This window comes from Marmota flaviventris, chromosome 2 (genome assembly GCF_047511675.1).
Source record: "Marmota flaviventris isolate mMarFla1 chromosome 2, mMarFla1.hap1, whole genome shotgun sequence".
In the NCBI taxonomy this organism is placed as follows: Eukaryota; Metazoa; Chordata; class Mammalia; order Rodentia; family Sciuridae; genus Marmota; species Marmota flaviventris.
In genome coordinates, this window is record NC_092499.1 from 88,869,842 (window position 1) to 89,014,020 (window position 144,179).

General features: G+C 39.7%; 3 protein-coding genes and 1 pseudogene across 9 annotated transcripts; 2 read left to right on the forward strand and 2 right to left on the reverse strand.

The window, feature by feature from the left end:
- The first annotated feature begins 2,341 nt into the window (after positions 1-2,341).
- Eif2ak4 (eukaryotic translation initiation factor 2 alpha kinase 4) lies at positions 2,342-106,858 on the forward strand. 7 transcript variants are annotated; one of them, XM_027925721.2, is made up of 39 exons: positions 2,342-2,539; positions 12,932-13,044; positions 17,289-17,391; positions 22,924-23,076; positions 27,983-28,063; positions 29,047-29,195; positions 39,003-39,118; positions 42,674-42,831; positions 44,304-44,839; positions 49,988-50,094; positions 50,668-50,825; positions 53,405-53,835; positions 54,777-54,846; positions 57,633-57,716; positions 58,484-58,606; positions 60,690-60,794; positions 63,543-63,600; positions 64,144-64,223; positions 68,742-68,843; positions 70,348-70,401; positions 73,716-73,952; positions 75,612-75,687; positions 76,090-76,211; positions 79,109-79,158; positions 80,086-80,254; positions 81,265-81,381; positions 83,310-83,375; positions 86,926-87,096; positions 87,790-87,924; positions 90,392-90,499; positions 91,491-91,619; positions 93,537-93,623; positions 98,009-98,121; positions 101,577-101,629; positions 102,723-102,820; positions 104,057-104,125; positions 104,620-104,664; positions 105,942-106,060; positions 106,614-106,858. In XM_027925721.2, exons 1-39 carry the CDS (start codon positions 2,396-2,398, stop codon positions 106,669-106,671), a joined length of 4,947 nt encoding a protein of 1,648 aa, XP_027781522.2. In that variant the 5' UTR covers positions 2,342-2,395; the 3' UTR covers positions 106,672-106,858. The 7 variants fall into 7 exon arrangements, with proteins under 7 accessions (XP_027781522.2, XP_071464182.1, XP_071464184.1 ...); XM_071608082.1 differs by lacking the exon at positions 2,342-2,539 and adding an exon at positions 9,371-9,508; XM_071608081.1 differs by lacking the exons at positions 101,577-101,629; positions 104,620-104,664; positions 105,942-106,060; positions 106,614-106,858.
- On the reverse strand, positions 9,262-9,690 carry LOC114084707 (small ribosomal subunit protein eS19 pseudogene; annotated as a pseudogene).
- On the forward strand, positions 33,768-36,471 carry LOC114084706 (G patch domain-containing protein 4-like). Its single transcript, XM_027925722.2, is given in 4 exon segments — positions 33,768-34,353; positions 34,564-34,837; positions 34,839-35,108; positions 35,110-36,471. Coding segments are annotated over 4 exon segments (1,305 nt in total). The 5' UTR covers positions 33,768-34,021; the 3' UTR covers positions 35,539-36,471.
- A 135-nt stretch (positions 106,859-106,993) lies between the features above and the next one.
- Srp14 (signal recognition particle 14) lies at positions 106,994-110,666 on the reverse strand. The gene is made up of 5 exons (XM_027925723.2): positions 110,576-110,666; positions 110,346-110,418; positions 109,724-109,836; positions 108,407-108,439; positions 106,994-107,771 (listed from the first exon to the last, which is right to left on the reverse strand). Exons 1-5 carry the CDS (start codon positions 110,597-110,599, stop codon positions 107,682-107,684), a joined length of 333 nt encoding a protein of 110 aa, XP_027781524.1. The 5' UTR covers positions 110,600-110,666; the 3' UTR covers positions 106,994-107,681.
- Between the last annotated feature and the right edge of the window lie 33,513 nt (positions 110,667-144,179).

Below are 144,179 nucleotides of genomic sequence, written 5' to 3' on the forward strand. Positions count from 1 at the left end.
ATGAGGAGCCACCAGCCAGGCGAAGACTGGTAGATCAACTTCACTCATGTGCCTAGGCACAAAAAGCTTCACTACCTACTTACTTTGGTTGATACTTTTCAGGTTGGATAGATGCCTTCCCTACCTCCAGGGAAATTGCTGACACCATTGCCTCCATCCTCATTGAGGGGATCATTCCCAGGTTGAAACTTCCCGCCTCCATCCAGTGAGACAATGGTCCAGCTCTCACTTCTCAGGTTGTTCAACTAGTCTCCAAAGGCCTCAACATCACTTGGAGGCTCCACATCTCCCACCAACCCCAATCCTTGGGTAAAGTTGAGAGGCCTAACGGCATTCTCAAAGATCATCTCACTAAAGTTGCTATTGAACTTAGGAAAGATCATCTCACTAAACTTGCTATTGAACTTAGGCTCTCCTGACCCAATCTCCTGCCGTTGGCCCTCACCTGATTTCAGGCAGCCCCATAGAGCTCCCTCAGGCCTTAGCCCCTTTGAGCAATTCTATGGATGCCCTTTCTTACCACCCAAAGCTTTACAGTCACTCCTCCTCCCCTGTGCCCTACCTGCCCTATCTCACACTTCTACACAAACTCCTAAGGGAACATGCAGACCAGTGCCTTCCTGCGCCATTCATTGCCTCAATCCCAGCACAACCACAAACTGAATTGGACTCTCTTCAACTCGGTGACTCAGTCTTACTTCAGGAACTGCATTCTCAATCATTGGAACCTCCTTGGACGGGACCCCATACAGTCATACTTACTACCCAAATGGTAACCAAGCATTTAGACACTCTCTCTGGTATCATGTCTCCCACCTTAAAAAGGCACTTGTTCCAAATGTCCACTCCTGGACTTCCACCACGCCCACCAAACTCAAAATTTCTCGCCAACTCTCGTCTTCTTTTACTAATCATTAATCTCTCTCAAGTTTCTATCCCAATCACAGATGGTGCTTTAACATCCAAGCGACATGGCACCAGGATGACACCACCCACTTTCAGTTTATGGGTCAAGGTGATTGTCCTTCCACTGGCTGCAATTGGGCTGTCACCCTTAACATTACTGGATTCAACTAAGCCACCTCTGTTACTTCCTAGAGTCCCTACAACAGGACCAATGGCTGATACCAAGAATCTCCTCCACCCAGGACTTGTTTGATGCCATTGAGGACTTGGGGCTTCAAGGAACTTTTATGGACTTTACCCCTACCTAAGTAGTTATCTATAGCCACTGAGTGTTATTTTTGGCTGCCCTGGTGTTCTCAGACCTGTCCCCCGAACATTCCTCCACTTTCCCTTCTAGGCCCAACACCGCCCACCATTAAGCAGGAAGTAGTCAGAGGACTTTACACTGTCCCCCATGTCACTTAGAAAAACGAAAAGGGAGGAATGTTAGGTGCAGGACAGGCTGAGTAAGCCGTCTGCAAGGCATGCCAAACAAAGTTAGCTGCAGGATGACCTGCCCTCTCAAACCCTCTGTCTGGTTCTTTATCAACTATTTGCTTCAAGCCCAAATGCCTAAGCCCCCGCTCAAGGCTGAACACTCAACCCCCTGCTCAAGGCCAAACACGTAACCCCCCTTGTGCTAACAAGGCAGCTTGCAGACCCAGAGACCTCATTAGATTTGGGCTATAAAAACTCCCTCCTGCCGGGCCCCTCTCTCTCTTGCTATCTCCCTTGCTTTCTCTGTCTCTCTCTTGCACTCTCTCTCTTTTTCTCTCTCTCTTCTCTTTCTTTTCTCCTCTGTTGCACTGCTGCAATAAAGATCTCTTGGTTGCTCTAAGTGTTGTGGTCACTTTCCTTTCACCCATTAAGATTAGCCAGGCACAATGGCACACGCCTATAATCTCAGTGGCTTGGGAGGCTAAGGCAGGAGGACTGGGAGTTCAAAGCCAGCCTCAGCAAAATCGAGGTGCTAAGCAACTCAGTGAGACCCTTTCTCTAAATAAAATCCCCCCCCCCAAAAAAAAAAGAATAAATTTTATTCCTTTTTAGAAAGAATCAAAAGTTATCTGGGAGACTAAGGCACTTCTGTTAAAGAGACTTGTTTCGTGAAAACTATCCAATCTGGTACTTTCATTCCAATCTGCGTAATTTGTTCGCCCACATTCATGGAGTTCCTTTACTTGCTTTTCTCCTGCAGATTGTGAGCAAGGCTTGCTCCCAGCCTGGGTCAGCCAGGGTTCTTCCAGCCTCAAGACTCCGCGCTGCTCCCAGACGCAATCCCGCCCCAATTCCGCCCCAATCCCGCCCCTGGCGTGGAGTCCCGCCCATGAACCCGCCTCTTCTCGGCCCCGCCCACAGGCCCGTCTCCGGCACCGGGCCCCGCCCCCCAGCCCGCCTAGGGCCGGTAGCTGCCACTGCCAGGCCGCCCTGTCTTGGCAGCCGCGTAGCCATGACTGGGGGCCGCGGGGTTCCCGGGCGCGGCCGGGATGAACCTCAGGAGAGCTACCCGCAGCGGCAGGACCACGAGCTGCAGGCCCTGGAAGCTATATACGGAGCCGACTTCCAAGACCTGCGGCTGAACGCGTGCGGACCGGTAGGAACGTGGCGGATCTGGCCTGAGCTGGCTTCCTACAGCCCGGCCTCCCTTAACCCTGAGGTTTACAGTTTGGGCGGCCCCTTTAGGATTCTGCAGTGTTTTTTTTCATTCCTCTAATTCCACCCATGCTCACACTCTGTCCTCGAACCTTAGCTGGTCTCTAGACCCCCTACCTAGACCGAATTTGGAGATTTTTCCGAGTCTTACTTGGCACCATTTCTTATTCCTACTGACCCCCAAACATCCCTGCCTTTTTCCAACTTTGCCTTCTCCCTCCCACCCCCTGAGTTCTCGAGGAGGATATAGTAGCACGTTCACAGTCACCCAATGCTACTTTGGCCTGGGAACGCTTTGGGAGCGCTTGCACAGGCCTTGGGCTTTCAATCAGAATTCCTAGGGCTCACCTATGTATTCAGAACTGTACAAGTCGTAATTCTTACCTCACTCCTAGGCATCCTCATGTTTTCGGTATGGCAGAACTTTCTGTGCCTTCCTTTGAGGCAGTTAGCTGAGAACACTATAGAATGCATTCGTCTTGGAAGTTTACCAGAGAAGTTATATTGAGTCTAGATCTTTTTAAGTGGCCAGTTGGCTTAAAATATCATTTTCCTTTTTTTCTGGAAGTTAAGATACACCGTAAGCTTCTGATACTGTTTCCCCCATTCTTGAAGAGTTGATCTGCCAAACTAATATGTTTCTAAACATTGTCATTTAAAAATATTACTTGCTTCATCTGCCTTTAATTCGAGCATTTTACAGCTTCTGCCTTATCTACACATCTGCCTTCTGTAAGGGCAGAAAATTCTCCCAACCCAACATGCTTCTTCCTTCTTCTATTAAATACTGTGATACACCATGGGAATGAAACTGGGCAAAACAGACAAAAATCCTGCCCTCAGGGAGGTTACTTTTCCAGTACTTAATTTCCAGAATTATTTTTAACTGTGTATACTGCTTATACATGTTTATAGTAAAATAATAAATTAATTTACTGGTCATCTGGCAACTTCTCTATTCCCAAACATTGAGAACCAGGAAGTAGACCCATTAAGCAGCTAAAATTTTTGTTACAAGTGTGCACCCAACTCAGTGCAAAACCCCTGAGACTTCATTCAGAGCCAGTTTACTTTATACAGAGCTTATTATCTGCTCCTAATGCTCGAGAAAATAGGAGGGAAGAAGCAGCTGCTTTTGGGTAGAGACACTGATCATCCCATTAATTTATAGCTGATGTCAGTAAGCCCAAGAATTTATAGCTAATGGTTTTTATAAAAAGATATAAAAATACACAAAAGAAGCAAAAACTATAAAAGGCAGGCAGAAGTATTGGATAGCATCTGTGGCCATGAATCTTTAGGAATATGATCACCTGTATAGGCCTCATAAGAAAATAATTGATGGATGAGTCAGAGTTTACTCATTCAACAAGTCCTTATTAGCACCTGCTATTTGCTAGTCTTTAGGGAAGGGTTATGCAGGTCCACAATCCTTTATCCAGAACGCCTGAGGCCTGATGGCTTTCAGAATTGTTCCTGTTCACATTCATGGGTACATGTTCCACACTATCTAATGCCTTCCTCCAAGTTTTGGGCAGCATCCAAAAATCAAGAATGAATATTCAACTTTCACACTAAACAAGACAAAGACTATTAATAATCTTGTATCGATTCTGGCCAAATTTGCTGCCAATACCTTCAAAGAGATTTTAAAAAATTTTTTGGGTAGTGTTATAATGTAAATTCAGTTTAGCATATGTATATCATTTATAAAGAAACATTTGGAGTCATGTACTAAAAATTATGCTATAAATAAAAAAGTTTGGATACCACTAGTTTAAACTATAACTTATAGTTAAAAGACAGTTATAAATTATTATTGTTATTTATCTTGGCTAGCTTTCCATATCAGCAAAGGGACTGCTCCCTTATAATTTATTTTTTAATATTTTTTTAGTTGTAGATGGACACAATACCTTTATTTTACTTATTTATTTTTGTGTGGTGATGAGGATCCAACCCAGTGCCTCACACACACTAGACGAGCGTTTGTTTTCCTTCTTCTTCGCTATCATTGTATATATCAGACTTTTTCATCTTTGCTAGTAGATCAATGAAACGTTTTAATTTTTATTTCTTTGGTTATAAATTATATAGCTCACCTTTGTTTGTACGCCATTGATTTTTTTTTCTATGAATTGTTTGTGTTCTTTTATTTTTCTATTCTGCGGTGTATCTTCTTATTTGTAAGAGGTAGGCAGATATATGTTAGGAAAATTATCATTTTGAGTCATCATATATTATAAATATTTACCCTGATTAAACATGCATATTTTATATTTATGTAATTTACACAATTAAACTTTTTTTTTTTTAAGAGAGAGAGAGAGAATTTTAATATTTATTTTTTAGTTTTCGGCAGACAAAACATCTTTGTTTATATGTGGTGCTGAGGATCGAACCCGGGCCGCACGCATGCCAGGCGAGCGTGCTACCACTTGAGCCACATCCCCAGCCCACAATTAAACATTTTTAATGGAATCAAAATGAACTATTTTTTGTATTGTTGTCACTTTGGATTTTTTCCCCTAAGAAAAAACTTCTCTGCCCCAATGTTACCAAACAAAAACGATTTTTTGAGATTTTATTTAATTTTTCATGACTTCATTTTTAAATTTTCATCAAATAAATATAGAAATAACTGGGTGTAGGTGGGTATTGTGCTGCATGTCTGTAAATCTCAGCTACTCAGGAAGCTGAAGCAGGAGGATCACAAGTTCAAGTCCAGCCGGGGTAACTTAGACTGTATCTCAAAATAAAAAATTCTTACAAAGGTTGGGGATGAAGTTCACTGGTACAGCTAAGTTTAATCCTAAATGCCACAAAAATAAATATAAAAATATCATTTAAAAAAAAAATTCCACCTTAGCTCTATCATGTAGGTCTAGGTCACCCTCTTTGTGTAATCTTCCACACCCCCAGTTAGTCAATCAGTTGAGATTTTCAGTCTTTTTCACTACTAATTTGAAATGCCACCTTTATGTTAAGTTTTAGGACTGAATTTGCATCTATTTTACTTTTTAATATGCTTGAGGATTTGTTTAACTATATTGTAACATATCAGGAGGGTATCAAAGTTTATGATCCTATTAGGAAGCAAATATAATTCATATCTTATAGCAATATATGATCTTCTCTAAATGACTTCTTTTTTTTTTAAATGACTTCTTATTCTGTATTCGTGTCACCTGCATTTCCAGTGTTCAGAACAATTTTTTTTCTCATTTATGATGTTATATATTTACAAATGATACAACCTGTGTTTTTCCTCTCCTTTAATGCTCTCAAAAGGTTTTGGTTGCCTGTTACTTTGTGTTTGTTTGCCTGCAAATATCCCAGGAATGCATAATTTCTTTGTGCAGGTTAAGTCAACAATTTTTTTAGCATTCTAATGACCATTTGTCTTCTATGCATAAAGGAGACCTCCCCCAGCCTACTCCCAGTATCCGCTCAGTATACCTGGGCTGTAAGATTTTTAATCAAATTCTCTTCAACTCCCAGAGTCCTTAAATGCCCTAATATGAGCTGATTCTTGGTATCCTAAACACATCTTGCAAAATGCCTCTTCACATGCTGAGAAATTTTTCTATTTGCTTGAGAAAAGCCTAACAAATATTCTGCTCTAATCTCTGGAAGCACTATTCTCTGAGTGGTTTGGGGATTTTGTTTAGGGGTTTTGTTTGTTTTTCTTTCAGTGAGATTGTAACAGATAGGATTAAGTTTGGCCACATATGACAGTAAAATTTAACAACAAAGTTAATATTTTTGCATGTAGAAGTCCAGAGTCTAAGACCTCTTCTATTTTGCTGTTGTCCCATCATCATTATGCCCCTCATGGTCTCCCATAGCTGTCCAAATTCTAGCTTTCACACCTATATTCTAGCTGGCTGAAAGGAGAAAGGGATGAAAAAGTTGATTCCCTTTGTTTTAAGGTCACTTCCTGTAAATTGCATATGACAGTTCTTCTTTCATTTGATTGTCCAGAAATCAATCCAGTGTTCACATGTATCTGCAAAGGAGCCTGGGAAATGTATTCAGCTAAAAGGTCAGAGGTTCTGTTGCTATGAAATAAAAAGAAGAACAGATATTGAAGATAATAGTCTTTGCTGAGAAAAACCCCCAAAGTCTGTGACTTATGGAGAGAAATGCCACTCTGGTCATTAAACTCTGTAGGCCAAAATAAAGGCCTTAAAAGTAACCAGTCATCCCAACAGCTTCAATGTCTTGCTCTTCTCATTTTGAGTTGGCCTTGGTACTCAATCCTGACAAATTATTGGATTTTTCTGTCATTCTTCAGTGGCTGTGGTCTGTTCCTTCATCCACTGGATTCATGTTCCTATCACTGGATTCATATGCTTTTTAAAGCTGAAACCTTTATGCATCATGAGTCCTTCACTTTTTATCAAAATTCTTTCCTCTTTTCTAAAAGTTTGTTTTGGTGTTATCTGGGCTTATTACCATTTCCACTGTTGACCTGCTCATGTTGCTATGCTATGGAAGTACCTGGAACACTAGACCTCCCTGATATTTTATGGCTGGTCCAACCCAGAAGTGGTTACAGGATTCTAACTCTGCTTTTATTGGCCCCAGGGTCCTGCACACCAATTTCCCATCCATACTTAGTGGCCTTAGGGCTGGCTGAGAAAGGCCTCTTTCCCTGAGGCTTGCCAATCTTTAATTCTATTTGTTGAATAGAGTACATTTATTAAACATTCCATTTAGTAAAGAATATCTTAGAAATGTGCAGTCCTCCAATAAGCCACTGTTTCCTGAAACTTGCTTCCTGTTCCAGTGCTTCAGAATAAAGTAATGACCAAGCCATGCTCTTTCCCAAGGTTTCACATTCAGGGATACTCTTTACTGCTTATATAAAGAAAAAGGGAGGGCTGGGCCTAGCTGACTGACTTGACTTGACCTGACCTGGGTACCTGGAGCCAGATTTAGCCCAGGAGACCCTGATAGCTCTGTTTTTTCTGGTAATAATCTGAATATTCAATGCTTTTCTACCTCTACCTGCTTCATCATGACTACTTGCCTGGTATTAGGATGGTTTAGTTGTAATAATCCAGTAATTCTGAGAAATTCAGAAGAGACCCAGTTCAGCACAATAGTTTTGACAAATTAGATAAGACAAGTCAAGAATCCTTTTGGCTTAGAGATCACAAACCAGTACTCTAGTTTGGGTGCTCTTGCCATAGTACACATTCCTGTGTGATGGTTAAGTATTTTCAGCAGTTCCCAATGAATAGGAATTCATGCAGGAATCTTTTATATGTCACAGTCAAAAAGAATAAGATAGGGGCTGGGATTGTGGCTCCGCGGTAGAGCACTCGCCTAGCATGAGTGGGGCCGGGTCGATCCTCAGCACCACATAAAAATAAAGGTATGTGTTGTGTCCATGTACACCTAAAAAATAAATTTTAAAAAATTAAAAAAAAAAAGAATAAGATAAAGACAAACTAAAAACTCTTTGAAGATGTTACAACTGAAAAGTACATTTTCTGGGGCAGAAATTTTGTGTTCTTGGAATTCATCATAACATAGAATCTACAGTATTGACTGTGAATGAAAATTCTGTTTTGACTTTATAAAATACATGTATGCTAAAAATTGTTTCTTTCTACTCAGGATGGTAAACACTGGAATACCACCTGTGTTGACGTATAAAAATTCATTCAACTCCTGGGGAAAAAAAGACAAAAGGGAAATTTTATTTATTTTTTAATTCTTTTTGAGAGAGAGAGAGAAAGAGAGATTTTTTTTTTAACATTTATTTTTCAGTTTTCGGTGGACACAACATCTTTATTTTATTTGTATGTGGTGCTGAGGATCGAACCCAGCACTGCGCACATGCCAGGCGAGCGCGTTACCGCTTGAGCCACATCCCCAGGCCAAAAGGGAAATTTTAAACCAGATTTGTTACCTTCCATCTGTGGAGATAACTCACCTCAAAAGCTATCTAAGTGTTCCTCACAAATTCTTTTTAATCTGAGCCCAAGAACCTTGGTTTGCGTTTATAATTTCTGCTTATACATCTTGCTGATACTTACGGTTTTTGCTCCTTCCAATTATAAGGTACTACTTCGGTTTTCTTCCTTCAAAATCAGCAGATAGGCTTTTACTCCCAGGTAGCATCCTTACTTCGATCCTTCACATTGGGCTTGCTGGCTCTCAAATATCTTACTTTACGAAGACCATCTGTATGGCATCTTCCCTTACTTTTCTAGCTTCTTGTTTCATTTGCCTGTTTTAAGCTATGACAGTCAGTATGAATTTAGAGCACTGTTCTCACTTTTCTGAAATATTATTTTCATTGGTCATTAGCAAAATGATAAAGTGAAAGTAGATTAGTAAAAGATAAATTGACCCTTCTTAGGACTCTATTGTATTCTTAGATTTTTGTGCTTCTTTATAGATTTGACATTAAAATACTGTGTTCTGTACTTTCTAAAGTGACAAACAGGAAAAGATAGGGAAAAAATATTTTCTTAACAAAATTATGAATTGATGATCATAGTGTCTTTCTGAAATTTATGGCCAGTGAGATAAGAAAGTCTGTCAAGATTTGACCTGCTAGAGAAAGCCACTGGAAAAATTCTGTCTAGCCTTCCTCTCTGTTGTTTTTGCTTTTAACAAATCAGGCGATTTATTAACCTGTTTGTTCTAATACTTCTTGTTGGCAGCTGCCACCAGACTGGTGATTCTATCTGGATCTCTCTGCCCTTAAGGTATCAGTTTACAACCTCCAACTTGGTCCTTTTCCACCATTATCAGCCTCTCCTGGGCTTGGAGGACTCTGTGGACCAAGTCAAGAGCCTTAGCTGAAGTGGCTGGGCATGACCTCGTCTCTCTAAGGTCCCCCATAGATCTTGGTCATGGAACCAACTGCAGCACCGCCCTGGAGGTACGGGTACTATGCTGTGAAAGCTGCTTGTGTGCGGTTCTCTTCTTAGGAAGCAACCTCTTTGTTTTTGGCCCGCTTGACTTCATCTACCCTTTGGAGACTTTCAACTTCCAGGACTTGTTGAGGACAGCTGCCAGAGCTCTGAGAGACTCCTTCTGGTTTCCATCTTTCATAGTAACTCCAGGCATCCTGTGGCCTCCTGCTCCCAGCCAGGAGAAAGGGGTCTCTGGGTTGCTTTTGGTTTTGTTTTCCCAAAGTGGACATATATGTAACCTCCCTCCTTCACTAGATTGTTGATATAAAATGAGTAACAGTAATTCAGGAAGACTCATTCATTGGATTTACTTCAGAATAAGTAAATCCTAAATCCTAAGATGATAGTGTAGGGAGGAACAACCTATGATATGGCAAGTATTGGCTCTAAGTTGGTAATTGTTAAACTAGATAGTGGATATAGGGGGTTCATTATACCATTATTTCTGCTTTCTGTTTGAAAAATTCCATTTAAAAAGTTTTTTTTTTTTTTTTTTTTTAAGTGAGGCTATTTAAGGAGATTGGTGAAGGCATAGTTTCTCATGTCTTTTTAAGCACCCTTAGCAGCTAAAATGATTCCTATGTTGAATTCCTCCTAAAATATAAAGCAGTGAAAGCTGGGCTGCTGTGGTTGAAGAAGAACAGGAGGCCTGGAGCCTGTTTGGTCTCATCACTCACCCTTTGAGGCTCCTCTTAGGAAACCCACCAGCCTCTACTCCTGCTATTTCCCTCCTGTTTCTCTGGAAATGGAGCCCCTCCTCCTGTTGAAGTCCAACTGTCTTGGCATGTCTAGGATCCATTGGCTTCCGCCCTCTAAAGAGTTTTGCAGCTTTAGGTCCTAATTTGTATCTTTTCTGCTCTTTAAAAACATTGCCATCAGTGTCCTCACATGCTGTAGTATTTCCTACCTTTCAAAACAGAACAAAAATTCTTCCGTTAATTTCATATTCCCTCCATCCACACCCAGTCTCTGGCACCATTCATAATGTCCCTTAATACCCAAACCTTGAAAGAGTTGTCTGCACTTGCAGTGTCCACTTCCTTACCTAGCACTTCTCAACACCGTAGGGTATGTGTTCCGTTCCCATGAGACCTGCTCTTGGCAAGGCGGTCCTCCTCCTCCTCCAGTTGTAAATGCTTTCTGCCCTATACCACCTCCTCATGCATCTGGACAAGGCTCTTTCCATTTGCTTCCTTCACAACCTGATCTTTTTATCAGCTTTACCTCAAAATTAATTTTCTCACCTTTGCTACCAACACAGGCTGCATGTTATAATTGTGGGGTTTTTGTTGTTGTTGTTTTGTTTTGTTTTTGTGTGTGTGTGGGTTGCTTGGAATGAAAACCAGGGCCTCATGCATGCTAGGCAAGTGCTTTACCACTGAGCCACATTCCCAACTCTGTTGAAATGGTTATTTCCTTCTGCTTTTATCATCCCCATTCATTTTTTACTCAGCAGCCAAAGCCATGTTTTTAAATATATGGTAGACCATATCATTCCCCCCTTAAAATTCTGCCAAATAATTCGCTTGACTGATGAGGCTCTGTGGAATCCAGCCATTTTCTATCTACCTGCTTTACCTAGCCTTCCCTTTCCTGATGTGTTCCAAACATACCAGCCTCCTTTTCATTTTTGCCTCATACCAATCTCATACTCACTTCTGAGTGTCTTTACATGTTCTTCCCTTGTCTGGAGTGCATGGTCTCTGAGGAGTCTCAGTTTAAATGCTACATCCTCAGGTGTTCCCAGGTGACCCCATCTAAGCATGTTCCCTCACACCCACATGTTCTCTGCATAGAGCACCACCTTGTCTCTTCAGTAGCACTTTCTAAACAATACAGGCTGCATTGCTATAATTGTGTACTTACATGTTTATGAGTTTTGTTTCCCTCATCAGATAGGAAGTTCCCTGACAGTTGGAACCACAACTGTGTTCTTACCCCCGTGAACTCAGCCCAGTGCCTGACATAGAGTTGGCACTGAGTAAGTGTGGGCAACTGATGCATGGAGAGTGAATGAGTCAAGGAAAGGCTTCATGGGCCTTGGAATGCTGACCCCTCTTCAGGACCATATTCACACTCAGGCTACACTGGAAGACCCACAGCTTTTGTCAAGGATTATTATAAAGCCATATAAACTTGATTTTACAGATTTTATACACATAGTTGATGAGAACATTGTTATATGGTTCAGGATACATATTAAGGTTCACGTTATAAATTTCTGTAGAAATTAGTGTTGCACCTGAAAGAATTTTTTAATCTTTCTCCTTTCTGATATGATCACATTTCTGTCTTTGCCATTTCTTCCTGGATGTTCAAAGAAAAAATCAAGGTTCAATCACATTAACTCAGGATTGGCTTTAATAAAAGTGTCTTATGAGAGAGCCACAGGTTATAGGGTCAAAGCTGTTTGAAATTTAGTTCTGTCACTGTTTCTGTGGCAAGAATCTTAAACTCTGCTATATCTGTACAATGGGGATGGCATCTACCTTGCAGTTGCTAAAGTGCCTGGACTATAGGTGCACTTAGTAGATGTTTTTTCTTCGGCCTCCCCTTTTCTGTTATATAAGTAAAACATAAATTGCCTCATATCCTTTTTGGAAACTGTATGTCAGTGAATCAAAGAGTAGAGTTTTTGGTAATTGGGTGAAAAGCGGTTGATTGGAAAAGCACATGCAATTTTAGAAGAGCTATCAGATATCTTCAAGTCAGGATTTTTCCTTTGTTGATATCCCAGTATTCAAATCTCAATTCAAATACAGGTGGAGCATTCTTAATTTGAAAATATGGATTTGAAAATGTTCCAAAGTTCACATTTTTTTTAAGTCTGTGCAAATATTCCAAAAAAAAAAAAACACTGAAATTTGAAGCACTTCTGGTCCCACACATTTTGGAAAATGATTGCCCTAATTTGTATCCCCTTCTCACAGAGGCCTTCCCTGATCCACCTGTTTAGATGCCTTCTTTTCCCCTACCACTATGTCCCATTACTCTGTCTTATTTTCTTTATAGCTCTCATCACTAATGAAATTATTTACATATCCTCTAATTTGTATCAGTTAGTTGGGACTGTGTCTATCTAAATTTATTCCTGCATTTCTAGCCTCTAGGGCAATACTTTGCATATACTCAGCACTCAGTGACATTTGAATGAATGGAAACTAAGCAGAACATTTTGGTTAAATCCTTTAATAAATTTGAAAAGGAAAAATGCATTTTATCTGGCACATATTTTATTTTTTAAACCATGCTTTTGGAAAATATGACCCAACATCAAAGTAAAATATAATTATTATAATATTTGGGAAGTAGAACTTTTGAGCTAAAGTGATCATTATCTTAATGGTTAAGATTGACTCTCTTGGGAGGGAAAAATAATGTTTTTTCTCTTTTAGGTCAAAGAGCCCCCTGAAATCAATTTAGTTCTGTACCCTCAGGGCCTAACTGGTGAAGAAGTTTATGTGAAAGTGGATTTGAGAGTTAAATGCCCACCAACCTACCCAGATGTGTAAGTACCTTTATAAATAGCTTTGATGTGATTTTAGTTTAAGGTCAACAGTATTTTCTCCCCCTGCCATTATACATAAAATTTCATTTCCTATCATCTGTATTTTAAGAGAAGCATATCAGCTATAGACATTTTCATGAAATCTGTCTTGTTTTAAGTCTGTTTATCGTTGTAGGATACTCCCTACAAATACTAATACTTGCTCAGTGACTTGTTTGTTTCTTCTGACATGTTAACATTAATTTATTTAATTCTTCATAAACTAGGAAGAGAACAAATCTTGAAGAAAAGGATAAAAGCTTAGCGACTACTTAAATCACTCATGTACTTAGTTTAAAGGTGTGATTGGCATTGGAAATTAGATCACCTTCTGTGACTGACCTCAATTTTTACGGCCCAAAGAATGTTTAGAGTTGTGGCACTTCTCAGTGTAACTGGTCAGCCATCAATGTGCAAGGCTATCCCCTGCACTGCAGGACCTTTAGCATCCCTGGTCCCTACCCACTAGTGCCAGGAGCATTTGCCAATCATTGAGACAACAATAAAACCTTCATATTTTCTCACACACACACACACACACTCACACACATGGCTATATCATCTCTGGTTGAGGATCACTGGTTAGAGCAAAATTATTAGCCATTAGGATTCAAGTGGTCTTATGTATCTATCCCCAGACCTTCATCTGGAAAGACCGATTGACCTGGATGATATTAAGTGGTTTGAATTTACCATACAGGGAACCAGTGAGGGTTTCTGAGAAGGCAAGTGGCAAATAAAAGATGGCAGTGCTTTCTATGGTGGATAAAGAGGTTATTAAGACTATTAAGAGACAGACAGGTCAAAACTGAGCTCTTGCAAGTCAATAACTTTCTTTTGCCCTCAACATTATACTGAGTGTACACATAGTGGGCATATAAAAGATTAATTAATGAAGAAAAGGAATTAAATTTATGAAAGAAAATGAAGACATTGCCTCTCTAGTTGTTTGTTTTGTTTTGGTTTTGTTTGTTTGTTTGTTTTTGTTTCAGGAAGGTTGGTTGTTTCCTAACACCTAATACATGGTGTCTTTCTGACACCGTCCGGGAGTCCGGCAATTCAGTTCTGTCATTAGCTATCCATAGTTAGCACAGACCGTTAAGATATCAGTTCAATAAATGATGCCTGTTGCAATTTGCAGTACTTCCTCTGACTTTACAAATTTTGGCTATAAATTTGTAGGTTCCTACAGCCTCCTCCTCATGTTTGATAATTTACTAGAATGACTTACAGAACTCAGGAAAATATTTATATTTACCAGCTTATTGTAAAAGATATGACTCTGAAATAGTCAAATGAGAAAGATGCATAGGTGAGGCATGAGGGAGGGGCATGGAGCTTCTGGCCTCTCCATGTATTCATCAACCCACCTGATCCTTGTTATTTCGGGGTTTTATGGAGGTTTTAAACTATAAGCATGATCACTTATTTAAATCATTGGCCACTGGTTCTTGAACTCTATTTCCAGCCCTGCTCTCCTCACACTAGTTTGGAGTAGGGTTGAAATTTCTCATCTTGTAGTCCAAATTTGGTTTTTCTGGTAATCAGCCCCTATTCTGACACTATTCAGGCACCCAACAAGAGTCAACTTCATCCACATATACGCCAGTATAGTTGAAAAGGTTTTTTATGATCAGCTCAAGATGCTCTTCTTACCTCTGTCACCCAGGAGATTCCAAGGGTGATAGGGGCTCTTGTGCCAGGAACTGGGATCAAGGACTCTCTATATATACTTTTTTTATACATTCATAGACTCAAGAATTCAAAATGTTTACTCTTGACAAATCAAAGAAAAACTTGGGTACTTAAGTGCTAAAATATTAATTGTAGCATTATTTATGAAAGTAGAGAAATTGGAACAGTCTAAATTTTTTAAACAGTTAAAGCAGGCTTTCTCAGCCTTGGCACTTTTGGCATGTCAGCAGGATAATGCTTTTTTTTTTTTTTTTTTGGTACCAGGGATTGAACTCAGGGATGCTTAAACACTGAGCCATATCTCCAGCCCTTTTAAAAAATTTTATTTAGAGATGGGTCTCACTGAGTTGCTTAGGGCCTCGCTAAGTTGCTGAGGCTGGCTCTGAACTCACAATCCTCCTGTCAGCCTCTCAAGCCACATGCCACTGTGCTTGGCTTCAGCAGGATAATTAATTCTTTATTGTGAGAGTTATCCTATACATTGTAGGATGTTTAATAACATCCCTGACTTCTAGATATAGGGAGTAGATATAGAGATACAGGAAGTACCTTCTTCCCAGGTTGTGACAACCAAAAAAGTCTCCAGATATTGACAGATGTCCACTTAGAGACACAATTGCTCCTGGGTGAGAACTATACTAGAGAACTAGTCAGATAAATCTTAATGTATCCACTTAATAAAATATTATGGGATTTTTTTTTTAACAATAAGGAAGTATTTTTTAAAAATTAAGTGAAAGCCGGGTGTGGTGGTGCACACTTGTAATCCCAGTGGCTTGGGAGGATGAGGCAGGAGGATCACAAGTTCAAAGCCAGTCTCAGCAACTTAGTGAGGCCCTAAGCAACTCAGTGAGATTCTGTCTCTAAGTAAAATACAAAATAGGGCTAGGGATGTGGCTCTGTGGTCGAGTGCCCCTGAGTCCAATCCCTGGTATACCCTGCCAAGAAAAATTAAGTTTTGTATCAACTACATAAAATTATTAGTCATGCAGCAAGGACATAAAACATTAGAAAATTTTAGAGTTTAACTAGTATTAAAGATGACTTTTATACCATTCTATTAATATTATTATACAATGATTACTTAATTTTTTAAAAAAATAATTATGTAAGGTTTGATTTGGGGGAATATTGTCATCCTTTAAAAATGATGTGGTACAAGAAAACTTTCTTTTATGCCAAATCATCCTTGAAGCCACTCTGAGAGAGAGAGAATCCTCGGTGGGATGGACTGTACATGGAACCAGGACTGTATGACACTTCTATTCTTTTTCTCAGACTACCATATTCCAGATTTCTGTCTGTCCAGGCAGATAATGATTATAGCAACCTATCATAGTAAATGAAAGATAAGTGTTGAGAGAATGCATAGAAAGGTGAATAGGCGGGGCTGGGGTTGTGGCTCAGTGGTAGAGCGCTCGTCTAGCATGCATGAGGCACTGGGTTCAATCCTCAGCACCACATAAATATAAAATAAAGACATTGTGCCAATCTAAAAAAACCTAAAAAGTAAATATTTTTTAAAAAAAGGTGAATAGGCAAGCCTTTAGTAATCTAAAATGCCAGAATTACTCAGAAATGCTTAATAGGAAGTGATGAATCGTCTTATCTATAAAATTAAATAAATCCTATTTAATCCTAGACTGTTGTTATTGGATGTTTATTTGTTGGGAATGCAAGGAAACTCAAGGGCTGGTTTGTAATATCCTTAATTAGAAATGTTGACTTAGATGAGCTCTTGGGGATGAGGAGGAGTGTGAATTAGGTGTCCTTGGAATAGGCAGAGTTTCCAGAATGTACATGACTATATTTATTCATGAGCCAGTGAGCGTGTCCTTGTTTACAACCAGAATGTGATTGGGGCACAGCCTGTTGTAGGAGTGCTAGATGGATCACCATGTCTCTGTTTCACCTAGCATTCTTGTTCTGCTTTATGCCAGAGCATGCAAAAGAGTGCATAGCACTTGAACTCTGGCCATTGAGCTGTCAGGGCTAGGTCAATTGACACTGGATGCAAGCTAGGGTAGAGGATTACCATACAAAAGAGTGCATAGTTAAGTTACTCAGAGTGAGAGCAGAAATGATTAGATTTTTTTCCACAGAAGAAACTCAGAATTGGGGATTAAGGGCAAATCAGAGGCAATCAATAGTAACTGATGTTGGGAAATTTTAATCAGATTAGAAAACTGATATCAGAGACTAAGGAGTTGAGAGATAAGTCTGGGTCTCCTTAGGAAGTAGAGTACCTAACAGCCCAGATTGAAGACTTTGGCCCACCCACTTCTCTACCAGGTTCAGCTAGTCCTTACTAAGCACTGTGTCAACTGGAGTTGCTGAGATATGGTTGAAATCATTTTGAGATTAAGGAAAGTGTTGGTGGTTACAGGGAGAGATTCAAATACAAGGTCTGTGTAGAACCCTCAGGCCCTCAATTGTGCTGGGAACTAAGTGAATGAGAATGTGAACAGGCTGTTCTTTCTGATGTAACTCCTTTTTCCCCCCCTCTCCAGAGTTCCTGAAATAGAGTTAAAGAATGCCAAAGGTTTGTCAAATGAAAGTGTTAATTTGTTAAAATCCCGCCTAGAGGAACTGGCCAGAAAACATTGTGGGGAGGTAAGTCTTGTTAAGCTAGAATTATAAGAGACAGTAACAGTCCCCATGTGCTCACCAGCATTTGCCTTGACTTTGAAACTTTGCCATTGCACCTCAAATCCAATACTGACTAGAATGTTTTGTGTCATCCTGATATCCACACAGAGAGAGTTGTTTATTTGTATTTGTTTAATTTACAGTATTTATGAATTACAAGTTATAGAGTGAGTACAGATGGTACTATTGATGCTTAAGAGTTGTTCTGAAAACAGCTGATGCAAACTTAGGTATACTTTTTTGCATACTTTGGATCTAGTGTCATGAGCACATCTTGACTTGAACTTTTTTTTTTTTTTTTTTTTTTTTTTGAGAGAGAGAGAGAGAGAATTTTTAGTATTTATTTTTTAGTTTTCGGCGGACACAACATCTTTGTGTGTATGTGGTGCTGAGGATTGAACCCGGGCCGCACGCATGCCAGGCGAGCGCGCTACCGCTTGAGCCACATCCCCAGCCCCTTGACTTGAACTTTTCTGTTGTAAAATATAGAAAAGTGATTTCTGACCAAATTCTGCGACCTCTCCCTTTAGCATATCAGAAAAACTCGTTGTTTTTCTTCTCAATAACTAGTGACATACTCTACTCCTTCAGTGTCTGTTCTGGACCTGAACATTTACAATGAGCTCAGTACTAATTTTTTAATCCTTTGAACATCAGGGTCTAGTATGAGTTTTCCTTGATGGCAGAACTCTGAGGGCAAGACTAGATGACTCCTGGGGGAGAAGAGTATTGCTGTGTTTTCCTCAGACCAGGACAATTCCATTTTTTTCTGGTTTGTTTGTTTGTTTGGTACTTGGAATTGAACTAGGGTACTTTATAACTGAGCCACATCCCCAGCCCTTTTTATTTTTTATTTTGAGACTCACTAAGTTGCTTAAGGCCTTGCTAAATTGTGCAGATTGGCCTTGAACTTGTGATCCTCCTGTCTCAACCTCCTGAGTCGCTGGGATTATAGGTGTTTGCCCGCATGCCCAGCTCCAGCCAATTCCCTTTAAATATAATTCATCTTTTCCTGACTTGTGTGTAAAATCACTGTTTTTGCAAGATGTTTTGTCAGCTCTCTATCACTATAACAAATAACTCAGATAAATCAATTTATAAAGAGAAAAGGTTTGTTTTGGCTCATAGTTTTGGAGGTTTTAGTCCATGATTGATTGACCCTGTTGCTTTAAGGCTGTGGCCAGGGAGCATGTCATGGTAGACATGCATAGCAAAGCAAAACACTGCTTACCTCATGGTAAGTCAAAGAGAGGAAGTCAAAGAGAGGAAGAAGAAGGGGCTTGGATCCCACTATCTCCTTCCAGGGCACATACATGCCTGATAACCTGAAGACCTCCCTCTGATCCCCACCTCTTAAAGGTTCTGCCACTTCCCAATAAAGCCAAACAGGGACCAGGTCTTTAACACAAGGGTATGTGAGAGACAATCCAGATCCATACTGTACCATTTAAGACAGCTCATGCTTAATTATCACATCTTGTAAAAACTGGTAAGAGTTAAACGAGGACTAGTCCTAGGGCTCAGAGTCTGACAGGCCTATGTTAAAGATAACTATAGGTAACATTCACCCCTTAGAAAGTGACTAGACAGATTTTCACTTATATTCCATAATGTAGTGAGTCATAATGCAGTCTGTGAAGTACCTTTTGGATAATAATAAAATAAAAATTTATCCACTTAAGTTCTTAGTTTTCAAGAACTTCAGTGGTTGATGAGGTACAGAAAGTGATTACAGAACTCCCTGGATCAAAAACTAGGCCTTGGGAATTATTCCAAAGTTCTTTCAAGTGTAAGGTGCTCTAATGTATAATGGAAAAATAATATGATGGAATTATTTTGAAAGTTTAGCTACAGATAATCCTCAGATTTCTTGTTTTTCCGATTTGTAATTTTTTTTAAATGTGCCTAAAATTGCCTTAAAAATGCCCAAATTAATCTTTTAATGTTGAGATAATTATAGATATACTTCCAATTATAAGTAATACAGAAAGAGCCTATGTATTCTCTACCTGCTTTGCCCCAGTGGTAACATTTTGTGACACTCTAGTACAGTATCATACCCAGGATATTGACATTGATACAGTCTAAATGTAAAATTAGTCCATCTCCACAAGGATCTTTCATGTTGCCCCTTTGTACTTTCCTTTCATCCTTTCCTTCACTCCTGGCAACCACCGATCTGATTTTTATTTCTATACTTTTGACATTTTAAGAATGTTACATAGGGCTGAGATTGTGGATCAATGGTAGAGCACTTGCCTAGCATGTATGAGGCACTGGGTTCAATTTTCAGCACTGCATATACATAAATAAAATAAAGGTCCATTGACAACTAAAAATTATAAATAATAAAAAAAGAATGTTACATATAGTATGTAATCTTTTGAGATTGGCTTTTTTCTCCTGCATAATTCTCTGATGATCCATCTACATTGTTACATGTATCAGTAGTTGTTACTTCTTACTGCTTAATAGTATTCTGTGTAAGGATGTAACACTTTCTTTAGCCATTCACCAGATGAAAAAAAACTTTTTTTTTCCAGTTTTGAGCTACTGCAAATGAAGTTACTATAAATATTCATATATAGGTGCTACTTGACATATGATGGGGTTAATCCTAATAAACTTATTGTTAAGTTAAAAATGCATTTACTGGGCCAGGGCTGTGGCTCAGTGGTGGAGCGCTCGCCTAGCATGTGTAAGGCACTGGATTCTATCCTCGGCACCACATAAAAATAAAGATATTGTGTTCGCCTAAAACTAAAAAATAAATATTAAAAAAAATGCATTTACTATACCTAACCTACTGAACATCATAGTGTAGCAACACAGTATACTATAGAGTATCTGTAGTTTTCCCTTCTGCCCCATCATATAGCTGGCTGGGAGCTGCATGTGACCATCACTGCCCAACATTATAAGAGAGTATCATACCATATATAGCCCAGGAGAAAGAAGATCAAAATGCAGTGGAGCATTATTTAGCCTTGAAGATAAAGAAAATTCTGACATTTGCTATAACACAAAATGAAATAGCTGGTCACAAGACAAACACTGTATGATTTTACTTATATGATTCTTAGATTCATAGAGACAGAAAGTGGTTGCCAGGAATGGAGGGGAGGAAAAATTGGAGAGTTGTTTAATGGGTACAGAGTTTCAGTTTGGAAAGATGAGGAAGTTTTGAAAATCGTTGTTGAAGATGGTAACAACATTGTAAATGCACTTAACATTACTGAATGAATGTAGATTTAATGTTGAAGATGGTAAATATTATGTTGTGTATATTTTGCCACAATTTAAAAAAAATTAGTACTCATCTGAAACACCTCATATATTAAGATTTGAAAGGGTGCCAAGCATGGGAATGTATCCTGCAGATTGCTATTCTTGTTTGTCTAATGTTTGTTTCCACTAAATCTGAAGTACTGGGAAATCTAAAATGCACATAATTCTAAAGAAATTGTTTTTATTTTCAAGTAAAATAGAGTGTAATTAGGTATTAAAGTGTGGCTTAGAGATTCATTGTGGTATGGCACTTGCTGATAACTGGCTATTAAATAATGAGTCATTTAATTATTTGAATGGGAGGAATAGGCACTCCAAAACATGTGTTTTAGCACTTCCACTTGCCTCTGAATCATTTTTAATCTGTATAGCAGCTTTTTGTTCATCAGTCCTATAAAAGTAAATTTAAATGTAACTTAGGCTTTATTTTTTACAATGAGCAAAGTCAAATTCAATATTTTTTACTAATTCATGAAACAAATATTTATTACCTATCTAACATGAGCCAGGCACCATCTCAGCTCTGGTAAGACTACAGTGAGAAAATATTTGACCATGCTGTGAGGGCAGCAGACGGAAAGCAATCTAATGACAGTGTAGTAAATCAGGCTATACTAAGTGCTATGAAGAAAAGTTATGGTAAGGGGTCTGGAGCTGGATGGTGAGTAGATAGGTTTGCACAAGGAGCAGGCCTTCAGGAGAGAGAGGTCTCTGGGATCTGAGCAGAGGCCTGAGGCAAAAACCATGAATCATGTAGTATGGAGGGAGGGAGTTTGGAAAGTAGTTATTTTCTTCCTGTCCTATAAACTTTATCAGAGTTATTTGTACAGAAAATGCTAGTAAATTAAAAGAAAGACCCTCCACAGTGTGACTCCTACTCCTTTCTGGTTTGAAAATGGTTTCTCTTTAACATAATAGAAACTACCTGGTTTTTCCAGCTTTCCTTGGAAGAACTTTTCTTAGAAGAACTTATCTCTTAGATAAGTTTTTTTCAACTTTATAGCAATATATATCCAGTATATACCACAACTTCTGGTATAAATTTAAAAATGTATTAACTTTACCCGTCAGGAGCTATGGCTTGTTGGCATCTGCTCCATGAGAGAAAATACAGTACCAGACAAACCCATTTTATATTCTCATGTACAGTGACTTCTGCTATTATTGACCACCATGTTAGGTCCATTTAGAAGCTGTTTTTTTTTATTATTATTATATGTTTTAAGCATATATAGAACTAAGAAGTTTTTAAAATTCCTTTATCATAATTGAGAAAAAAAGAAATTTCAGTAATGTGTTTCTCATCTGCAGAAGTTTGAAACTCTTTGCTGTGGGTCTAGAGAAGCAAACAGTGTGAGTGAGGTCTCAGAGCCCCAGATTCTATCCATTTACCAACCTAGGTATGATTATGGCTTAGCCTCAGGTGGGAGCAAGAGGCTTCCTAAGAATGCCCAGAGGGGAAGGGCGGCTTGTTCTTCCTGGCTCTATCTGTGAATGCTTCCCTAAGTGGAGATGAAATACTTTTTTTAAGTATTGACCCTTTATAAGCGAGAAGATAGTGAAGGCTTATATTTGCCTCTGTATACCCAGTAGAATATTTTCAATATCTCATGGACAAATGAAAGTTCTGATGTTAGACATGTGTATTCTCCATGCAATTGTCATTATGTAAACAGGTTTACTAATTGGAAAGGTAGCTTTTGTTTTCATGTAGTTTTAAATATTTTATCAGATTTATTTGTATTGAAAAATATTTCATGGAACTTTTTATACAAAAAATGCCAGTAGGGGCTGGGCTTGTGGCTCAATAGTAGAGCGCTAGCCTAGCACATGCGAGGCACTAGGTTTAATTCTCAGCACCACATTAAATTAAAGAAAGAAAGAAAGAAAATAAAGGTATTGTGTCCAACTATAACTAAAAAAAAAAATAAAGAAAGTAAATGCCAGTAAGTTTCAATAGGCCTACAAAAGAGAAAAGGAGCTTTTTTATTTATCCAGGGGTGATTGTCTTGATTGTAACTCAATGCAGTGAGTCCTTTTGAAGTTTGTCTTGCTGTGATTGCATCAGACACTTAATTCAGAATGTGTGGTAGTGAACTGAATAGCCACATGTCTGATTGCCAGCTTGGTTTGCTGTTTGGTAGCCTCTCCTTTGGGTAGCCTCTCCATATTGGATCATTTGTGGATGCTTTTTGTTGACATGTTTAGGTGATGATATTTGAACTGGCTTACCACGTGCAGTCCTTTCTCAGTGAGCATAACAAGCCGCCTCCCAAGTCTTTCCATGAAGAAATGCTGGAAAGGAGGGCTCAGGAGGAGCAGCAGAGGCTGTTGGAGGCCAAGCGGAAAGAGGAGCAAGAGGTAAGACTCCCCTCTTGGGAGCACATGCCCTACCCTGGAGGCCACCAAGTTTTCTGGGTCATTAGTCTGTCTCTAACTAAAAATGGATCTATAAGTTTTGCTCACTGTTTGACTCAAAAAATGTGGAGGCCCTGAGAGTAACTGAGAAATATTGTGTGGGTCCCTGAGCTGCCTCACAGAAACCTTAGTTCAGATCTAAAAAAGAAAAGACAGAAAAAGGAGGCTGTTTAACCGGGTTTCTTCTTGTGGTCTTCTGAGCTTGCCAAGATGTACACAAACCCACTGAATTTTCCTTGTAAGAGACGGTCTCTCATGCCATGAGGAATCGCAAAATGAAATGAAACTGTTTTTTATGTTCATTAGCTATTTTTTTTTCTTAAATCTATTTCCATGAGGTTATTAATTCATTGCTTACTTTAAAAATTTCTTCAAGTCTAAGATAATATATGCCTCTAAATTTCCTTTTTGATTTTAACTCAATTTTCCTTATGCACATTATAAAAAGAGCCTGTTTGGTTTTTTCCCCAGATATTTTCCTAACACGTTTATTGAATAATCATTCTTTATTAAGTGAGTCATAATATTTCCTTGATAGTTTAACTGTTTATCTCTACTAGGTTCTGTTGCTAAATTATCTATTTTGTTCAATCCTTCTGTTTTTTCTTTCCTTGAGTCTTTACTCACCCTGAATTACTTTAGCTATAGAAAGCTAGAATATTTGACAAGCCTGCCTTTCCCCATTCTTTCATATTCTGTCTTATTTTTTTCTCAAACATTCTAACCTATTTATTTATTTAGCAGTACTAGAGATTGAACCTAGAGGTGCTCTGTCACTGAGCAATCCCTGGCCCTTTATATTTTGTGACAAGGTCTTGCTAAGTTGCTAATGCTGGCCTTGAACTTGCAATCCTCCTGCCTTAGCCTCCCAAGTCCTTTGGGATTACAGGCATGTGCTACCAAATGGTAAATGGCATTTCACCCATTTATCCTTACAGATGAACTGTAGAATTGCTTTTTCAAAGTCAAAACAACAATTAAACCCTCTGGGATTTTTTTTTAATATTTATTTTTTAGTTGTAGTTGGACACAATATTTTATGTAGTGCTGAGGATCGAACCCAGGGCCTCGCATGTGCTAGGCGAGCGCTCTACCGCTGAGCCACAATCCCAGCCCACCCTCTGGGATTTTGACTGAAATTATACTAAATTTATATATTTATTTAGGAAGAATTGACATCTTGACAATATTCAGACTTCCCATCTACATTTATTTTTATCTCTTCATGAAGTGTTCTTTTTTTTATCCCTGTAGATAGTACTACTACTTACAGTTGCTTCTGTTGATTCTTTTTTTTTAATTTTTTATTGTTGGTTGTTCAAAACATTACATAGTTCTTGATATATCATATTTCACACTTTGATTCAAGTGGGTTATGAGCTCCCATTTTTACCCCATATACAGATTGCAGAATCACATCAGTTACACATCCATTGATTTACATATTGCCATACTAGTGTCTGTTGTGTTCTGCTGCCTTTCCTATCCTCTACTATCCCCCCTCCCCTCCCCTCCCCTCCCCTCCCCTCTTCTCTCTCTGCCCCCTCTACTGTCATTCATTTGTCCCCCTTGTATTATTTTTCCCTTTCCCCTCACTTCCTCTTGTATTTACTTTTGTATAACCCTGAGGGTCTCCTTCCATTTCCATGCAATTTCCCTTCTCTCTCCCTTTCCCTCCCACCTCTGATCCCTGTTTAATGTTAATCTTCTTCTCATGCTCTTCGACCCTACTCTGTTCTTAGTTACTCTCCTTATATCAAAGAAGACATTTGGCATTTGTTTTTTAGGGATTGGCTAGCTACACTTAGCATAATCTGCTCTAATGCCATCCATTTCCCTGCAAATTCTATGATTTTGTCATTTTTTAATGCAGAGTAATACTCCATTGTGTATAAATGCCACATTTTTTTTATCCATTCGTCTATTGAAGGGCATCTAGGTTGGTTCCACAGTCTTGCTATTGTGAATTGTGCTGCTATGAACATCGATGTAGCAGTGTCCCTGTAGCATGCTCTTTTTAGGTCTTTAGGGAATAGACCGAGAAGGGGAATAGCTGGGTCAAATGGTGGCTCCATTCCCAGCTTTCCCAGGAATCTCCATACTGCTTTCCAAATTGGCTGCACCAATCTGCAGTCCCACCAGCAATGTACAAGTGTACCCTTTTCCCCACATCCTCTCCAGCACTTGTTGTTGTTTTACTTCATAATGGCTGCCAATCTTACTGGAGTGAGATGGTATCTTAGGGTGGTTTTGATTTGCATTTCTCTGACTGCTAGAGATGGTGAGCATTTTTTCATTTACTTGTTGATTGATTGTGTGTCCTCCTCTGAGAAGTGTCTGTTCAGGTCCTTGGCCCATTTGTTGATTGGGTTGTTTGTTATTTTATTGTCTAATTTTTTGAGTTCTTTGTATACTCTGGATATTAGGGCTCTATCTGAAGTGTGAGGAGTAAAGATTTGTTCCCAGGATGTAGGCTCCCTATTTACCTCTCTTATTGTTTCTTTTGCTGAGAAAAAACTTTTTAGTTTGAGTAAGTCCCATTTGTTGATTCTAGTTATTAACTTTTGTGCTATGGGTGTCCTATTGAGGAATTTGGAGCCCGACCCCACAGTATGTAGATCGTAGCCAACTTTTTCTTCTATCAGACAGCGTGTCTCTGATTTGATATCAAGCTCCTTGATCCATTTTGAATTAACTTTTGTGCATGGCGAGAGAAAGGGATTCAGTTTCATTTTGTTGCATATGGATTTCCAGTTTTCCCAGCACCATTTGTTGAAGATGCTATCCTTCCTCCATTGCATGCTTTTAGCCCCTTTATCAAATATAAGATAGTTGTAGTTTTGTGGATTGGTTTCTGTGTCCTCTATTCTGTACCATTGGTCCACCCGCCTGTTTTGGTACCAGTACCATGCTGTTTTTGTTACTATTGCTCTGTAGTATAGTTTGAAGTCTGGTATCGCTATACCGCCTGATTCACACTTCCTGCTTAGCATTGTTTTTGCTATTCTGGGTCGTTTATTTTTCCATATGAATTTCATGATTGCTTTCTCTATTTCTACAAGAAATGCCGTTGGGATTTTGATTGGCATTGCATTAAACCTATAGAGAACTTTTGGTAATATCGCCATTTTGATGATGTTAGTTCTGCCTATCCATGAACAGGGTATATTTTTCCATCTTCTAAGATCTTCTTCTATTTCTCTCTTTAGGGTTCTGTAGTTTTCATTGTATAAGTCTTTCACCTCTTTTGTTAGGTTGATTCCCAAGTATTTTATTTTTTTTTTTAAGATATTGTGAATGGAGTGGTTGTCCTCATTTCCATTTCAGAGGATTTGTCACTGATATACAGGAATGCCTTTGATTTATGCGTGTTGATTTTATATCCTGCCACTTTGCTGAATTCATTTATTAGCTCTAATAGTTTCTTTGTAGACCCTTTTGGGTCTGCTAGGTATAGAATCATGTCACCTGCAAATAGTGATAATTTAAGTTCTTCTTTTCCTATTTTTATGCCTTTAATTTCTTTCGTCTGTCTAATTGCTCTGGCCAGTGTTTCGAGAACTATGTTGAACAGAAGTGGTGATAGAGGGCATCCCTGTCTTGTTCCAGATTTTAGGGGGAATGCCTTCAATTTTTCTCCATTCAGAATGATGCTAGCCTGAGGCTTAGCATAGATTGCTTTTACAATATTGAGGTATGTTCCTGTTATCCCTAGTTTTTCTAGAGTTTTGAACATAAAGGGATGCTGTACTTTGTCGAATGCTTTTTCCGCATCTATCGAGATGATCATATGGTTCTTATTTTTAAGTCTATTGATGTGGTGAATAACATTTATTGATTTCCGTATATTGAACCAGCCTTGCATCCCAGGGATGAATCCTACTTGATCATGGTGCACAATTTTTTTGATATGTTTTTGTATCCGAGCTTCTGTTGATTCTTGTGTCTAGCTCTTTTTTTGTTTTTCTGCTTCACTCTGAACTTATGTAATCACTGCCTCTTTGTGGGTTCCTCTATTTTTTTTACTGATGATCTCCTATTAAATTGTGTAGCCTGGTCATCATTTAAAGTTTACAGTTCCATATTATTTGAGGATAGTGGATATTTAGCTAACAGTTTTGTTTTGGTATGCTGCTATAACTATCTATTAGTTCTTATTACTATTTTAGTTTATGGTGTCTTGGTACTTTTTTATATATTTTTTTAGTTGTTAATGGACCTTTATTTTTATGTGGTGCTGAGAATCAAACCCAGTGCCTCACACATGCTAGGCAAGTGCTCTACCACTGAGCTACACCCCTAGCCCTGTCTTGGTACTTTTGATACTTATACTCTGGAATTTTAGGGAATTAACAAAAAAGAATGGATATCAAAATATCACTTTTTATACCAAAAGACTTATGAAAAATGCAGGTACAGGTCTATGGCCAGTGGGTGTGGTGCCTGGTATTGAGGACAGCTCAACCCACCTCTGGCAAGCCAGCCCCAGACCCTAGGGCAGAGACAGCCACAGTTCTTGTACCTTACAGATAGGCAGATATAAGAGGTGGGGAGATGGGAGAATTCAGCAGCGTTGCCATAGTGAAAGTCCCTCCATATGAAGAGGTAAAGAATGGAAAATAATACTCTCCTCACACAGTCTTAAAACCTCAGCTAGGAAGCTAATTGCTTAAGAACTCAGACAAAACTGATGGACCTGCATTTTGTACTAAAGTTCTCTATATTCAGGTCTCTTAGAAGAAAAGGGCTTAAGTATATTGAAATTCAAGTCAGAATTCTATAGTTTTAGAATTGACACATAGTATGTATTTTAGAGTTTGGTGTCTGATGGTGCTTTTATTTATTTCAGAAGCGTGAAATCCTTCATGAGATTCAGAGAAGGAAAGAAGAGATAAAAGAAGAGAAAAAAAGGAAGGAAATGGCTAAGCAGGTACTCTATCAGTTCTGCTACACTAAGATAATCTACATTTTGCTAAACATAAAAAGGTTTTATTTCCATTGATGTTATTTTTTTCCTTTCATATTTCTATCAGTAGTAAAGCTTAGAAAAAAAAATCCCCAAAGTTAAATGTATTGTATATTTTAGATTCTCCAAATAGGTGGCAGAATTTTAAGTTATGTCATCTGTAAGTGATTTAAGCTTTTAGGGTTACACTAATTTATAAAATGAGTCAAGGAAGAGGAGATTGAAGCTTTGTTAATTAACCCGGACTGGAATTCTTAATACCTAGAAAATATTTGTTCATACTGAAGAATGAATGGAAACAATATGCATGTTTTAGAGATTTCATTCAATGGTGGAAAAGAATGATGTGACAAAACAGGTTTAAAAGTCAGTGGTAAAAAAGGATAAAGTGCTTTTTCTTTATTTTCCCTGATTCCAGCTCAGTCCCAAAGAACAAGGTATACATGTTTACAGAAGTCCAGAGAAAATTTTGCTCATTCTCTCAAACAGAATTAATAATGCCTTTCTGTTTCATGTAATTATTCCCACAAACAGATGTACTGCCTATGTGAAAGTAGAAAGCTGAGCACAAGTTAAGATGTTTGTTTTCCACCAACTCTCTCATCCTGTGTCTGATCTGTCTTCCTGTCAGCCACTCTGCATTCTCTTTGAATCCCCTCTTCTTCTGTTCATCTCCTTTTGTCCCTCTGCCTAATTTTTTATGTTTATTCTAAAATTGTAAACATTTTCATTTATAAAATTCTCTTGAAACTATAACCTGGGCTTCAGATCTTGACTCAGTACATATTTGGGCATTAAACTTTTAAAAGTTGAGTTCAGCTTTATTACACTTGTAAGCACTCAGCTTAAATAAAATTTGCATTCTATACTGAATTGCTAATACCATACCATGCTTGTTTTACACATATGACTTACATCTAAAATAGGTTATGCTTTTCTTTTTCTAGGAACGTTTGGAAATTGCTAGTTTGTCAAACCAAGACCATACCTCTAAGAAAGACCCCGGAGGACACAGAACAGCTGCCTTGCTACATGGAGGCTCTCCTGATTTTGTAGGAAATGGTAAACACCGTACAAACTCTTCAGGAAGATCTAGGTAAGTCCCTGGGATTCTAATCTGGGAGGATGAAAGCTGTAGGATCAAAACAACTTGTGGTAAACTTTGATAAAATTTCCAGATAGGACTCTTAAGCCTATAAATCTTTTGTTTGTTTGTTTGTTGTTGTTGTTGTTGTTTTTAAAAAAAAAAAAAAAAGAAAAAGAAATTTTATTGCTTTGCTAGCAAAGGAGACACACCGGGGACTCCTGTCCCAGAGGCTATGGTTCTGCCCTTCAGCAGGAACAGGGGCCTTTTAAAGATGTGATTCAAAGGCTGTATTCTGCATGTTCTCTGTTGAAGTTATAATTCATTTGTTAATTTGGGAGATAATCATTTCTGAGATCTTCTGGTACCATCCCCAGAGTCTGGATTACTTAGTTTCTATAGGGGGTGTGTGTACAAGGACAGATAAATCTGCCTAAAATGGGGAAGAAAGGCAGTCCTGTTTCCCTTAAGATTAGAGAGAGGGAGAGATTAGGGAGGAGCAGGGAGAGAGGGAGAGAAAGCCTATATAAATATATTAGTTAACTGGACAAAACCAAATTTTCATTTAATACTTTCCAAGTGTATTGAATGAAACCAGTTTCATAGCTCAAACCCCCTTAGAACAGCCTGTAACACTTCACAATTCTGCCTTCGGTACTGTTCAATTTGACTTTTAATTGTCTATTATATAATAAATGATTTAAATCTTTCCTTCGATCTGTAATATCATCCTCTCAAATTGTATGCTTTCTGTATATGTTTCAGTGTGTAACTCCTTAGGTGCAACCACAAATTTGGGGAGTGCTCCAAAATGGGCACAGATGTAGAACACCAGTTAAATGAGAAGGGAGCCCCTCTCTGCCACTACTGAAGTGGGCTTCTGTGTTGCTCCCTGTTACCAGAATTCACATGAAAAACACTGCTTCTTCTTTCTCATTCTTTTCCACTAAGCTGTGGAGTCTTCCCTGTTTTCCCTTGAGAGTAGAAAGGAATTTTAGTGCAGAAACCATATAATTTGAGAGGATGAGCACATCATTAAATAGTATGGGTACTGCAGCTCTTAAACTATCTCTTGTGAGTCTCCAAGCAACACTTAAAGCCAACTCTTTGCTTCTATCAAAAGAAACATTTTAGGTACCAAACTAAAGATTTATATAAAATTTCAGGTTATAGTTTGTTTATTAGAAGGAGACATTTTAGTTCTTTCCCTAATGTCCTTTTTTAAAACCAACTTAGAAACAATTTTGATAATGTTTAACTACCTACTATTAGGGTGAATTAGAGATATTTTTTAAATTTTTTTTAAGTTGTAGATGGACACAATATTTTTATTTTTTTTTTATTTTTATGTAGTGCTGGGGATTGAACCCAGGGCCTCACGGATATGAGCAAGCACTCTGCCACTGAGCTACAACCCCAGACCTAGAGATGTTTTGAATACTGTTTCTGGTGACAATCTTTTTGAGGAATACTTTCTTACCAATTAGATTATAACTCCTTACCAAATTAGATTATTTTTGCAACTGGGTTCTAATAGTGAATAAAAAATTGTCAGAGAATTTCACTGGGAAATATTTAGCAAATTCTTATTGTGTTAGAGATAGCAGAATTAAATCAATGTTATAAATATGTCTTTTTAGATATGGAAAAAACAACTTTTTTATGTTTTATCACGTTTTTATTTGTGGCTGACTATGATCAGTAGATCCAAGGTTAGACTTGCATTTGAGATCAGTGATAGCAAGTGTATTCAGAAAAAGGCAGGAAATTGTCTCTCCTCTTGCCATGGATAGAACAACTTTTTATGTAACGCCTTTAGAGTGACAGGTATGTATCTTGGATGGAACGACATTCCATGAGTATCTAAGAACAAAACTGACAATAAATAGTTGTCATCTATTTCATCTGTTTGGCAAGTTTGTTGCATGTACCTACATGGACTCTGCATTGGTAGTTGTGTTAGCTACTGACTGAAAAGATCAAATCCTTCTTAAGTGTAGTTTAAATGCTTCTTTGGTTAAAAAATAAAAAGTCATTGATGTGCCAAATTACTTCATGGTACACTTGTGATTCTTTTTCTTGCCTGCTGTTCATTGGTCCTCATCATTTAGAAAGTCAAAGAAATAGGCAAAATGTTCCACTTTGTCTTTTTGTGAATAAATACACATGGTAGACTTAATAGAGATGTCTTTGTCATCTGAATTGTTAGCAGCAATATTTGAACTGACTGTGACTAAAAGCAGTAAAATCTAGAATCATGTTTCACTGATTCATTCAATAAATGCTTATTGAGCACTTACTATGTGCCAGGCGTTCTTCTGAGTACTGGGATTTGGTAAACGAGATCAAGGACTGTCTTTGTGGAGCTTATATTCTCATTGAAAACTGTCCATAAGCAGAAAAGAAATGTCAGATAAGGATTAGTGCTACACAGAGAAATAAAATAGGCCTGTGTTGAATAAAAGCTGGATGACCATTTTAGAATGTTTGAAGGAAAACATACAAAGTTTGGATCTAGAGTGGGGGGTTCTGGTTCTAAAAAGTGAGAGGGAGCCAGCCAGACCAAGATCAGAAGGAGAACAGCTCAGCACAGAGAACAGTTGGTTTGACTAATCCAAGGCTGGCATGGGCCTGCAGTGCTCAAAGCTCATTAAGCAGGACAGTAAGGCTAGAATTAGTAGGCATGGAGAGAATAGTTCAGGAAGGATCAGGCAGGCAGTCACAGAGGGCTTTGTTGACCAGGGTGGGTCAACAAAGATAAATGAGCAGCTTTGAAGGGTGTTACTCAGGACTAAATACGATACCTTCTGATTTACATTGTTGTTGTGGTTTGGATGTAAGGTGTTTCCAAAAGCTCATGTGTGAAACGATGAGATGCAAGAAGGTTTAGAGGAGAAATCACTGGGTTGTGAGAGTCTTAACCCAATCAGTGAATCAATCACCTGATGGGATTAACTGTGTGGTAACCAAAGGCAGGTAGTGTGTGTCTAGAGGAGGTGGGCATTGGGGGCGTGCCTTTGGGGCATATATTTTGTATGTGGCAAGTGGATTCTCTCTCTCTGCTTCCTGGTCATCAAGTGATCATCAAGTGCCATTTTCTTCTGCCATGATGTTCTGCCTCACTTTGAGCCCTGAGGAATGGAGCTGGCTATCTGTGAACTGGGACCTCTGAAACTGTGAGCTCCCAAATAAACTGTTCCTCCTCTAAAATTGTTCTGGTCAGATTTTTTTAGTCACAGCAGTGTAAAAGCTGACTAAAACAATTGTGGACTCGTCTTCCTGGCCACAAGCGGAGAATGGACATTGGGGAAACCACAGTAAAAAGTGAGTGGTTTTAGCATCTAGTTCCCCATCACTCTCCCCTCCCTTGCCTCACAGCATCACTCCTTGAGCACACCAAGCACCTTCTCATCTCAGGGCCTCTGCCTGTCACTCTGCCTAGGACGCTTTTCCTATGTCATTTTGCATGGCTGCTGCTTCTAATTCAGTTCTTTCCTGAAGTATGACCTCCTCAGAGACACCTCCCCTGAGCTGCCCTCTACTCTACTTCTCTGCTTAGTACCTATTATCTGATTCTCTATTTAATTTTTTTCGTTTTCTGTTTTTTGTTTGTTTGTTTGGGATTAACTGTGTGGTAACCAAAGGCAGGTAAAGTTTGGCTAGAGGAGGTGATGGTGGTTGTTGTTTGGTTGGTTTTGGTTTTGTAACGCTGGGGGTGGAACCCAGGGCCTTGTACATGTTAAGCAAGCTCTCTACCACTGATTCACACACCCAACCCCTGTTTTTCTGCATAGCACTTAGCACTAGATGAAATTCTCACTCATTTGTTTTCTTTTTGTAATGGAGAATGAAAAGTTCATGAGAGCAAAGATACATGGGTGTCTTCCTCAATGCCTGGTAGATACATAGTAGTTGTTCAATAAATGACCTGATGTAGGAAAGGAGGGCACAAGAGAAAAACAATAGAAAGAAACGAGAGATTGTGATTTTTGTGCCTTTAGTGTCTGCAGCCTCTTTACCCCAAGCAAGTCTGCTTTTCTTTATCTGTGGGGTATATCAAGAATTAGTTTTGCCAGGAATGGTGGCAAATACCTGCAATCCCAGGAACTCAGGAGGCTGAGGTAGGAGGATCACAAGTTCGAGGACAGTCTCAGAAATTTATCAAGACCCAGTCAATTTTGAGACCTTGTCTCAAAATAAAAAGGGCTGGTGATGTAGCTCAGTGGTAAAGCACCCCTGGTTCAATCCCCAATACCAAAAGAAATTAGTTGTTAAACACAAAATTTCTACTTCTTAAAGCAAGAGAAAGAGAGAAAAGAAAAACATGCATGAAAAAACATGGTGGCAAGGACTTAAAGGCCTGATCATTGGGGAACTGGCTCTTTGACCCAGCTCTTCACTGCTGAATTTTTGTTTTTGTTAAAGAACTTTATTTTCTGTGTCCTTCAAGTCATGAAGGATTGAGGATTTACGTTTAAAAAAAAAAATTAAGGTAAAATTCAAATGATATAATATTAACCATTTTGAAGTGGATAGTTCAGTGTTGTTGTCTTTTGTAAAGTATAGACCTAGTTCTCCTCAGTCCTTGCCCACATTTCTACCATCAAACAAAATCAGGTTATCTCCTAGTTTGTTTGCCCTGTTCTAAAGCCAAGTATGGTAACTGCTAGTAAATCATCTGTTCTGAGAAGAAATAACTAAGGGTATATAAGACATGGGATTTCAGAAGATGGCGGCGCCCGAGTCAGGCGTGGCGCATGTTTCCGCAGAGAGCACCTCTCAAGGAGGGATGATGTCATTTCTCCTCCTCTGGTGAAAGGCGAGCCTCTTTGCCCACCATGAGCATCACCCCAGAGGTCAAGAGTCATGGGATGAAGTTTGCTGAGGAGCAGCTGCTAAAGCATGGATGGACTCAAGGCAAAGGACTAGGCCGGAAGGAGAATGGCATCACCCAGGCCATCAAGGTGACTCTGAAGCAAGATACTCATGGGATGGGACATGATCCTGCCAAGGAGTTCACACACCACTGGTGGAATGAGCTTTTCAACAAGATTGCAGCCAACTTGGTAGTAGAAACTGGGCAGGACGGAGTGCAGATAAGACGCCTTTCCAAGAAGACCACTCATAATCATCCCAAGCCGAACATGCTGTATCACAAGTTCGTGAAGCTATGAACCCGAGGTTGCTTGCTTCCAGCAGCTGCAGTCCACCTTTTGCCAGGTTGAAGTATGCAGGCCCCCACACCTGTGACTCTGCAAGGAGCAAGTTGGGGGCTGGCAAATTCCTGCCTAGGCTATGAATTCCTGGGAGGCTTCCAAAAGGAAGAGGGGTGGTAGTGGGTTTGAGTGGGCCATATCCACGCACTTCATCCCTCCTAGACGGCCATGCTGACTTCGGGTGGAGAGAAGCCAGACAGAAACTTGGAGAGTGGCAGTAATGACGACAGCCAGGGGCCCAGGCCCCCAAAGATCCTGACTGATGAGATGCTGCTCCAGGCCTGCGAGGGGCGAACAGCACACAAGGCTGCACGTCTTGGGATCACAATGAAGGCCAAGCTTGCTCGGCTAGAGGCCCAGGAGCAGGCCTTCCTGGCTCATCTTAAAGGCCATGTCTCTGAGGCCTCGCAGCCACAGTCTGAAAGCCAGCCCCCCAACCCCCCCAAAAAAGAAAAGGAAACAGAAAGAGCCTAGAGCAACTGAGCACAGTGTGGATGAGGAGCACCCAGAACACACTGAGCACAGCACCAGGAAAAGCAAAAAGAAGAAAAGACGACATCAAGAGGAGGAGGTCTCAGATGAGAGAGGGGGAACAGCCGTAGAGAGTGGAGAGGACGAGGCTGCGGGGCCCGGTGGGCTCGAGGAACCCTGGAGCAGAAAGCAAACCCGTCAGTCTCTTAAGAAAAAGAAGAAGAAGAAGAGACCGCACCCGTGAAGGGGAGGAAGGGGAGGAAGAGACGGGGATGTTGGGTGGAGAAGGAAGAGGGAAGGATCCTGCAAGTGGTGTTGGGAGAAAGGAGGTGATGAGCAGAGCGCACAGGGACCCCTGCCGCAGAGACAAGAAAAGGCAGCCTGAGGAGGACTTGAGCGTAGCTGATGGGGACAGAGAGGAGACTGCTCTAGAGGGTGCAGCCAGGGAAGCAGGAAGCTCGCCCTGCGGTAACAGAAGCAACAAGAAGAGACAGCAGTGCAGGAAAGAGGAGGAGGTCTCGGATGTAAGCTGCGAATGTGACAATGGCAGGACTGAGGAAATAGAGAACAGAGGTAAGAAGAGGAGGCGGCAGCAACTCAGGGAGGAGAGAAGGAGAATCAGCACTGACCAGAGCACCAAAAAGAAGAAACAGAAGAAGAGAGACTGACGGTCTCTCAAGCTGGAGTCAGTTCCTTTTCAGTTGAAGCCTCAGGGACCATGGTCAGCGTCCTACATGAGGAACCCCTCCCGAAGAGGCAACTGAGCTCAAGGATAGCAGTCTCCTGCTGGAGACAAGTGCCACGTCTTAGTCAAGGGAGTGGACGTGGTCTCTCCTGCTCTCCCTGCAGCCTCCAACCCAGAGACTTGAACTCGAGTGCCCCCAGGAGCCAGGCAGCTAAGGAACAAGGTAGACTGGGGGCTGTGGGAACAGGAATATAGACAGGCGCATCCCTACCAAAATATGCCAAAATGTAGACTGACAGGAAAGGTCTTGGTTTTTAAATATCATGAAAGCTAAGAAAAACATAAATTTGGGGTTATGGGCTATATTCAGCTCATAGGTTGCTTGTTTCTGACACTATACCAATTGACTATAAATAAATATGAATTTGAGCTCCCAGCCTACAAAAAAAAAAAAAAGACATGGGATTTTCTCCACTCGCCCCCCCTCAAAAGTTTGGGAAACCACTAACATAAGGAATGTAGATGGAGGTGAGGGGATCCTTTGTACATCTCTCCAAACCCATGTTCCTCCATTGCTTACTGTTTCTCAATTTGATTCCCAGCAGACACAGACTGATTCACCTCAAACAATATCAAGAATTCTTTTTTTTTTTTCTACAAAGATCCTGAATAGCTAGAGTTTTTTCTAGCATCTTGGTGAGTTTGGCAGGAAGTTTAGACTGCTGCAGTCCCAATTTCAGAGTTGATTCTCCTTCCCATCCCAACCTCTTATATTGTTAGCTTTCTATTACTGGAACAAAATTCCTAAGATGATCAACTTATAAGGAGGCAAAGTTTAATTTGGCTCACTTTTGGAGATTTCAGTCTCCATTGCTTTGGGGCCAATGGCAAGGCAATGCATCATGGCAGGAAGTGTGTGGTGGAGCAGCTCATGGCTGGGTCATAAAAGGAAAAGGAAGGGGCCATGTCCCCACTGTCCCCTTCAGTGACCTGAAGACCTCCTACTGGGCCCTACGTTAAAGGTTCTACCATCTCCCAAAAGCACCTAACTAGGGACCAAGCCACAGGGACCTGTGGGGGACCTCTCAGATCCAGACTGTAGCACCTCCACACTCTGATTGTGTGGGTAGACCAGTCTCTTGGATAGCAGCCAGATTCTGAAGGATTGGCACTCGATGATTTGCAGCTTTTCTTTCTGTCAATTGTCTGCTTTTTTCCTTTTCAGTTTTTTTAGGGTGTTGTTGTTGTTATCAAGGTCCTAGATATTTAATTTAGTCTTCTAAAATTTAATTATGTTAACTTCTCTATCCTTTATAAGACATGTTTAGTATTATTTGGCAATTTTGTTTTAAACACTCTTTCCTTAGTACATTGGGTACTGCTGGTTGACAAAGCTGACAACATGAGTGATATTTCTAGTAATATTGCAAATCCCATGGACATTCCATATCCAGAATAGACCACTGACGAGGACATCAGTGTCCTCGCTTCTAAACACCATTTGTTTGCAGTAGAGCTGTGATTCTGATGGCATTGAGAAGACATTTTACTTGTGGATGAGTCTCAGTAGACAGTAGAAGCATCCAATATATACAGAGCTTTTTGGATGAAAACCTTCTTTTCATACTCTAGATGTATTTTTTAACCTCCAGAATTATTTCTGTTGTCTGTCTCATGTAGCATATGCCACATTTGTCATTTTGTTGACACTTTCACTTTTTAAATTTTCTCCACTTTTCCCTTAATTCTAATTTTTTTTTTTTTTTGTAACACTCCTAACACTGTGTTTGTGAGAATCAGTCATAATAGGGTGGTTAATATTCTAAAACACCTTAAAATCAAGTATTTGCACACTGTCAACTAAAGGGCATTGAGATGGCCTAGACTAAAATGGATCTTGTCACCATCTGTTGAAGGGGACAGAGCCGATGTTGAAGGGCTTCTGGATAATTTGTGTAGTTTAGCATATCATTTTGAATCTTTGCGTTTATTCTTTTTTCCATAAATGTCAGTGTACTCCCTGTTTACGCAAATAATTTCAAAAGCCGAAATTTAAACAGAATTACAATGTGTTCTTATTCCCTGGTATTTAGAATATTTGGTATAAAAGACTTGTGTCATAATACATAATCTTATCACTAATGTAGGGGTAGGCTGGGTGCCTTTTCCCCCACATCCTTGCCAACACTTACTGTTGTTTGTATTCTTGATAACTGCTGTTCAACTCAAAGTGGATCAAGGACCTAGGAATTAGACCAGAGACCCTGTGCCTAATAGAGGAAAAAGTAGGCCCAAATTTTCATGTAGGAATAGGCCCCAATTTCCTTAACAAGACTCCTGAAGCATAAGAAATAAAGTCAAGAGTTGATAAATGGGATGGATTCAAACTAAAAAGCTTCTTCTCAGCAAAAGAAACAATCAATGAGGTGAAGAGAGAGCCTACATTTTAGGAGCAAATTTTTGTCATAACCACATCAGGTGGAGCACTAGTCTCAAGATCTATAAAGAACTCAAAAAACTTAACACCAAAACACAAAACAACTCAATCAATAAATGGGCTAAAGAGTTAAACAGACTCTTCTTTGAAGAAGATATACAACGGATCAACAAATACATGAAAAAATGTTCAACATCTCTAGTAATTAGAGAAATGCAAATCAAAACTACTGTAAGATTTTATCAAAGCATTTCTTATGTAACTTGTGACTATCAAGAGGTTTCTCCCTTACTTCTTCAGTGCAACCCTCTCCCTCAATTTTTTTGTTTTTTTTTTTTTTTTTGGTGGTTGTTGTTTTTATAATGTAGCTTCTCAACTATTGTTCCTCATCTAGTGGGGGAAAAGTAGGAAAATAAAGAAATAAAAAATAAAGTTAAAAAAAAAAAGCAGAGGTTGGATTTTGAGTATTTTGGAGAAGTTATAGAAGGAAATAACAAGGAGTATCTACCAAACACAAATGAGAGAATGAATAAGCATTCAATGGTTGGGACCCAGTAGGAACCTGGAATATGTGAGGGCTCTAAAACCCCCTGTTTTGGAGCTATCTCCAGATATATATGTGCATGGGAATGAAGAGATGTGGGACTAATCTTAATCACTAGAAATATTCTGCATCTGTACTACTTGATATTGTAGCCACTAGCCACATGTTGTGATTGAGTACTTAAATGCAGTGACTACACTTGAACTGAATTTTTATTTAATTTAAATTTAAATAGCCACATATTGGTCAGCACAAACTGAGAACAGGGGCTTTACAGAGTCCATGAGGAGAAGGCAGTGGTGGGAAGTAGGGGAGTTGAACAGCTTTCTCATTAGCCCCTTCAGCTCCATTCCCAAAATACAGATGTTGGAGTGTGAATGGGCTAAGCAGAAGAACACAGGAACAGGAATGTCCTGTGCTAATCCTAATTTAAAGAAAAAAATCATTGTCCAAATTTATTTTTAAGGCGAGAACGTCAGTATTCTTTATGTAGTAGTGAAGATTCTCCTGGCTCTTGTGAAATCCTATACTTCTGCGTGGGTAGTCCTGATCAGCTCATGGTGCACAAAGGGAAATGTATTGGTGAGTAAACTAGCTAAGTTAATTTAAATTATTGTTATGACAAAAGCTGATTGTGAGGAAACAGGGTGGACTAGATACCATGTTGTCTACACCAGCATAGTCCAAAGAAGGCTGTCAAGCAGGCTGTTGGTCATTCTAGCTCCCATTCCTTGTGACTGGAATGAGAAGTTGTTCAGGTTTCCCCTAACATAAAACGGAAGTAAAACTGTGCTGTTGGAAATACTGTTAGCATAAGTAAAATTCTAAATTGGTCATAAAAGTAACTTAAATTTGTCATCAAATTATCTAAGCTTTTTGAAACAAAAAAGGTTTAAATATTATCAATCAGATTTTAAGTCATGTGCTTCTAATACTAATAAAATGTGTAACAAAATGGTTCTAATGCCTCTGATGTTTAATGACCAAATCTCATTTTCTTAAGTTGGTATCCATTGATTTGGCATTTTCTTGCGTGGAATGTTGTACCTGGCCAGGAAAATTACTTTATTTTTTATGTCTTATTTACCAGTTTTGTCTATGGATAGCTTTTTGGAGTAAAGCTGGCTCTGCAATTCAGAATTTGAATTGCTTATATTAAAATCAAGTTTTGGGGATCTACTTCCTAAATGTAACTTATCTTTTCTTAGCCATATTGATGTAACTACTAATTGGTGTAAGATTTGCTTGATAATTTGACAGTTGACTTTGATTTTTCATCCCATGAATACTCTTGCCAGAGTTAAAAGATAGCCATATTATCTAGATGGAATTTGCTTTCCTTCAGAGTCTTTATGCCATTTCTCTTTAAGGAGATACAAATAAGCAAAAGAATTGCCAGGGCATAGGCAACAGGTAGACAAAGAACCAAACATCTGAGTAGTCTAAGAACTGGAAATTTAACCTTCACTGACTGAAAGCAGCCTGGACAGTATAGGGCTCTGCATACACAAGGCTACAATACTCACAGAAACTGTTTGGGCAAATTAAGACCATGGTAGAGATAGTTGGCTTGAGAACCAAGACTGTCTTTAATTCAGAGACTTTCAGATTCATAAACTGACAACACAAGCTCCCTAACTTTAATAACCTGGGGAAATCAGGAAGGCAAATTAACTTGGTCTCTTATTCTCACTGGTATTCATTAGACAAATTCACCTTAGTTAATCCCTTCATTGGGAAGCATATTTACAACGGAAGAATTTTTTTATTAAATCATCAAGTAGTGAATAATTTATTTTGTTTTCTCACAATGAGTCTAGTTTTTAAAACATGCCTAAATTTCCTACAAAGTGTTTTTATAAAAGCTAAACTAATTCAATTTTAATGTTCAATGATATGTTTTTATTTTAAAAAAAACCAACTAATTAGTATTTGTTTTTCAATGTAAAGTTGTTAGAACTAGAAAAAAAAGGAACTTACTTACATATGTGGATGAAGCACTGTGGAACTGTCTATATATAAACGACCATTACCAAAATATAACAGAGTTTTAATCAGAGTTCTTTTGATAACATTTTCCTTTAGCTTCAGAGCAGTGTGTTCTTCTGTTCCTTTTATCATTTCCATCATGGAAAAAGAGACAAGAGGGTGGCAATAATAAAATTGTAATTTTTTTTTCAAAACCTAGCAATTATGAAGTGCCTTCCTAGTCCGAATTGGAGAAATGAATATTACAGGACAGTGAACTATATAACACACAAATTTAATTAGGCTTGCTGTAGATCACATCAGCCTCCATCTCATAAACATTTAACGTTTCGTCTCCAGTAAACTATATAGTCCCACATTTCTCAGGTTGCTTCCTTTGGCTGACAAATTTTCAAACATCAGAGTTTTTCTCTTAAGCTAAGACTTTCAGGAGTTACTAATACAATAGATCATTTTAATTGAAATCTCTAATTATTAGCATTTCTCTGAAGTAAGAATTACTTCTGAAGTTAAGAAATTTAGGTGAGGCAGTATAGCCATATTTCTCCAAACTACTTTTGCTAAGACTACTTTATTTTATACATACAAGTTACTTCACTTTTCATTTTTCAAGTAGAAAACATAATAATCAGTATTCTTAAATTTTTTTCTTCATTATGAAGAAAAATCAAAGTAGTATTTATATGCTAAAAGAAAAAGAATACTACATATCAGTGGTTCTCAACTGGGGACAGTTATTAGCTGAGGGGACATCTGATGATATCTGCAGTTTCTTTTGTTGTTGTTTGTTTGTTTTGTTGTTGTAGTGCTGGGGATGAAAATCAAGCCCTCACCCATGAGGGAGCAATTGTTCTATGGTTGATCTGTGTCCCAAGTCTTGCAGATATTTTTGATGGTTAAGTCTGGGAGCAGAGGTGTGTGCTGTGGATGAAGGCTAGGCACAAGACAGCATCCTACAACAAAAGATTGTCTGGTGAAGAATCAGTAATGCCAAGGGTGCTATATATGCTATGATTTGGTAAATAGGAAATAAAACAAAATAGTCAGGCCCCATGGCATGAACCTGTAATCCTAGCTATTTGAGAGACTGAGGTAGGATGATAACAAGTTTAAGATCAGCCTCAGCAACATGGTAAGACACTGTTGAAAAATAAATAAATAAAAATAAAGCAAAAGAATGTTTTTCATTTTCTCCAGTATTTTGATACTTTTCTGTTCCAGTCCTTAGTGAAAATGAAGAGTTTCATAAGAAAACTTCTGGTGTTACAAAAATTTAGTTCTCACAGATATAAGTGGAAACCATATGCCTATTACTAAATAAATATGTCTCCCTTTCTAGCTTTAAACTTCCTTCCCTCTAAAACATTGGCCAGTTTTTATTTACAGGGTATGTTCAAAGTTTGTTTTTAGAAAGTCATTGGCGTATTCATATTTTCAAATTTACTAAAAGCTAGTTCTACTGTAGTGTACATTAATCTCTGCACTGTTGGAATAATCATTCCCTTCCTCCCAACGCCCCCCCCACCACCACCACCACCAAGCATTCTACCACTGAGCTAATCCCCAGCCTACTGACGAAATAATCTTTTTTTTTTTTTTTTGGTATGAAGGATTGAACCCAAGGATGTTAATCAAGGTCTCGCTAAGTTGTTTAGGGCCTTGCTAAGTTACTGAGGCTGGTCTTGAACTGCCTCAGCCTCCTGAGCCACTGAGATTATAGGCATGCACCACTGCACCCAGCTTGAAATAATCTTGAGGGATATTCTTTATTTCCAAATTCTTTCTGTCATTTGAGTTGGTATTTAGCTATGTGAGGTAGGTCAGTAGCATAGCCAGCAAAGGTGAACTGGTTAGGAAAGTAATAATGGTAAATAATGGTTAACAGAATAAAACATTGTTCTCTTTATTTGACCTGATACTAGCATCTCATTGTCAATTCTTTTTCCTTTATAAAAATTAATATTTTAGGACTCTCAATACATTGTTAAATACTAAAAGTAGTTTACAAAGCACATTATTAAAGAATCATGTTTTTATGGTTAGCACATGGCATCTATTATTGAATGAATGAATATACAGTCCCTCCCTTGTTTCCCTGCATAGAAAACATTCAGTGAGATTTAACTACCTTGTCTATTTAATGTGCAGGCAGTGATGAACAACTTGGAAAATTAGTTTACAATGCATTGGAAACAGCCACTGGCAGCTTTGTCCTGTTGTATGAGTGGGTCCTTCAATGGCAGAAAAAAATTGGTCCTTTCCTTACCAGTCAAGAAAGAGAGAAAATTGATAAGTGCAAAAAGCAGGTAAGTATTCACCATGGCTGGCTAAGCAAAAGGCCAATCTAAAGTAAATGGAGATGGTAGAACAAAAGAGTTCTGTGTTTGGGCTCCGAGATGATCCAGAGTGGATGAGTTCTGTTTAACCAAGAGAGGACTAGAGGGCAAGCATCTTCTTCAAAGTTTTCTTAGCCTTGTTCCCTCTTTGAGAACTTCACAATATGGACAAAACTTCTGCAGTTGCCTTCTTGCTCTCCTTTCTCAGCCCTTATGGCATTAACAACCATCACTCCAACTATTTCAAAGTTGTATGGGTTTTTTTTTTAATTGTTTTTTTTTAGTTGTCAATGGACGTTTTTTATTCATTTATTTATATGTGGTGTTGAGAATCGAACCCAGTGCCTCACACATGCGAAGCAAGAGCTCTATCATTCAGCCCCAACCCCAGCCCAAAGTTGTGCTTTTTCTTTTCTTTTTTTTTAAAGAGAGAGAGAGAGAAAGAGAGAATTTTTTAATATTTATTTTTTTAGTTTTCGGTGGACACAACATCTTTATTTTATTTTTATGTGGTGCTGAGGATCGAACCCAGCGCCCTGCGTATGCCAGGCAAGCGCGCTACTGCTTGAGCCACATCCCCAGCCCAAGTTGTGCTTTTTCAAAAAAAAAAAAAAAAATTTTTTTTTTAGTTGTGGATGGACACAGTACCTTTATTTTATTTATTTTTATGTGGTGTTGAGAATTGAACCCAGTGCTTCACACGTACTAGGCAAGCGCTCTACCATTGAGCCACAACCCAGCCCCCGAAGTTGTGCTTTTTGAAGTTACATATATCTTCTCTACTCTTTAAAAATATTGCTTCAAACTGATTTGGGGGGAACTGCAGATTTTTTCTTTTTGCAATATTGGGGATTGAAAGAAGAGTTTATTATTAATCTATAATACCAAGCTTAAGGAAAAAAAGCAGATAAAGCTTGGTGTTTAGAAATGTGAGTTTTCTTATGTTTAGAAAGAAAAACTATAAATGCAAAAAATCACAAGTTTTTTTTTGGATGGTGATAATATAGATAATTTGTGGATATTTTTACCTTTGTATTAACTTAAAAATTCTTTTTGCGGTGCTAGGAATTGAATTCCAGGTCTCATGCATGGTAGGCAAGTACTCTACTACCAAGCTATACCCCTAGTCCCTAATTTAAAAAACTTTTATAGTGATTTTATTATAATCAAAAAAGGTTATTTTAAAATGAGTGGTTCCCCTGTCTCCATGGCTTAACTCAAAATAAGTTGATTTTAAAAGCCATTCACTAATTTTATAGTATTTATACACTAAGATTTTGAATTAAGAATTGAATTTTTTTCACCTTTATTCTATTCAGGGAATATTTTTTCTCCTCTCATGAAAGTATATTTTCTTTCAAGTACTTCACTTTTAAAGTGAAACATCCATTAATGCTGACTTACCCAATATTATCTTTTTTTAAAATTTTTTTCCTTATCAGCTTCAAGGGGCAGAAACAGAGTTCAACTCACTGGTGAAATTGAGTCATCCAAATGTGGTACGATACTTTGCCATGAATTTCAAAGAGCAAGACAACTCCATCACCGTGGACATTTTAGTGGAGCACATCAATGGGGTCTCTCTCGCTACACACCTGAATCACTTAGGCCCCATCCCTATGCATCAGCTTCGCAAGTATGCAGCTCAGCTCTTGTCAGGCCTTGATTATCTTCACAGCAATTCTGTGGTGCACAAGGTCTTGAGTGCATCGACTGTCTTGGTAGATGCAGAGGGTACTGTCAAGATTACAGATTACAGCATTTCTAAACGCCTAGCGGACTTTTGCAAGGAGGATGTGTTTGAGCAAACCCGAGTGCGTTTTAGTGACAATGCCCTGCCTTATAAAACAGGGAAGAAGGGGGATGTTTGGCATCTTGGCCTTTTGCTACTCTCCCTCAGCCAAGGACAGGAATGTGGAGAGTACCCCGTGACCATCCCCAGTGATTTACCAGCCGACTTTCAAGATTTCCTCAAGAAGTGAGTGTCATTGAAATTTTCTAATTGCGTTTTACTCCTGCTTTTTTGATTATGCAGATCAAAGGCAAGACCTCCTTTTTATTTTATTTATTTATTTTATTATTTGTTTTAATTAGTTACACATGACAGTACAGTGATCTTGACATATCATACATTTGAATCAAATGGGGTATAATTATTCCTTTTTCTGAGTGTACAGGTTGCTGAATCACATCACATCACAAGACCTCCTTTTTAAAAAAGAGCTTCAAGGGTGATGCTGCCTCGTGTTCTCATTCTTCTTTGGCTGTCTCATTCAGCCAAGTCTTGAGAAGCAAATGACTTCCTGACTCTAGCCAGACTTTTTTCAGCACCTGTGAATTACAGGTGCACATTTAATTATAAAACCAAGTTTAATCTGATTTAAGAGAATCATTGACTGGAGAGTTTTCCTTGGGCCTAAAGTCTTTGTCTGGATTCTTCAATTCAGCATTTTCTACTTTCGCCATATCTGTTCTCGGTCCAAGCCAGAGCTAAGTTCCCTCAGTTTCTGTTAAATAGGAGATAAGATCCTTCCTGTCTGGATTTTTCAGATATTCTCCTGATCTAGCTTTCTTGCAGAAGTTGACCTAGACTGTTTTTTTCCCCTTTGACTCTTCCCTTTCTGGCCGACCCTGTCTTGTTTTTTTAATTTCTTTTTCCCAGTTATTTGCTTTAATTCACTTTGTCTACTCCCTACATTTCTTTTCTTTTACCCTTCACATTTCTTTCCCTATTCTCATCTTTACCAATTGCCAGCTGACCCCATGGTATTATTCCCTGTTACTATCCTACTTGTTATAAATAGTACTTGCTCTTGTATAGTCATGTGCCACATAACAGGTTCTTTCAACAACCTACTGTACTTATAGTAGTCCCATAGATTGTGTCATCCAAAGACATGATTTAGCTCATGTTCATTTCTAGAAGCACACTTATGATATTCACATAATGACAAAATTATCTGAAGACATGTTTCCAGAATGTATCCCAGTTGTTAAGCAACATATGACCATGTGTAAGTGAGGTAGTTTTTGTGTACCACAAAATAGAAGTAGACACAATATACATATAGTTGTAGAAAGAAATCAACTTTGTTCTTCTGTATGCTGTATTCTTTCCATAGAGTATATAAAAATCTTAAGATTTTTAAAGAAATCTTTTATGATTCCTTTTAAGTGTGATAGAACTTTAAAAATACTTATTTTAGTGCACCCTAATTATGAGTTTGGCTGAAATGACAAATATGGCAATGGAATAGCTGATGGAAAAAATGGTTTTAGTCTTCAAAGTGTCACTTTGAACTTTCTGTTCTTGATTGATCAAGAGTAATTTAGTAAAAGTTAGCAATAGCATTGTGTATTATTTTTAAACAGCACAGGAGGGTTTAATTAGAAGATATTTTTTCACATTTAGTAGCAGAATGATAGTCTCAGGAATAAAACTTTCCTAGTTCTTGTCTTACAGAAATGGCTCCCAAATATTAGTTTGAGCCGGGGACGTAGCCTAGCATGTGTAAGGCCCTTGGTTCAATCCCCAGTACCACAAAAAAAAAAAAAAAAAAGAAACCACTCTATGTTCTATCAATTTTTAACTTGAGATCAGCACTGTTTCTTATCCTTTTAACATGGTTGTCCTTCAGAATATTGTGTCCATTCCTCTGTCTTCCAAAAGTGCTTCAATAGACCCTGTTTGTTTAGGAAAGAGTTGCAAGATACTATTTTACTACCTTCGCTGTTTCACCCCAGTTAACCAAAGAAAAAATCATTCACAAAGTGTGGCAACATTCCATCTGTAGTTACAGTTTTATTTGTTGGTTCTGGGTAAGAGCTCAGACTCTGGAGCCAGACAGCTGGGTCACATCTCCTACTCCTTCTTGGCTGAGGGACTGAGACACCCTGCCCTTGCTGTGAGTATCAGATGAGTTAACACCTGTAAAGAGCTTCAAACCCTTCCTAGCACTTGACTGAATCGATGTTAGTTCTCTGCCTGAATGAGAACTTTCCACATTTCATCCTTTTTTTAAAAATATTTATTTTTTTTATTGTAGTTGGACACAGTACCTTTATTTATTTTTATGCGGTGCTGAGGATCGAACCCAGGGCCTCGCATGTACTATGTGAGCACTCTACGGCTGAGCCACAATGCCAGCCCCATTTCATCCTTTTTGTTCAAAGTCAGACCTAGCATTTGCCTTTTCCACTTATGACTACTATGTTGCCCAAATGATTGGTTTAGAGAATTTCATTGTTTTAAGTGGGATCTTGGTGGTGTAAAATCTCATTTATTTATAAGAATACAATTTATTCTGGTCAGACTTTAAATTTTTTCTGATCAAGATCTGTTGTCATGTCACATTAATGTCATAGTTGAGTTGGAGGTGATACACTTCAGAAACCCAACAGGGCAAGTGTAGGGATGGTCATTGCAGCTTTTATGTATGTATATATGTATATGTATATATATATCAACACATATACAAACACACACATATATGAAATAATTGTAAATAATAATAGGAGAATGTGTAAATGAATTCTAGTAGGTTCATGCATCTACAAAAATCAATAACAAATCTTTAAGTACTGGCTTAGAAAGATCTCTAAAACACATGATTGAAAGAGAAAAGCAAGTTAGCGAGGATGCAGGGGAAAAAGGTACACTCATCCACTGCTGGTGGGACTGCAAATTGGTGCAGCCAATATGGAAAGCAGTATGGAGATTTCTTGGAAAATTGGGAATGGAACCACCATTTGACACAGCTATCCCTCTCCTCGGTCTATAAAGGACTTAAAAACAGCATACTACAGGATTAGATGAATGGATTAAAAAATGTGGCATATATACACAATGGAATATTACTCAGCAATAAAAGAGAATAAAATCATGGCATTTTCAGGTAAATGGATGGAGTTAGAGAAGATAATGCTAAGTGAAGTTAGCCAATCCCCCAAAAAACAAATGCTGTATGTTTTCTTTTATGTAAGGAGGCTGATTCATAGTGGGATAGGGAGAGGGAGCATGGGAGGAATAGACAAACTCTAGATAGGGCAGGGGGGTTGGAGGGGAAGGGAGGGGGAATGGGGTAATTAATGATGGTGGAATGTGAGAACCATTATTATCCAAAGTACAGGTTTTTTGTTCAAAGTCAGACCTAGCATTTGCCTTTTTCACTTATGGCTACTATGTTGCCCAAATGATTGGTTTAGAGAATTTCATTGTTTTAAGTGGGATCTTGATGGTATAAAATCTCATTTATTTATAAGAATACAATTTATTCTGGGCAGGCTTTAAATTTTTTACAAAGTACAGGTATGAAGACACAAATTGGTGTGAATATACTATGTATATAACCAGAGATATGAAAAATTGTGCTGTATATATGTAATAAGAATTGTAATGCATTCCGCTGTCATATATATTTTATACACACACACACACACACACACACACACACACACAGAAAAGCAAGTTAAAGAATAATATGTACAGGATGATGCTGCCCCAAAATATCAATACATTAGCTGGGCACAGTAGAACACACCTGTAATCTCAGTTTCTTGGGAGGCTGAGGAAGGAGGATCACCAGATGGAGGCTTGCCTGGGTAACTTAGTGAGACCCTGTCTCAAAGTAAAATTAAAAGGGCTGGGGATGTATCTCAGTGGTAGAGTGACCCTGGCCAGGTTCAATCCCTAATACTACCAAAAATAGTTAATTAAATGTAATTTTTTAAAATACAGTATTATTTTGGGTGGTTGTGTGTTTATTTATATAAATGCATAAAAGAGTCTAAGGATGTACAGTCAGAGGAGGGAAGACCTGGAGAGAGGAAGGATTTGGTCAAAGACTATCATTATCAATCATGTTTTAATATTTGCAAGGGAAAGGTATTTATGCTTACTAATATAATTGAAATGAATTTTAAATTTAGGGGGAGATAAAGAATCTTACACAAACTGTTTTACTGGAATCTTGTCTTTTCCGGGTCTTTTCCTACCTTGAGTGTTTTTTTAGTGCAGTGTCATAAAAAGTAAAATGTTGTCCTTCATGATAGTTGTTGTCACCACTTTATAGGTTTTAAGTCAAGTTCTGGGCTTAAGTGTATTGTTTATAATTAGGGCCAAGTGCTACCAAGTGGTACCACTAGAGTCATTGTTATAAATGCCACAGTTTAGCTTACTGAGAACAGTGGTTCTTAGGTTTTAGCTTGAGTTAAAGCATCTAGGAGGGAAAATTTTTAAAAAATTGTTTTTGTGGGCTGGGGATATAGCTCAGTTGGTAGAGTGCTTGCCTCGCATGTACAAGGCCCTGGATTCAATCCCCAGCACCACAAAAAAATAAAAATAAAATAAAATAATAGAAAATTATTTTTATTTATTAGAAAATTAAATGCTGAGTTAGTATATTAAAGATTGAGGATTAAGAGAAAGTATATGGTAAGCATGGACTGTAGCACAGGCCTATAATCAAGGTACTTGAGAGGCTGAGACAGGAGGGTCACAAGTTTGTGGCCAGCTGTGCTGGGAATATAGCTCAGTGATAGAGTGCCTCTGGGTTCAATCTCCAGCACTGGGAAAGAAGGAAGGTATTCAGGAGGGAGGAAGGAAAAGAAGGGAAGGAGGGAGGGAGGGAGATATGGGATTTTTAAAGTATTCCTAATTGTTACCAACACACTTGATGTGTATAGGCTTCATCTGAAGTTTATCAAACTGGTCCCCAACCCCAGCTGATTTACTTTGCCTTTAGAAAGATTTATTTATAACTAATTTTTAGAAAGACTTAATTAAGCATGGCAAGTTTTTAAATTGTTAATGGGATTGAAAATTCCTTGCCTACTTATATTATACTACTATCTGAAATTTAAAAAGATTTGTTCCATGCCTCTAAAGAAACTGCACGTTTTTTGTTTGTTTGTTTTTGTTTTTGTTTTTCAAATTCTCTACTTGCACGTAGCCTAGTACTCACATGTAGATTCTGTAGGGATATTTGTTGATTTATATTCACATATATGTATATTTTGGTCCATAAATAACATGAATTCTCTAATGTGTATTTTTTAAAAATAAACCCATAGCTAAGTTAGTGTTTATTTTGTGTGTTGCTGAGATTCTCCCTTCCCTCTCACTGAGGTGTGTTTGCTTGGATGACAAGGAAAGATGGAGCCCTCAGCAGCTGTTGAAACATGGCTTTATAAACCCTCAGCCAAAAATGCCTTTAGTGGAACAAAGTCCCGAAGGTGAGTCTCTTGCCATCCTTCTTTGATACCCTGTTTAACATTAAATTATTTTGAAAGTATTCATAAACCTAAAACTGGAAGGGGCTGCATGGATTATCTGTTTTATTCTGAGCTACACATACATTTATGTTCAGCAATAAGCAGTCCCTGTGTGCATGGGACTGTTTTCTCAGCCTGAGTTTTCCAGTCCCTATGATAAAGTGTCCATTGGTGTAGCCTCTATGAGTATTTAATCGTCCTTCCTGTTTTGTTACCCTTATTGCTGTGTAACTGGATTTTTTGCTGACACTTACGTAGCAGATTAAAGAACCTCGGTAGTGCCAAGGCTAGGAGACCTGGGTTGGGGTCTGGCTCTGTAGTTCCATCACTTACTCTCTGCTCTACTTATCCCCTCCCATAAAATGGGCTAATTATATTTTTCTACCTATTTTAAGGAAGGCAAGATGAGGGAAAGTATACAAGGGCCACTCAAGCAAGAGGTACTTTTTTACACACCCCCTTTTGCCAGTGCTAATATCCCTGTTGGATTTTCTAGCTCTTCCTGTATTTTTAATGCAATCATTTTTTTCTTAGATTCTGGAGGACAAGATTATGTTGAGACTGTTATACCTAGCAGCCAGCTTCCCAGTGCTGCATTCTTCAGTGAGACACAGAGACAGTTTTCCCGGTATTTCATTGAGTTTGAAGAATTACAACTTCTCGGCAAAGGAGCTTTTGGAGCAGTCATCAAGGTGTGACACATAGTTGGCCCCAGTCCCTTTTAGAATTTCTTCTGTTCCATTCTGCAGACTTACAGGCTTGACTTCTATTTTGAGGTTGGGGAGGGAAGTGAATGGGACTATTTGAAACTGTGATCACCTTTACCTTCCTGAAGCTAAAGTTGCCCTAGGCACATTAAGAGTGCTTCTTTCTCCTGTCCTTGCTTGGCCGGAGCCTTAACGTGAAAAACACAGTGCTTCAAGTGGAGCCAAGACCTCTAGATAAAGAACATTTTTGTATGCTTTGGTTCAGGAAGAAAATTGTTCTCTTTTTCTCCCATTTGCTGTTAGAGTTGCTGTAGAGAAAAGGATTCCAAAGTTAGAACAGAGATGGAATTCATGCTGGGAGATGGCCCCAGATGGCTTTGATGGCTTTTATTTCCCAGCTCTTATTGAGATGGAAAATTAGTGACATGTTATTAAGGTATGCTGGTGTTAGGTCTTCCTTTCTTCATTTCAGTCTCTTTGGGTGACTTATTATCTGCCCCTGATAGAAAGAGGTTTTAGTTATTTTTATATAATGTAAGAGTTGTTTTTTTAAAAAACTTTGGGAAACACAGATTAATATTGTATTATAAAGTACATATAAAGCACATGCCATCTTTCACATATGAGGATGACCCACCATTAGTGGATCATGTGTCTTGTTTAGGATTTTCAGAATATTATGAAGAAGCAGTACTCTTACTGTAAAAGGCCTCTACACTAAAAAAAGAATTTTTTTACAGTAAAAGAATTTTCCTACAGTAAAAAAAACAATCTTAATTAAACAAGATAAGTGTCCTGATCAGAAAGATCATGGTTTGTCATTTTTGATCAAGTACTTCAGCTTCTTTATATTTTTAGATTATTGAATTAAAATATTAACAAAGTTCATTTCCTTTTAAGTACTTAAAAAATATTTGTAACCTCATACAACAAGAGAATCTTCATACCTTTCGCCCCACATTTTTCCTGCAGTTTCTCCTTTGGAGAACTCACACACCTCTGTATTTCTATCTCTGAGTATGAGAGTCTGCTCAGTAATCTAGCATTTTGTTAGCATTTGGATTCTTTACTGTTTCTACACCTTTTCAATTTAATAAATGAACTCCTCTATGAAAATTTCCAGCAAGCTCCACACCTAAGTCAGTGACTTAGAGTATACTTGGTGTATATGAAGACATAAGATTGAAAGCACCACGACATTCTCTATTAATGTGGCAGCCAGGGAACACAGGACTATTATTTTTCAGAGCACATTCCATATTTCAGGTTGTGTTCCAGGTGGCTCTACAGACCTCATCTTTTGATCACAAGACATTCTTTTTTTTTTAAACATTTATTTTTTAGTTATAGGTGGACACAATCTCTTTATTTTATTTTTATGTGGTGCTAAGGATTGAACCCAGTGCCTCACGCATTGGAGGCAAGCACTCTTCCTCTGAGCCACAATCCCAGCCCTCACAAGACATTCTTATGGGATAGAGGTAATCTCCATTTCCAGTTGAGGGAATTGAGGCTCAGAGAAGTTACATAATTTGCCTGAGGTTATACATATCTACTAAGAAATGAAACCTGGCAGGAAGCAGAGAGAAAGAGAGAAGCCAGGAGACAAAATATATAATCCCTGAGGGCATGCCTTCAGTAATCTCCTTCTGTCAGCCATACCCTACCTTCCTATAATTTCTACTCAATACAGCAGTAACCTGATAACAGCTGTTGGAAGCCCTTGGGGATTATATATCTTGTCCCCTGGCTTCTCTCTCTCTCTCTCTCTCTCTCTCTCTTTTCTTCCTACTTGGTTTCATCTCTTAGTAGATATGTATAACTTCAGGCAAACTTTGAAATTATTAATCCATCAAATGGATTAATCCACTGATTAGGTTATAACTCTCATAATCTGATCCTTTCACCTTTGTTCATTCCTGCATTGTCACATAAGCTTTTTGGGAGGACACCTCAAATCAAAACCATAACACCTAGCCTCTTTCTCCTTGGCAGTGCTGGTACTTCCTGATAACAAAAATACTATTTTGTAAGTAAGAAAATTGAGTCTTAAGGAAAAAAGTAACTTGCCCAAATCGACAGCTTTATAAAATTAAGAATTAGCCATTTGCTTTTTAGTCTGTTAAAATTTCTGGAGTTTACTTTGTTTTGAGTGCTTTAAATATAAAAAGAGCAGAAACTAAAATCATCATCTGAACTTACACTGGCTTTAGAAAATAATTTTTATTTTAAAACCAAAATTTATTTAAAATTTAAATAGTAGATAAGACATTAGAAGAACAGGGAACTAATTGTCAGTAAAATTAATGATGTGAATGAAAGCTACATTTTACCCAGGATCTTTTAGCACATTTGGTACATTCTGATCTATGTAAGCTGTTACTAAATTTGAGTGTAAAAACTTTCAGTAGTATAAGAGTTTCAACCTTGTAGTTCTTGACTGTAGCTGTTGGTTCTCAGAACTCCGGTTTCTCTTCAGGAGGGAATGGGGCCATGCCAGCTAAATGCCAGTTTGAGCAAGGTTATGGGCCTTACCTGGGTCTCTTCCCCTTGCTGTATGGTAGGTCCAAAACAAGCTGGATGGCTGCTGCTACGCTGTGAAGCGCATCCCCATCAACCCAGCCAGTAGGCACTTCCGCAGGATCAAGGGCGAGGTGACACTGCTGTCGCGCTTGCACCATGAGAACATCGTGCGCTACTACAATGCCTGGATTGAGCGGCATGAGCGACCAGCGGGCCCAGGGACACCACCTCCAGACTCAAGACCCTTGGCCCAGGATGGACAAGCTGCACATGGGCAGCCAGAAAGTGACACCAACAAGCTGGACAGCTTGGAGGCTGCCGCGCCACCTCCCATCCTCACCAGCTCAGTGGAGTGGAGCACATCAGCTGAGCGCTCATCCAACGCCCGCTTCCCTGTAGCTGGCCCAGGCTCCAGCAGTGATGAGGATGATGATGAGGATGAACATGATGGTGTCTTCTCACAGTCCTTCCTGTAAGGAGCACAGGGCTTACATGCACAGGCGTGGGCACCAGCCAGGCAGCGTGGATGTGCCCCCGTCATTAGTCCCCACCAAGCCCATGCCAGGGGAAAGGGCAATAATTTAGAAAACTGGAAATATTGACAATGTTAAGAAATGGACCTAGTACGTCAAATGCAATCCAAAGGAATTTTTTTTCACTATCTTCAGAAGATCTCCAAAATCTAAGCACTGGAGAAAGGAAAACAGAAATTACTTGTAGCATTTAAAACATTTAAGAAAATTTCTTAAAGGGCATTGCTTTAAATAGGCATTCAACTCCATGGAGCATTTAAGAACTAATTTGGAATCGGCATAGTGGTGCAGGCCTGTAATCCCAGCTATTCAGTTAGATGAGACAGGTGGATCACAAGTTCCAGGCCAGCCTGGACAACTTAGCCAGAACCTGTCTCACAAATAAAAATATTAGGGCTGAGGATGAAGGTCATTGGTAGAGAACCTATCTAGTACAGGGAAGTCCTGTGTTCAATGTACAGTAACACACACACACACACACACACACAGAACTAATTTGAAGTCTTAATACAATACCAACTGCAGTTCCCAAGAAAGTACCAAATGAATAATTATAACCCTACACTAAACTTTATTCATCTCAGAATCCTGGCCATTTACCTTCATGGTTTTATTTCATCACATCCAGTTGGGTACAATTTATCATAACTCTTAGCTATGATATTTGTTTTAAGAGACTTAATTTCGCTAATTTTCAAGAGTTATATATGTTTTGCATAATAGGGAAGTACAAATCCACATGGTGATATGTACAGATTTATGCCATGGAGTCATAATATAATGTCTCTAGCCTCTTTTGCTTTCTATTAATTTGAATGTCAATTTTTAGAATTATTACAGGGATTTTGATTTCTTTAGCACTTTTCTGTTTCTTTTTAAGACCTGCATCAGATTCTGAAAGTGATATCATCTTTGACCATGAAGATGAGAACAGTAAAAGTCAGAATCAGGTAAATATATAAAAATTATACTATTTTATTCATCAGAGTAGGTATGTAAGGAAACTATTATCTGATGTTATAAACCTTGGGTAAAATACTAAAGCCTTAATCTGATATGTAAATACCAATTTTAAAACATGATCATTCATTTAAAATGTTTTACTTGTGTTTTTCGTAAGTCTATATATAACAGAGCATACTGATCTTTAGTATTGAGAAGTAAATCAAGACACTACCTCTAACAAATAAAAATTTTAAAAGTTTCCTAGAGGGTTTGAGAAAATTTTATATGATTGGGGATGAGAATTGAATATAAATTAATTAACTAAACAGTCTCATCATGGAATTACCTTGATCTCTCCCTTGTCAATTACTCTTAATTTCTTATTTTCATAAACTATCCTCTAGTTTTAAGTCTGTAATGACCCTGTAGTGAGTTATAATATCAATTTAGAATATTATAACCAGACATTTTATTTTTAATACTATAGAGAACACAAAGCTGCACACTTAAAGTAAACTTCATTTCTGGACTTGTCTCATAAGTATGTGTACTGGGTGTGACATAAAACATTTCTTCATGTGATTCATGGTTTTGAAAGTTTGAAAAACATTGCTGCAGGCCTTGGACCCGACCCATAGTTCTGCATCTTCCTCTGCCCAGGCCAGCAGAGCCTTCTATAGTGGTGCCTAGGACTTGGGTCAAGCTTTCTAAGTGTGTATTCATAGCAGATAAAAGTATACATGTGAACTCTCTTAGATAAGCAGTTAAGTTGACTTGGAGCTTGTTTGAATGAATTAGTTATTGTGCTTTTTGTAAGTACTTCCCTTATCAAGTAAAATCACCTTAAGTTCCTCTCAATTTAAATTATTTACTATAAATTTAATCAGGGTAAGAGCATAAACAAGGACTGGGGTGTGGCTCAGGGTAGAGTACTCACCTAGCACTTGCAAGGCCCTGGGTTGGATCCTCAGCACCACATAAAAATAAATAAATAAAATAAAGGTATTATGTCCAACTATAACTAAAAAAAAAAAAATTTAAAAAGAGCATATGTAATCTAACCTACTGCCAAAACAAAGTTGTTTGGTTTTGGTTTTAGTGGTATGCATTTAATTATTATGAAGACAACAATTTTTTTTTTTACATTTATTATTACAATTTTATCATAAAAGACACAAATCAGAACCAGACACAAGGTAAAGTTTGGGAGCATCTCAAATGCAAAGCTTCCCTGCCATATTCATTTAAAATATATCTTAATATATTTTATGTCCTCATGGAATCAGAGCCCCTCATCCTCCCACCCGGCCATGTGCTCAACCTGGAAGCCCCACGAAGCCTCCATGTCCAGATATCTTATTGAAATTCCATCAGGTAGTTAGAATTGACTAAATCATTGGCCACACAATTGAATCCTTAGCAACGGTGAGGAGCTAAATTCAGTGAAATCCTATCTCAAAATAAAATACAAAATAGGGCTGGAGATGTGGCTCAGTGGAGTTCCCCTGAGTTCAAACCCTGGTACAAAATATATATATATATATAAATCCTTCCTCATAAAAAATGTAAATTGAATGGTCAGATGGTGTCTAAAGCCTTTTTTATCCCCAGGACCCGTACTTTGCCCTCCCCTCCTTCCCTTCCCTTCCCGGAAGCCACCTGACTCAAGGTCACAACCTTCTCATCATATCCTGAGTCATCTCATCTCTTAGCACAGATTTAGGGGGACCCCAAATTTATGCTCCTGATTTTTCTTGGTTATGAGCAACATGACATGAGCATTCTAACTGATGGGTTGGAGCTGCCAAGAGATTAATATTCTTCTATAGATAATCCCCCAGAGTATAGTATATTTCCAGAGCAAGCAGAGCTCTTTTTTTTCCCTTTCAATAATGGAAAAAATGCCAGGCGCAGTGGCACACACCTGTAATCCCAGCAGCTTGGGAGGCTGAGACAGGAGGATCACAAGTTCAAAGCCAGCCTTAGCAACAGTGAGGAACTAAGTTCAGTGAGACCCTGTCTCAAAATAAAATACAAAATAGGGCTGGGGATGTGGCTCAGTAGAGTGCCCCTGAGTTCAGTTCCTGGTACAAATATATATATATATATATATTTTGAAAATTCCTTCCTCATAAAAAATGTAAATTGAATGGTCAGATGGTGACTAGCCCCTTTTTTATACTTAGGGTTTAAAGTATTTAAATACATCTATGAGAAGAAAAATACTTTTTTTAAAAAAGGTATTAAAAAGAAAATTAGCAGTAGGTTGGCCCTGTGGAGGTAAGACAAGAGGATCATTTGTTGTAAGTGGCAGCTGAGTGCTTGTTCTTTGAGGGCATAGATCAGAGGGCAGTATTCTCTTTAATAGTCTGGTCACATTTAAATTGCTTTAGCTAATTCCCACCAAAGGAAGGCATTACATTAGCACTGAAGCCCTAAAATAATAGCATATATACATTCTACCTTTCTCATCCTTAGGTCATCAATAGTGAAGAATTAACTTGACAAGGAATCGTTCTATGGATTGCACAACTTTAAAACCTCCTGATTTCCTTTTCCCCATCATCATTCTGTGTAGCAACAGACTTACGAGCTACATAGAAGATTCTGGTTATAGCAAACTTTCTTTAAAACCACATTAAGCTTCTATAGGCGTTGGATGAGTTCTATCACTGACTTCCTCCTAGAGTACCAGGATAGCTTGGGGGGAGAGGGGAGGTATTTGATGGTGTGATGGTCCTGTTTAACTTCAGCCCCCAGTTTGAGTTCTCATATGTTCCTCTTGGGTTAGGATGAGGACTACAATGAAATTAACAGTTGCCATGAAAGTGAGCCATCGGTGACAACTGAAGCTGTGCACTATCTGTATATACAGGTGAGGCCTTGTGACCCACAAGTCTAATCCAACTTATGTCTGTTTTTGTTTGGCTTGTAAGCCAAGAATGGCTTTTATGTTTTTGAGTGGTTATTTTAAAAAATCAAAAGGGAAATAATATTCTGTGACATATTTATAATGTTTTGCTCTTGACTTGAAGGTCATAATGTACAAATAAAAACTAATGACATCATTGGATTAATTAGCCCTTCTTGGAAATTTGAGTTTGCAGTTTATAAGACAATAAATAAAATTTTACTGCACTCTGAATTTTCATATTATTTGTAATAAGAATTTAAGCAAATAAATCTTTTTTAAAATAACCAATTATATAAAAAATAAATATGAGTAGGAATGGAAGCTTAGTAGTAAAGCACTCACCTAGCACATGCAAGGGTTTACTCCTCAACACAGAAAAAAAATTAAATTTTTAATGATTATTTTGGGGTGCTAAGATTATACATATTTGCTCCCAGTGTTGTTTTTGTTTGCTTGCTTACCATTTTTGTGTGTGCTGGAGATGGAACCCAGGGCCTAGTGCCTGCTAAAAATGCACTCTACCACTGAGCTACATTTTTACACCCCAAAATATTTTTTGAAGTATTTTTTTTTAAATACTTCTTTTCAGTGTAAAAAAATCACGTCTTTCCTATAACTGTTTAGAATCCATATCACAAATTTTTAAATAGATGATTACATTAATTGCAGTTAACCTCCTTAATTTATACTTTGCAACCAAGTCCTTCCTGGTCTGTTCTTGTCTGCAGATGGAGTACTGTGAAAAGAGTACTTTACGTGACACCATTGACCAGGGGTTGTATCGAGACACCATCAGATTGTGGAGACTTTTTCGAGAGATTCTGGATGGATTGGCTTATATCCATGAGAAAGTAAACTTTACAATATTTTGTGTCCAAAACTGACATTTACATAAATTTATGACTAAATTTAAAAATTCAAAGGTGAAAATGGAGAAAAATATAGAAAACTTTGTATATTGTTTCGTAGGACAAAGTATCAAAAGCTAAAGAAATAGTACCAGGTATCAAAGTTCAAAGAAAACATTGAAGGTTAGGACAGGGATTAGCACACTATGACTCTCTTAATACCTCTTTTTCTTAGTTCTGTAACCTAAAACTGGCTTTTGTATCTTTAGGTAGTTATTTAAAAATCAAAATTATAATATTTCATAACAGAATTCAAATTTCATTGTCCATCAATGAAGTTTCATTGGAACAAAGCCAGGCTCATTTGCTTACATATTGCCTGTGACTGTTCTGCTGTAACAGCAGATTTGAGTAGTTACAACAAAGATTATACAGCTTGAAGTGCCTATAACTTATTACCTGGTCCTTTATAGAAAGTTTGCCAAACTGCTGAATGAGGAAAAAATATTTGATCATATATGGAATATAGAAGATAATTCCTTGATTGGTTTAGAATAAAATACCAGTGTGGTTGATACATACCAAATTTGATCCTAACAATTAGTGCTGCCCTTTCTGGAAATAAAAAGAAACTAGAAAAACATCTGGCAAGGAGAAGAATAAGAGTCTTTTAGTAACATAGCTTGCTATGTGTATAAAATGTTATTTTAAAGCTAGAAATTGCTATTATGATGTAAATGCTAAAGGGCCTAGCTTCAAACTGAAATATTGCATTTTTTTTAATTTTTTTTTTTTTAAGTGGGATAGACCTTTATTTTATTAATTTTATGTGGTGCTAAGAATCAAACCCAGTGCCTCATACATGCCAGGCAAGTGCTACCGCTGAGCCCCAGTCCCAGCCCCACTGCTTACATTTTTTAAATGGGATTGTCTAATGTATTAGCTAGTGTAAATATATTAATTTTTTTTCTTTGCCTCAATTTTCATGAACTCAAAATGTTTTTACTATGCGAAGAAGCCAGGCCTGTAATTTATACGACTAATTTATAAATAATTTGTTGGAAGCAGAAATTTCTAAGTTTGGAAATAAAAATGAGTTCTAATGAAGTCCATTAATTATTTTTTGTATTATAGGACATGAAACTATAAGTATTAGGATAAGCCATTAGGAAGAGGAGAAAGCAGGATTCATTTAACGTAATCACTGAGTATCTACTGTGTGTACTGGGGATGCAAAGTGAATTGTTAGAATTACCATGGAAGAATGAATGAATTGGCACTTGTAAATGTTGGTAAAATTCGAAATTATGGCATTTGCTATTAATGAATGGAGCTGGAAAAAATCATGCTAAGAGAAATAAGCCAATCCCAAAAAACAAAGGCTGAATGTTTTCTCTGATATGAGGATGCTAATTCACAATGAAGGTGAGGGCAGCTAGGGAAGAATAGAGTTACTTTAGATTAGGTAGAGAGGAGTGAAGGGAGAGAAGGGGATATGGGAGTAGGAAAGATAGTAGAATAAATCAGACATTATTACCCTATATACATATATAAACTATATGACCAGTGGGATTCTAAATCATGTACAACCAGAAGAATGAGAAATTATACTCCATCTATGTATGATGTATCAAAGTGCATTCTATTGTCATGTATAACTAATTAGAACAAATAAAAAAATTTGAATGAGTAGAGAAAAGCAATAATGTCCTGGGCAGGGGAAATAATACAAAGAAAGGAATAGAAAAGGAATAAAAGTGGTATGTCTCACTGACCAGAACCAGGGTTTTGTGATGCAGCAGAGTGAAAGATAATTTGATGAACTCAGTGGAAGGAACCTTGGGTGCCACAGGGAGCCATTTGGATTTCACTTGATCAGGACAACCACAGATGAAAGAGGGAGATTTTGGAGAGATTACCAGACAATTGGGAGACATTCCAGAGACCAGATTCCTGGACTATGGTGGTCTGAGAGAAGACCTAACCCAGTTTGCATCACTAGGCTGGCCTTTCAGATTAGAAAACAGGTATAAGTATAAACTATGCAAGTGAAGCAATCATTAGATTCTTGACTTTCTTAATACAGGGAATGATACACCGGGATTTGAAGCCTGTCAACATATTTTTGGATTCTGATGACCATGTAAAAATAGGTGATTTTGGCTTGGCAACAGATCATCTAGCCTTTGCTGTGAGTATTTTAATAATTAGACTATACTTGAAAGTAGACCCAGGTTCCTTGATAACAACAGGTTATCAGGTTGCCTGAACCCTGCCATGCAACTATGAAGGCATATACTGCAAGTGATCTTGTAGGCTTTGAAATTGTAATTATGTTTTAATAAGTGCCTTCCACTTGAGGGATACAAAATTATTGGCTGTGAATGATATTTAGGTTAAAGGCATACAGTACTTTATGAAATAATTTGGTATTTTGGTCTGCCATGCTTTATACTTAAGTCTTTAGCTTGGGAAAGTGAGGCTCAAAAACATTAAACACTGGGATAACCCAGCCCTAAACAACATATAACTCAAAAGATATTTGTTCTTCACAACATTGTAGTGACTTAAAATACAAAGCTAATTAATGTGAGGTGAGCAAAGTACTGATATAAGAGTAAAAGATAGGGGGAAATTAACATAGATTTGTGAGAATCAAGAAAGACTGTTAGCTCGGCTTGCTGGTACACACCTGTAATCCTAGCAGCTCGTGAGGTTGAGGCAGGAGGATCACAATTTCAAAGCTAGCCTCAGCAAAAGCAAGGCACTAAGCAACTTAGTGAGCCCCTGTCTCTAAGTAAAATATAAAATAGGGCTGGGTTGTGGCTCAGGAAAAAGATAGACTGTCTAGATAGAGTGCAATAGTGTGTACCTTTAGTCCCAGCTGCTCTAGTGGCTAAGGTGAGAGGATTGCTTGAGCTCAGGAGTTCAAGACCAGCCTGGGCAACCTAGTAAGACCCTGTAACCACCCACCCACCCCAAAAGAAAGAAAGACTATACAACAACATTCAACTTAGGAGTCCAGCAGACCAAGTTGAAGACAGGGCCTAGTGACATCAGGACAGGGTATTTCATCATAACCAAAGCTGTGGGTGAGCAGATGTGATTGTTTGAAGACCACATGTTCTGATTGGCTCAAAGTGTAAGGTGTAGTAGAGAGTAAGAAAAAATGCTAGAAGGTTCTCTGGCCTTCAGTGCCAGAGTTTTACTTAACATCATTAGCCAAAGGTATTAGGCACTGTGTTAGTCACCTTTTTATCACTATGACCAAAATAAATGACAAGAACTACTTAGAGGAGGAAAAGGTTTTTTGGACTTATGATTTCAGATGTTTAGTTCATGGTTGGCTGGTTTCCACTTCTCTGGACCTGAATTTAGACAGAAGATCCTGGCAGAAGGGCATAGTGGAAGAATGCTGCTCAGCTCATGACAAATAGGGAGTGGAAGAGAGCAAGCAAGACACTTGGGACAAATTATAAATCCCAAGGGACATATCTCCCAGTTACCTACTTCCTCCAGCCACACCCTACCTGCCCACAATTAGTCCATTCAAATTATTAATCCATGAAATTGATTAATCCACTGATTAAGTTATGGTTCTCATAATTAATCATTTTGCCTTCTGGAGTTTTGGGGGGCTATGTCATAGCCAACATAAGAGGAACCAAAATCTCTAAAAATGCAGTTCATTCCAAGGGTAGTTGGAGAAAGAAAATAGGATTTGGATTGATAGTAAAAACAATCACAGGGGCTAAATAAGAAGGTAAGGTTAGAAGAAATGGAGAGAGCCAGGTGCAGTGGTGCCTGTGACTCAGGAAGTTGAGGCAGGAAGATTGGAAGTTCCAGGACAGCCTGAGCGCAACTTAGGGAGACCTTGTCTCAAAATAAAAAATACGAAGGACTGTGGATGTAGCTCAGTGATAGAGTACTTGCCTAGCATTCAGGAAGCCTAGGTTCAATACCCTATACTACAAGAAGGAGGAGAGGGAGGGGAAAGACGGAAGACAGATAGTAGAACAGGGAAGGGCAGGTGTTGAAAAATGCTAAGGCCAAGGAGGGGCAGATGATGGGATCTTGATCCCAAACTAAAGATTATACCTCAACTTCTGGAGGTGTAGGGAGGTAGATGACCAGAGGCTCTGCAGTCTCGCTGACCTGGACTAGAATCCTATTGTTGCCACTGCTTTTGGTACAACCTTGGGCAAATTTTAAGCCTCTCAGAACCTCATAGTGCACCTAATACTAGTTCCTGCCTCAAAGAATTTTCAGCAAAATAAAATCAGAATACAGGTAAAGCGCCTGGAACATGGTCTGGCACTAAGAATGGTGAAGAAGCTGTTATTGATAGCCATGCTTGTAATAGGAACCAGCAGACGGATGTCATAACAGTAGTGATTAAAGTGTTGCATGAGACAGCGCTTCAGAGATATATAAAAGGTGAAGCCATTTAGAGATGTTAGCAGTGAGTGACAGTGAAACAGATTTGGTGACCTGGTGCAATGAAGAGTCAAAAACTGATTCTGAAAAAGTAGTAGCAGAGTAGCAGTGGGAAAGTTTAGAAAGTAGATGTTTTGTTTTGTAGTACTAGGAATTGAGCCCAGTGGTACTCTGCTACTGAGCTACATCCCAGGCCCTTTTTGTTTTTAGACAGGGTCTCACTAAGTTGCTAAGGCTGGCCTGGAACTTTCTTTCGATCCTCTTGTATCAGCATCCTGAGTAGCTGGGATTACTACTGGCATCCACCTCCTTACCCAGCTTGTTGTTCTCTTACTCTTCCTAGTAAATAACTAAAACAAAACATTTAAACTCATAAAAGCATTATTATAATTATTCTGATTTTCATGTAATATTTTTTCAATGTATCTTCATTTAGAAATGGACAAGCTACTCCTATTGCTATAACATTTGAATTTGCTAATTGGCTTACTTTTGTTTTTAGGCTGATGGGAAACAAGATGATCAAGCAGGAGATCACTTGATAAAATCAGACCCTTCAGGTAAATCCAGAAGACTGAATTTTTTATTCATGTATTTAAAAGCAGACCACAACATTTCTTTAACCTGAGTCTTTACTCAGGTTTACTTGTAAAGACTCTATTCTAAAGCAAATTTTAATTGCTCACTAAATTAACAAAATTATGAAAATACCTTAATTTTTTTCCTTGTCACTGTGTTAATTGTTTTTCAGCACTTTAAGGACTTCAGTTAATAGAATAATTGGCTCCCACATGCAAACAGCTCTTTGTCCGACACTAGTGGTCATGTGAAATTCTCTGGGGCCTGGTTGGTCTAGGGTCTTCTCTCTGCCCAGTCCCTCCTTGACAACAGCAAAGACAGGGTGTTTGGACATACGTAACTATGCTTACTGTGCAATTCACACTGCTTTCTCCTTTAAGTGCTGCAGACGTTTAATAGATCAGGCCCCACTCATAAGAAATATTCTTTCTTTTTCTCTTTCTTTCTTTTTTATTTTTTTAATAATTTGCTGTATCTTTAAGTCCAAATACTGGAAAGCTTTCCCTCTGGTTTCCTCCACACAGGCCATTTGACTGGGATGGTTGGCACTGCTTTGTACGTAAGCCCAGAGGTCCAAGGAAGTACCAAGTCTGCATACAACCAGGTACAGAGCTTTTAGGAAAGGGAAAGTTCTCAAGAGAGAAATAATAGTAAGAACATAAAAATCACAGCATTAATTACCAGCTGAAATAGGAGCCAATTCATGCTCCAGGTAGGACATGTGGTTACTGAGGGCATGGACTAAAGCAGGCACTGTTAATGCCAGGAGCGTGTAGTCCATCCATCCATCCAAAGAAACTGAGCTAACCCCTGTCCTAAGAATACAGTGGCCCCAGTCCTCCGGGAGTTTATCCAGTGGTGACTAAAACAGACAATAAACATATAAAAAAGGAATAATCACGAATTATAATAAGGGCTATTTTTGCACCGAAGCAAAAATAAGAGTCAAGTTATAAGTCAACATCTTGTCTTTAGGGAGCATCTTCTCTAAATAAATTGATCAGAGAAGGCCTCCCTAAAAGGATGACATTTAAGATTATGGAATTTATTTGAAGTGCACAGGAAGCCACTGAAGAATCACAAGCAGAAAGTTTGCTCCAGCTGTGCTAGACACTCTGCAGAAGTCCAGGGGGAGAACTGGTGACTGTCACTGAAGTGGTAGCAATAGAAATGGAGAAAGTTGTGCTACAATAGAGGGGAAATGAGAGATTTTCCTAATGGACTAGATGTTTGAAGGGGAAAAAGTTGAGGTTCAGGTTTTCTGCCTGGAGAACCTGGGTGAAAGGATAGTTGACTAAAGTGAGGAAATGTGGGCAAAGAGATAGGGAAGGGGAAGAAGATGGTAGAAAATTTTAGTATGAGGTATGTAAGTTAGAAATGCCTGATGAGGAATCTAATTTAGATGGACAGAGGTTATTAGAGACCCAAGATTTGAGTTCAGAGAGAAGATCAAAGTCAAAGGTATAAATTTAAGGATTGTCAGAACATAGATGGGATTTAAAGCCATGAGACTGAGATCACCCAGGGCTAAAGTATAAATGCAAAATTTTAAAAATACATCAGCCAGGCAATGTATATAAAAGCAAATCGTCAGGATTGCATTGGAAACTCAAGCCTGGGTTTTATGCTGACGGAAGCATTGAGCAGCAATGCAGAGTTGAAACAGACCACAGAGGGAGGTCTGTTACCAGAGAGAAGAGGGGAGTAGGAGGGTACACACCATGGGTACCTTAGGGTCATTTTTCTGAGGTAAGTGGAAGATTTTTATGAAATCTTCAAAAGTGCTTTGTCCTTTGGCCTGTCAATTCTACCTTTAGATTCATCTAAAGGAAACAACTAGGGAAGGGTAATATGAAAGTGGTTCATCACAGTGTTGTTTCATATAATAAAAAAATAACAGTGTCTGAAAATTGGGATCTATTTCATTAACTATAAGACTTCATGTAATTGAATACTTCATGACATTAACATCACATTTTAGAAACCCATTTTAGAAAAGTGGTAATAATATTAAAAATATTCTCACTCTATTAAGTGAATAAAAGAAACAGTAATGTGGTTCTGGTTTTATAGTATGTACATGTATGAATATTTAAAAACAAAAAGTGGGATTACGGAGATCACTGTTTTACCCTTGGCATTTTCCAGCCAGACATGTAGGAAATGACAAATGGATATTTGTATTTAAGACTTTGAACATGACTGGGGATAAGTCAGGAGGTCCTCCTACTCTTTTTTTCCTTTCCCTCTTTTGGTACTGGAGACCTAGTCCAAGGGTGTTTAACCACTGCGCCACATCTCTAGCCCTTGTAATTATTTTTTATTTTGAGACAGGGTCTTGCTGAGGAGCTAAGGCTGGCCTGAAACTAGTAATACTCAGCCTCCTTAGTCACTGAGATTAGAGGCAAGCACCATCCTGCTTGGCCTCCTACTCCTCTTTGAATCCACATTCATTTAAGAGGATTTTTTGAGAGTGGGCTCTGTCTCTCCTGGCACCTGATAAGGAGTAGTCTTTGCAAGCTGATTATGGCTGGCTTCCTGAGGGACACACCATCCCACTCAGTTGTGCTTCTTAGGCCCTGCATAGATTTTTAGTACACTAACTTACCCTTTTGCTTTTTTTTTTCTTCTTCTCCTTTTTATTATTGCCATTTATTTTTTGTCTTTTTGTATTCATTATTTAATAATTATCTTGAGTTTTATCTCTTTAGTGTCTTTGGGTTCACTCTATTTTCTTTCTCTGGCCTTTTGTTGTCTATGTTGTTGTTATTTCCCAATTTATTGAGGTATGAATAATAAATAAAATTATGTATATTTAAAGTATACAGTGTGGAGCTGGGGCTGTAGCTCAGTGGTAGCACACTTGCCTGGCATGTGTAAGGCACTGGGTTCAATCCTCAGCACCACATACAAATAAATAAAAATATTGTGTGTCCACCTCCAACTAAAAAAATATGTTAAAAAAAATAAGCAAATATGTAAAGTGTATGGTGTGATTTTTTTCCCCCCCAGGGATTGAACTCAGGAGCACTCAATCCCTAAGCCACATCCCGGCCCTATTTTGTATTTTATTTAGATACAGGGTCCTACTGAGTTGCTTAATGCTTTGCAATTGCTGAGGCTGGCTTTGAACTCATCATGATCCTCATCCTCAGCCTCTTGAGGTGGTGGGTTTACAGGCATGCACCACCGCTTTCAGCAGTGTGTGATGTTTTAATATTCATATACATTGTGAAATTATTACCACAATCAAGCTAAACATCCATCTCCTCACCCAGTTAACTGTTTTGTGTATATGTGTGTGTGTGTGTGTGTGTGTGTGTGTGTGTGTGTGTGTGGAGGTGGTGAGAACACTTGAGATCTACTCTCAGCAAATTTCAAAAATACAATACATTATAGTCACCATGCTGTATGTTAGAGCTCATTATAAGAATTTATTCATCTTATAAGTGCAAGCTTGTACCCTTTAATCAACATCTCCCTTTTCCCCCAATCCATAGCCCCTGGTAAACTACTATTCTACCTTGTTACTGTAAGTTGGATTTTTAATTCAGTTTCCACATAAAAGTGAGATCTTTCAGTATTTATCTTTCTGTTTGGCTTATTTTACTTAATATAATGTCCTCCAGGTTCATCCATGTTATCCCAAATGACAGGATTTCCTTCTTTTTAAAGCTTTATAAAATTCTGTTATTTCTCTTTCTCTCCCTCCCTCCCCCCTCTCTCTTTCTCTCTCTCTCTCTCTTTCTCTCTCTGTGTGTGTGTGTGTGTGTGTGTGTAGAGAGAGAGAGAGAGACCACATTTTCTTTGTTCATTCATCTGTCCACTGACATACTGATACCAACTCGACTGTTATGAATGATGCTGCAATGCACATAAGCATGCAGATATCTCTGAGACAGTGATATTCTTTCCTTTGGGTATATACCAGAAGTGGTATTGCTGTATCACATGGTAGTTCTCTTTTTAATGTTTTGAAGAGCCTTCATCCTGTTTTCCATATCAGCTGTATCAATTTACATTCCCAGCAACAGTGCACAAGAGCTCCCTTTTCTCCACATCCTCACGTTTATTATCTTTCAACTTTTTGTTTGGGGGGATTTTTGTTTTTTGGTTTTTGATGTTGTTGTTGTTGTTATTGTTGTAGACTGACACAATACCTTTATTTTAGTTATTTTTATGTGGTGCTGAGGATTGAACCCAGTGCCTCACATGTGCTAGGCAGGCACTCTACCACTCAGCCACAACCTCAGCCCTCAACTTTTTATAATAGCCATCCTAATAAGTGTGAGGTAATACCTCATTATGGTTTTAATTTGTATTTCCCTGGTGATTAGTGGTGATGTGTATCTTTTTATATATCTGTTGGCCATTTGTACATCTTCTTTGGGAAATTTTCTGCTCAGAAAAAAAATGTGAACATTTTCCTTTGCTGAGTTGTATGAGATCCTTACATTTTTTTCATATTAGCCTCTTATCAGGTGTATGTTTTGCAAACATTTTCCCCATTCTACAGGTTGCCTTTTAATTTATTTTTCCTCTTTAATTGTATTTCCATATTTTGCTGGGATTAGTCACATGATCTTTCAGTTGTACCTTTCTTCTATCCTCACTGGTATGGCTTTGTAGTCAATAGCTGACCTTTACTATCAGCAGCAGATTTTGGTCTGTTTCACTTTTGAAATGATTCGTGAAGATGCAAAATAAAGCAGATTTCTTTTTTATGTGACAGTGCTGGGGATTGAATCCAGGACAAGGAGCATGTAAGGCAAATATTCTGAGCTATATTCCCAGCCAAAGCATATTATGGCAAGTCTTGGTTGTTCTTTCCCTTTAGCCGTTATTTTCAGTCTTTAGCCAGGCATTATCTATGTGTATAGATAAACTGATTACAGTTACTTTTCAAAAAAAATATTGAGCAAAATTATGCCAAATATTTTACTGTGAACCAAATAATCTTTATACCTGTAATGGTTTAGGAAAAATAGTCAAATTTTTCCAGTGTGACTTGTTTTGCACTTACACAAACTTTATTTCAGCTAACAGTGCTGATTCTATAATTCTCTGGTAAATTATACTTTCATATAAAGTATCTCTAAATACAATTCTTTTTTCCCCTCAGAAAGTGGATCTCTTCAGCCTGGGAATTATCTTCTTTGAGATGTCCTATCACCCCATGGTGACAGCCTCAGAAAGGATCTTTGTTCTTAACCAACTTAGAGATGTATGTATCGGGTGTTTGATGCATAAATTTCTAGTAACCTCAGTCTTAGCATGGAGATTAGAATTTGAGGCAGGATATTTTCCTGGCATTTATAATATAGAAGAGGTTGTCCAACTATAATGATTTACTTGCTGAGAAATGCCAAGCTAACTAGTTCTCCCTTTGCAGTGAAATGTTTTCTCAACAAGAGAAGTTGCCTCATTTAAGTTGCTAAAATAGCAAATTTGTGTAACCAAAGACTATCAGCACTTAGTATGGTCTGTTGATCTGTCTTCTGCACTTCTAATAAGTAGAAATCCACTCTGCTTACATGTCTCCAATAATGATAAATTTCCCCAGTGTTGTTTGTTTTTGGAAAGCTTGGAGAAATTGCTAGATTATAGTTATTATTTTTAAGTTAGTCTGAGAGATTTAATCTTAACATTAAAACAAAAGAATCTAAAAGTTTTTGTATGCTATCAGTGCAGTTATTAGTGTGTGGGAATGGGTTTAAGAATAAGGAATGTTTAGTTGTAGAAAAGAAAAATTCATGCTAAATGGACTTGGTATAGTGAGACCTAAAGAAAACTACCATGATCAAAAGTTAATATAGTCTGTGAAAATATCAGCCACTGAATTGTTTTCCCCAGTGAAATTTCCATTTGTCTTCTTGAGATTAATCCTTACCTCTTTTACTGCCTGAGCTAAAAAGGATTAACATTGCAGTGTGTGAGGTCAAAGGTGCCCTTTAACGGCATTAAAGTGAAAGTGCAAAGTAAGGTTTGGGCAATGGTAATTTAAGATTCACATATCCATAAGCAAGAGATCTGGAGAGCCTTCTTCCTCCTTGCCAAGCAAAGCAAAGCAGGAGTATTCACTAAATTAAATGTCATACACTGTAACTAAGTATTCTTCTCTAGGTATTTTGGAAAGTAATTGCATTCTTTTATTGTCAGTGCAGTATGGAAAGCTGTAATGAAAAAGTAGATAAAGTGCTTACTATCACCTTGCCTTGATCAGAATGCTCTTAGCTGATTATGTCTTTGATGAAGTAACTTTCTTCAGTTTAAAATTCATGCTTCCTCCTTCATTTCAAGAATATATAAACCATCAAATTAATGTTATAATTTAGGTCCTATATACCAGACCTTTTGGAGACATAGTGGTTTTAATGTTGTTTTTTTCTTACTTTATATTAGCAGTTTGATAGGGGCTATTTGACTTTTTTTCAGCTATTTGTTTAATAACTGCTCTTTCTGTCTCTGAAACCATTAGATTTTTAAATACTTTGTCCTTGGAGGAGGTACTTTCTAGAACCTAGGCTGTCATTTAGGTGAAGTTTGTATAAAAATAATGTGTATATACATGAAAAAGTGAGCATCAGGCTTCAAGAAGGTGTCTCCTCAATCTTTCCCTGTTAGCAGATTTTAATTTCTCTATTTGGTTTTCTTACTTATGGTGAATAAATGCTTTCACAATGGCAGTTTTCCAAGCACTTCCTGATTTGAATATAATATTCTTATAGCCCACATCCCCCAAGTTTCCAGAAGACTTCAGTGATGGAGAGCATACAAAGCAGGTAATTTTCTGATGCTTTAATTGCTGTCTTCAGACTTGGGCTTTAATTACTGTTTTTCTTCTTTTTCAATTAGTAATCTTCTGCTACTCATTCTCTTGTGTCCTGGGAACAATATGGGAGAAAGTATCAAAAGATGAAACACTTAAAATGTTATTGGATTTGAAATACACTGTAAAAATGCTAAGGGCTGGTGGAGAAAAATTAACAAACTACAGGGTTCTTTTGTGTGATTCATTGTATTTTTGAAGTGCTATTTGGACCCTTAGCTTGCCTATTGAGGGTGTGGGGGGTGGAGAAAATACATTTACAGCTCATTGTTTTAGATAAAACTTGGGACTTTAAGACAAAAATACAATTTAAAACTGTAATTCTGTTCTGTTTTATGGGTGAAATAACTTACTTTGTGGGGAAGTGTTGGACTTTTTTTAGACAATCTGATTGACAGAATTTTAAAGCAAGATAATTTCTCCCACAGAACATAAATATCTGAGTGTGTGGGTGTTATGTATTTCACGTCATAAAATAATACTGGCATCCAGCTAATGTGAAAGAATAGTAGCAAATTAATGTATTGTACTTCTGTTATGCCTTTCTTCTTTGTTCAGTTGGTTGTCTTGGTGGAGCCTGCAGTTATTGATTCTTTCATATGGAAGTTTGTCCCTTAAACTGACTTTTATTGACAATTATGGTCAAGGCAAAAATCCTTTAAATGATGAATATTGAGAACAGAAACATAGAACACTGTAAAAATTTGCTATTTCTTGCTTATTGGTTATGTCTGGATAGACATGCTACTTCTCTAGACTTTAATTTTTCTCACCTATAAAATAAAGAGAGTCAGTATGCTTTATTTATATTAACACTAACATTCTATCATTTGGTAATATTTATCATGGCATTTATTTATGGCAATAGGGACCCACTCTACCACATCTATTTAGTTAGTGAAGAACCATTAGAAAACACATTGAGTTGTTTTTCCGCTTCTTTTGTTAGCTGTTAGTAATGATTTGAATTGAGCCCCTTGTTTTGGTTTCTGGGTATCATAACTAAATGTTTATTTCATAGTCTTTTCCTATAGCATGCTACTTTAGTCAGCTTTTTCGCTGCTGTGTCTAAAGGACCAACCAAAACAACTATAGAGGAGAAAAGGTATTCAGGGATTCACGGTTTCAGAGGTCTCCATCCTAAGACAGCAGGCTGTATTCCTTGGAGCTCGAGGTGAGGCTAAACATCATGGCAGAGTGTGTGGCAAAAGGAAACAGCTCCCATGGTGATCAGAAAGCAGAGACAGAGTCCACTCTCCCAACACAAAATATATGTGCCATAGCCACACCCCCTGATGAACCAATTTCTGCAGTTATGACCCTACCTGCCTCAAGTTACCAAAGTTAATCCTATTAGGGATTAATTCACTGATTAGGTTAAGGCTATAGCCTAATCATTTCTCCTCCAAACCATCTTGCATTGTCTCACACATGAACTTTTTGGGGATACCTTACATCCAAACCATAACACATGATTAGTCCTATTTAGTACTTTTTTTTTTTTTTTTAGTACCAGGAATTGAGCCCAGGGGCACTTTACCACTGAGGCACATCCCCAGCCCTTTTTCATATTCATACTTTATCTTGAGACAGGGTCTCACTGAGTTCCTTAAGGCCTGGCTTTGAACTTGAAATCCTCCTGCTTCAGCCTTCTGAGGCAATGGAATTATAGGTGTATGCCACCGCACCTGGCTTATTCAGTACTTTAACATGGTGACAGCTATAGTGGCCTAGGAACTTTATTAAACAACCAAAATGACAGCAACCATGTAAACCATTTCTCATAATGAGGATTATTGTCCTATCATCAACTCTGTATTAGGTTCCCTTGAGCCTTTGAGTTAGGCATGTATTAAAGTGACACTAAACCAAACCACACAAACCACAACCAAACCACCTTCCATGTCACTGCATTTCATCTCAAAGGAGGGAACACGGGAAATGCTGATAGACTGAGTATTACATAATTTTTGTCACACACAGAAATTTAGCAGTAAAATAGGGTCTATTATGCTGAATGAGGTATCATTGTTTTTACCTGTTTTACATAACTTTTTCTTAAAAGTTGAATCATATCAGTTCCTATCTTTATAATATAAAACTCCTATATTACATGAAAAGTAATTACGGGTGTTTTTATTTCACACTAAAACAGGAGTGGAAGTAATTTAGAAAAGATATATAGTAGGAAAATGCTTAATAAAATACATCTAAAAATTAAGAGTTTCTTTTTGGCGGAAGAGGGAGGTGACTGGGGATTGAACTCAGGGGCACTCAACCACTAAGCCACATCCCCAGCCCTTTTTTGTATTTTATTTAGAGACAAGGTCTCACTGAGTTGCTTAGGACCTCACGAAGTTGCTAAGGCTGTCTTTGAATTCACAATCCACCTGCCTCAGCCTCCTAAGCCGCTGGGATTATAGGCATGCACCACCACGCCCAACTAAAAATTGAGGCTTTCTGATCTCAAATGTTCATCTAACATTTTTAAATAAATCCTGTTATGAACAAGAGGATTAAGAATTGTTAAGCATCCTTTCCAAGTTTTAGATTTTCTTCAAGAGGCTCCCTGCTATGGGAGTATAACCAATAAATAGCATAAATTGAGAGAATTCGAGGGAATGATTGATATCAGTACAAATAACACAAATGGAGAAGAAAAAATAAAACAGTATGTTTAATATGCTTTAAGGATTCTAGCAACTAGTATGTTTATAATATCACTAACACTGGGCATCTAGAGCTATTTGGTTTCTGTGCTTATGTCTTCTATGTAGTATTTTGTGTGTTTGTAAGACCTAAGTTACACTTCTTTCTTTTTTAAATTTTTTTAGTTGTAGATGAATACAATATCTTTATTTTTATTTATTTATTTTTATGCAGTACTAAGGCTCAAACCCAATGCCTCACATGGGGTAGGCAAGCACCTTCCACTGAGCCACACCCACAACCCCTAAGTTCTACTTCTATGTTTACTGGGTTAATTTTTTTTTTTTATTGTTTGTGACAAGAAATATTAAAGGCTTCTGCCTTTTAAGAAATACTACTGTTAAATTGTTACACAACTCTGTGGTCATAACAAAGTGTAGGGGGTAAATGACATATTTAGAAATTAAAAAAAAAAAAAAAAAACTTTTGAAATGCCCCTACTAAATACAAGAAGTGTGGTACCTTTTCTTTGACCTGAATTGACCATCAGCTTGTCAGGATGATTCCTGAGCATCATTTACTGCATCCTCTCAGCTGCATGCCTGGGTTTCATTATAGAAATCTGTCATCTCCTGGTTGTTAAACCATGACCCAGCAAAACGTCCCACAGCCACAGAACTGCTGAAGAGTGAGCTGCTTCCCCCACCCCAGATGGAGGAATCTGAGCTGCATGAAGTACTGCATCACACGCTGGCCAACGTGGATGGGAAAGCCTACCGCACCATGATGGCCCAGATCTTCTCCCAGCGCATTTCCCCTGCCATCGATTACACCTACGATAGTGACATACTGAAGGTGAGCTAAGCTCCACAGCACAGAGAGTTTAACCTGGTCCACCAAAAGATCAAGTCAGGTTCTTATTTCTTATGGATTCCTCTAATGCCTCCACCATATACTGAGCTCCAAAAAGCCCCAAATTGTACATGCAAAAAGTGTTAATCTGGGCTGGGGATGTGGCTTAAGTGATAGCGTGCTGGCCGGGCACTGGGTTCGATCCTCAGCACCATATACAAATAAAATAAAGATGTTGTGTCCACCGAAAACTAAAAAATAAATATTAAAAAATTTCTCTCTCTCTCTCAAAAAAAAAAAAAAAGTGTTAACCTGCATTATTCTGGAAAGAATAGCCACACTGTTAATCACTTACTTTAAGGAATTCTAGGTCCATCCCCTTCTACACCTACCCAGGAGATTAAGGTATTGTTCCCTAGCTCTGCTGCTTATGGCCAGAAACATCAAGCAATCAGATCCAGATTTAAGTAGTAGAGCGGCTCCCAGTGGAGTTACCTATCCTGACACTTGGGAGGTTTTCTGTCAACACAGATGCCCAAGGCTCCCCAGCATCTCTAGCTTCTATTTCCAGGTATGAGGCTCTTTAATAAGAGTCTCTTTAAGGATCTGGGTACAGTGGTGCAGGAGGATTGCTTGAATGCATAGCCGACCTGGGCAACATAGCAAGATCCCATCTTTAAACAAGAAAGAAGGGGTGGGGAAAAGGGAAGGAAAGAAAGGAAAAAGAATCTTCTTTAAGGGACTAGGAGCATATGTAGCTCAGTGATAGAATGTGTGTTTGATATATGCTAGGCCCTAGGTCAATCCCTAGTGAAAAAAAAAGTTTTTTCTTCTTTTTTAAAGCTGCCAAGGTGACTTCTGAAGTGTAAATGAGTTGCTTGTTTGAGGAATCTTTAACATTTTTTTCTTTAAAATGTCTGAAGTGAAATAAGCCAATTCCAAAAAACCAAAGGCCAAATCTTTTCTCTGATACACAGATGGTAACACACAATAAGGCGCACAGGGTGGAGGTGGGGGGCGGGTTGGAGTTCATTGGGTTAGACAAAGGGGAGGGAGGTGAATAAGAATAGGAAAGGCAGAATGAATCAGATATAACTTTCCTATGTTCATATATGAATACAGGATTGGTGTAATTCACATCATGTTCAATCACAAGAATGAGATCCTAATTAGAATAAATTATACTTCATGTATGTGTAATATGACATATTATGACATATTACTGTCATATATATCTAAAAAGAGCAAATTTTTAAAAATTTTTAAAAAGGAAAAAAATGCCTGAATCAATATAGCAAAATGTTAAAATCTGATAAAGTCAACTGAGTATATAACAGATATTGGTTATGTTCTGTATGATTAACATGATGCAATTTTAAAAGACCAATAGAGGAAGTACTGGTAAAATTTGTGGACGATCAACATAGATTTTAAGAAGCAGTTTTTTTTGGTTGGCAATATTAGAAACTTATTTGCAGGGCTATTGATGACTTTTTTATTTGTGTCTTTTTGCTTATCTGTTGTTTCTCTTTTTTTTTTTTTTTTTTGTACCAGGAATTAAATCCAGAGGCACATCCCCAGCCCTTTTTTTTTGAGACAGGGTTTCTAGGGGATATCTTTAATTAGGCTTTGATGATGACATTTTAATTCGTCTCATTTTAGGGCAACTTCTCAATCCGTACAGCCAAGATACAACAACATGTGTGTGAAACCATCATACGCATCTTTAAAAGGCATGGTATGACCTATTTTAAAAAATCATATTTTTCCATAAGACTTTGTCATTAATAATAAGTGCTATCTGAGGGTTTTGGTACAACCATATATTAAAATTCAATTATAAGCAATTGACATCATTAAATTTAGGCTTATTTTTATAACTTGCCTTGCTGAAGAGAAACTAATTTGAATATTGTAAACTTGCTATTAAAATACAGTTGGCTTGTAGAGTCAGAACTATGACAGAATTAACAAATTTAGCCCTAGATGAGCTCTCCACCTGTAAAATTTAGAGAACTGAAGAAAAGCTGAGTTCAATGGTCCCAGTAGCAAGTTACTTAGCTATCAGATTTTTGTTTTAAGTTGCCTCCTAGGGAGAATAAGAACCTAATAATTAGTGATTTTTTTCTAATTTGGTTAGGAGCTGTCCAGTTGTGTACCCCACTACTGCTTCCCCGAAATAAACAAATATATGAGCACAATGAAGCAGCTGTGTTCATGGACCACAGTGGGATGCTGGTGATGCTTCCTTTCGACCTGCGGGTAAGGCTCAGAATGCTCTGCTGACAATCTGGGTGCTGTGTCTGCTTACAGGAATGGCTTATCTGTTCATTGTTAATTACCAGATATTTTCCCCCCAGAATTATATTACAAATGTCACTTTAAGGAAGTATATTCTTACAGGCGTTTTCAGGGTTAAGAGCATTACTGAAGTTTAGTAAATGTTTGACCCTGAATGCCATCCACCTTGCTAAGACCTCAGGTGTTTATGGCTCTAGGAACCAGAACCCTGCATTGCCACATGTGCACTTCAGTGTTGAGCTCTGCTGAGCAACCACAGCAGGTTAGCCTGGTCAACTCAGACAAATAAACACAGGATATTTTCTACTTTCTTTCTAATTCTTTAGTAAAATTCTAACATGTTAACATTCCAAATCAATTACATTCTTGTAACAAGTGTTGCTGCTAGTTGGGTGCACTGATTTTTGCCATACTTGCTTATTCTGACCCCCAGGACTCCCTAAGTAGCAGTTTTACCAATCATTCACTTACATAGTGCTAGCTGCTGTCAAGCCCGTCTGTGTGTATGATAGTACCCGAACAGATCAGAGGAAAACATGAGTGCATATGACAGGCAAGGGTTTAAGCCCTAATTTAAACAAGGCACTTATAAATAGAGACGTGAATGGTGGAGTGGGTGCTTAGCATGAGTGAGTCCCTAGGCAAGCATTCTGCCACTGAGCTATATCCTCAGCCTATCCTTCCATGTTCTTAGCTTCTATTTTCCTTTTCTACACTTATACTTAGATAAACATAGGTTTGGGGTTTTTTAATGTTGTTTTCTGTATAGCAAAATGGAATATTCAAATTCTATTGAAACTTACATTTCTTTTAATCTAATTTAGATTCCTATAGATCAAATAGAGATACAAATGTATCTCAATATCTATATTATATCAAATATAAATGCAAATGTATCACATTTTCATCTTATATACATATATATACTTGATCTATATAAAATATAAATCTAAACTTTCTTTTTAATAGCTCCTTAATATTCTGTAATATTGATAGCAAATCATTCAGCTATTTTACTGTTGATGAACATGCAGACAGGTTTCAGTTTTGAGCCACCACAATAATATGGCAATGAACATCCTTTTAACATTCATACACTAATATGTTCTTATTTTTTTAATAAATTCTTCAAAGTGGGATTGCTAGTTCAAGTATAATATATGCATAATATTGTTGAAAATTTTATTGTAAAGTTTCAGGTTACATTTCTGAAGCTTTAGCAACTAGCACTCTTCATCAGCTGTGTGTGAAAGTGCCTATTTTCCTATACCATGGTCATATATGGATGATATTAATTTAAACATCTTTTGCCAGTCTGATGAGTGAAGTTGAGATAGCTTCTCATTTCTAGTGAGACTGAACATCTTTTTTGAAGTTTATTAGCCTTGTGAATTTTTCTGAGAACTACCTGATTATATCCTGTGTGTGCATATGTGTGTAAGGAAAGTAGTTGGGGATTGTTTTGGGGTAGAGACAAATCACATAACTGATATTTGGGCCCTGTTAAAGAAAGAGTAGAAGTACAGTTACATAGTTATACTTAAAACTGGCTTCTTATTCTCTAAGTACTGATATTTAAGTGAGATTTTTAAGCATATGCTCCTTGCAAGTTGATATTCAACTACAAAAAATAGAAAGTGATTGCTTTTGATGGGTATGGTGGTGCATACCTATAATCCCAGCAACTTGGGAGGCTTAGGCAGAAGGATCACAAGTTCAAGGCCAGCCTCAGGAGCTTAGCAAGATCATGTCTCAAAATAAAAAATAGCAAGGGCCAGAGATGTAATTCAGGTAGAGAGCCCCTGGTTTCAATCCCCAGTACTGGGTGGGGGAAAGTTATTATCTTTTGAGAATGATTTCCTAACTATTGATAATGTGTTAGAATTCTTGGGGCAATCAGACAGTGGTTTTGTAATTTTGTGGGTGGTTATTAAGAATATCTTGGACTGGGGATGTAGCTCAGTGTATATCACTTGCCTGGCATGTGCAAGGACCTTGGTTCAATCCCAGCACTTAAAAAAAAAAAAAATTCCCAAAAAATTGATAGGAAATTCACCATAAGAGATAATACCTATTTTTATTGCATTGTTATGAATGACATTTTTTTAAATTCATAGATAACCAAAAACTTGCACAGATTTTAATTTGGCATAATAAAAATTTGGCAAAGCCAGGTAAGGTGGTGCACCCCTGTAATACCAGCAACTCAGCCGGCTGAGGCAGGAGAATCGAAAGTTTGATGCCAGCCTCAGCAAAGGACTGGGGATGTAGCTCAGTGGTAAAGTGCCCAATTTTAAAAAATAAATGCATGTGTGTGTGTGTGTGTGCGTGTGTGTGTGTGTGTGTGTGTGTATGGCAAAATATATTCAACTAAAAGTAAATTTTCCTCAAGTTTAAATAACCTAGGAAATGCCTCAGTGACAGAAATTGGTGTCTAGCAGTGGAGTCTACTGCTGACTGAAGTATTAGGGAACATTTCAGGAGTGTGAGAGGTGCACAAGTCTCACTACCTTCATGTGTCACTTAATGAGGGGGATAAATTTTGAGAAATGAATCATTAGGCGATTTTGTTACTGTGCAAACATCTTAGAGTGTACTTTTTACATAAACTAAGGTGGCTACAACATCCTTTTGTGATAAAATCTTATAGGGCCACTGTTGTTTATACTTTCCATCATTAACCTAAACATCATTGTGTATTGCTTGCCTATAATAAAGCCTCTGAATTGTACACTTTAAAAGGATAAACTCTATGGTATGTGGGTTATATGTCAATAAAGTTGATATTTTTAAAACTGGAAGAATATAATTGTTAGCACATCTTGACATTGACCTTTAAAATCTTGTTTACTTCTCAGGTCCCTTTTGCAAGATATGTGGCAAGAAATAATATATTGAATTTAAAACGGTAAGAAACAATAGAGGCTTTCTTCCATTTGGTAGCTGTGGGAAGGAAACCAGGGAAGAATATTTTATGTTCCATGACTCCTGTACAGTAAAGAATTGTGAGCTGAAAGTATTGAGCTTGTAATAGGGTCAGAAAGCCCAGCCCCAGTGCCCGTTTCTCTCAGGGGACTGGGAGTTCAGCCCCCTCTATAGAAGGAATGTAACATTTAAGTGACCTGACATCTATTCTGTGCCTTCTTCATGTCCCCAGGCAACGTACACAGCTCATTATTTTCACAAATGGTTGCTTGGGGGGGAAGAAAAATCTGGCTATTCTTGATCACAGATGGCCCCTTTTAAAATTTAATTGGAGGGACAAATAGCCAGTGGTCTCTGTGTGAAAACTGCCTACACAGGTAACTGAACAAAAGCTACTTGTAAAAAAGTGGAGTCGACCCAGCAGGAATGCTGAACACTGAGCAGCTCCTGGCACTTAGCATTGGGGACAGGTTCTCTGTATATTCAGATACCACAGGGGTCAAACACCAAGATCTTCATAAATTGGAGCCAGTATTGTTGTCAACGAGGCGCCCTACCTTCCAGCTTCTTTCTTCAAATGAAAGCTCTTCACGTGCTTTATTCTAGCTACAAGTGAGCAATTAGAGTCAGTCCTAAGGTGTGGGTGTCTGTGTAGAAAGCAATCACTTAAGGTAAAATTGGTTTTGTGTGTAATTTCATCTCTACTTCAGACATTAAAAAAACACACAAAAAAAGTAAGCTCCATAGTTTAATATTGCAAAACTGGGAATTAGAACCCAGATCACAAAGCGAGACTATTCTGTCTTTAAGCCCTCTTGATAGATTTTTTTCAAACTTCGTTTCTTTTATCTTTTTCATACATATTTATTTCTAATAAGTAATGACCTTGGAAATCTGGGTTTCTCTTCAGATACTGCATAGAACGTGTATTTAGACCCCGCAAGTTAGATCGATTTCATCCCAAAGAACTTCTAGAATGTGCATTTGACATCGTCACTTCTACTACCAACAGCTCTCTGCCCACTGCTGAAACCATCTATACTATCTACGAGATTATCCAAGAGTTTCCAGCACTTCAGGTTCCTTCCAAATTTTAACATTTTGAGATTGCCCTGCTAGTTTCATTCACTAAGTGTCTACAACAACCACAGACCTGTTTCTCGGTTTCTGCAGGCAATGAATGACATCTTTCCCAAAGTAGCTTCAAAGGTTTGATCATGTTGCTTTTGAGGTTCATCTTGGGCTCTCACTTCCACCATGACAGAAACTGGAAGACAGTGTTGTTTCTCTGCACATTATTGCAAAATGCAAGAAATCAGAACCCTCAGTGGCTCCTCCTACATCTGCTTGCTTAACTCCCCATGCCTTTTCACCATGTTCACACACTATCTTGTCTTGGGTAAAGCTGCCAGCTCTCCTCTGGCATCCTTCCCCGTCCCCCACACATGCCTTGCATTACTGCCACTACCAGTCACAGGTGTTTCCTTGTCCAAACAGGCTTTTCTTTACCCAGCCATGGTTTGGGCCCTTTTCTCCCTATGAAGCCTGACTGCCACCTTTTCTTAACTTTCATGACTCTTGACATGAGGCATCCACATATTCCCTTGATTTGTGGTGTTTTCTTCAAATGTATTGTGTACTGTTTCAGTGCAGAGCCCATGATTCCACTTTTCCCTATACCTCATTGCCCCAACTCAGCACTCAGCTCAGCATTCTGAACACTCATTAAGTGACTGATGTAGACAAAAGTAACAATAACTATTCCATCAGCCTGTGCTTATAAGTCAGCTACTACTGAACCAGATCTTTCCTTGTTTGAAATTTGTGTGGATTCGGGGCTTTTTAACATGGCTAAAGAACAGCAAGAGTATTATGATGCACGTAGTAAAAGTGTTAAACTTTATCATATTCTTCAACTATAGCAATGTAAAAAGAATGTATGTGAAAGAATAAACTAGAAGGAAAGATGCTGAAATTCAGTACTTCTGTGGTTTTAGGGTAATAAATTCACAGTTAAGATTCTAGATTTGGCCATATACCTGTATTCTTGTATAATGAAAAATAATAATAATTTTTCTTTATATCCCAGGAAAGAAATTACAGTATTTACTTGAACCATACAATGTTATTGAAAGCAATACTCTTACACTGTGGGATCCCAGAAGATAAACTCAGTCAAGTCTATGTTATTCTATATGATGCTGTGGTAAGCATGTAATTACTTTGATTTGATGTTGAAAGATAATAATAATAGTCTATGATTATTTTCTTATTATTGCAACCATAAAACTAAATTGTGAGTTTTATCTCCTTTCTTCATTGCTCTAAGATGAAAGAACTGATGGGCTTTAATTATATCAACAATTAGCAAGGATTGGTTGAGGTGTTATTCTATACTAAGCCCTGTACTACTAGTAACTTCCAGGATATTTTATGTGGTGCTGAGGATCGAACCCAGGGCCTCACACATTCCAGGTGAGCACTTTGCTGTTGAGCTACAGCCCCAGCCCAAAGGGTGAAATTTTTAAGAGACTAAAAGTTCTTTAAGCCAGGCGTGGTGGCACATGCCTGTAATCTCAGCATCTCAGGAGGCTGAGGCAGGAGGATTATGAGTTCAAGGCCAGCCTCAGCAAGAGACCCTAGCAACTCAATGAGACCCTGTCTCTAAATAAAATACAAAAAAGGGCTGTGGATGTGGCTCAGAGTTTAAGCGTCCCTAGGTTCAATCCCCAGCACCAAAAAAAAAAAAAAATGTTCTTCAGTAATTCACTTCATGAGGTAAGAAATCACCAACTAATTGGTTTTGGTACTTGCTTGTAATCATTTTTAAAATAGTTAACCTTTACTGAGCACCTATCTGGGTTCAAATTGTTTTAAGTTCTTTATGTGGATTAACCCACTTCATTTTCATGACAGTGCTACTTTATGGAGGCAAGAGAGGGAGTGCTTGTTTGGGAATAAAAGATCTACACCCTTCCCTTTGTTCTTTTAGCCTGCCTATGCTTATCAATTAAGTCATTTATAGATCATACTGATTTGAATTAGGGGCCTAGATATCTGGTAGGGCCTCATTATCTGCTCTTTTCCTGTAGAATGAGGGCTATGGCATCTCTAGTTACTCTTCCTTGATTTAGCCATACCATAGTATTCCTTACTTTATACTATGGATGTGCATGCAGAGCCTGGAAGAAAAATATTTTAAAAAATAAATTAGTGTTATATTCTGATGTTGGGAGGGAGGTGAATGTTTATATTTCCTAATTTCTTTTCATGCTTAGTTTTTTCATAATAAATAAGGGACATCCAGGAGATTCAGTAACTAATAGTAACAATCTATGATTAAAGCAGAATGAATAATAGAAGTCCATAATGGCTTATTGTTTTTTATAAACCAAAAGACTTGACTAGCATTTCATTTGTCTGTCTGGTACACATCAAGGGTCCACACTTAACTTTTGGTACTGGGGATTGAACCCAGGGGCCCTTTACCACTGAGCAACATTCCCAACCTTTTTTTTGGAGGTGGGTACAGGTTCTCACTAAGTTATTAAGTTCTCACTAAGATCACTAAGTTACCAAATTGCTGAGGCTGGCCTCAAACTTGAGATCCTCCTGCTCCTGCCTCAGTTTACCAAGTCACTGGGATTATAGGCATGTACCCACCACACAACTCGGCTTTTATTTGTTTCTTAGTGGGTCTGTCTTCTCCTCAAAGTGCTGCAACTGTTTGGCAGTGACAGATACAATATTATGTCAGTTGGACACTGGCAGAAGCCTTGGGGATTGTGCAGAAGGGCTGTAGTTGTTATGGGATGAAGTACTCAGACCTGAGCTTTTATTAAGGGAACACAGATCAAAATGACTCCCTCCCCACCTAAACAGAAATGCCCTGGTAAAGCCTCTCAAGAGCTGGTTCTCCACCCCATTCTGTAAGTACAACTTTCCTTCTAAAAATAATTTTTAAATAGTGTGGGTTATGTTTTATGAAAAATGGGGGGAAGAGTTCTTTATTCACAGAATTAAATGCATCCTTTACTTTGTCCAAAATGAAGGATATGAGTGTCAGAATTCGCCTGGAAATTCTATCTTGTTCAGTGAGGTGACTCTCATTGTTCTCTTTCTCTTCTGCTTTAGACAGAGAAGCTAACAAGAAGAGAAGTGGAAGCTAAATTTTGTAATCTGTCTTTGTCATCTAATAGCGTAAGTACTTTCTTATGGTGTTATTACAGCTCTCTCTGTAATTTTATGATGCAAGAAAATGTCATCAAATTCTTGTAGCAGTGAGGTAGCTGTACTTCCTGCTGCCTCGAAGACACAGTTTTCCCTTGAGTATTAGGTACCATAGCAACCTCTGGGATTAGAAGAGAGAAACTAACACTGTGATCAAAAATGTCTCTCTACACATCTTTTTGATGTGCTGTAATCATCCTGCTCCTTCTGGATCACTAAATCCTTTCTCTTCACCCCTCACACAGCCTGTGCTTACCAGAATCTCCTGCTGAGCAAAGGTAGTGCCAGTTGTCCTTTTCTGAAATGGACCATATGGGATCAGAAGGAGGCACAGAGCCCTGCAAATACTGGTGCCCTCCACCCCACCCCAGTCTTCTAACTCCTGAGAGTTGAATTACAGCTTTTGCTTTCAAAATTTCCTACTCCTAAAATCTTATATTCAATTCCATCAGCAATAAGAAAATATTGTGGGGTAAACAGATTGGTCATGTTCTCGCTACAGGCATCAGATTAACCCCAGATCTTTGGCACAGTAAACAAGTGGCTACATGGCAGAAGACAGCAGACTTTTGTACATTTCCTGAATATTTACATAAGAAGAGTTTTAACCTTCCCAGAAGCCTTCTAGCCTCTGAGTTGACACTTGATTACATGATCCTGTGGTTTAATCTGTCACATGTAGGATAGACTAAAATATGATTGTATATACACCCAGCAAAGCCCCGCAGTCTTTTAGATACCTACTGTGTGGTAGACAGAGTGCTGGAGCACAAGAGGAGTAAGTAGAGAGGCCCCTGGCCTCAATACAACTTCTTTTTTTTTTAATATTTATTTTTTAGTTGTACATGGACTCAATAGCTTTATTTTATTTATTTATTTTTATGTGGTGCTAAGGATCGACCCAGGGCCTTGCACATGCTAGGCGAGTGCTGTACCGCTGAGCCACAACCCCAGCCCCTCAGTACAACTTCTTAATTCATACTGGCCTCTAAAATGTCACAAAGGGTTGTGTGTAGCATTTATTTGCTCTCAGCTCTTTAAAATGACTTTCACTGGGGACACATGAACCCACTTTCAGGTAGAGAAGGTAAATGAGATGCATAGCACTAGGAGTTCTGAAAACTGAGCTGGCTTAAACATTAAATATTTAATATTAGAAGAGATAAAAGTGATATGCAAATTGACCTAGCAGCTCACTGTTCAGGTATGAAGAACAGTATCTACATGTGCCCTGCACATGTACAAAGCACACTTCTATTTGTAGAAATAGTCCCAGGTATAAATAAATGGTACCAAGAATCTTATCAAGAGACCATCCACTTAACTGATTCCATACACAAAAAGGATCACAAATATCACACACTTGTATATGATAGCTGCATTGATTGCTAAATGTTGGCTTCTTTTCTTTTTGCTAAATCTGTACCCATGATCATTTGATGATACTAAGCATTAGAAGTTGTATATTTAAGTAGTTTTAAAATAGAAAAATGTTATCAATAAAGACATTGGGTACTTAATTTATTTATTTTAAAATGGAACACTGAGGATGTTAGAAAGGGAAGTAAAGCCAGGCATGTTGGCACATGCCTGTAGTTCTAGCGGCTTGGAAGGCTGAGGCAGGAAGATCTTGTACAAGTTCAAAGCCAGCCTCAGCAACTTTAGTGAGGCCCTAAGGAACTTAGCAAGACCCTGTCTCAATTAAAAGGGCCAGGGATGTGACTCAGTGGTTCATGCCCCAATACAAAAAAAAAAAAAAAAAAAAAGAGAGAGAGAGAGAGAAAGAAAGAAAGAAAGAAAAGGAAACAGAAATATTGCAAAAGAATTTTGAGTATCTGGCCCAGTCTTATTTTACATATAAGATACCTGAACCCCAAAAAGATGTGATTTGTCCAGCGTCATATGGAGTTAGTTGTGATTGGATGAAGACCAAAATCTGGAGGTATTGACTTCTAGTAGTTTATTAATGGGGTAATTTAACATTAAAATGTATTGAAGAGACACTTTTTTTTAATTAAGAAGAAAAATTTTTTTCTGTCTTTTTTTTTTTATGCCTCCAGCAGTATTAGGAATCAAATCTAAGGCCTCAAGGTTCTTCCTCTGAGCTATTTCCCCAGCCATAGGAAAAAAATATATAAATCAAAGACTTATGATTTTGTATTTAAAACATTAATATAGCAAACAGTATAAAAATATAAAAGATTTTAACTTATTTTTAAAATATTTAAGTAATTTATGATTAATTTGATTATGTTAAGCTGAGTCTTCATTCAGCTTCTAGCTTTCATGTGCCAATTTATAGATGAACTGGATTCTACCTACAGTCTGAAAAATAGCTATAATTTTGTTTCTTAGTAATTTCCAGTTTAGCTCCTAGGATTTTTCTCTCTGGCTGTATGTCCATAGCTCCTTCCTCTTCCTTCTACTGTGTGCCAAAGACTGTGGTTGGCCCAAGGCTAGATAATTTCTAGCACTGCCCTCCTGTGAGACAAACAGAATGAAAGCAACCAGTTGGTCAAAGTATGCATCTAGAAGAATCCTGGTCTGACACAAGGGAATGAAGGATCCAGAGGCTGCCTGCAGGAAAAGACATCCCAAGGCACCAAATAGGAATTATTCAAGCAAAAGGAAGACGGGCAGCTTTCTGACTCATTCTGAGTATTAGAACAAGTCAGACTCTGCCTTCTTGTCTCTCCATTTGTGTGCCTGTGTTAATGGGAATTCATGGGAATGAGAAAGGTAAAGAGCAGCAATGTTGGCTGAAGATGTACAATAGAGGCTCTGCTAGTGCCAGGCTCTGCTTTGCTGGGGTCATTATCAACTGTAAGGGCATGTTAGTAAAGTGAGATGTGTGTGTCTGAAGCACTTCTGTGAAGTGCTTTATAGTTGGGGGCAAGTGTTATAGTTAAAGCTTCGTCCCAGGGTTTCATAAACTGACTTCCAGACCACTCATGTATAATCAAATCAAGCCTTTATTGAAGCACACTAGTGGCAACTGACCAGAACATAAAGCTGTTCCCCTGATCAGCCCCGAACAATTGCAAGGTCATTCCTTATAAGCCTGAAAACCGCACAAGGGATGTTCGGGGGTCTAGCCAATGCAAGCAAGCCAGGTTACAGAAGCAGGAGAGTGCAGTCAAGTGGTGGGAAGCCTAGCCAATCACAGCCCAATCACCCCAGTTACAGAAACAGAGCCCCGTTACCCTAGTTACAGAAACAATGCCCCAATAGGTAGTTCTGCATTCTTAAAGGTTTCTATAGCAAAAGGAAAAGAACATCTTGCCCCAGTCATGACCCTTCTTCTTGGCATGGTTGTTTTACAGGATGAAGTCAAAAACAAAATGGAGTCACATTTGCTTCTACTATCACACAAGGATGACCCTTTTGATTACAGCAAAGGCTTAAATTACCATTGACCACAAAATCCCCCTTCCTAGAAGTGTACGAACTCCCTGAGCACATGAACAAAGAGTCTTTCCCTGCCATGGATTGACTGCTAACTCTGCCTATTGCTTTCCAGCTCTGCCGACTCTACAAGTTTATCGAGCAGAAGGGGGAACTGCAAGACTTAACACCAACAATAAATTCACTAATAAAACAGAAAACAGGTGTTGCCCAGTTGGTGAAGTATGGCTTAAAAGACCTAGAGGAGGTTGTTGGACTGTTGAAGAAACTTGGCATAAAATTACAGGTTTGGCAACTATTTGATAGTAGCAGGACAAATTTGTAGCATTAATAATAGCTCAAGGGGGAAATGTTTTTTATTTCCTTAATGCCAGTGTTTTATTTTAACAGAAAAGCTCTACTTTCTATGTTTTGGAGCATTTGATACCTACAAATAATTTTGGCTTAAATTAGGATTTCTTTGCAAGCATCTCAATTCCTACCATGCAGCAGTTTTTTCTTTCTTCTTCTTTTTTTTTCAGTGCTGGGGATCAAACCTAGAGCCTCATGTCATCATGTTTTTATTTAACACTGAGCTGCATCCCCAAGCCCTCCTATAGAAATTCTTACTGTGTTAGCCTCAGAGAGGTGTTTGTTCTTTTTTGGTTTTTTGTTTTGTTGTAGATGGACACAATACCTTTATTTTATTCTTTTATTTTTTATGTGGAGCTGAGGATCGAACTCAGTGCCTCATTCATGCTAGGCAAGCACTCTACCACTGAGCCATAGCCTAGCCAGCGATGTTTATTCTTGAAGAGAATATATTTTCTCTTGCGTGGCAGGCTACAGTTAAACAGACTTCATGCCAGAAATTGCTCAGTATTTTCTTTATGCTAAATGGATTATTCTGATGCTGTTGATGGAAAACAGCATTTTCAGTATTGTATTCTGTATTCTAAATCTCCAGTCCTTGACACATTTGTATGGCATTTTACTCTAGGTCTTGATCAACTTGGGCTTGGTTTATAAGGTACAACAGCACAATGGAATCATCTTCCAGTTTGTGGCATTTATCAGACGGAGGCAGAGAGCCGTACCTGAAATCCTTGCAGCCGGTGGCAGATATGATCTGCTGGTGAGGCCTCACCCTGTGTTTATTAGTTCTGGCTTAATTTTATTTCTTCCTGAGCTTATTATTTTGAATATTTATAAGCCTACATAAACCAGTAATACAATTGAATATCTCTGTATCATTCATCTAGAAATACAAATATAATGTGAACCACATTTGTAATTTTTTAAACTTTAAAAAAATAATTAGAAACTCACAGGACGTTGCAGAGATAGTATAGAGAGGTCTGAAGAACCTTTACCCAGTTTCCTCTAGTGATTACAATCCTTTGTTAACTTCTATAAAATATCAGAAGCAGAAAATTGACATTGGCACAAGGTATCTGTACAGTCTGTGCCATTTTATCAAAAGTATAGATTCCTGTAAGGACTGCCACAATCAAGAGAACTGTTCTATCACTTATCTCCTGGCATTATCAGTATAGCTCAAGGGCAAAAACCTCCCTCCCTTTGCATCCCTTTACCTGTGCCTCATTTATGATCTAATTGCCCTCAGTGTTTGCTCTATGCCATTGAGATCCACATCAAACAATGTTAAACTTTTTGCTTTGTCAAACACAATTTTTAAAATCCAAGAGGAGAAAAAAATTCTCTTAAATTTCCCTTAAGTTTATGGTTTCGGATGAGAAATCCTCTGTAATTTGAATTACTTTTACCCTCTAGGAAAAATGTTTCTCTCTTGATACTTTCATGATTTTGTTTTTGTCTTGAGTTTGAAATTAAACTATAATATGTCTTGGCATGAATTTCTTCAGATTTATCCTGCTCTGTTCTTAGCTTCTTTCTTAAATCCTCAAGTTTGTCTTTTGCCAACCCTGGGAATTTTTCAGGCATTCTTTGGAGAGAGAGAGAGAAAGAGAGAGCCACTCTGTCTCTTTATCGTCTCTAACCTTGGGCTTCTGGCACATTTTACTTCACAGCCTCTGTTCTCTCTTTTACAGATTGAGTGACTTCAGTTGTTTTAACTTAATGTCACCATTTCTTTCCTCTTGTCTGTTATTTGGCTCATTCAGTGAAGTTTTTGTTTTGTTTTATCTTCTCATTTGCTGAGATGCATTCAGATTTTTGTTTATTTTTGTTTTCAAGCCTGTTCATGATACATGTTATAGCATTTTTATGCTGGTTGCTTTAAAATCTTTGCCATGTAATTCCAACAGGTATGTGATCTTGGTTTTAGTGTGTGTTGAATATTTCTCTGTTACTTTTATATCTCAGTTCTTGGTAGGATGTATGTGTCCTGGACATCTGCAGTCTCATGTTATGAGACTGGAACTTATCTGGATCTTATGCTTTAGCAGGCCATCTCTGATGCTACGTGGTATGGACACGGAGTGCCAGATTCCTTACTCATCCTCCATCTACACCTCCAGGTGAAAGGGCACCATGTTACTGCTTCCCACAAGCCTCCACCTATCCATGGTAGGGGGAGAGAACTGGCAGGAGGCCAGTGATAATCACATCTTCCCACTCAGCTTCCTCTGGCCCCACCCCAGTAGGGAGGGATACTTTCTTGCTGCCTGGGTGAGGGTAAAATCCAGTATCCTGGGGATCTTGGCCTCCACTGGCATTGTTGTGGGGAGGTGGTGGGCATTACTGCTAGGCAGATGTGAAAATCCTAGCTCTCTGCTTGCTCTCCTCTGAAGCCACCTTGCCAGGGTAAGGGTGACTATACTCTGCACCCTGCCTTCACTGGTGGGAGTGGGCCTGGGCTTTTTTTTTATGATGTTTAGCTGGAGCAGGGAAATTATTGTCTAAAGTTATCTGCCTTACTGGGTTTCCCCTTTCTGGTTCCTCTTGGCATTTCTGGGTTGCCAGTTTCTCCAGTACTTAATCCATGATGTATGAAGCAAAGAGCAAACCTGAGAATTCACCATTGTCATCCTCGCATTCTGCAGTCCCTAGACAGTCTGCCTCTCTCCACTTGTAGAGTCTCCTTGTTTTATATGTAACATCCAGGATTTTTAGCTATACTTAGGAAGAGTAGGGAAAAGTATACCTCCTCTGTCTTGGTTTGGAACTTACATATATAATTTTAGATTATCTAGTAACAATAAGTAAATAAAAAGTGAAATTTTAGTGATATGTTTTATTTAACCTAGTTATATCCAAAATTTCATTTCAACATTTACTCAAACTTCCAAAAATTATCAACAAGCTATTTTACGTTCTTTATTTACTCCAAGTCTTTGCAGCTGGTGTGCATTTACATGTACAGCACCTGTCAGTTCAGATTTGCCATATTGAACTATGCAGATCTAGATTTAATATTTGTTATTTTCCTAAATTTGCGTCTCTGTCTTAAAACACACACACACACACACACACACACACATACACACTCACACACACTCACACTCTTCATTGAATCCTTTGATAAGTTGCTGACAGAGAGCTTGCTCATTAATCATTGCTTTCCTGATAGTCGCAGTTTATTCTGTATTTCACAACCAGAACTGTTTGTCTCTCCATAGATTCCCCAGTTTAGAGGTCCACAGGCTCTGGGGCCAGTTCCCACTGCGGTTGGTGTCAGTATTGCAATAGACAAGATATTTGCTGCTGTCCTCAACATGGAAGAACCTGTAAGTCCCAGCTTGGCTTTCTATCATACTTTGTTATATCTTTCATTCCTAAAAGCATTATTTGTAATTGAGAAGGGAAAAAAAACCTTATTTTCTCCTGTTGTATTGTCACACATCAAGGAAGCAGTGTTGAACAGCAGACTCCCTCTGGGTGACCTCCAAGTCAGTTCTTTCTGTCTACTCTTCCTCCTCACTGCAGATAGTGTCATTTCCTCAGGGCATGCAACCCTCCAGAAAATGCCACAGATTTAGCTTTTCAGAAGTTCTCTGAACCCTGTCATTTGAGTTTTTGGTGGAGCTTCAATACATAGGCTTGATTGATTACATCCTTGGCCATTAGTAGTCAACTTAACCTTCAGCTCCTTTCCCCTCCCTCCCCAGAAGTTGTAGGATATGATTGAAAGTCCTAGCCCTTTTATCCTGTGTTGGTCTTTTCAGTGACCAGTCCCCATGTCAGTCACCTCATTGGCATAGAAAAAGTACTTTGAAGATTCTAGGGATTTTAGGAAGTGTATGCCAGGAACAGAGATCACATATGTATCTCATCAGTGTAGCAGCTATAGGCTGAGGATTTGGGAAATGATCTTTCATATAATAGATACAAGGCTATAGATAGGCAATCCTTGCAATTTAGTCCTTGTCTTCTGCTCCAGCAAGGTGACTTTAGATGTTCATTTTTCCTCATCTGTCATGCAATATGTAAATGGGAGATGTTCTAGTTGTAGCAAACACTTATGGAACCTCTTTGCCTACAGAGTTAAGAATGGTTCCTTTACTTGCCCATAGTAGCTAATTTCTATCTTAAAAATAGAATATAAAAGTTTTTTTTACTGTGTCTTATTTTTCCCAATGTCATTTTTAAGCAAAGCCTTCCTCGTTGTTGTACAAGATTCTAAGAATGCCTTCTTACCCATGAGTGCCACCTTCTCTCATATTGTTTGTCCACATCTGCAGTGTCATTCTTTAAGTGTAACCACTATTTCTTCTCCAGGTTACAATAAGCTCCTGTGACCTCCTGGTTGTAAGTGTCGGCCAGATGTCCATGTCCAGGGCTATCAATTTAACCCAGAAACTCTGGTCAGCAGGAATCACGGCAGAAATCCTGTACGACTGGTCACAGGTAATGGGACAGAAAGCACCTATGAGTGAAGGGCAGAGAGTTACAGCTTGGATGACAGATCATCCTCTGTTTCTTAGACTCTGTCCAACTCTGCTTATCCCTGTGGTTGGAGTTGCTTCCTGTATTAGTGTGATTGCTGCAATAACAAACTTAATGGCTTAAAACAACATGTGTTTGCTATCCTACGTTTCTGGAAGTCAGAAGTCTCAAATCATTTTCACTGGGTTAAAATCCAGGTGTTGGGGCTGGGGTTGTACTCAGTGGTGATTGCCTCTCACACATGAGGCACTAGGTTCGATCATCAGCACCACATAAAAATGAAGATATTGTGTCCATCTATAACTAAAAAATACTAAAAAAAAAAAAAAAAAAAAATCCTGGTGTTGGCAGAACTCATTCCTTCTGGAGGCTCCAGGAAGAATCTCATCCTCCAGGTTCGAGCTAAAGAGGCCTCCTGCAGTCCTTGCATTATGACCCTTTTCTTCACCTTTAAACTCAGCAGTGTAGCATCTTCTTCCCTCTTTAATCCAGGCTTCTACCTTACATCTTCTCTAACTCTGCTATGCCTGCCTGCCTCTTATGAGGACCTTTGTGATTACCCTGGGCCCACCAAGATAAACCAGGGTAGTCACTCACAGGTTCTAGGGGTTAGGATATAGACACCTTTGCAGGACCATATGCTAGCCTACCTTTTACTTTTTCATTTTTTCCCCCCTTCTTTTTTTTTTTTTTTTTTTTTTTTCAGTCTTGCTAGGGACTGAACCAGGGATGCTTTACCCTTGAGCTACATCCCCAGCCCTTTTTATTTTTTGTTTTGAGACAGGGTTTTTCTAAATTGCCCAGGCTAGCCTCCAAGTTGTGATCCTCCTGTCTTAGCCTCCTGAGAAGCTGAGATTAAAGGCATGCGCCACCACCCCTGGCCAATGTACCATACTTCTGAAGGCATTCTGGGTTTAATGTATCTATGACTTTGTCTCCTCAGCCTCACTGCCAGTATAAGATCTGACACCTGCCCTGGGTGCAAAGGTGATAAAAGTGGCACACTTCGGGGGGCTCTAGATAAATAGCATCCGTGCTGTCACAAATAGATCACAAAAGGGGTGTGCTCCCAGGAGATCATCCAGGGTGATCTTCAGTGCATAGTCACCCACGCTAAAGGTGCCCCAGGGCTTGGTGATGAACAGGGACACCAACCTGCCACCCTCCTGCTCCATTCATATCACCTACCAAGAGGCTTCTACAACTGCTGCTGTCCATTTTATGTATTCTGTATTTTAATTATATCAGAAGAGTGCTGACCATCAGTTTTTAATCATTTGACAGCAACATCCTCTTCACATGAGATTGTTAGAGAAATGTATCTTACAGTGAAATATAAACCCATGACCAGTGACTTCAGTCCTGCACAGTGGCATCCCCCACAGGCTTCTCTGGCTTGTTGCTTTTCACCTTTCAGCATTCCTTTTGGTTCTTTTGCTTTCCTCAAAGCTTTTTCACTATGTGTGCTTGTTTGTACACACATTGTATAATTCTTGGCACCTTCCATTAAGACTTGAAGTTCTTGAAGGGCTAAGGGTGTAGCTCAGTGGTAGAGCACTTGCCTAGTAATGTGCAAGGGTCCAGGTTCAATCCCCAGCTCCACAAAAATAAAAAAAGACTTGAAGCTATTGAAAACCTCTTACTATGCCTTGCCACATTGATTGTTCAGGACCCCTTAGAATAATCAGGAAAATAGGGAAGGCAAGAAATTCTTTATCCTTTTCTTTTCTTGCTTAATATTTATATTCCCTGAAATCAGCATATTTATTAATTGCTTTGGGAATACAATTGAAGACCGTTATTTTCATTCTCCTTAATTACTTGAAGTGGCTCCAGGTGGTCTGTGTTTATTCAGTACACTGTGTTTATTTGTTTCAGTCCCAAGAGGAATTACAAGAGTACTGCAGACATCATGAAATCACCTATGTGGCCCTTGTCTCGGATAAAGAAGGAAGCCATGTCAAGGTAAAGACTGCAGGAAAATTTCCCAAACTACATTTTCCTTGTGGAGCACTGGCCTTGCCACTGTAGCCTGCCTTATATGGGGTGGAAATCCATTAGTGCAGCTCTCCCTTTGAGTTGCTGGGCTTCTTGAAAAAAAAATGTATAAAATAAGGAAGAGGGAATCATGCTGAGCACATTTCTACTTCTCCCCTTATTCTCTTTCTCCATTTTAAAATAATAATAATAATAACAATAATAAATACCTGCTGATTGGCATATCTTCTGGCTGCTTCCTAACCAATTTAACTTTTTTATATAACTAAAAATATTTATAAATTGGGCTGGGGATGTGGCTCAAGTGGTAGCATGCTCGCCTAGCATGCGGGAGGCACTAGGTTCAATTCTTAGCACCACATAAATATAAAATAAACACATTGTGTCCACCTAAAAAAATAAAATAAAATATTAAAAAATATATTCATAAATATAACACCACACAACAATAAAAAATTTTTCTTTTTTTATAACTTTATTTAATTAACTTATTTGTTGCTGAGAATCGAAACTAGTGCCTCACACATGCTAAGCAAGTGCTCTACTGAGCTACAACCAAGCTCCTATTTCTTATTTGTAAAGGGAAAAAAAATCAACTTTTGCCTGAGACAGTGGCACAGCCTGTGATCCCAGCAGCTCTGGAGGCTGAGGAAGGAAGATCACAAGTTCAAAGCCAGCCTCAGCAACAGCAAGGTGCTAAGCAACTCAGTGAGGCCCTGTTGCTAAATAAAATATGACATAGGGCTGGGAATGTGGCTCAGTGGTTGAGGGCTCCCCGAGTTCAATTCCTGATACCAAAAAAAGATCACCAACTTTTTTCATTATTGTTCCTGTTTTTCTTATTGTGGTGGTGTCTGGTTTGGAGAGTAGTGTAAAGTTGGCCTCATAAAATGAATTAGTAGGCTCTGTTCTTTTGTTTCTATAGGTTTTCTATACAATCATTTTTTGAATTGCACCCTCAAATATTTGGTAGAATTTACCCATAAAGCCACAAGGGCCTAAATGTAGAACTATTCAGGTGCCTCTTTGTTTTTAGAATGAGCTTTGGCAGTTTGTATCTTTCCCAGAATTTTTCCATTTCATCTTTCAGATGTTTATTATTATTATTATCATTATACTATCTCTAGGATCTGTGATGATGTCCCTTCCTTCATTCCTGATATCTGTAATTTGTGTCTTCACTCTTTTCTTTCTGATAAATGTAGCTAGAGGTAAATTAATTTTGTCTTTTCAGAGAACCAACTTTTGGTGTTGTTTGCCTACTCTTTCATTTGTTTTCTATTTTACTATCTCCACTCCACTGGATTGTAGGAGGTCACAGACCTTTCCCGTTTAGTAGGAACATGCTTAGGACACTCTAGAGCACTTTTTTTTTTTTTTTTAATATCTATTTTTTAGTTTTAGGTGGACACAATTTCTTTATTTTTTTTATTTTTTCTGCTGAGGATCGAACCCAGTGCCTCATGCATGCTAGCCAAGCACTCTACCACTTGAGCCATAACCCCAACCCTAGAGCATTCTTATTAATAATTTTCTTGTGTTGCTGAGTTTGGATTTATTCTCTTTCTAGTTTCTTCATATGGAACTTTAGATCAGGGCTTAACAAACAACAACCTGGACCAAATCCAGCTCACATCCTTTTGTTTTTGTTTAATCATTTGTTTATTTATTCATTAATATGTTGTCAAATTTCATATCCTATTTTTTATGACCCATGAACTAGAAGTCCTTTTTATATTCTTTGTTTATAAAAAGAAAAAAAAGTATCTGAAGAGAAAAGAAAAAGTTTGCCAGTGCCAGCTACTGGCTTAAGTCACTGCTTTTAGACCCTTTTCTTTGCTTTTTTTTTTTTTTTTTTTTTTTGGTACTAGGGATTGAACCCAGGAGCACTGAGCCACATCCCCAGCACTTTTTTGTATTTTATTGAGAAACAGGGTCTTGCTAAATTGCTTAGGGCTTTGCTAATTTGCTGAGGCTGGCTTTGAACTGGTTTTCCTTTTGTTTTCTAAATGTAAGCATTTAGTGCTATAAATTTCACTGTTAGATCCCACACATTTTTTTATATTCACACTCACTAGTTCTGCTTCTGCCCTCTAGCATAGTCAAAATAACAAGTCAAATTCTTCCTCTTTTCTCTGAAATAAATTTTAGGGGACAGCTTCCATGTCACTTATAGTGTCCTCTTTTCTGATTTAGATATCCCAGTTACTTAAACTATTCCTCATGGCACAGTTTCCAATCCTTGACCCTCGTAGTTAACCTCCTCTAGACTCATTTTATTTTGTCAGCATCTGTCTTTAAATGTGACACTGGAATTCTAGAATGCTTTAAACATGTTCCTATTAAATGGGAAGGGTCTCTGACCTCCCACAATCCAGATACCATACTTGTCCTAACATAGCCTATGAATAAACTAACGCTTAGCAATCTTGTGCTTCTTTTGATTCATACTAAAATTATCATCAGTAAAACCCACTGGCCTTTCCACAGTTACCACCATGTCTGGCTGGCCTTTTATAACAAGAGTTTTAATCACAGGAATTTATTTATCTTTGTCAAATGTGATCTTATTTCAATACATCATCCCAGCCTGTCAAGCTCTTCTGAATCTTGCTCCTGTCTATTACTGGTAGGTCAGTAGCATCTTCATATTTGAGAAGCAAGACATCCCTTCACATGTCCATTCAGCAAATGTGTTTTAGACATTCACAATGTGGATGAAATTAAATTTAGAACCAGAGAGGATACAGAAATATTTAAGCCTCAGGCCTTGCTGTCAAGTATATTTTATCATCCAGTAGGGAACATAAGACATTTGTGCATAATTATGAGCTAGAAAATGCTGAACGCCATCAAATTCCTATGGATAAAGTTCTCTGAGACCTGGGAAACCACATTAGAGGAAGCTGGGAAGTCTTCAGGGTGGTGGTGGTATTATGCCAGACCCTCGGGAATGGTTAGGATATAGATATAGAGCCTTTTAAGCAGAGGGAATAGCAAAAGTCATGGTAGTTTTTCTCAGTTGGTTGTCTCAAAGATCAGAACAGGTAGGAGAGAATAATTCTAATCTAACCTGAGTAATATATTTTGGGTGAAGTAGAAGTATTGTACAAAATGGTACTTCAGCAGAATAATGGTTATAGCTAGATCATGGACAACCCAAATGCCCAACCAAAGAGATGGAATTTTATTTAGCAACCAAGAGGGAGCCAGTGAATTTTTGGACAAAAGGGGACATTAGAGTTGTATTTGAGAGAAATTAATCTGCAGGGATGTATAGCATGGAATGGAGTAACTAAGGAAATACTGTAAGACAGGGAAGGCAGTAAGAAGAGTGTCATGGGAGGAACAGATGAATTCTAGATGGTGCGGAGGGATGGGAGGGAAAGGGAGGGGGCATGGGATTAGCAAGGATAGTGGAATATGATGGACGTCATTATCCAAAGTACATGTGCGAAGACACAAATTGGTGTCAACATACTTTATATACAACCAAAGATATGAAAAGTTGTGCTGTATGTGTGTAATAAGAATTGTAATGCATTCTGCTGTCAAAATTTTTTTAAAAATCAATTAAAAAAAAAAAGAGTGTCAGGCTAACCTAGGCCAAGGTTGGATGCTGGTGAAGGTTAAAAAGCAGGTACCATGGGGCTGGGGATGTGGCTCAAGCAGTAGTGCGCTCGCCCGACATGCATGCGGCCCAGGTTCGATCCTCAGCACCACATACAAACAAAGATGTTGTGTCCGCCGAAAACTAAAAAATAAATATTAAAATTCTCTCCCTCTCTCTCTCTCTAAAAAAAAAAAAGCAGGTACCATAAATGGGATGGTAGAATTTGGGTTTGTATAGGAGAGGGAGGAATTATAGGCAGTTCTGAGATATGAGAAAACTTGGTGACTCATTGAGGATGTTTAAAAGGGAAGAAAATGTAAATGAATTCAGTTAAATGAGAGCTGGTTCATTATGGCCTTTTATACACACACACACACACACACATATACGCATTTGGTTTGTTTTTTTAATTCTGTCATCTATTATGAACTAGTTCAAACCAGATCAGAGTTCTCAGCAGCAACATTTCTAATGATTTGGGACAGACAATTATTTCTTGTGGAGGACTGCCCTGTGCATTGTTTAACAACATTCCTGGCTAATGTTCTATTTGAAGATGCCAGAAGCAGCCCCACCATTGTTACATTCAAAAATGACTCCAAACTGCCAAATGTCCCCCAGGGAACAAAATCACTGCTGGTTAAGAACCACTGACCTAAACTGTTCATTTAATAGTCTCTCAGAGCCACCCTTTTGGCTTGAAAACCTCCAAATGATAGATCTGTCTCATTCTTTTTAGGTTAAGTCTTTTGAAAAGGAAAGGCAAACAGAGAAGCGTGTGCTGGAGTTCGATCTTGTGGACCATGTTGTGCAGAAACTGAGAACTAAAGTCAATGATGAAAAGAATATCAGGTAACTTAGTAAACAAAAGCCCAGAAGCCTGACTACAATTACCTATATAGAACCTAGGTAAATTTATTTTAAAAGTTAATTTGATCCTTTAGGGAAATTTCTTTAAATGAACCATTCTGTTGCTTCTGAATAATTCAGTCAGCAATTTAATTATAACCTAGATAAGGTCATATCTTGCTTTCAACATTTGTTTATCATAACCATTTTAGTCTGTTTTGTTCTGTTTGGTTTTTATAAAGTACCTCAGGCTGGGTACTTTTTAAAGAAAAGAGGTTTGTTTAGCTCATGGTTTGGGAGCTAAAAATCCAAGATTGGGCAGTCTAGTCATAGAGCCTCTGGTTAGGGCCTTCTTGTCTGCATCACAACAAAGGAGAGATGAGGAAAAAGGAAATGGCTACACGTGAAAGAAGACAAGCATATGGGGTGGGATTACTTTACCACAACCCACTCTTGTTAGAACCAGCTCACTCTATAAGACCAACGTTAGCCTCTTTGGAGACTGTGCCTCCAGGATCTAATTATATTCCACTAGTCCTTACTTCTTAAAGCTTCCTTCACCTCTCAATGTTGCCACATTGGGGACCAAGCTTCCAGCACATGAATCTATATTCAAACCATAGCAATGATATTTCCAAGAATTGGTTTTCTTTTCATTTTAAAAGGCCTAAGAAGCCAAAATCTGTCTGTCATTATCTTATTCAGTCTGTTAATCATGAATTTCAGTAGTATTGTATTCATGTTATTTGAAAGATATAATATGTTCTGGGAAAAAATGCCATATCCTCATGATGAGAGAGAAATTGGTTCAGCCATCTGTATACAAATTTGGCAAAGATTAAAAGCATTAAAACTATAAAATAATTTTAAATTGATTCAGCAATTCAGGAATTTATAGTAAAACTTTTTTCATCAGGGCATGAATAAAGATGTCTGTTGACATTTTGGAAAAGGTAGAATTCTAGGGACAGAAGTCAGTGGTTGCCAGGGAGCAAGAGAGGAGGGGAACCACATAAGGAAATATTTAGGATGATGGAACTGTTCATAGAGCACTGTGGTGATTGCATATGTTGTAAACTCATCAAATCATACACCACCAAAAAAAAAAAAAAAAAAGGTTTGTATCAAGATATCTTTTATAATAGCAGTTCTCAAACTTCTTGATCTCAGAGCCTTCTTTATATCCTTAAAAATTATTTGAGAACCACAGAGAACTTCTGTTTACTGGATTTTATCTATCAATATTTTGTTAGAAATTAAAATTTAAACATTTAAAAATATGTATTTATTCTGCTTTAAATAACAAAAGTAACCCCATTACATGCTAACCTAAATAACATATTTTTAATGAAAAATAGCTCACTCTATAAGAGCAACGTTTTTAAAACAAAACACATTTAGTACAAAAAGTGGCATTTTTTAGACAAATTTCTTTAAGACCTTGTTGTACATTTCCTGTTATCTCGTTAAAGCTTTACTGGAAGAGACCATTCTCATATCTGCTTCTGCAGTCTGTTGTATTATCCACACATCATGTGGTCTGGAAAGCTCCATTGCATATTATGGGAGGATGAAGCAAAAGGACAACTAACATCTTGGAATTATTGTGAAAATCATTTTGATCTTGCAGACCCCTGAAAACATCTCAGGGACCTCCAAGGATCCCTGGACTGTACTTTGAGAATTTCTCATTGAGAATTTTCATATCAAAATATGAAAGCTGCAAATGTGGCATTTACCTGGCATGGGCAAGGCCCTGGATTTGATCCCCAGAGTAGTAGTAATAATAATATCAAAATATACATTAGTAGGGGCTGGGGATGTGGCTCAAGCGGTAGTGCGCTCGCCTGGCATGCGTGCGGCCCGGGTTCGATTCTCAGCACCACATACAAACAAAGATGTGTCCACCGAAAGACTAAAAATAAAAATTCTCGCTCTCTCTCTCTCTCTCTGGCTCTCTCTTTAAAAAAAAAAATATATATATATATATATATACACACACATATATATACACATTAGTAGAAGATTGTTTAAATTTTGAAAACACAACAAAATACTGTACCACCTTTTAAAATGGTGATTCTAATAAAGCTGAGTTTATTGACTTAGAAGGATGTCCACAAGTAGGATGGCTAGTATAATCCAACTTTTGTTTTAACCAAAATATGCAATCTATATATAGAATAGTGTCTGGGGAAATGTACTAAATATTTAACTGTGATTCTTTGGGGTTAGTGGGATTATAGCGAGTCTTAAATTTCTTTGTTATTTATAACACACATAACCTTGTAATCAGAAAATACTCAATTTTTTTTCTTTCTTTTTCTTTATATTAGTGATTCTTAGTCAGTAGCAGTCTTGTCCCCAGGGAACATCTGGCGATGTTTGGAGACGTTTTTGGTTGTCACAATAGGAATGTGTAGCTGGTATCTATTAGAAGCCAAGGATGTTGCTAAAACATCCTACAGTACACAAGACTGACCTCCCCCCTCCAATAAAGAGTTATCTGGCCCAAAATGTCAATAGTACCAAGATAGAGAAATCCTGGCTTACAGGAAAAAAAAAACACTCCTTCCTTTGTTCTTCCTCCTTAGCGCCACCTCTTCCCATTCGAACCAACTTTGATAAATTCACTGGCTTTTCTGAGACAATGTAATATTCTTAAAGTCACCAGATATTAGAATTATAATCCAAATCAGACAGAGTTTTAAAAGCAAAAGCAAAAAGTGGCTAACTAATGGGGGTGTAACTTGTCGATAGAGATGTGCTTAGCATGCTCAAGGCCCTAGATTCAGTCCCCAAAACCAAAAAAAAAAAAAAAAAAACACAACAACTACATAACAGTGAGAACAGGTGAACACTATTAAGACACTTAAAAAGTTGGATGAGATTTAGTTTTAACAGAGAAAGTTTCAAAATCTTTTTTCCCTGGTTTTCCCAACATAAAGTACTATTGTGTCTCACAAAAGCTTTAAATTAATTCACAGCATTTGAAAGAACATTCATTTACAGGTTTTAAAAGAATATCCTTATTTACCAAATGTTCTCCTGTGGGTGGTCGCCAAGGCTGCTGCCACATGAAGACAGAGAATGCTGTTGCTAATGTTTCCTTGTATTATGAGGGGAGCGGAAAGAACACCCATGTTGTTTCATTGAAATGAGCTGTTTGTGTGGAGCCAGGATTTCAAACCCAGCTGAATAAATCAGAATGTTTTCTTTAGGCATTTGTTAACTTGAAATGACATCCTTTATAATTTTTTTTAACTTGCTCTTGACCAAAAGCATAACTAAGTGCAATTTTTGTTGTTTTTATTTTTCTTCCCACTAATAACCAATAGGCATGTGTTTTTAGTCAGTAGAAAAAGTGGCTCACTATATGTATAGCTCACTGTGAGTTTTCTATGTTGCTTCTGTCTTATTGACTGTTTTCCTAATTGTTTTTGTTTGCTTGTTTTTAGAGAAGCTTCCGATAATCTTGCAGTGCAAAATCTGAAGGGGTCTAATGCTTCAGGTATAATTACTAATTACAATTGAACATAATATTGCTTGTGTTTACGTTTGCTCAAAGCACTTATGACTGTAGCCAATTCTTTGTGACACTGGAAATATCTTTTTAAAGTAACACGTATACAACAAATTGTACCACATGGAATTCCTATCTGTGCTTTGAAATCCATATTCTAGAAAAAGATAAAATTGGTTAAGTGATTCTTCTGATCCGCTGTATCTTTGTCTTACTGTCTTATTTTTACAAGTAGTTTAATCTTTCTTAGACTGGGTTTATTGTATAGATTAAATGTGGATCATTTTCTTGAAAATTTCCCTCAAGCAGAGGATTTGAGAAAAATATTTTGAAATTCCTTGGAGATAGTCGTTATGTACATTTTTGGTTTCCATGAAATCCAACAAAGAGATTCTGCCTTTAGTCTCATCACCTCTAACAACCCTTCTGAAAAAAACTGAAAAGAAAACATTCTGGTTAAGCCCACAGGAAGGCATATTTGGCTTTTAACAGAATCAGGTCTTTCCTTTTATTTCTGTTAGGATTAACTTTATGTCACCAACACATTCCAATACTTTGAGGAATTGAAAGAAGTATTGGACTGGGTGTGATGGTACATACCTGTAATGCCAGGTACTCAGGAGACCGAGGCAGGAAGATTACAAGTTTGAGGCCAGCCTTAGCAAGACCCTGTCTCAAAAAAAAAAAAAAAATGGAGATATAGCTTGGTAATACAGTACTTGCCTAGAATGTGTGAGGCCCTGGGTTCAATTCCCAGCACCACAAAAAATAAAAGTAAAAAAGTAGTAGTAGTAATACAAGAGTTTTATTTTCTGAGGTTCATGAAGTTTGGGGGACTCATGTTGCCTCCCATTGCTTTGGTATATCTCCACCCAATAAGAGAGCAATCAAACTGGGTTGTTGTGGTTCCAGGCTCTTCCTAGGTTAAGTGTAGCTAGTAGCACAGATAGAATACAAAGCCTAGACATGACCTAGCCCCCAGAATCACAAAAAGAGAGCTACAAATAAACTGTTATCATTTCTGTGGTGTTTTAGAAACTGTGTAGATAATACCATAAATTTTGAAACTCTCTTGTCTCAGGCTTGTTCGAAATCCATGGAGCAACAGTTGTTCCCATTGTGAGTGTGATAGCTCCTGAGAAGCTGTCAGCCAGCACAAGGAGGCGGTATGAAACTCAGGTACATCTGGTCAAGGTTTCCTTGGCTTTCTAATGTGAGCATCAGAGAAGAAAGCAAGCAGGAAATGAAAATAAGAAACACAGAATTTCTTGGAAGTATCTTTCTACCCACTTCCCTGACCTGATGGCTTCTCAAGATTTCACCAACACAAAGCATCTCTGATGCCAGAATTCAACCCCATCTATCCTCCAAAGAGGTGTCAGTGTACACTGAAAGAAGCAACTGTTGTCAGAATGATCGCATCTAAACAGAACTTTTCTAATCTGCCTCTTATGGCAGTTTGTTTTTAATCTGAATAACAAAGCAATAGTGGTCAATGATATGACTTGAAGCGGGTTTCTCATTCCTTACATGGTTTTGGTGTGTGCTGTATGCCTAATGCTATGCTAATGGCTATGTAAAATATGAGACACTACAAGGCCCCAGTCATCAAAGAGCTTATAACCTTGGAAGCAAGCATATGCACAATATAGTTAGAGAATAGAAGAAATTAAGTAATAAAATGCCAAGCTAAGTATATTGAATATGAGTCTTAGAATGTGCCATGGACATATGTTAGGAAAGCATCCATTATGTAGAAATGAAGTTAAGGACTGGGTGTATAGCCCAGTGGGAAAGTGCTTGCCTAGTATGCACGAGGCCCTGGGTTCGATCCCCAGCACCACCAAAAAAAAAAAATAGGACAGAAGTAGAAAAAAATCAAATACCTCATTTTTAAGTTCTTCTGATTGTTTATGGGTGGAGACCCATTTTTTTGAGTTCCATGTTCTTTTTGCTATTACAATACTTCCCCTTTCCCCTTTAGCTTAATCCTAAAATCTCTCTGCCTACACGTGTACTATTTCATTATTCTGAGTCTTTATTTGGCATCATTTCAAAATTAAAAAGAAATAAGTAATAAAGAAGTTAGAAAATTTATTTTCCTTGTGATCAAAATGACTAGACAACCCCTTTTTTCTGATGTAGAGTAAAAGCAAATCTTTACACACTGGAAACTTTTTTTTTATATTTATATTTTAGTTGTAGTTGGACACAATATCTTTATTTTTATGTGGTGCTGAGGATTCAACCCAGGTCCTCACATGTGCTAGTCGAGTACTTTACCACTGAGCCACAATCCCAGCCCCACATTGGAAACTTTTATAGGCCTTGATTTGTCACCTTGTCATGTTTTGTGGAATAGGAAATAAGATGGCTTGGTTTAACATGTTCTGAATTACATTTTCTTCCTACTAGGTACAAACCCGACTTCAAACTACTCTTGCCAATTTACATCAGAAAAGCAGTGAAATTGAAATATTGGCTGTAAGTTCTTTTTGGATATTTTGAAGATGGCCTCTGTCCATAATGTCAAAGTGTGACATCAGACTTCAGGGCTTTTTTGCTCAGTGTCACGAGTATCTGGATGTAGACCTTATTGTTACTGATGTGAACCACATTTAATCTAAACATATAAAATACTGGAGAGAAAATTGAAGGTTTGTTTTTCTCTCTCCTTTCTTCCTCTGAAAGACGGAGGAAGGAAAGCAGTGAAAACCAAAATCAGTTTTCTATGTTTCAGGGCTTTGCTTTACTAAGTACAAGTAGCAGTGTCAACAAAGCTTTGAATTATGGCATATAGGGGGTATAGTTCCCACAATACTGAGATCTTATCACCACACAGATCATCAAGTCTACTTTATAAAGTACAGAGGCATTTCACACTCTGCCGGCCCTGTTCATACTGTCTATCCAGAGTGACACTGAAGTCCTGAATCAATGTGTTCTGATATATGATGTTCATTTCTGTGAATTAACAGGTGGATCTACCCAAAGAAACAATCTTACAGTTTTTATCATTAGAGGTAAGCAATACAAACTGTTCTACATTGTGTTGATTTACCAAAAGAAAATTAAAAACAGAATTACATTTTCTTAGTATCATAAAATACTGGCAACACCAGGAATTTAATAACATTGGCCCTTTCATATGTTATATGTATTCCTAAATCAAGGTCACCCAACTAATACGTAGCATAGCCAGGATTTAGACTCAGGCAGACTAGCAGAATCATGGGGGTTTTTGATGTTGTTTTTTGTTTGGTACTAGGGATTGAATCCAGGGGTGCTTAACCACTGAGCCACATCCCTCAGCCCTTTTTTATATTTTATTTAGAGTTATGGTCTTGCTAACTTGCTGAGGCTAGCTTTGAACTCATAATCCTCCTGCTTCAGCCTCCCAAGCAGCTGGGATTACAGATGTGTGCCACCACTCCTGGCAGAATCTGTTCTTGACATAGTCTGTCTACTATGCTGTCTGTCAAACTCCAGCTAGGGAAGGTCATTTGTAGACTAGAACTATACAAAAGATCCTTTTGTAAAAATTAATTTAGATCCCTTTTGTTATATAGGTGGTATATACATTTATTATCAAATAGTCTAAATAAGAACTTTAACATTTTTGAATAGTTACTACTAAGAATACTTAAAGCTACAAATGATTTTTGCAACATATCAAAGAATATATGTCTACCCATTGTTTAGTCACAGGTTAAATTAAAAATGAACTTTGCCCCAAAATTATTATTACATTTTCTGTTGCTCTCACAAGTATATATTACATATACCCCTCTACTGGCAATTTACTGATTTATGATCCAGTCAGATGGACACACATCAAAGACAATAGCTCCATTTTATACAAAGTAAACAGTAGGCAGAATTAATTGATCTAAAGTCATAGCACACTGGGGCAGGATATTAGCACATCAGGGCTGTGGCATCTAGACTCTACATAGTACCTATAGTCTTGTTTTAAAGAAAAGGGAGGGCTGGGGTTGTGGCTGTGGTAGAGCGCTTGCCTAGCATGTGAGGCACTAGGTTTGATTTTCAGCACCATATAAAAAAATAAAGATATTGTGTCCATCTACAACTAACAATCTTTTTTTAAAAAAAATCACTAACAATTCTGAAAAAAAATAAAAGAAAATTGATGCTTGAAAGGAAGAACCCCAGCAGTCTCCCTGCTGGTTCTACAATACATTCTTCTGGTATACTTGAACAATGGCATTTCAGTACTGACCCAGAAGAAGCCAAGTAATAAACCTTCTGCCCTGTTAAGTCTTATCTATTTTTTCCCCAGTGGGATGCTGATGAACAGGCATTTAACACAACTGTAAAGCAGCTGCTGTCACGCCTGCCAAAGCAAAGGTACCTCAAATTAGTCTGTGACGAAATTTATAACATCAAAGTTGAAAAAAAGTAAGTTATCACTTGGGCATAGCAGATTTCATTCACAGGGTTAAAATTCAGGAAGAGCTTTTTAGAGTGACATATTTTATTCTTATTGAGATTTGAAGGCTAAAGACAAGCTGTTAGAACTGCAGCTGGCAACCAATGAATCTTCCTGAGACTGTGAATCACAAGTCATGATCTTGTCCATAATAAAACACAGCAGAGCTGGGAGTAGCTATCCCAAGTATCATTTTGTTCACCCAGATAACTTCTATAAGTGTTTAAATGAAATAAAATAAAATATAACTTTATACCCTTATGTCAGAATGTCATTCATTCATGTTCTCATTCCACTTAAAGGGCAACAAGGAGGCTGTGAGGTAAATGGGGATCTCCTTGTGTAGACCCTTTTACTGCAGTCACAGCTTCTGTAAAACTTACATAAGTTTTTAGTGACTAGCCTTCCATTCTTGTTTTTAATTAAGTAAAGCTACCTTCGTATCTCCTAAAAGTATTTAACTGTTTTTGTTCTTCACTCACTAAACTGTCATTATAATCTGCCTTTTCCCTTCTTTTGCAGGGTATCTGTGCTGTTTCTATATAGCTACAGAGATGACTACTATAGAATCTTATTTTAACCCTGAAGAACTCATTACCTTGTTCAGACAGGGGCTTATACTGGAATAATGGAATGTTGTACATTCACTGTCATTTTAAATTAACTTTAAATTCTAAGAAAATGCCCTACTGAGCTTTGTCAGTTTTTCATGTGTAATATATTATAAATTTATCTTTTTGGGTAAAATAAATGCTTTGTCATATGTGTAGCTTTTTTAATTGCAAATCTGTTAACACTGAAGGTTTTATGGAAATAGAACATTAGAAAGTATCCTTGTTCTTCCCTTGATCCTAATGACTAAGCACATGAAAATGTCCTAAAAGGCACAAAGACACCAGAAATCATTACCTTAGAATCTTTATTTTTAATGTTTTGTAATATGTTTTTCCTAACGTGGTTAAGCAGATTTTCATCTGGCTATGCGAACTCTTCCAAACTTAATAAATTATGATGATAAACTTATACAACCTGGTGGAAAGAATGTCCATGAGATGATACAACTTTTATAATTGTCAGGTTTCAATTAGAATAATCTAGAAAATAGGGCTAAAACATTCAGTAATCACATCATCCAGAATTAGTTATTGCCAGACTATTAAAATGGGGGAGGGGGGATGAGGGGATGTAATCAAGAGTGCTTACATAGCATGTGTGAGGCCCTGGATTCAATCCCCAGCAACACCAAAAAAAAGGGGGGGGGGGGGGGAGATTGGGGGGGGGGGAGGATCACATAAGCACAGTGCTGATAACAGGTGTTTAATGATACAATGCTCTTCACAGGGATGACTACAGAGACTTTTTAAAACTAATTTAGGAATTTATAACCATGCATCATAAATCTGAAATAAACTACTTTCTTACCACAAATACTTTGTAAACACTGCAACCTTTCTTCTCTCCAAAATAACCCTAATATCACATGAAAACAGTTAATGGGGGAACCAGAAACCTAGATTTATGAACAAAACTATAAACAAAATGGAAATATGTAATTCAGTGGTTTGGTAAAAGCAGGGAACTCAGTGCTCTTCACTGTGCTGCTTTGCTCTTCTTACTCTTGCTCTTTTTGTCTCTCTTCTTCAGCCCATCCATGTTAGCTCTCAATAGGTTTGAATAAGCCTGAAAAACACACAGCCTGACCTTATTAACAGGAGGAGGTACCAACTGGTAGAGAGCTGCCCTACTTCCAAAATCAGAAAGCCTACCTAATAGAGAATATAGTACCTTTTAAAACACTCACCCACAGTGAGCTGCACCTTTTTTACTTTATTTTTAAGCAAAAAGGGGAAAAGGCAAGCAATTTCTTGTTCAACTATACTACAGAGTATATCTGAAGTTAAGACAACAAAATCTAGATGAAAAACCAGAAAGGAAAAATAATATCAGTGTTGAAATTCATAGCTTATCACCTTTTACCTGAAAAATACTGGTAAAACATCACAGGACAGCAATGAACCCAATATCAACCACCCCCCCACCCCAGTAGTGGGGATAGAACCTAGGGCCTTGCACTTGTGAGGTGAGTGTTTTACCACTGAGGTACATCCCTAGCACTCTCTTCCATTTTATTTTTAAGACAGGGTCTAGCTAAGTTGGTGTCAAACTTGAGATCCTCCTGCCTCAGCCTCCCAAGTAGCTGGGATTACAGGTATGCACCACATGACCAGCTCCCCAAATATCAATCTTAACTCAAGTTTTCACCATTATGCTCTCTTGCCATGAGAAGGGGGACATGGGCAACACTAGGAACTCACCATCTGAAATTTATTCACTTCTTTGGAGCTCACCTGGAAGAAAAGGAAAAAAGATGTCACCCCCTATTTATCCATTCAGTATCCTCTGATCCACCACAGATAATATCTCAAAATATTCATGAAGATGACATTCTAAGTTCTTCCCAACTTCTGATGTTGCACTAAAGGCTATTTTTCTACCTGACTTCCCTCTGCCTCAGGAACAAGCAAAGTAGCTCTGCCTTTTTTATACATGAGAACTGCACCAGAAGGGACAGGCAGAAGTGATCTTCTACAGAAGTTCTATTTCTTATCTCTCTTGAAATCCCTTACAGAGATGACCCTAAGTTTTCTTCCTGGGTTCTGAGAGATGTCAAGTGACTTCTCAGTATTAATGTTTTGTGCAACATACACAAAAACTACTCCCTCCTCATCTTCTGCTTTCCATTTATTCAGACCAATTTAAGCACAATGCAAGCTACTGAAAGAGAAATATTACCTTTAAAGATTCTCAGGTTTTCCTATTTTTTGATATTCCACTTTATTTTTAAAGACCACATAAGCTGGCTTTACTACAAAGGTCTACTCAAGATAACTTATAAAGGGAGAATTATGAACTAATTATTTCTATGTTCTCATGAATAACCTATTTTACTGTGATTAGAGGGGAGTCTGGATCTGCCCCAGCAGAATACAGTTTTCACTCAAGAATCCAGAGTCTTTTGCTTTGCTATACTTAACCTCTACCAGGAAAAGAAAGACTAGAATAATCTAGACAATAGGGCTAAACAGAGCTCTTAACTAAATGTATACTCTCTCATGTACCAAGTCTAACATATAACTATGTTACAATAACCACAAAGACAAAGGAGTAATCAGCTAAAAAAGTTGTAGCTCAGTGGTGGAGTGCTTGTCTGTCACACAGAGGCATTAGGTTCAATCCTCAGCACCACATAAAAATAAATAAAGTTACTGTGTCCATCTACAACTAAAAATACTTTTTAAAAGTAAAACAATCATGATACCAAGAAATTACTGAAGGCCCAACACAGTAAGGAGATAAGGAAATAAGTATGCCAAGCACTCCTTCCAGCATTACCAATATGTTTTTTCCACAAAAAGTTTAGTATAACAAGTGTTTGACCTCTACCTCCATTTTAATTTTACTGAGATTTCTACTATTAACGTGGTAAAGGAAAGTCCGCATCCCAAAATAGTCTGGGAGCTACACATTTGCTACCTTTTACCTAAAAAAGAAAAAAAAATTAAAAGCCTGGTTCAGATATGATCCATCCTCCGTTCTAAACTCCAAAATTCAGCGTTAAGAATCCAGCTCACCACTGTGCTGATCTTCTTTTTCCCATCCGTTGCTCTCAACAGACACTTGTTGTCTGAGGGCTCAACGCCCTCCACAGAACCCTTCCTCGGTGTGGGTTTAGTTCGACCATCATCTGCACGAAAAATACATCTTAGTGAACACAGCCATATACGTTGCTGATAGGTAGACAAAGGTTAAAATAGGAAAGAAGGGGTCTAAATAGGTGACTTAATCCACTGTCACCGCTCCAGTTCTGTTTAACCACATCATCTGCTATCAAGGGTTTGGCCAAATCTTGGAGACAACTACAACTTCCACAACAGAAACGCTGTTACACAGGAATATTAAACCTCACTAGTCGCGGTTGGGTTTGGTATCCCTGACAAAACAATGAACTCTGACATACTTGGGGCCCATTGTAGCCGGGACGGACCTTGGTCACAAACACTGAGTGGAAGAGGGGGCACCAACCGCAATTCCCAATATCCCGGGGCCCAGGTCCCTGAATGTGCCCAGTTGCAGGGTGGAGGAAGGCAGGGGACTCTGGTGCCTCCCAGACACTAGGCACCCAGGCCGGGAATAGCTCGGCTTCCAGGGTTCCCTCTCCCAGCTTCCTTCGTCCCCGCCGAGGTGGCTGCTTACACTTCTTCAAGGTGATGTACACGCTGCCCGACAACCGACACTTCTGGAAGAGCCTGGTGAGCTCCGTCAGGAACTGGAACATAAGAAGCCCGGCCCTATTAGGCAGCTCAAATCCTACGCGCGTACCGCCGCGTCAACTAAGTCCCTGTCCCTCCCTCAAGGCGACACAGAGGTCTGGAGCTAAAACCCGAACCTTCATCAGTCCCAGGGCCGGCCAGGCCTGCATATACCTGCTCGCTCTCCAGGAGCACCATCGCAGCGCTACCGGACGCTTCCGGTCAACATAAGCACTGAGAAGTTGGAACCGGAAGTTTTCCTACGCAGGGCGGGACTTCCGCTGTATGGCCTCGAGTCTCTCCCACCAATCCCTGGCGGTGCCCCGCCCTCCTCTCGCCTGAGTAGGAGAACGTACCCCAACTGTTCCCCGAGACTATGGATCCGGGTAACCGGGGATATCAGGTCAGAAATCCTCCCACATTGTTAGTGTGAGGAAGTGAACCACAGAAAGATTAATAGAAACGTGTAATTGTGTATATTCAGCTGTAGGGAAAGTTACGAAACAGTTCATTGCCTCAGTTTCCTCGTTTTTTGTTTTTTTTGGGGGACTGGGGGTTGAACCCAAGGTTTTACGAATGCAAGGCAGACGCTTTGCCACTGAGCTACATCCCAGCCCAGTTTCCCCGTCCTTAATGTGAGGATTGATTGTGAAGAGTGAATGCAATTGTCTTAACACATAAAATTAAGTGTTAATTGTGGTACTTAGAAAATGCTCAATAATCATTAACCATTGTTGTTTTCATTATTATCATTTTCCATGGAGGTCCTTTGAACTCCTCACCAGACTGGGTGGTTCTTCATGAGCCCTAGAAAGAGGCACTAGCGTCCAGTCTTAGTTCAACTTCTGGGTTCTAGGCCCTGCTGGGCTAGTAGCCAACTTGAACCCTGAGCTCTCTGTAAAGCCAAACATTCCATCCTGCAACAGGTTTTTGCTGAAAGCTGCTTAGCTTGTGCCAGGCATTATTTTAGGGGTTGGACATAACAGCAGGACACAGACAAGCTAAGTTCCTGGTTTCCTGGAACTTGGGTCAAAGGGGTAGAGAGGAAGTAATCAACAAACAAAACAAGTGAGTAGTATAGCTTAAGATAATAAGTGCTGTGAAGACAACTAAACAAGGGCTGTAGTGTCAAGTGGCTACCTTAGGTTGGCGCAAGGGGAGTTTTTCATGAAGAGAATTTTAAGCTAAAAGGACCAGTCATCCAAAGGTTTGAGGACACAGTGTTTCAGACAAATGGAATGGCTAGAGCTAAGACCCCAAAGAGAAAAGCAGTTGCCCTGAGTTAGCAAGGCTGGGAGGTGGGGGTGGAAGGTGGGAGAGCACCTGTAGAAAGAAAATTAAAGGAGTATGGAGAGGTATAGCTAGTGACCAGATCATGTAGGGCCTATGGCCATCATTTGGATTTTGTTCCAGGTATAAAGAGAAGATTCTTGCTAAGGAACTTTTTAAACAGGACAGTGACAATCTCTTTTCTAATTTTAAAAGATCCCTCTGTGGTGTGGAGAATGCACTGAAAAGAGATAAGGCAGGAAATAAGGAGCCCAGTTAGGTAATTGTATTAGCTTCCCATTACTGCTATAACAAACCACCACAAATTTAGTGGCTTAAGGCAGTATGGATTTATTCTTTTATATGTCTGGAGGTCAGAAGTCTAAAATCAGTGTTTCTGTAGGCCTACATGTGAGAAATAGAAAATCTGGTGGTACATTTTAGAATATAGCTTTAATTGGATCCAATTGTAACCATTTTAATTATACCCCTTTCCTTTGTCTGCCCCAATCCCATAGATGTAACCCAAAACTCCTTTAATCAGAGCACAGGACAGTGCTGTGTTATATTAGGGATATAAGCAGGTGGACTGCCTGCCCAGGGGAGTTTGCTAGCCAGGTTCCTGTAGCATGCCTTTCTGACAGGAGTAAAAGTTTGATTTGTTCACCCAGCTTCAAGCACATGTCTGATTCCCAACCCCCGCCCTCTCAATATTTCTAACATATATTCCATCTGGATGCTTCCAGGAAGAATTTGTTTATTAATCTTCTAGAAGCTACCTGTGTTCCTTTGGCTCTGGCCCCTTCCTCAAATCACTACAAATTCTTTCTTCTGTTGTACTACCACCACCACTATTACTCTTTCTACTACTGACTTTGATGTTCCTGCCTTCCTTGGATGAGGATCTTTCCAGTTATCATTGGGCCCCCTAGGATAATCCAGAACAGTCTATCTCAAGATCCTTAATTTGATTACATCTGCAAATTTCCTTAATCATGTAGGATAACATATTTACAAGTTCCGGGTATGAGAGCACAGACATCTTGGGGGCATCCAACCTACCACTGAGCTTACCGCAGGTGCTCTTCTGTTTGCAGTGGAAACAACGCACATACAATTGAATGTGAACATTTAACAGGAAAAGAGGAATGGAAATGACTCATGAGTCATGCTAATATATGTATTTTTAAAGCAAGATTTTTGTTGGGCATGGTGGCACATGGCTGTAATCCCAGCAACTTGGGAGACTGAGGCAGGAGGATCAGAAGTTCCAGGCCAGCCTCAGCAGTTTAGCAAGACCCTGTCTCCAAATTTAAAATCAGGCTGGGAATATAGCCTGGGTTCAAGCCTCACTACCAAAAAAAAAAAAGACCTTTAGGTTTGCTTTTATATGGTTGATATGAATATTTAAATTTAATTGAATTCAAATTAAATGTTTTTAATTTCTCAGTCACATTAGCCACATTTTGAAGATTTTGTAGCCACATGTGGCTTAGACAGTATATTCTGTTGGACAATCAAAAGCAATGAGCCTGGCATATAATAAATGCTCAAGGGCTGGGGTTGTGGCTCAGCGGTAGAGCACTGGTCTAGCACGTGCGAGGCCCTCAGCACCACATAAAAATAAATAAATAAAATAAAGGTATTGTGTCCAACTACAACTAAAAAATAAGCATTTAAAAAAGTAAAAATAAATGCTCAATAAACAGTATCAAAAAAGATTATACACCTTCTATCATTTGGATATCACTAACCTCATTTCTACCTATATCTAATACCACCTGTACTGTTAGTGAATATTTTTCTTTAAGTTGACTCATTTTATACTTAAATACGTTTAATATCATTATCATAAATGGAAAATGAGTATCATTTTTCCATAATTAAAAGAAATCACAAAAATAAGTACCATGAAATGATGTTGCTAAATTTAAAAATGTTTAGATTTAAATTTTTAAAGCAATGAATAAAATGGAGCTAATTGATTTATCAGTTTATATCTGAGAATAAATTTCCCAGTGAGAAAAATGCTATTTTTTACGGTCAAGTTAACAGTCAACTTAAGAGTTTATATCTATAAGTCATGGTTAGATTTTGATGTTACCTAAAAACCAAAATTCCTACTTGCAATTATGTGTGGTTAAAATAATATATTATTAATCAGATTATAATTTAAATATATAATAGAGGTTATAACTTTTAGTCCTTTGAGCAAAGAAGAATGCATGTGAGGCAGGAAATTTGGTCACTTTTCTCCCTCTCTCTCTCACTCCAGGAGAACTGAGAGATAAAAATGACTTCCAAATCCCCTTCTACATCATGGGGGACCTTTAGCTAAATCTGGGTAGCACCAAGGGTAAAATGGAGCCCCTTAGCACACAACTCTAGCATCTGCTTTGCCCAACCTTGGCTGCCTCCCCATGAGCAGGGATTCTATAGTAAGACCAGGGGGAGAAAAATACCCCCTGCTCCCTGGTGGCCTGGGCACCCAAGGGACCTGAATGAATATGCCTGCTTGTGCCACTAAAAATTATCTCCAAAAATGGCGGTGGTCACATGTGTCTTTTCCACAGAGAAGGTTTTAATTAGGGTTATATTTTAATTAGGGTCAAGAATTAGGTTTAGGTTTGAATGTGATCAAAGGGTATTGTTAAAGTTAGAGCTGATGAATTTACTGCTAGTTACTTTAATGTAATTACACTTTGTAGTGCTTGGAAAGTATGATGGTCAAAAATACCCACTAGTTCCTACCTGCCTGAGTTTGAATTCCAGTTCTACCTCTTCTTGTGTAAATGGCCAGAGGCAAATTACAGAATCCCTATAAAAAGATAATTTTCAATAAGCAAAATATGACTCTCATAGATATATGAAGTATAAACGTTTATTATAAGGGAACTAGGTAGCTGTTACAATTCACTCAAAGGAGAATACAAAGAACAGATGCATTTATAGATCAGGAATTCTGAAATGAATTTGTAAATGCAAGCAAAGCTGAATCTTCCACAGGAGGGGCCCAGGGTTGTCCCTCCACTGAACAGAGGTGGAATCATCTGCACTGCCATGGGTTCTTTTTTCTTGGCATTGCTGGGGATTGAACCCAGGGCCTTGTGCATGTGAGGCAAGCACTTTACCAACTGAGCTATATGCCCAGCCCCCTGCCAGGAGTCCTCTATAACCCACAGAGAGGCAATAAAAGAACAGAATCAGCTAATCCAAAATGGCAAGGGCTAAATCATGTATAGTTTCCATTGGAAATATCCACTAACCCTTGCTTTGTCGTGTTTTTTTTTTTTTTTTGTCTTTTTCTTTCTTTTTGTCTTTTACTTTTGTTTCCACTAATCTTTTTTGCTTATTCTAAATTTACTTAAATCCCTCTGTACCATAATCTCTTCATCTGTAAAACCGGGATGCCTACCTCACTAATAGGTAGAGAAGTGAAGGAGCTGGGCTGTGCATTTTTATGTCCCAGTCACATAGATTAGATTAGATTAGATTAGAGTTGACCATAACCATTTCCTCCTTGCCTGTGTGGATTTGTCCTACAGAAGCAGACCACAAGAAGCAGGGATTAGTGCCAGTCTTGCCAGACAGGCACACTTTAAAGAGACTGTCCTCTGGGTTATTTTGACTGTTTTCAATTTCACTCTGAGGGGAACCACACCTTGGGTTCTGAGCTGCCTCACCCAAGATCCACTGTGATGACTTTAGGGTCACGTCCTGATAAAGGAAGGAAAATGTCACTGAAATGCAGAAAGATTGACATTGGATGGGTTTGTGTTCCAGGTGACAGGAGCAAGGTCCTAAGGCTTAGAGACCTCCTGAGTCCGTGGGAAGTGGTTAGTTCTGGTGGAGGCAACCCAGGGAAGACCAGAGGGAGAGAACTGGGTGCCCTCAGAAGAAAATAACCATCATAAACCACCATAAAACCGTGTCAACACATTCCCCTGACTGAATCCACTCTGATACTTACAGCTACCAATTCCTTTACTCTTTTCTTTAGTCACCAAGTATTTGTTGTGTCTACCTGGGAGACTCAGAGCTCCAGGGACTTCTGCTCCCATTGCTGCCCCCATCTCCAGATGAAGTCTTGGATTTAAATTCTAGCCCCAGTGCCCCAGAGAGACTAAAAGGCCTGGATTGATTTGGAGTCTGAAGGCATGGATTTTTCCCATTCCTTCACTTTGTGTGAGACCTGGGACAAAGTACTTACCTGTACCTTATCCTCCACATAGTACCTACCCCATGAGTCGTTTTTGGATTTCAAGGAGATAATTCACACAAAGTGTTCATAGTGAGCACCCAACTGATTGAGTTTTTTCCACCATTATGTTGAGTATTTAGAATAGTTTACTAAGATCACTTCCAACATTCTAAGAACTACTGCTTCTCTCTCCAAGTCCCTTCTTGGGGCCCTAAGGAAGTTTCCAGAGCCTACAATTGTCAGTGATTTGCACTGGCCTCCGCTTGGTCATGGCCTCCCTTAGCCTCCCCAGGCAGCATCCCCCAAGCAGCCTCGCCCCCCCAGGGCCGGCCTGCAGCACTCCTCACGGCCAGCAGGGGACACTCTGGCCTCGCTGGACAAGAGCAGCCGCAAGCAGCTCCTGCAGCTTGTCCCACCATTTACCAACCAGAAGAATTTGTGGTCATTATCCCTCAATATTACTTCGGTGGAGACAAGCTTTCTCTGTAACAGGGATATTATCATACATTCATTGAGCAAGGACTAAATGAGCATCCACTTCTGCCAAGCACTACTCTAATTCCTGGAAGCCAATTAAATTCCTTATAAGAGGGACTATTTGCTCATCTTTATTTATTGAGAAGTTCCTTGGTGCCAGGCTCATTTCTGGGTGTTTTGCATATATTCTCTCTTAAATCCTCGCAACAGTCCTGACAGTTGAGTGTGGTCTTATGTCCGTTTTTTGGCTGGGGACACGGAGGCACTGAAGCAAAATGAAAAAGGTGGAATGGAGATTTGAACCTGGAGGGCTGACATTGTGCTGTGTGTCAGAAAAGAGCATGCCAATGAGGGCCGTTTAAGGACAAGCCTGGCAGGGAGCAGTGCCTTTCAGATGCCCAAAGCAGTGGTGGCAGGTGGATAGAAGGTGGTTGAAGGGAGGGAAGGCAGAAAAAGAAAAAAAGGTCTGACCAGAATAGAAAAATCTGGGGTTCCACTCTCTACCCCTCAACTTTCCTCCTCCCTCTTAGTAGGATGCCTACCCAAAGCCTCTGTCCTTCCCCCTCCAGAGTCAGAGTCTTCAATCTGTGCATTCTAGACCCAAATGACACTTTCTGACTGTGTTTTTGAAGGAAATTCACTTTCATTTTTGATTCACTACCTCCTCAACTATAAAATAGGAATGTCTTCCTCACACTGCTCAGGTGAATTAAGTGTGATAATGTAGACAGAAACACATTATAGATGAAACTTGATGCCAGAAAAGTCGGGTTTCAGTGTTCTTTTCCCCTCCTACTCAAGCAATACTCTGAGCATAAAGAATAAGTCCTCCCACTCACCCCTGCCCCAACCTCAGGCCCTCACTAACCTTAACAAGCTAGGTAGAGGAAACCCATCTGTCTAGTGGCTACACCACCATAACATGTTCATCACAAATATCCCACACACTCCTTTTTGAGAGAAAACTTGGGCAGTGTTGAACAAAAGGAAAACTCTAGGGTGGGGGATATAGCTCAGTTGGTAGAGTGCTTGCCTTGCATGTACAAAGCCCTGGGTTTAATACCCAGCACCACATACACACAAACACACACAAAAAAAAAAAAAAAAAAGAAAAGAAAAAGAAAGAAAGAATAACAAGGAAGAAAGAAAAAAAAAACAAAGCCCCCACCTGGCTAATGGAAGGATTTCAGGTGCTGGGGCTTTGGAGAGATGTGTAGGAATTCCCAGTATCCCACAGACTAACCCATGAACAATCTCTGGCCCCACGTACCTAGAAGGCCAGCCTTGTACAGAATAGGTAGTGTCACGAAAAGCCTGTGAGCTTTACTATGTTGTCCCCTTCCCATTCGTAATTTCCCTCCTTGCTGAACCTCAAGAAGTGGGGTCAGCATACCCCACATTGTATAAGGGGAAACTGAGGCAGCTGTACAGAACTGGTTATTGCTCAAACAGTTCCAGACAGGTGAGAAGTCAGAAGAATGACAGACCTTGTCTTCTTCCAGTACTTCTCTTCCTTCCACATTCATAGCTTTAGGGCAGAAGGAGGGGCTCCTCTGTTCTTGATAATCAGGGGTCTCAAATTTAAAAATTTTCCACCTGAAAATAAAGGACAGCAAATTATATAACCAGAGTTTCTGCACAAATTACCCAGGTGTTCTAACTCCCAAAAGCACAGATGCTGTTCATTTCTCCAAGTCATAATTTATCCTTGATTGTCCAGGGAAGGCCGCTCCACCTCTGACAGACCAATAGGGACAGATTTATATGGGGGAAACTCAGACATAACGGACAGACTCCCCATCTGATTAAGCCAAGTACTGGTAATAACATCAATGAATCACTGACTAATGAGTCACAATATCAAGCTGAAAAAGGCCTCAAAGATTTTTCTAGTCCAACTTTTTACTTGGACTTATTCACAAGTAAAAAAAACTGGGGCACAAAAAGGAAAAGCAACTTAACCAAGATCCCAAAACTTGGTAATGGCTGGGCACAGTAGCACACACCTATAATCCCCAGCAACCCTGGAAGCTGAGGCAGGAAGATTACAAATTCAAGGCCAGCCTCATCAACTTAGGAAGGCCCTAAGCAACTTAGTGAGACCCTATTGCAAAATAAAAAAGGGCTGGGGATGTGGCTCAGTGGGTGAGTGTTCCTGGGTTCAATTTCTGGTGTGTGTGGAGGGGTGGGAGGAGACTTAGTAATGACAAAGTAGAGGGAGGAAGCCCTGAGCCCCAGGCCCTTGCACGTTCCATTGCCCTCACAGGCCTCTAAATACCCCCACCTGGCTGAGACACAGAGCAGGAGGGAGCACAGACACCCCTCTTGATTAGCCAAGAACAACTCAAGCTGTCTTCTAGCAGGTGGACTCTGTGTTGGTTAGGGTTAGGGTTAGGCCAAACCTGGGGAAGGGAAGAGCTTGGGGCGTCCTCACACCCCAGGCGCCAGGCTTCAGATTAGAGGCAGCTTCCTGCTTGGCCCTCATCCAAGGCCATTTCACAATGCGGGGAAGAGCGCTGGGTTGAGAGAAGCCAGTTACTGCGTTTACACCCCCACTCTAGCCCCTCTCAAACCCTCTGGGGAGAATAAGCCAGACCCTGCCTGAAGTTTGGGGCAAAGAGAGATGCAAGAAAGGAGACAAAGGCTGGACGCCCCCTGCTGGGGATATTCTCAAAAAGGTGTTCCTGGAGTTGGACATGGGGGCAGCCTGGTATGTACCCACCACCCACGTACTTCCCCAGTTGTCCACCTGTAAGCACTTACACTGGAGGGATTCTTCTGAGGGTGTAGATGTTCAATTCAGGTCAGTCCAGAACACTCTTGTTAGTAGTCAGAGGGGAACCTGGGAGTCCAGAGGGCCCACAGGCTTGAAGAGGACCAAGGCCTTGGCCAACTTCCTATCAAGAGATGTGACTGCCAAGCAGAACATCCTAGGAAGGGAAGCCCAAGTCACCCTTCCCTTTCTGTTCCCAACAAGATACAGTGTCTGGGGCAAACTATGACTTAGCTGGCAGAAATTCAGGCAGGAACCAAGAGAGAGACACTTGCACATTTGCTGAGGATTGATTGTGCCCTTGAAATGGGTCAACACTGAGCTCGCTCTATAAGGGATCTTGTTTGAAGTAGGAGGTAGTGGTTAAGGACTCGGTCTGAAAGTCTTGAAGAGGAGACAGAACAAACCTAGGTGAAATGTCAAACCACAAGAGATTAGGTGCTCATGCTGGATGGTCCAGTATGCTAGTGTTAGATGGGAGTGGGGGGAGTGAGGGTGGACTGTGGACAAAACCGAAAGGAAGAGAAGGAATTGAGGGGACCAGAGAATGGATAATTTTGGCTCTGCAGAGAAAAGGGAAAGGTCTTTCACACAGGAAGAGAAAGATGAAATGGGAATGAGCAGGCACACTGAGGGACAGGGTCCCTTTGCACAGGGAATGGTGAGCCTTGAGACTAGAAATGTGCCTGGCCAGGAGATGATTTCTCACTGAGTTACTGCTCTCTCTGTATCCATCTCTCTCTCTATCAATGGGAAGTCTCTGGACTACTGAAGCAAAATACCACATGGAGGACTAGGCAGGGAGTGGGAGTGCCATGGAGCTCACCCCTCCATCGTGGAGGGGCCCTCTGACAACAGGAAGCAGCTGCAAGAGGCTTCAGGGCTGTACTGGTGTCTGTCACTCCCCTTCTACTCTGGCTGCACCCCTGCAGAACAAATTGTTCTTCAAGAAGCTCTGGGGACAGAGGGCCCACACCTGCTCCCAGGTCGGTTTGAATGAGCCCCCATCAGCTCAGGCTGGGAGCCCAGCAGGGCCAGGGCCAAGTTCTGCAGCCTTCCTCCCCCACAGTCCCTCCTGCCCCACCTCCTGTCGCAGTTCAAAACAAGAGCATTGGGGGAAATGGGAACTGACTCTTCATAAATATATCATTATGGAACTTCTAACAATGTCCCTAAAGATAAGACCTAAGCTCAAGTCCCAAACTCTGAATTGAGTGGGGACATTCATTAGTAAGCCTATGAAAACTAGATTGAAAATCTGAGCACTAAGTGATCAGCTATGAGGTCTTGGACAAACCACTTCCTCTTTAATATGGGGAGCTGGAACTGATGAGCTCTAGGGTCCCTTCCATTTTGTGAGACTGGTGTTTTGCAGTAACTTTAAAGTTACCATAGTAGCTGAGTGGTAGAGTGCTTGTCTAGCGTACAAGAGGCCTTGGTTTAATCCCCAGGTCTGAAAAAAAAAAAAAAAAAGCCACCATTGGGGATAGCTAAAGGAGAAATTAGGATAAGAATCCATCTGAGGTCAGATAAAGTAGAATTGGAGTCAATTCTGGACCTGAAATGGGATGAGCTTTTGTTTCTTGCCGATCTTCGTGATACAGAGATTTGGGTCTATTGGACTGAGAATATCTCAAGAAGAGCTGATTTTATAGAAGATTCTCATCATTTGGTGGGGAAGAGCTAGAATCCTTACAGATAACTTGAGGTCATTCCTTAGTCACATACTCCCCCATTTGGAGTAGACTGGGAAAGAGAACACACTAGAGAGCAGGTAGTAGGGTACAGTAATAATGGGGAGAGACAAATCCCAGTCATTGCAACTCTATGTTCCACGTAGGCCTCTCCTTTTTTTTTTTTTTTTTTTTTTCAGGTGTTGTTAGACCTTTATTTATTTATACATGGTGCTGAGAATTGAACTCAGTGCCTCACACATGCCAGGCAAGTGTGCAACCGCTGAGCCACAGCCCCAGCCCATAGGCCTCTCCTTAAAATCCCTGCAGACTAAACTTTTCATTCTAGTATGGGGAAGGGAAGACTTTCTCTCTACCTTCCAAGGGTTTGATCACTGAGTCTTAGAAATAAACTGACAGCAGACAGATTAAGAGGAGAAAAGCATACAAATTTATTACATGCACAGGAGCATTACAGGTTAAAAAAAAAAGTGAATGACCAATAACCCAGGAAGATCTAGAAGTTTATACATCCTCTTCATGGCAAGGGGGCAGAGGAATGCAGGCAATTTAGGGGAGAGAAGCGATTTGGAGGAATGATAAATGGACTCTCGAAATAGGTGACAGCCTGTGACAGGGACTGGGCATGATGTCACCTCCAATCTTCTCTCAAATGATAGTTTATCTTCCCTGTTTGATTCAGGGAAAGGGGCTCGGGTTGATTGGAGTCCTTTTGGAAGATCTATCTCAAGACAAATAAGGGAAGTTCAGACAAAGTTCCTCCTTGAATTTGCTGTTCCCAAGTGCCCTTGGTTTAAAGCAATCAGCACATCAAAGTGGCAATTAGAGGTTCCATCCCCTGAGTTTCGTCACCTGTTGTAGTTAAAATTTGACACAACCATTCAAATTCCCATGAAGGTATAAATGACTAATATTATATCCTTCTAGGACCCAAGATGTGCTGAGGGGCCTTAAGAAGGGGTGGAAACTGAAAAGAGGAGAGAAGGCAGATGCCGGAAGATCACAGGAACTGTGCTAGTAGCTCAGAGTAGTCCCCAGTCACAGTAATGTTGAAGAAAGCCCAGTACCCCCTAAATGCCCTCTGGTTCACTTCTGAACCCCTTCACACTTCCCCTCTAGACCCCAGCAGCCTCTGGGAAATAGAGCCCAGCTTAGCTTCCACCTGTCTAGTACCTGCTCTTTTTTCAGTGTTTTAGAGGGACAAAGTCACACTGCTCTCTGGCTTCCCACCAGGTTATCCAGGTGTCTTAAGACTAAGGGACTCATCCGAGCTATTTCAAAAGGGGCCACAATCCTAGGCTCTTGGAGGTGGCTTCAGGGCAGGGCGGTTGTGTGAGGTGGAAAGATGGGCGAGAGGGTGTAGGAGAAGGGAACATGCTGTTCCCTATTGGCCTTTGGTCTGCAGGGCTGCACTCTGCCAAGTCCAATGTTGGCAAAAAACAAAGGGAAAGAAGAAGAACAAGGCCAGACTAGGCCCACGTGTGGTGATTCTCAACTGCTGTCTAAAACAAGGCCAACCTGAGGTTTGGCATGGTCCTGCCCCTGCATGTGTATGTGCGCATGTGTGTGTGCATGTGCACAGAAGGGGGTGTGAGTTGCTTGGCCTGGATGAGCATTGACAATCACAGTAGAGAAGATGCCAAAACTCTATTTACTGTCAAGGCCATTGGTGCTGGGAGCTACAGAGCCAGAGCCCTCCTGCCCCTGCCCTGCCCACCCAAGGCACTGCCTTTCACAACAAACAAAGGAAGCAGAGAGGTGAAGAGGCTTCACCTTCCAGGGATGTTCAGCCTGGCCAGCAGCAAGGAGGCTTCCCTTTGTGAGCAACTTCTTTGCCTGAGGGAACTCCACAAGTCCCCAGATTTCTCTTCTCCAAAAACACACATTGACTGACAGGAGGTACAGAATAAGGAAGGGCTTTAGAACAGGACCACTAGGCTGGGGTTATAGCTCAGAGGTAGAGCACTTGCCTAGCATGTGTGAGCTCCCAGGATAAATTCCCACTACCACACACACACACACACACACACACACACACACACACACACACAGCAAGAAAGAAAGTACAGGACCACCGGTACCTAGCTGTAAAGTGAGGTAGACTTACTTTGAAGGAAGGAAAGACTTGGAAAAACAAAAACTAATGGATATGGGAGATGAGAGAGATGTTTCAAACAGGAGAAGGGATTAGGAATGATTTATGACTTAGAGGGAAGGTTATAAAGAGGCCTCTTTGGTCACATATTTTGACATCAGTTCTCTGACACCAACTGGCCATTCTGAATTCAACTGAGGGTCAGTCCTGACACTAACTACCCAGACATATTATCAGATCCACAGCTAAAGGGCATAGTCCCCCAAAAGACTGCTCTTCCTTCAGTAGTCAGAACTTTCTGTTTGATTTAGCTGCACATTTGGGGGTTCTTGCCACTCCCCTAAGATTTGATAATTCACTGCAATGACTCACAGAATTCATTGAAAGCAAAATACTTACAGTTTTCTTAAACATATGGTACAGGTACTACCAAAGAAAGCCAGAAGCTGGCTTCACACCTGTAATCCCAGCAATTTGGGAGGCTGAGGCAGAAGATCACAAGTTCAAAGCCAGCCTCAACAATTCAGCAAGACCTTGTCTCAAAATAAAAAGGGCTGGGAATGTGGTTCAGCGGTAGAACACCCTTGGGTTCAATCCCCAGTGCCCCCCTCAAAAAAATTACTGCTAAAGGAGAGGGTCAAGGAGGGGGTACAGAGCTGACGTCCTCTCCTGTGAATTCTAAAATCCACTATGTTACCCTACCAGCAAGCACATACTGTGTTATTAACAGAAAACTTCTCCCAGTTTCTGGGTCCAGAGGTTTTTGTTGTTGTTGTTGTTTTAATATTTTTTAGTTGTAGATGGATACAATACCTTTATTTTGTTTATTTATTTTTATGTGGTGCTGAGGATTGAACGTAGTGCCTTACACACGTGAGGCAAGCACTCTACCACTGAGCCACAATGCCAGCCCCTGGGTCCAGAGTTTTTATATGGGGCTTCATTCCATGGACATGACTGAGTAAATCTTTGGCCATATAGTGAACATCATCTATAGCCCTCTCCCCTCTCCAGAGGTTGGGGATGCTGTGAAGTGGGATGTGGAGATGACATTTCTCACCCTCTGATCACATGCTTGGTCTTCCTACCTTGAGTCTCCTCATTATCATAAACTCAGAGATGGTGGAAATAGGCTCCTTATAAACAAGAGTCACTATTTCTCAGGAAATGTCAAGGGATTTGAAGTTATATGCTAGGAAAGGGGGACAAAATCTGAGTGCATTTTAAAAATTATACCACAAATTGAAATTGACAGTTCTTGTAGGGAAAAGAATGGGGGCTGATGATGGAAATGATTTATAAGGTCAGAAATTGATCATATTGGTGCTCAGATAATGACACCCCCAAATATGACCCTTGACATGCTAATGAACTAAAGCTGCAGCCTCCAGGTCTGTCTGGCCTACCCTGCGCACAACTCTGCCTTTTCTCTCAATCCTGTCTCCCAAAGCAGGGGTGGGGGGAAAGGGGGTGAGACGGATACCTTTCTCTGAAGTTGCATTATCTATATGAAGCTCCATTCACCAAAGAGCACAATTGCTTTCAATCTTTTTGCTGGAACTTCATTAACCAAGGAAGATTAAACACATAGCACAAGAGAAGAAACTGAAAATCAGATACTGCACCTAAAGCCTAGAGGAAATTGGTTCCAGATCACTGTCTATTCTTCAGCCTGTCCATCTCCTCCAAAAATTTTTTTCTCCTCTAAATTGCCTACAGTGTTCCTCTCTCTGCAGAGGATGTTTAAGCCTCAACCATCTGGCCCTTCTTGGAGTTTATACATTTTGTGTGATTCCTATGTATATGTGCACATTAACAAATCTGTATGCCTTTTTTCCTGTTAATCTCCCCATTGTCAGTTTATTTTAGAGGACTCGATTATGGAACCTTCAGAGGGAGAGTTTGAACTTCCCAATCAAGAGTAAGAGGAAAAGTCACTCCCCTCCTGAGGAAGTGGGAGCAGAGGAAAAGTAGTAGAGACAGCTCCCTCAAATCACCATATTAATAGAATCTTCTGCTCCTCTTATAGGTTTAATCCCACCCCCCTCCAAAAAAAAGGGGTGGGGGAGGTTTCCCTCAGTCTCTGCTTCAGCCCAGAGGTCCTTCCTCCAACTCAGCCTAGTGACATTCCTCCCTGTTCCAATGCCATCTCCCCCTCTAGAATCCTCCTCTGGTTTGAATTCTGAAAGCCCTTTGAATCAGTCCCCTACTGCCCTTGGGGACAATGAGAAAACCATACTGTGATTCACATTCTTATCTCCCCAATTTGATCCTAAGCACCTTGCTTGGGTGCCCCTTTATGCCTCATTCCAAACAATCAGCACTGTGTGTTTTGTGTAGCATTTTGAAGGGCTGTGCAGACATCCTTTAGCATCATCAGCCCATCCTCTGCCCCTGAAGAACTCGATGCCTTCCCTCACCAAGTCTGAATCTTTCTGAACAGACAGTGTGAATGTCTGTCTCTGTGAAGACAGCATGAATGTCTGCCCTGCCAGACTGCGAGTTCCTCCAGGGCAAGGACATGTCTACTTTCCAAGCCTGACAAGAAGTGCATGCCCAACATGTGTGCAGAACGAACTCAGCTCCTCCCAGAGAGTGTCACCTTTCTCACATTTAGGAAAAATAAAGAGAGTGGGGATGAATTGTACTTGGAAAAATGAAAAGGAAGTGGAGGGGGAGGGGAGGACTAAACAAGGGCAAGACTGGCCTTTTCCCATAGGACCCTGAGTCTCCTGGCCCTCTTGCCAAAAGACTCTGCTCTTGGTAGTGCTGTTCCAGTGGGCAGGTGAACTGGCAGAATGAGAAGTCAGACCAACATGAACAGGCAGGCAGGCAGCTGGGCAGCATTAAGCATCACGCTAGCCTCTGGGGACAGCATAGCTGAAAAGAGCTGTTCTGGAGATTGTGTGAAAGCTTTCCCCTTGAATGGCTTCCAGCCCTTTTGACAACCCCAGAGCATGTCCAAGCCCTGGTGAGCTGAGGTTTACTCACTCACACTAATGGTTACCACCCGGAGGCCCCAGGCTGAGTGGGAACATCCTGCTCAGCCACCAGCTGCTCCCATGAGGCTGGGCCCAGTGCCCCTGCAGGAGACACTGCAGGTCCTCAATGGGCCAACCTGGAGCGGCAGGGAGTGACACACCTTGAAAATAAGTCTTCTTTTGGCCTCCCCTGAGGCAAGACCCCATAACTTAGAAAGAATCAATTGCTCAGGAGAGCAGTAACCACACATGAACAGGGACTCCATGCCAAGGTTTCTCTGCGGCCCAGAAGCCTCCCAGTCCATGACATTGCCTTGGCCTCTCTGTGTGGTTTAGGGTATCTGAGACAGGGGTTTGTCTCTCACCTCTGAGTCTCAAGTCCTCTGACTTTTCTGTGGCATTCTACACTCCCCACACTCCCGTTGAGCATGATACTACCCATCATCCTGGGGAAGCCACGGTTTGGGAATGGAAGGAATGGAGAAGTCTTGCTCCCAAGAAATAGTTAATCCTCTCCCCTTCCCCCAGGCCCCTTGCACCTGCAGGCTGCGGTGTGTGGTTTCCCACAGCTGCAGCTGGCTCCCCAGCAGCCCTCTCCCTGGGAGGGAACCTGAGAGGCCCCAGGCCTGAGGCGCCTGGGAGGGGCTCCTCACCCTGCAGCCAGCTGCTGGGGGTGGCATGGAAGGGTCTTCATAGTCCTCTAGCCTGGGCCTGCCACAAGGAGTCGTCTGGTTGAATGACCAATCATTTGATGCCAAAGCCAGAGACTCTGGTGTGGGAGATGGGAGAGGTTTGCTGAGAGGGGAAACTAGCCACAGGCCCTCACCACAGGGCCCCTTGGCCCCTCACTTGCCCCCACTCCACTGACTTCTAGAAGAAGCTAACTGGCCTCTTTAGCATAGGCTTGGTGTCCTTTGAGGTGGGACATAGAGCTCCAGAACGAGAGATTGAAATGAGCACGTGAGGTGAGTGGGAAGGACAGGAAGGAAGAGGAGGAAGTGAGACTCAGGGGCCAGGTCTCTGCTGGTCAAGACAGTCTTGTACACACATGATTCTAGGACCTAGACAGGGCCTGTTCTCAGTCTGTCCTACAAAGGGCAGCTTGCCACAGAGCAAATATCCAGCTGCATTCTGGGTGAATCACATATGTTCCAGGGACTCCTCTAGAAACTGCTCATGCTGAGGCAATGAGGCCAGTGCTAGGCGCTGCCCTGCTAGGACACTTCCCCAGGACAGTATTAGTTCAGCGGCTCATCCTACTCTGACAGTCTACCCATGCCCCACCCCTGGGCTGTCAGACACATGCTCAAATCCCAGGGGGACATCTGGCTCATGATGCCCAGGGTGCTCCTCCCAGGTCACAGTCAAGGGGTGCTTGCTCCTTGGGGTCCAGAGCCAAGGCCTAGGGTTATGGAGGAATGGGAAGTTAGGAATCTGACATGCACAGACTTGACAAATCCCAGGACTCTGACTTATCTCACATTCAGCTCCAGGCAAACTGCTTCTGTCCCTGCTTCAGGCTTGGGGCTTCAGTGGCTTCCAGTCTGCAGAACAGCCCCCACCGCCTCCTCAGAGATAACTCCAGGCTCAGGGTAGGAAGAGGGAGGGCCATTTGGCAAAGGAGACCTGAGAGGAAATGGAATGACCCATCTACAGGAACCCCTGGATCAGATGTGGAAAGGAGAGAGAGGGGAGCCAGCAGAAGTTACAGTTGGGTCTGCACTTTTTAGCTTCAGGAAGAGGCTGGCTGCAAGGTGGTAGCCAGACCCCAGAGGAGGTAAGGGTACACGCTGGGCTGGCACTGGGCAAGTTTCAGTCTGGGCCCACAGAACCTAACACTCTGTCAGGGTATAACTGATGCCAAACACTAGGGCCAAAGCCAGGAGTCCACTGTGTGTTCCAGATGATGCTTGGCCCATTCACAGCAGTGCCACACCACCAGCCAGGAGCGCAGAGTTCTGGCTGGGAGCCGGAGGCTGATTTACAGTTTGCCCTCCATGTATAAAGGCCAAACCCTGTGAGGGGTTTTGAGTTTCTAAGAAATCAGGGTTAGATAAGAAGACCCAAGACAAGGTGATTCTACCCACGCTGAGTTATTTGCTGCCTCATTGTTATGACACTATATTCACATTTATTCATTATGGTTGTCTAGAAACCATGTGTCAAGAAAAATCACAGGAAATTTGTTGTTAGAAGGGCTGTGGCCCACATCTGCAGGGTACCTTCTAACCTTCTCAAACAGCATTGCCAGTTTCCTCCTTGCTCACCTATATTTGACTATTTTACATCAGTATGGGCCCTTTGCCAATGCTGACTTGCTCCATTACTAGGTTAAGAATCTTTTCAGCAGGGTGTGGTGGCATATGCTTGTAATTCCAGTGACTGGAGAGGCTGAAGCAGAAGGATTACAAGTTCAAGACCAGCCTCAGCAACTTGGTGAGGCCCTAAGCAACCTAGTGAGACCCTGTCTCAAAATTAAATAAAAAGTTTAGAGATTTGGCTCAGTAGTTAAGTGCCCCTGAGTTCAACCTGGTTACATCCCCTCTCCATCCCACCCCCCAAAAAATCTTTCCGCTCCTACTTTTATCTTGTATTTCATTCAACTGACATTGAGGGAGTACCAACTGTATGTCATCTATTGTGATGGTGTTGGCACTCATTGATCAATAAAACTAGGCCCCTGTCTTTGGTGGGCTAACAGACCATACCCCAAACAACACAGCCGACATCATAAGTGGGTTATTCTCTGCAGCCACATGACTATCAAACACTTTCAGTTTCTGGAAAGATTTTAAAGTCCACTGAAGATGAGAATCCCCAGAAAATGATGGAGAATTTTTTTCATCTTGTTTTTAAATATTTACAGCAGTAACACAGTTTAAACGTAAAATGGAATAAAAAGCTCAATGAGAAGTTTTCCTCCTAATTTTTTTCCTAACATACCCAACAAAATCACAGTATTTTTGTTTTTGTTTTGTTTTTGGTACAGGGATTCAACTCAGGGGCACTCAAGCACTGAGCACCAGCCCCAGCTCTATTTTGTATTTTATTTAGAGACATTGTCTCATTGAGTTGCTTAGCACCTCGCAGTTGCTGAGGATGGCTTTAAACTTAACAATTCTCCTGTATCAGCTTCCCAAGACGCTGAGACAGCAAGCATGCACCTCAGCGCCTAGCTCCTCACAGTTTTTTTTTGTTTATTTGGTTTGCAATGCTGAGGATTAAACTCAGGGTCTCAAATGCTAGGCAAGGCCTCTACCACTGAGCAATATCTCTAACCCAGTTATCAACTTCTGAGATAAAAAGGTTTTATATTCTTCTAGGATTTCTTTATGTAAATATATTAATTTCCCTCTTTATTGTTCCAAAGGTAGTTTACTATAATCATGGTTTTTCTTACTAACATGTCCTGGAGATTGTTCCATATCTGCACATAGAGTGTTCCCTATGATAGCAGCAAAGTGTTCCTTGTTCTAAACCACACTGTACTCTGTGTGTGGTACTGGGTAGTCACTCTCCTTTGCCATATTTGTCCCTTCAGATGTGTGCAGGCTCCTGTAGGACGGGTTCAGGGTCTGTGCATTTATAACACATGGACTAGAGGTGTAATTCAGTATAGAACACTTGACTAACATGTGAAGGGGCCCTAGTACCACTAAAAATATCTCATTATCATCTATATCTATATCTATCTATCTCTATATATCTATATCTATCTATCTATATATATATATATATATATATATAATTTATATTGTATTAATTTAGACAGACATTGCAAACTGTCTTCACAGAGATTATGCCAGGTTGATATTTTTGTTGTTTGAGATTTTTGTTTGTTTTGAGATGGGAGTCTCACTATGTTGCCCAGGGTGTTCTTAAACTCCTGGGCTCAAGTGCTCCTCCTACTTTAGCTCCCACGTAGCTGGGACTATAGGCATGTAGCACCATGCCCAGCCAGGATGATATTTTTAAATAGAAAGGAAGGAGGCAATATCAGGACCCTACAGAAGACAGGTAGAAAGAAGGTAAAGCCCAGAACAGAAGTCCAGAGCTTGCAGGGCCACTGCTGGCCCTATCCCCAGTTGCCTTCAGTCCTGTCGATGATGATACAGGCAGTTGAGGTGCATTATTTGTATTTGCAGCAATAACATTCCCAGCTGATTAATGGATTATTTCCCCTGAGGGAGCAAGAGACTCAAGAAAGGGAAACTTTGAAGGAAGCCTAAGGAAAGAGCTTAGCTAGTGTAAGAGGATATGAGGCAATGTCAGTCTCTATGGGCAGCTATAATAGAGTAACACAACCTGGGTGGCTTATAAATAGCAGAATTTTATATCTCACAGTTTGGGAGGCTGAAAAGTCCAGGATCAAGGCACTGGCAGATTTGGTATCTGGTGGGGGCTGGTTCTGGATCTTGCTCCATCTTCACCTGGTGGAACGATGCCTCTTTTGTTACTGTCTCTTTGACCAGGGCATTAATCTCATTCACGAGGGTTCTACCCTCCACCCCATCCCATTTGACCTAATCACTTCCTAAATGACCCACCTCCAAGGACCATCACTGGCCTCCCCAGGGTGATGCCTCCCCAGGGTGAGGATTTCAAAAGGTGAATTTGGCTTTGGGGTGAGATTGGAAAAGAGAAAAGGACACAAACATTTGGAACATGGCAGGGTGGTATAAAAAACTCCAGATCACAATGGCCATGGCAAAATAAATAAAGTAAATGTAAGCTATGCAGCATGGCAAGTTTTCATCAGACCTAAAGAAGAAAATTTGAAAGATGTCTCATGCTGTTTTAGAGGTAGAAGGAATTGTAGAAACTCCTCAACTGGATGTCCAAAAGTATTTATTATCCCATAATTCATGCAGCAAATGCCAAACACCAGCTAGGTGCCAGGCATGTGTGTGGGTGCTGGGGACACAAAATTGGACAGGGCAAAAGCTTTGCTCATATAGAGATTTAAAGGAGGAAACAGTAAAGTAAGTGCACCAATAAATTAAATATTTCTGATGGCAAAGAGAAGGGATAGGGATTTTATTTTAGGAATAATGGGGGAAAAAAAGACCACATATTACACGATTCCATTTATGTGAAATGTCCAAAATAGGCAAATCCATAGAGACAGAAAATAGATTAGTGGTTGTCAAGGGTGGGGAGGGGGTTGGAAAGAAGTGGGGAAAAGTTGCTAATGGATAGTGGGTTTCTTTGAGGGAATGATGAAAATGTTCTAAAATTGATTGTGGTGATATTTGTATAACCCTTTGACTGTACTAAAAAAGCCATTGAATTGTATACTTTAAACGGGTGGGTGAATTATATGGTTTGTGAATTGTATCTCAATAAAGCTGTTATTTTTTTCTAAAAGGATAATAGGAAGCTGTTAGAGGGTTGCTTTAATCACTCTGGCTGATGTGGGAGGCAAAAGGAAAGCAAGAGACAGTTGGGAGGCTATAACAAGGGCCATGCGAGGGGTGATGGGGAGTTGGCCTAGACTGGTCACTTTGCAATGGAAATTAGTGAGAAGGCCAGGCTGGGGTATATTTTGAAGTCAGAGTGTGATAATGAACTGGATTCAAAGGCTGGAAGAGAGAGATGAATCCAGGCCAATTAACTACAATGGAGAAGACTGGAGTAAGAGTTGGGTGGGGGACGGATGTGAATCAGAGCTCTGCTTTGAACATGATAGACCTCCAGAGAGGTCCACTAGGCAGGGAAGATGTCAAGGTAGGGGTCACCATCATATAGATGGTCATTGCTAAACATTGGGCAGTCTTTTAAATACATGCATTAAATCATTTAATCCTTTTGTCAGTCCTGTAAGACAAGCACTATAGTTATCCCTATATGTATCCTGGGTACATCTTATCTACTACTTCAAATGCCTTTGGTCTCACCTCTTGTTCCAGCCCCTGCTGCATGACAAGTTTTGCACAGGTCTTGACAAGTGTCATGTAAATGTAGCTTGATGGTACCTCTACAAATGCCTCTTACCTCCTGACCCTATGGTGGGGGGACACTCATGGAACTTGACAGGAACTTGGCGTTGAGCCACTGAGAAGTGTGGGAGAGTTAATATTCATTGAGGTGACTTGATGGGAGCCAATGGAAAAGCACTCCTGCTTCTTCAGGCAGGTTCTGAAATATATTTTATACTGCTTCTGAGAAGGACCCAGCAGTAGTCACCCAGAGGTGGCCAGCTTCTCAACACACCCTTGTATTGGTCCCCTTACATACTCTCCCTTTTCCTAACTCCTGCTCTCTGGGATCATGTTCCCAAATAAATTTCTTATATTTAGGCCTTTGTATCAAACTCTGCTCCGGGGAGACCCATGTACAACACCATCTTAACAAGGCAGGAAGGATTATTTAATAACAATGTCACACAGCTCCTCAGGAGCAGAGCAGGGTTGCCATCCAGATGGGCATTCCAAAATCCTTTGTTTCATTCTCTACTCTCTTCCATGTTTCTTCTCAGATTCCAACCTCTATATGTCATTTAAAGGCACAGGCCTAGATGGAATCTAACCAGGGAGAGACATTAAATAAGAAAGAAGTCCCCATACCATGCTCACATTTAGAGATCAAAAAGAGGAGGAGCCAGTGAAGGAACCAAAGATGTAGACAGGAGGTAGGAGGAAACCAGACTTGTGTGGAGTCCTGGATTCCAGGTGGAGACGGCACTCTAGGGAGGAGCCAATACTTTTCTGGGCAAGTGCTGTAGAGCTGTTTGTGGGAGGCCATCCTCGCACGTGATTTGAGTTACCTCCCTGGCTGGATAAGAAGCGCTTAAACACAGCTGTGTCTGCGCCTTCCCCATCCTTTCCCAGGTCCGAGGGCTTGGATGGGATTTTCCCTGGAATTTTTGGTTCCCCAATAAAAGCCCACTCCCTGGCGTGCTCTCCCTCTTTCGATAGTCTCTTCTGTAAACCTCACCACCGCATTAGGTGGCTGGAGGCGGGAGCTAGGAGAAGCCGTCTGAAAGCTGGTGTTAAAGGTAATGAGAGTCTGTCTCTTTAATTTAAAACTCACTAGCAATTTCTTATGAACTGAACCTTCTTTCATGAAGCCCGCGCTGGTCGCGAGGCAGAACTGTTGATGGGATGAAGAAAAAAAAATGGAGCCGATGTGCCAACAAGGAGGTCATTGATGAGTTGAACAAGTGCATTTTCAGTGTAGCAGAAGAGACAAAAGTTTGGCGGAAGCAGACAAAGAGAGAACATGGATGAGGAGGTAGAGAGGCAGCCATTAGGGCTACCAATTCAAGGAGATGTGCTGAAAGTGGAGGAAGAAAGTGGGATAGGAGCTGAAGAAGGGGGTCAAGGAAGAGTTGTTTTTTGCGATGAGAGAGGCTGCAGCACATTTATTTGTTGGAGGGAATTATCTGGTCAAGAGGATTAGATAGTGCAGGGGAAGAAGAATGATTTCAGGTAAAATCCTTGAGTAAGAAAAGGGCTTGGGATGTGGTACACAGGTGCAATAGTTGGCCTGGAATTCAAGAGGAGGCCATCCAGGCATATATCCATCCAGCGTGAAAAAGGAGAGCAGCAGCTCAGGTATAGAGGCAGGTACCTTGGAAGATCTGATGATGAGAAAGCAGGTACTTTGCATCTATTTTCTCAGCAAAATAACAAAGCAAGGTCATTATTTAATCGCAAGGAACAAAAGGGAGATGCAGGGATGGAGAAGATGTGAAACAGCCATCAGGAAGGTCAGATGATGAGTTTAGTAGAGGAACAGCAGAATTACTGGGCAAGCTGAGTGCCCACTTGAGGTCTGTGGTCAGAAATGTAAAGTACAGCTAGTCAAAAGGGCTGTGAATTCCCCCAGCAATGTTCAGCTACTCAGGGCAGGCACAGAGTAAACAGGGCCCTGGGTGGAGGTTGTGTCAGGGGAGGCCAACCAAAGGGGAAAGGACAAGAGAGAAGAGGACTTGAGTAAAAGGTGATAACTGTCATGGACCACATAATCTAGCTGAAGGAAGAGGTTAAAAGAGCTCATGGAGCCTTGCGTGGTGGTACACACTTGTAATCCCAGTGGATGAGGAGGCTGAGGCAAGAGGATCATGAGTTTAAAGCCAGCCTCAGCAAGTTGGCGAGACCCTAAACAACTTAGTGAGGCCCTGTCTCTAAATAAAATACAAAAAAGGGCTGGGGATATGGCTTGGTGGTTAAGTGTTCCTGGGTTCAATTCCGGGTACCAAAAAAAGTGGAGGGCTCATAATAGTGAAAGGGGGCAAGTTAGGTGAAATAAAGGGATGAAGGGGGACAAAGAATAGAGTGGAGGTGGTCCCTCTCCTGAGAGGACCCACATTCTCCCTTGAAAGTGTCCCCTTTTCTCCTTTCCCATCCTTTCTAACAAACTCATCAGGCCTGTTACTGTGGGGTGGGGGGGAATAGAGTGGAGGTGACAGAGTACATGAGCTGAAAATACAGAAAGTGGCGGTTACAGAGGTGGGGGTTGGAAATACCAAGTTATAAACTATGGCCATGAGAGTGGGTAGCAGAGGTTGGAGAACAGTGGTGGTCAACGCCCACGAGTGGCAGGTGTTGGGTGGGTCATCTATGTAGATTACCTTCCTGTCCACCATCTCCAAAACAGTTCTCCCACCCCCTCCATTACCCCTCGTCTGCCTTTTTCCCCTGATCATTCAGCCACAAAGGGCTCATTTCTTTGTCCACTTGCTCTCTTTAAAACAAAAGCCCCTGAAGGATAAGGAAATTTCTCTCTAATTTTTTCCTTAAACTTCAACTCTGAGAACGGTATCTGGTACACAATAAGTGCCAAAAATATTTGTTGGTTGGTTGTGGTGGCACAGGATTGTATTCCCTGAGACTTAGGAGGCTGAGAAAGGAGGATCACAAGTTTGAGCCCAGCTGGATCATTTAGTGAGACTTCATCTCAAAATAAAAAATAAAAAGGACTGGGGATACAGCTCGTAAAGCACTCTTGGGTTGTGTTCAATCTCCAGTACTGCAAAAAAATAAAAATAAATTGGATGAAAGAATTAATGGGGCTGAGAATATAGCTCAGTTGGTAAAGTGCTTGCCTCACATGCACAAGGCCCTGGGTTCAATCCCCAGCACCACGGAGAAAAAAAAAAAAAAAAAGTTTCAGGGCTGGGGTTGTAGTTCAGTGGTTGAGTACTTGCCTCACATGTGTGAGACACTGGGCTCAATCCTCAGCACAACATTAAAAATAAATAAATAAATAAAACAAAGATATTGTGTCCATCTACAACTAAAAAAATGTTTAAAAAACAAAAAGAATTAATGAATGTTAAGCACCCCACCCCACCCCCCAAAAAAAAGAAGAAGTGATGATTGAAAGAAGGACCATAAATCAAATACTAAAGTCTGTGAGTAACAGGAATGGCCTGGAGTATGGTAAATTCTAGAAGGGATGATAACTGGTTGGGTCTGAAGGCAGGGCTGGGTGTAGCTCAGTGGTAGAACTGCTTCCCTAGCATGTGCCAGGTTCTGTGTTCAATCCCCAGCACTGTAAAAACAGAAAAAGAAAAGAAAATTCAGTTTTAGTGTGAAAAGGAAAGAAAAACAAAACTTGGAAATAGTCCTAAGAGCAAGAAGACAGCTCTCTACCTCCAGACACTTTGATATGAGGGGTTGCTGTACACTCTGAAACACAGAGCCAATCCTTCTCACCTCAGGGGCACCAAAGTGAGACCTGGAAGTAGTGGAGTAGGTGTGGGGGGTCTAATAACTAGGGAGCAAATCTTTTTGCAAGTGAAATTGTTTCCAGCTCTCTGTTTTTAACAAAATTAAAGTAGGCAATAATCAAATTGTCAGAAGGTTGTTAAAAAATAATAATAAAGTTATGAGGCATATAACTTAGAAGAAATTCAAAGAGTTGAATGACATCCCTATAACAAAACGTGTTGATTTCCTGGGCTTGGGGTATAGCTCAGTGATAGAGTGCTTGTCTACTGTGTATGGGTTTAATGTCCAGCAGAATAGAAGGAAAGAAGGAAATAACTCATGACTCACAAGGAGAATGATATTGATGTTGAGCCTATGACAGCCTAGCAATAAGTTACAGTCACCTACATATGCATGCACTAATTGGGAAGAAAATTGCCCCAATCATCTCATTAAGGAAACAATTTAGGATAAAAATTTACAATCCCCCCCACCCTGTACTGGGGACTGAACCTAGGGGTGCTCTACCCTAAGCTACATCCCCAGTCTTTTTTATTATGAGACTATTTTTCTTAGTTGCTCAGGCTGACCTCCAACTTGCCATCCTCCTGTCTCTGTGTCCAAAGTAGCTGGGATTACAGGCATGCACAATGCACCTGGCTAAAAGCTTACTTTTTATGTTTAATGGTTGCTTATAAAATTTTAAAAATTATTAATGTTGTTCTGGTCAATTGAATATTAACTATCATAATAACTGAAAGTGTGATAAAAATTTCTAACACTCTGAATTTTATGAACAAAGGAAGTTTTCATTGCAAGCATAAAATCACATTACATTAGCACCTGTAATCCCAGGAACTCAGGAGCCTGAGGCAGAAGGATCATAAGTTCCAGATCAGTATAAACAACTTAGTGAGTGCTTGTCTCAAAATAAAAAAAATTTTAAAAGACTGTTGCTTAGTGGCAAAGTTCCCTTGACTTCAATCCCCACCCCACCCCCGCCAAAAAAAAATTACATTAGGATATAATCTATGACAGAAGTGAAATGGAAAGTTCATGGAGGGAAAGGAACAATGTAAGCTTCCCACTGTTAAATAATTAGTTTGTACACCTATTCTTTTTTAATGGATAGTGAAGGATATAGAATTGCTATGGCATTTAGACTCCATATGATAGCTAAAAGAAACTTGCCAATTTTTTATTTTAAAATGTCACAATTAATTTTTCTTTGAATTTTAATAATGACTGCCATAGGGCTGGGGATGTGGCTCAAGCGGTAGCGCGCTCGCCTGGCATGCGTGCGGCCCGGGTTCGATCCTCAGCACCACATACAAAGATGTTATGTCTGCCGAAAACTAAAAGAAAAAATAAATTAAAATAATAATAATAATAATGACTGCCATAGATTGAAAAGGCACATATTTATAAGGATATTCTTTGGAACTATTTAAACTTGTGTTGAAATTTTTAAATGCCAACTTAAAAAATACAATAGAGTATTTAATGTAAAAAATCTTTAAGGGAATTTGAAGGTGACTAGCTGGGTGGGGAGTTAAGAACCTCAAGTCTCAAGTGCCTAACCCCACCCCAAGGCCTCTGGAGGTACATCTGCTGTACAGGGAATCTTTGATGTGGCTTCAACAAAAAACAAAAAAACAACCCTCAGCAGTGTGTCCTGCCCTCAGGCTCTGAAAGCCACAGTCCTGCCCACCCCACTCCTGGCCTGGCCTGCTCTCAGCCCCCTCCCCAGGCCTCAGCCCCCCACCCTATCCCTTCTAACTCCCTCCATCCCTTCTAAACCCCCCCCTTCTCTCGCCCACCCCAACCCCTCCCACTCGCCTGAGTACTGATGGCCCGCCACCTCCCAACCCCAGCCTGTCCAGCCCTGGAGTAAATAAACCACCGGGCAAGGACCCAGACAATGGGCCTTGGCAAGGAGTTAATGGGCTGGGCCTCTCGCGTTAGCCGAGTGTGACCGGAGCTGGCAGGGGGCCTGGCCTGGCGCCAGCATCGATTACGACTAGACGGAGCCAGGACAGACTTGGCAAGGCTCCACAGCTGGCAGATCCAGTCACCCTGGCCAAGAGGGCATGAGGCCTGCCCTGGGCACCCACTGCCACCCGCTGGCTGTATTCCTACCACCACCATTATTGCCTGTGGGGAGGGCTCCCTACTGGGCCCCCAGACCCTGGGCTCTGACTTTAGGCCATTCCCAGGGGACTGTCCCTGATCAGGCCTCTTCCTGTCCCAGGCTGTTTGGAGGCTGCTCTGTGACCCCCATAGGCTGGGAGATGGGGGATGGGCAATGGCCTGCAGTAAGGACAGAGGAAGGCTGCAGGGCTTGGCTGGTGTCTGTCAGCAGGAAAAGCAGATGAAGCAGCCTGCACTTCTGGTCTCCAGATTGAGGATGAGGTTGGGTAGGGGGCTTTCTTTTCCAGACCCTCAAAAGTCCTGCTGGGCCTTTAGGCTCTACTCAACCTCAGCAACTTCACCCTGAAGAGGAATTGGGAGGGGTGGCCTGGTGCCAAGGAGGCTCTTGTAAACTGTGCTTCAGAGAAGCTGTTCAGGTGGCAGTTTACAGTGGGGCTTGCCAGGGGCAAGGGCTCCTCCTTGACTTTGGAGTTTACTGCCAGCTCCCAGTATCTCCTTGGTTGCTCCCCTAGGAATGAGCAGCTAGTAGCTTAATTCTTTATCAACAGGAATGTCTCCATCCTAAGATTCTGAGGAGATCTGTGGCCTCCCAGTCTTGCTGAGCAAAGATCTTGCTTCTTTGACATCAGGAAGACGGATCATTCTACCTGACAGTCTCTTGATATTGTAAACAGAATATCCCACTGAAGGGAGAAAACAGTAGCAGACAGCCCTTGTTTTCTGAGGCCACAGGTGGAGAGGGTACTCGGGACCAGAGTGGTCTAACCTGTTAGAGCCTGATCATTCTACCTCTTCAGAGCTGCAGAAGGAGAGATGCATCCCCTCCCGGCAAGTTATTCCTTCTCCTCACCCTCTTTACCCTGAGAGGGGAGTGCAATAGGACAGAGAAGGCATCTGAAATCAGGAGAGGAATGGCAGTTATCTTTCCTGCAGGCTGCAGGCCCCCTCTTCACCCTTGATCTCCCTTCTTTCCTCGTCTCCTTTTACTTCTTTTGTGAGCTCTGTTCTCAGAGGGAGTTTGATATGTGTATTGATTGACAGGCTGAGGGTAGGTTGGGCTTGGAGTGGATAGGGAAAATGTGTAGCCCAGACAGCAACTCTAACAACCAGGGAGTCATGGGATCCATTGTGAAAAACAAACCAATGGCAAGTAAGACTAGGGATTTGAACTGTCCAGAACAGGTACAAAGGATGAAGTTTCTAACAAAGAAATATTGATATTTGGTGGAGAAGTAGAAATACAAGCAATTTTTGCTTTTCTCACAATACTTACTTTTTTAGTGTCCTTGAAGGACCTACAAAAATCACTTTGGTCGTTTAGGAACATAAAACATGCTATGCATAACTTGGCTCATAAAATTGTCACCTTTGTTATATAGTTTCAGAGATGTGAAGTCCTGTCTGAAAGTTAAAAAAAAAAAAATGCTATTTTTACAGACAGTCTTTATTTCTATCTAATACCTTTAAGCACCAAAAGACCCTTCAGGGAGTCTGATTGCCCCTCCCCTTGCCTTTCACATCTAGTCTGGACTCATCCTTTAGATGTCTTTTTACAAAGGACTCTTCTCACTAGATCAGCTCACACCCTAACCCTTATGAACATTGGGTTTGTTTTAATACTTGGTTGTTACCCTCTTAAAATTCCTCATACTTTTTTTTTTTTTAAACAAGGGTCCACATTTTTCATTTTGCATTCAGTTCCACAATTCAGGTAGCTGGTTCTGCTCATAGCTCTGCCTAAGGCCAACATTGTCCTTCCCCAGCCCTTTGGGCCACAGCTAGGCCTCACCAGTGTCATCTCTCCAGAACCCAGGATGCCCTTGCCCTTGGGTAACTCCAGTTTCTCCTCAGGCCCCTGCAGGTCTGGCTTGGGGCTGCCTGTGACAGCACATCTGCATCTGCTTCTTACATTCCCCCCTCCCTTTCCCTGTGTTGACTGCTGGGAGCAAGACAGCAGAACAGTGTGGCTGTGGGTGTGAGAGGAAGGCTTGCTTCTCACCCCAGCTGCAGCTCCCTGAGAACATGCATACCTCAGGCAGGGCAGAGCGGGAAGCCTTCAAAGGAGCCACTCCTTCCTGACTGCTCCCTTTGCATCCTGACCCAGTCTGATGGTGTTTTTGCAATTTTCCTGTCAGCTTGGTGGGAGAAGTTCAAAGAGCTTCTGTCTTCCTTTCTGACTTCCTCTCCAGACACGCAGCTTTCTCTGCTGCTCCCCTGCCCCAGGTCTCTCGAGGAAACTGATTTCTATCCTCCCCTTCCCACCCCCTAAAAGGTCTGTTCTTGGGTGTATGTATCCTGAAAGCTGGAGAAGTGTGGTGTCATCTGAAGCACAAGGGGAGGCTGCCAAAGCCTCTGTGGGGTTGGATCCTCAGAGGCTTTGGGAAGGAAAGAGCTCCTGGAGCAGGAATGGTCACCAATCTTGAAAGAAGCTGATGGATAGTTCATAATTTACTCTCTGGGACATGCTTCCTAGTGGCCTGTGACAAATGAGAATTTGTCCTCAAGGCTGTCTCCATAGTGAGGAAGCTTAGTTGCCAAAACTATTCACTGGGAAGAGCCTTGGATCCTAGGGCTCTCTGAACAGGCCTCAGAAACAAGAATGTGTGACAGTTACTTCTGTCAAGCTGTCACTCTCTCAGATTGGAGTTTTCTGGTTGTCCCAAGGCATGAAGTGTCACTCAGCATCATGCTCCCTCAATTCTAACTACCCCAGAAAATCCAGCACCTCTCCTCTACCCTGCTCTCTTTCCTCTATTAAACATGTCCACAGGACCTGGAGGTGGAGGGACCTTATAGTCCCGTGCCAGGTCTATACACCCACTGGGGGGAGTTTGCCAGTCCCAGAAAGAAGCAGGTCTCCAAGTCCACCCTTTCAGAGATGGGATTAACTAGGTAGGACTATAGGCAGGCCTAGTAGACCCCAGAGCTAGCCAGAACATGATCTGAAAATCTAAATCCCTCAAGAGTAGAGGGGCTGGTTTTCAGAGAAGCCCCAACAGTAGCCTTGTGGACAACACTCAGAAGGCAGAATAATAATCTGGGCTGCAGAGAAAGGGGGCTCAGGACTGTGGGGCAGGAAGAGGGCAGAGGACAAATGAGTCAGCAAAATTACTTCTCACCCCCCCCTCCCCAAAGGAAAGAAGGGGGGGGGGATGGAAATTTCCATCAAGAAAAACTGGCAGGATGCTGGGTAAAAATTGAAAGGCCAAGAGATACACAGGGCAGGAAAATAACATCATCCAATCAAAGCGATTCACCTTGAGTCTAGTGATAAAAGAAGGAAGGGAAGTGAGTAAGTGCTGGGATTTTAGTCATTTTGGTCAACTGTGTGACCCACCAGTGCTGGGGATTTCCCTCATAGAATTAGTACAAATGGACTCAGAAGTATATGCTATTACAGAAAGAGCACTAAGTGAGAAATAGAGAAGCACAGGGAAATAATTAATGACTTCATGTTCATTTGACCAAAGGGCTACTGAAGGAGATCTAACTCCTGCCTTAGTTAACATCCATCTTTTTGATATTTTAGATCTTCAAGCAAATGTCAGTATCAGAATAGTGATTGTTATGTGTAAACGACTACTTTTTGAGTAGGGGGTGGACTTTAGGTAGTTTCTTACTTCAAATACATATGCCAGAATGAGTGACAATTAGAGCAAATAATTATTTTTGAAGGGAAACAATTTTAAAAGAAGAAAAACAAGAATCAAAACACTTGGGTTTTGTGGTGGTGGTGGTGGTGTTAAGGATTGAACCCAGGGCCTCAGTCTTCTGAGTCGCTGGGATTATAGGTGTGCACTACCATGTGAAAAGTTTTATAAGCATAAAAACAACAGGAGTTGCTTGATTAATTTGACTATATTTAAAAAAAATAATTTATGCCAGGCATGGTGGCACACACTGGTAATCCTGGTTTGGGAAGCTGAGGCAGGAGAATGCAAGTTCAAAGTTAGTCTCAGCAATTTAGTGTGGCCCTAAGCAACTTAGTGAGATCCTGTCTCAAAATAATATAAAAAGGGCTGGGAATGTGGCTCAGAGGTTAAGTGCCCCTGGATTCAATTCCTAATAAAAAAAAATTTTTAAATTGTGCTGGGCACAGTGGCACACAGCTGTAATCCAAGCTATTTGGGAGGCTGAGACAGAAGTTCAAGGTCAGCCTGGGTAACAACAAAACCCTGTTTCAAAATTTTTTTAAAAATTAAAAAGGCAAGGATGTAGTTTAGTGATAGAGCACCCCTGGGTTCAATTCCTAGTAGCACACACAAAAAAAAGATTGAAACTCATATAAATGAAATTAAAAGACAAATAATAGCTTATAAAGAATTATATAAATCCCACAAGTTGAAAGAACCAAGTACTAAGAAAGAAGCAATTTATAGAAGAAATTATGGCAATTAAGTATTTAACAATTTCTTATTCTTTTGGAAAATAAGAAAGTGTGAATTAAGCAGTGAAATATCCCTTTTCACTCAAAATGAGTAAAATAAAATGTTTCAAATGATAAAATTGCATTCTCCATAGGTAAGACACTGTAAATGAAAGTATGTACTGGAACAGACTTTCTAAGACAATTTGGAGGCAGATATCAAAGACTTTTGAGAAATGCATTCTGTTTGTGACCAGAGATAGTAGCTATCCACTGATTACGTTCCCTTCCACAGTATACAGGCAGTTCTAGGAAGTGGGAACCCAGCCAGGGACTATATTCCCCAGGTCCACTTGAGGTAAGTACCATACCATGTAACTAGCCCTCACTGATGGAAGATGAGTGGAGGTAGTGTCACTTGTAAGCTGAATGGTTAAGAAGCAGATGTACTTAGTCAAGCATGGTGTCATATGCCTATAATCCCAGCAACTCAGGGGGCTAAAGCAGAAAGATTGCAAGTTTGAGGCCAGCCTCAGCAATTTGTCAACACACTGTCTCGAAAAAAATAAATAATTAAAATAATTTTTAAAAAAGATTAAAAGGGCTGGGGAAATAGCTTGGTGGTGTAGGGCCCCAGGATTTAATGCCCAGTATGGAAGAAGAAAGAGAAGGAGAAGGAGAAGGAAGAGGAGCAGGGGGGGTGGGGAGGAGAAGATGATAATGATGTACCTTTTCTACCTCCTGTTTCCCTATTTATAGTGGTACATGCCAATGATGGCAAAGTAATAAGTTAGAAGGAACCTGGGTCCCTGAATGACCATGTTGAAATCTATCCACCACACTCTTATTAGATAGCTGAGTGAGAAACATAGTTTTATTTGGGGCTTTGTCTATTGCAGCAATTGATATTCTTTACATCTACTACCCAGAAATTGCCCTTATAGGAATATTTCCTAAAGAAATAATCAGAGGGGGCTGGGGATGTGGCTCAAGCGGTAGCGCGCTCGCCTGGCATGCATGCGGCCTGGGTTCGATCCTCAGCACCACATACAAACAAAGATGTTGTGTCCGCCAATAACTAAAAAGAAATAAATATTGAAAAAAAAAAGAAATAATCAGAGATGCAAAGAAGATAGGACCCAAGAACAACAAATAAAGCCTAAATGTTTATAATCACAGAGCATGCTTCAGAGTGCTCTGGAACATTGGAATGGGAAGTGACCAATTGAGAAGAGAAAATAAATCAGGCAATGTTTCAGTAGTACAAATACTAATAGCTGTGATGGGAATAAGGAAGAACAGCAGGTGAAAAGAAAAGGGGGGAAAAATAAAAAAACTGGTCTGCAAGCCTTGTATTTAATAAGTATATAAACTGAAACATTTGTACAAACATTTTGGAACAGAGTGGTGAATGGATCCTGGCATGGAAATATTTTGTTAATTGTGATCAGCTTTTTCTTCCTAAGAAATCTTCTGACATATGACTAAATTTCCAAGGTCTCTTTTACCTTTTAAATCTCCAGCCCAAGTACCCTAACATTGTTTTTTTCATAATTATAAAGTTTTTCATCTCCTCTTTATTACTGATCCTTCTCACCATTTTATCCAGCCCCAGGCAGTGATGGTCTTACTAGTCGGGTAAGTACCACTATTAGAGGTATATTAAATATATGGCTGGACATAGTAGTGCACACCTGTAATCCCAGCAACTCAGGAGACTGAGGCCTTAGGGTTGCAAGTTCAAGCCTAAGCAATTTAGCAAGACCCTGGATCAAAATAAAAAATAAAAAGGACTAAGGATATAGCTCAGTGGTAGAGTAACCTGCATTTAATCCCCAGTACCACAAAATATATATGTTTGTATATTGCTTATACTTACACATTACTTTCACATATATTTTCACTGTTTTATATAAAATAATCCCTACTTCAAGCAGCATGGTCTGAACTGTCAAGTCTTCCATATACCAGAGTTGATTTTCAGGGTTCTATCATTTCATTTTTTGAAATAGCAACCTCAAATTAATTGTTTTAGTCAGGAAAAGGTATGATATGCTGCAGTAACAAATAACTCTCAAATTCCAGGGGACAGGGGCTGGAGTGGTAGCTCAGTGG

What these genes read in the sequence shown, in the direction of transcription:
- Srp14 (XM_027925723.2), bottom strand. Translation starts at nt 110,599, where the DNA reads ATGGTGCTCCTGGAGAGCGAGCAG. An exon ending in TGCTCCTGGAGAGCGAGCAG is followed by an intron (nt 110,419 to 110,575) that starts GTATATGCAGGC and finishes CTTATGTTCCAG; the next exon opens with TTCCTGACGGAGCTCACCAG. An exon ending in AAAAGAAGATCAGCACAGTG is followed by an intron (nt 108,440 to 109,723) that starts GTGAGCTGGATT and finishes CTTTTCTTCCAG; the next exon opens with GTGAGCTCCAAAGAAGTGAA.
- Eif2ak4 (XM_027925721.2), top strand. Translation starts at nt 2,396, where the DNA reads ATGACTGGGGGCCGCGGGGTTCCCGGGCGCGGCCGGGATGAACCTCAG. An exon ending in TCCTCAACATGGAAGAACCT is followed by an intron (nt 90,500 to 91,490) that starts GTAAGTCCCAGC and finishes TTTCTTCTCCAG; the next exon opens with GTTACAATAAGCTCCTGTGA. An exon ending in AAGAAGGAAGCCATGTCAAG is followed by an intron (nt 93,624 to 98,008) that starts GTAAAGACTGCA and finishes CATTCTTTTTAG; the next exon opens with GTTAAGTCTTTTGAAAAGGA.